The sequence below is a fragment of the Ptychodera flava genome (genome assembly GCF_041260155.1).
Source record: "Ptychodera flava strain L36383 chromosome 23 unlocalized genomic scaffold, AS_Pfla_20210202 Scaffold_23__1_contigs__length_28996876_pilon, whole genome shotgun sequence".
Classification (NCBI taxonomy): domain Eukaryota; kingdom Metazoa; phylum Hemichordata; class Enteropneusta; family Ptychoderidae; genus Ptychodera; species Ptychodera flava.
In genome coordinates, this window is record NW_027248277.1 from 9,114,488 (window position 1) to 9,258,666 (window position 144,179).

Here is a 144,179-nt window from a genome sequence, read left to right on the forward strand (position 1 = left end):
AATAGGTATGGTCCGTTATTTTAAAGTTGGAAGGATAACAATTTACCTACTTTAGGCGGAAACTATGTCGTGTCGCAGAGGTAAAACCTATCTCACATTTCCGACGCAGAATTAATTGCAGAAGACAGAACAATGGCGGAACACTTGAAAGATCGGCTTATTAAAAGGTTGCCCTTTGTGCAATGACACACAGAATGTCGCTAAAACTTTATTTTTCCCTCTTGACATAATTAAACAGCCTTTCGGACGAACAAACAGATAAGCTCAATGATTAATGCAATACATGTGTCTTGTTTTTGTGTTTCTACGTTGTTTATCTCACATAATTATATAATTCCACAACATTACACGTGGATGTTATTAATAAAATAAACAAACAAACAAAAGAACAAGAAAAATATTTTTCCGAACATGTGAGAAATATAAATGTACATTAGGGACTGGTCAGTTTCTTCGGCCTGGGGGGGGGTGGATTATTTTTTGCCGTCGTCAAAAAGTGGCTGACCCCCCCCATTCCAAATTTTGAAAACAGGTTGACCCCCTCCTATTCCAAATTTTGAAAACAGGGTGACCCCCCCCCCCCGGCGCGCGACATTGGTAAAACAAAAGGTGGACATAAATTTATTATAATTATATATATATATATATATATATATATATATATATATATATATATATATATATATATATATATATATATTATATATATATATATATATATATTATATTTTACATTTTACATATATTTATATTTTAAATAGTCATTCTATGTTTTAATGAAATTGTTGACATTTCAGTTGTAAGATAGGATTTCAAAGTGTCAATCTTAAAGTTTGAATACAGTATATTTTGAATGAGCTGTATTTTGAATGAGCTGTGAATGTATTTCACTTTCAGATGTCCTGAACTGTTGTACAGAAATGGATGTCAATCATTAATATCAAAGAGGAAAAAGCAGTGAATCAAAAACTTTGATAGGTGTGAAGGCTTGCCAACCATCCAATAAATCTCCTGAGGAGCCATAGAGAGCTTTTTTTGTGTGGGATTGTTTACGAAGCAGGATCTTTTGAGTTCAAGTGATGGAGACAGAGGCGTCGGCTGTATTTCTTCAAACTTTATTACTACAGCTACGATGAACTACTGCTACAATAACATAATGTATCAGTGGGTGGATAAGTGACGACCAGATCCAGTGGTGAGCGATGCGCTCTGAGTATACGCATACACATACACTATACTGTGCATAAACATATACTAAAGTAAAGTGGCTAATTCAGGCTGTGATATAGCCGATTTTGGCGGGAAAGTAAGAAGCGTCTGTGGCTTTGATTGGTTAGAGATGAGTCACACGTCAGAAAGAATTAAAACTATGTGTAAACACAGGATGTTGGAAGGAACTGAAGAGATTACAATCTGTCTTCATTGTCAAGGAATTAAGAAGTAGCTATCTTTGTATACGTTTCTCGACATTTTTAGCCAAATCTGATGTGTACAGTGTCTGAGAAGACCTTTTCTTGTAACATTGAAACCATAAAAGCACAGCTAATAATGACAAAAACTGCCTTTTTTTTAACTGTTATTTTGTTCATAAAAAGCATCTTTCTACAGAAAACCTGTGACACAAAGGAAAATAATTGCCTCAATGAGAAGGAAAGATATCTTGTCATTTTTCTATCTCTAAAATAAGTCACTGTATCAAATATATATTGTGAAATATTTGTGCATGTTGCTTTCTCATACTGAATTCTCATAGAGAGAACAGAAAAGTATCAGGAATTTGTCATCCTTTTCATATGAAATGCAGATTTCATAATGGTACACTTTCACTTAGCAAACATCAAGATATCTCTGATTTATTATAGCATGGCGCCCGAAGGGCGCGCCAAAAAGTATGAAACATCCTGATATCTCTGATATATATGCCTTATATATTAAAGTCATGCACCTGAAGGGCATGCTAAAAAATGTCCGATATATTAAAAAAAGTAATGAGCTTGAAGAGCACACTGAGAAATATTGAACATACAGATATCTCTGATGTAAGTATGCTTGATATGTTAAAGTTGGGCGTGCTGAAAAATATGACTGATTATTAAAGTTACGCGCCCGAAGGGCGCGCTGAAAAATACAACTGAATGATGAAATTTGTGGCTTACACTAGCATTTTAGGCAATAATGAGCCTGTGTCAAAATTCAAAAACACACTGACCCCCCCTATTGGGCATTTCAAAACATGGTGACCCCCCCCCCTATCACCAAAGTCAAAAACAGGGTGACCCCCCCCCATGAATCCACCGCCCCCCCGGGCTGAAGAAACTGACCAGTCCCTTATGTCATCCATAATGCGATTTTGTTATTTTGCCTACAGTGTAATAAGTTCACCACCACCACCACCACTATCATCGTCAGCAGCATCAATCTCCTCCTCTCCTCCTCCTCCTCCTCATCATCATCATCATCTTCAACAACTACAAAAACAAGCCTTACAGCTTGCAGTCGCTGTCATGGTCGGACGTCATCATACATCACATATGGTCGGAAGAACTCCATTTCCCAAATTCAATATCAGCTTCCGCTACACGCCTACCTACAGGCACTGTTCACAACCTTGATAGGGTATTACCAGACTTTGAGAATCGGGTCTTTGAAAGGGAATTGAGTCGTCGGAACTACGCTTGTGGGACTTTTTTGCTTACAAACATTGCATTTCGTGCATGCACCATATCTTGATGCGTCACGGTCAACATAGCTGCAACATTTAAATTTTACGAAGCACATTATGACAAACATGTATTAACTTTCATCAATCGCAAACGCACCGTGGACACAGTGATCACATTGGTTGTACACGTCCCATACGGCCTTTGAGCGCTGTTCCTGTTATTGAAGCAACTGTATTCGACCTTATGTACAATGTCATATTTGCTAACAGATGTTGAGTCGCGCGAGGCCCGTTGGGAGTCAGCTGTCCATTTACTGCAGATAATCAAAGAGGAAGTCAAAATGACAAAATTCGAACAATTTGCACATCATGAAAACTTAGAACACAGGGAACTGAGTAATCTTGTTGTTGTTGTTGTTGTTGTTGTTGTTGTTGTTGATGGTGATGATGATGATGATGATCACGATAATAAAAAATATTAAAAAGCAATGTGTCATTCCTTGCTGTTGTTTGTCGATGTTGTAGATAATTGTAAAAGAAAACTGTAATCGTGACAAAAAAAAACCCGACGTAGGTCGCCCAACGTCACTCCCGCCTTATTATGGTTGTATAATAGGACGGGAGTGAAGTTGGGCGACCTACGTCGTAACAACAACAACAACAACAACAACAACAACAACAACAACAACAACAAGATTACTCAGTTCCCTGTGCTTAGAACAAGACCGATACGCTTAGCATGATCAACTTTTTCGTATACTTTACGTATATTACGAGAGATAAACATGTCAAAGTCTGGAACTGAAACATTTCTTGTACACAGAGGCACCGTTCTTAGCTCGAGTGTGTTGGGTATAATATATATACATCTACTTCTCTACAAGTATCGCCGACAATAAAAAAACACAAAACGATGGTGTTTACAAATCTAGGTTGCAGACACAATATTAATCAGACACAATATCAGTAAAGACGTACATTAGGGAATCTTAAACGTACATTACTTTAAACGACGCCATTATAATTTTACACATGAATAATGCAGGTGTACGTGTGCAATGCCTTTGACATACACACATTTTGCGTACGTCACAGTTGTCAGAGTACATCGTCAAGTAAGAGTATGATAAGCCGTTCAGCTCACCTGTTCAAAAACTCGTCTCTCCATTTGGGCAGAAATTCCGTCCTTCAAAATAAACATGACCAGATTCTGGTCGTCAAAGATTTATTGACCAATGCAATTCCCCCTTTTAGTCCATCAAGTGATTTGAAAATGACGTGAAACACACAACTTTACTTTCCTTAACTGTTGAAATTTATGACGCGTGTCTTCCATATTGCTTGACAGGTGTGTATCGTGAAGACCTTAACGAGTGGAAGTCTACTACCATTCAAAAGTAAATCAATTTAAATTTGAGCAATTTAAACCAGACCTCAAATTTAAATCTGAGCAATATGAGAGCAATGTGAGAGGTTTATCAAATTAAGAAATAACATTTCAACTGATTGTGAAAGATATAGTATTAATTAATTTATAATTCAATCGGCAAATTTCAAAAGGTGGCATATGTGACCTTTTACACACCTAGATAAACGGAAAATAGCCATAACTGTCGATTGTACTATTTTTATTCTTCAACCTAAGGTGTTCTGAAATGGGAAGTATTTACTGACAATTATGATGCATTATGTAGAATATATGTAATGTTATCATCGACAAATGAATTCTTGTCTGGACTAAAATTCAATTGCCAAAAACAACAGTGAGCGTTTCATCCTGTGTTCTAGATGACTTTGTCAGCACGAGGTATTTCATCATGATAAGAGACTTTCTTTTTACACCCAGAAACATAAGAAAACCTCAAACGACACAAAAGGGTACAGATAATGGAGCTTATAGCAATCAAATGTCAGCTTACTGAGTGAAGGTCAATCGATAATTCGTATGTTATGGCAACAAGTCGATTACAACAGTTAAAACATCTGACAGCCTTTCCAAAGTGTGCTGCTTGTTTCAAGGGGAGAGGGGGGGGGGGGTATTTACCCCCAAACTGGGTACAGTCCTACCCAGGACAATTTCATTTAAACCAGTGGTCAAAAGTCTATATTTTGACCCAAACGCTGGTGACAAAACTACACAATAGAAAGGTCATAAGGCTAAGTTTCGTCAACATTTATTCAGTCAAAAGTCTACATAAGGCGATAAGTGGGGGTCAAAATCGTGGTACTTATGTGTATACACTTCCTACATGGCTGTGCCCCCAAGGGAGACAGGCCAGTCGAAGTGAAAAAGTTGCCGGCGAATGCATGGACTTACATAAAGACAAAATACAGATAATGATCTTGCCGTAGAGGGCGCGCCACAAAATTAGAATCAAAGATTTAAAATGGCGGCGGGAGGAGGAGAGGACTTGTCATTCCTCCCGTCGAGTTTGAGGAATCGTCTGATGCCGTTTCAACGCGAAGGGGTTAAATTTGCGATCAGGAAACAAGGAAGGTAAGGGATATTTCCAAACAGTCAAATTTAATTCTGAACAAAGTCTGACTGCTTCATTGTTTGCATCGGTAATCAGCTGCAGATCATAGCTAAGTTATGTATCAGCGTCAGTCAGTGTGTGTCTTCTCAGGCATCACACAGACGCGAGTACAGCAGAAGCTGCGACCCTTACGCCTCATTAAGTCTCTGAAATTGTGTAGTATTGAACTTGATGTCCCTCCATACACAAACAACACAACCAAAGTAGCGGCCAGGCTGTGGTTCGCAGCAAACGCAAGGGTATCAGTTAATTCCATTCTATGGGCAGCTCCTGATGAGAGACACATGCCTTATGTCGTGGCATGGAGGCGCTTGGCGCTCAGAATCATATACCTGTTGCACAGCATAGCAGGGCTGTATGTTATCGGCTACACCTCCCACCATACCATGCAGAGCTAATAAATACCTGTAGACAGATCTAGTGGTCTGTGTTACATATGTACTCAAAGATGGAAGGCAAAACATGAGTTGATACAAATCTGTGTGACTTTCAAAAACCACAAGCACATCATATCTGTATAATTATTATTATTATTATTATTATTTAATCTTTAATTCAGACATAAAAAACGTCCATATAAAAACATAAAAGAAAAAATGACAAGACAACAACAAAAAAACCACTTAATATAAAATATTAATCCAATGGGCTTGTAGTCCATAAAACCGCCTGTCACATGCAACAAGGCTGTTAATCAAAACATTAGTACTATTTTGCAAACGGACTCTAAAATTATGAGCAGCCCGTCTTCGTAAAACAGACAAGCAATTCATTGAATTATCAGCAAAAACTTTTGAGGCACTAGCGTATCTTGAAAAACCAAAAAGTCTCCGTAGAGCATTATTATGACAAACAGTAATACTTCGTATAACACCAACATTAAAATCGCACCACAGATGATTACCATAAATGTTATTACAGAATGCATTAAAAAGACGAGATTTCACCTCAACAGAGCAATGGTAAAATTTTCTAAGAATCATATTAGCTCTGCCACACAGTGCTCTACGTTGCCTTAAGATATCAGTGTCATCACGAAGGTCACGTGTGAAGACATGGCCCAATAAGTAAACCAAGAGACAAATTCAATTGAAACGTTACACAACTCAATTGATGGAATTACAGAAAGATTGTTTGACGATTTAAAATGAATACATTTTGATTTGCGAGAGTTATACCTCATATCATGGTCAGAAGCGTAATTTTCACAAATTTGAATAAGTCTACGAAGTCCTTTAACTGACGGGGCAGCAACACACATGTCATCAGCGTAAGAAAGATTATTCAGCATAACTCCTCCAACTTCGCAACCCACTCCAGCATTAGAAAGTTTTACATTTAAAGCATCAACATAACATTAAAAAGAAATGGTGAAAGTATTCCACCTTGGCGAACTCCATTACCTACATTAAACGATTGTGACAGTGAATTTGACCAACGAATACAAAATTTTTGACAAGAGAACCAATTTGTTAAAAGGCGGATGATATACGTGTGGATAGACCTGTCAATCAATTTCTTGAGAAGGGTCCAATGATTGACTCGATCGAACGCCTTTTCTGCATCGAGAAAGCAAACAAACACAGAGCTACCATTCTGTCTGTAATATCTGATAGTTTCTTTCAATAGAAAGATACACATGTCAGTTCCATGCGCCTTTTTAAATCCAAATTGATTGTCAGTTGTGTGTAACTTGGTTTCACACCTGTTAAGAAGAATGTACTCGAGTATCTTAGAAGACATACAAGTTAATGCTATAGGCGGTAATTGTTCTTATTTGAAAGATCGGCGGTCTTGTCTTTAATTACAGGAACAAGTATCACTTTCGCAAGATTAGCTGGAACATGGCCATGAACAAGTAAAGCAGAGAACATAGTGCAAGATGCACCTGTAATCTTTTACTGGCAAATTTGAAATGCTCGGCACTAAGGCCATCAGCACCTGGAGACTTCCCAACCGGAAGACGGGAGAAAATCTTTTCCATTTCATCTACATTTATGATTAACGAATCAGAGTAGGCCACCGACTTAATTGAATTCATAACATCACATTTGTGTTTGGTATTGTCAACTGAGTTCAAGAGTTGTTTGAAGTGGGTACCCCACATGTCAGCAATTTTCTGATCACCTGTCACATTGTTGACGTTTGTAGGTAGCGGCACTCTTTTGTTATTTAAATCAGCTACAGCAGCCCAGAATTGTCTGTTATCATTTTCAAGGAGAGAGCGAGCCATTCCATTGGCACGATTTCGTTCTTCTTCTTTCCGACATTGTCTAAGGGCATACTTAAATTTCGCACGACATTTACGCATATAATCAAAGACAGGTCCAAAGCGTGGCCTAGAGTTATTATTCCATGCAGCATAAGCTTGCCGAGCTTCAATGTGTGCCTCCTTGACTGAATCATTCCATCCGGGTACAGGATGACAACGAGTGTTTTTCTTACCTGTGAAAACATCACTGCTTGCTCTGCCTAGGGCGTCACAGATATTATCATAATAAGAATTAATTAAATGTTCATGATTTTCACTTTTACAGTCACAGTTTTTGCAATTAATAGCATCAATAGGCACTGTTAAGTTTAGTAAGTAAAACTCAGTACGATCTAAGTATTCGTTAATGCAGTCACCATTTACTGATGACCAGTTAATACCAGTCCAGGACTCCTTAGATCTGTCAATTGTATCATTGACGCTTGTGACTTTGAAAGAGCAATTAAAGGTCAAAGGCAGGTGATCTGAGGAAAAATAGTCATTGAGGATGGACATATTGTTAATTTTCTTGAAAGCTGCTTCAGTACAAACGCAGTGATCTAGCCAGGAGGTAGACCCGTGTACGTCACTGATATACGTAAAATTATGCAAATTTGCGCCAAGATGAATAAAATCTGCAATGACGTAATTATTCTGATTACAAAAAGCATCTAGTTCTTGTCCAAATCTACTAGGGTCTGCATTCAGATCCCCTGCGACAAGAACATACGGAGTATGTGCATCTAGGATGATGGAATCAATTTTACCCAGATATTCACAAAAATCTTCAAATGATCACTGCAGTCAGTAGGCAAATAAACACAGAGTATAAGACATGGTCCCACTTCAGTTGACAATTCCACACCAATAATCCTGGGATCCCCGTACGTTTTCACTGATACAAATTGAGAGTATGATTTACGCCACAATATCGCAGTTCCACCGTACGGTCTACCTGAAGTGATATCATTATTGCAGTCCATTGCTGACACCCCAAATGCGTGGAAATCGTTATGAATTGTAGAGAGTAATGTAAGATCATCATTATACAGCCAATGTTCCTGAAGTAAGCATATATCCACGTTTTCACACAATTTTCGCACTTCAGCAACAGAACTTTTAATCGAACGGCAATTAAAAGTAGCTATCCTCACCATAATTATTTTGGTTATGGCGATTTCGGAAGTATTTTCTTACCAGCACTCCACGAGGCCATTTTTCAGGACAAACAAGATCTTTGTATGAGGCCCCTCTGGCAGTTATATGGAAGGATGCGTAGGAGCTGTACTTGGTGTCGAGAGCTTTACATTCGACATCAATGTTAAGTGTCGATTTCACATATGCAGTGACTTGATCAGGAGTAGTATCAGGAGACAATCGACTGATAAAGATGTTGGTCTGATCTGAATGATCCACTCCTGAGAGAGAACAATTAGGCCTGACAGATGTTCCGATTACAGTTTTACGTGATGACTGTTTTTTCTTGGTTACTAGGGTAAACGAGTCGCTTTCCCCTGATGCACTTTGTGTTAGACACGTACTCTTCACAACATCTACGAATGATTTAGTTTCGGCAATCACGGAGGCTAGATGTCCCTTTTCTTTCTTTGTTCTCATTGGGGACAGGTTTTTTATTTTGTCTACTGGTTGGTAATTTTTCTGCCATGTTTGCATTCGTGGTTTTCTCATTCAAAGTGTTTACAGATGGTTTCTTCACAGGCGAGGTATGTGAAGAGCAGTCACCATATAATTTCATAACTTGAGTTTCATCTTCATCAACACGTGAAATACTAGTTTCATCCAGATTCTCACCTTGGCGTGTTAAAATGCCCGATGTAAATTTATCTTGTGCTTGACGGATGGAGCAAATTTCTGACTTTAGTTCTGCATGAAGATCGGTAGATAATTTGGTTGACTCTTTAAGAGAGGCTATATCTGATTTGACTGAAGACAGTTGTTGGATCATAACTGAAATGTCAACATGGTTTTGAGTCAATGGAGGCAGGTTTCCTAAGTTGTGTGCTGTAAACGTAGGTATCAAGCTGGGCTCAACTTCTTGCAGGAGAGTTAGCATGTCTTGAATATTGTTTGTCTTTTTATTCTGCCCTTGTCTTCGCTTGAATCGTGAAGTCGTTGTCGTAGCACACAAGTCAAAAAGTTCCTTTTTGGCATTTTCAATTTGGAGATCATCATAGAAGTCTGCACAGACTTTCAACAGGATATCATTCGGCATCACATCCATTTTATTCACCATGAAACACAAGACTTCGTTGATAATTACAGCTGGGTTAGCAGAAATTACAGTCACCTCTGGTGATGATGACGATGCACTGCAATTATCGTCCTCATAGCATGATGGTTTCTTTTCTCTGTCAGCATTCATATCATTAACTCCTGTTGAGTTGCCGAATCGTTTAGTTTTACATTTTTGGCACAATAATAACACCTTCAAACTTGTTTGTATGGTATAATAAATACCTCTTAATAATGATACATTATGATAATTGTGTTTTTTTCTTTTCTCCCATAGATGTCTCATTGGAGATGAGGTAATGTCAATGTTACATTTGTCTTTGAAATTCTCTGTTGGGGAAGACTGAAGGTTAGTGGACACATTTGAATAGCGCTGATCGCAAATGACGTCGCTGTTCTCTCTCATTAATATGCATAAATAAACATTTGTCCGCATTTTCCGCATAAACGACAAAAATAAAAGCTGCGAGTGTTAGAACGGCTATGTGGCGTCACACTTATTCGTATGAATTGATGACTGAGACTACAAGCTGCAACAACAGCCGCGCATACAACGACAAAATTTGTCCAAATTTCAGCATATTTGTCCGAAAGTCGCGCGCGTGCAGCTATATTTAGTAACAAACCCGAAATCGCGATCAACGCTATTGTTAGTAGCCTATAGGGTTAGAGGTATGGGTAATTTAGAGTCCCCTTAGATAAGCCATTTTAGTTCGCAACCATAGATGTGTCCACTAATCTTCAGTTGTCAAGATGATGTCATTTACATGTTTACAATGACAACAATATTACAATGACAATGATTTACATGTATTTGAAATTGTCTGTGAGAAAGCAAATGATTTCAAAATGGTCATTGAAATGAAAAAAACAACAAAATAAAACAGCAGTAGTTATCAGGTCCTCCTGCAAAACTTGAATGAAAAGCATTGTGGTCAATGAATTTCCATCCCATATTATTTACACTTCAGCCATCTTTGACTAAATTTTGCATGTGTCTGTCAAAATAGCTTGGTTAAAGAAAATACCTCTATCTAACAAGTATACTCAACTATCTGGTCTATCACATAGACACAGTGTGTTAACGTACAGCGTTCCTCAGGGACAGATATTCAGACTCTCAAACTTTTACAATACTGATTTGGTCTACCACTTGTGGAGGGTTAATTTTTAAGCTCATGAAGTACCAAACTCTTAACCATATGTCATTTTGTGAAAATCAAACATTTTATTTTTCTTCATAGAGTTGGCACCATGGATGGTGCCATTTTGAATTTCAAGTGTAGGGAATATTGGTTTCTGTAGTATCAAATTTTCCCTTTCAGAATCAAGAATAAAAGTCAGAGATTACTGTATAGAGTTTAGTATAAGAGAAAGAAATTGCAAAATATGCAGAAGTAATACAAAATTTGCAATTTTTACAAAAAAGTTAATGTGGGTGAAACTTAATTACTGCATAAGTTTCAAAACGAGCCCCCATAAATGGTAGGCCAAAAATGTATGGTGAAAATTTGAGTCTTAACCCTTTGAGCGCCAAAGTCAATTTTTTTGCCCTTATAAAATATACCTTGGTCAACTTTTGTGAGATTTTTGCCAAAATTTTGATAAAAAACTATGGCCAATGAAATGTTGTGCTCATTTGGTCCAAAATTATCGGAAAAATTACAGAAAAGTTCATATAAATTGGTCAAATGTTGCACTAAAATTTTGGTGGGAAAAAATTCAGCACTCAAAGGGTTAATATCTTCAAGTTCCCTGAGGCGCATTCTATCTAACATGTAATGTGATCCTTAAAGTCAGCACAAACAAATCACGTTATCTCAATGGATTGTTTTGGCAGATGGGTTTGGGTAAGACTATCCAAGCCATAGCTGTCACATATTACTACAAATCTGAATGGCCTGTACTCATCGTTGTACCATCGTCTCTCAAATATCCCTGGGTGGAGGAATTTGAGAAGTGGTTGCCAGAACTTCAGCCCAATGACATCAATATGATTATGTCAAGTACAGACACAAGGTAAGTCTGTCTTACACTGCTTATTTTTAACCTGTTCACCCCTACTTCCATGTAAACAAGTCCCCACTCACCATTGATAACAATAGGTTTGGGCCATATCATGGTGGAGAAAGGGTTAAACAATAGTGTTAACTTTTGATGACTTTTTCACCGTTTTTGTTTTGAATGTCAATTTCAAGTTCTTGTTCTACTACACAATACTGCTTGTTCTACTACACAATACTGAAACACCTAGCTTGTCAACACAGTGTCTATGCGTGTAAAATACACTGTTAATGTTTACATTTGAATTCTAGTCGTGAACAGAATTCACTTGTCAACAATAACAATGCAGTTTACACATGTACAGGCTGAGTTGACAAGCTGAATACTGTATTTCTCAACATGCTTTGGCCAGTGGAACAAGAAACTGTAGTTGACATTAAAAATAAAAATCATGAAAAAAATCAAAAGTTAACAGCTACTGTCCCAATAAATTATATTCCAAGTAGTACCATAGTAGAAATTAATTCAGTGACATATCTTTGAGACAATTTTCATATCTCTGACTGAATTGTAGTTTGATTATTAATCATTGCGGGTAAAATGATTAATAACCAAACTCCAATACAGTCAGAGATATGAAAATTGTCTCAAAGATATGTCACTGAATTAATTTCTACTATGGTACAATTGACATCTACATAAGCCCTCATGCAGTGTTGGCTATACTTCTCTATACTTCTCGTTTTGCATGAAAGATTTCCAAATTCTTGATGATGACCTTGTATCAAATCTTGTTGTAGCAATGGTTTACACCAGATGTATTGGCTGTAAATATCTCAGCTATTTCCAAGCTTTCCTTTATGTATTTTTTGTACAAGACCAGGATTAGAAACAAACTGATTTTTCCCCCAACCGTATAATTCTCTGATACATTGTGAAATAAATGTGACGTCATAGGTCAAAAGGTTAACCTGATCACCCCAATGCCCTGTAAACAGGTCCACAATTATGGTACCAATGATGGGCCAAACAATTTTGGTTAAAGGGGTTCATGAATGTTCATCACATCAGACTCTCTGATTTATTTCAGTGGCATATCCACATCCAAAGTTTCCATCATGAGTTACGGGTTACTGAGAAATGAGTACCAGACACTGCTGCAGGCACTGACCGATCAAAACTTCCAGGTCATCGTGGTCGATGAATCTCATTACATCAAGAATATGAAGACAGCGCGGACAAAGCTACTTCTGCCATTAGTACAGAATTCAAAGAGAGCTATTCTGTTGACAGGGACGCCAGCATTGTCCAGGCCAGCTGAGGTGGGTCATGGCTGTGCAGTTTTCTCCCGTTGATCAAACTTAAAGACTGCTGCTAATTTGAATACAATTGGCTTATTGATAATTTCTACATATTTAGGGGTTGATAATTTGCATAGAGTTTGCATAATGATTTGCATAATTGTGTGCAAATATTAGCACATGTACAGAACACTCTCAAACCCTGCTTGTGTACTGCACAGTCTGATGAGGTTGTGAAAATTTATGCGGGTAAATTTCTGTCCCTGAGATGTATTTTACCTTACACTGACGTATGTACTGTACATATTTTCTTGGCAGCTGTTTCCCCAAGTTCAAGCTCTGAAAAACAAACTGCTTGGTAGTTGGACATCCTATGCAAAGAGGTACTGCAATGCACAGTGGAGACACTTTGGTAGACACAGAACATGGGATACAGGGTAGGCAGTGGTTTTAATCTGATTCGCATATTAACTTCTCTACCACCTGGCTATGGTATGTGCGGCACTATTGTTTCCAAGGCTGGTATTTTGTTTGAAAATGTAACCCTAGTCATTCCTGGTAGCTGGTTTTTTGTCTCAGAACACCAAATTTGAATCTCGAATATTTCCACCAATGCACTTGCTCTTCATCACAAGTGTATTGATTATTTGGAATAGGGTTGAACATGTTTATTTCAGAAAAGCTGAAAGTGTCCATTGACTGTTCACAACTGCATTGGCATTTATAGTGCAGCGCCCTCATGTGGTGGGATTGAGGAATTCTTAAGAGCCAAGAGCAGCATCTTGGTATTTATGATATCTTGTCATTCCATTCTCTTGCAGGGGTGCCAGTAATCTTCCGGAACTGCATTCAATGCTGAAACAGCATATCATGATAAGGAGAGAAAAGAAACAGGTACGACTACAGCTTGTGACTTGAAAGGTTTTACTAAATTTAACCCATTAACCAACATGGTTTGGCCCAAGCCCAGTGTTATCGTTGATGATTGTGGACCCATTTACAGGGTAATAGGGTTTACAGGTTAATGTTTGACATCTGACATAAGCTGCTTCTGCTGACAGAAATTCAGAGAAAGTATTTGGTTTTTTAGCTGCAACTTTTAATTACAGTATGTGATACACACATACTGATTTGATTTCCATAGTAACATTGATATTAGAAGAGCACCTTAACATTTGATGCTTTGTTTCGTGTAAAAGTGTTAAACAAATATTTATTTGTGTATATTACATACCCAGCAACTGCAACTTTTGACTGTTTTGTTCTCAGATTTGTTGTTGTATGTGTCAACAACAATTTCTTGGTCTTCTTCCCTCAGTGTGTTGAAATACCCAGTATTCAGCTTGTCAACATTGACTGTATATGTGTGTGTCCTGCATTGTTTAGTGTTGATATTCAAATTCAGGTCCGGACTTGTAAACAATAACAAATGCAATCGCATACTGATACTCCACATTGGAAAACCAAATACTGAGTATTTTAAATTACTGTCAGAAGTAGACCAAAAGACTGTAGCCGATACTCAGAACAAAAATACTGAAATAAATTGTCAAAAGTTACAGTTACTGTAGCTTTAACCCTTTTATTTTTTATTTTATTTATTTTTTTTTTATTTATAATATTCATCCACAGCGGACACGATACGTGTACCGACATAGGATAGGATGACTGAAACAGGTGCGAACCACCTATACAAAGCCAGTCACCCTAATGAAATGAAATATGTACAAATGAAAAAAGCAAACAACAATAACATACAGGAGATAAAAAATGAAGAAAGTCTAAAACAAATCAAATAAAATCTACATAGGTCTACACGCTGCTACACAGACAACGAGAAATCCACGTACAAGTGTTGTCTGGATCAAAACAGTTATAAAATTTATCCCAATACCATTTCGTCAATGTTACTCTAAATGTACAAAGTGAAGCAGTGGTTCTAATTGTCGCCGGTAAATTGTTCCAGAGAATGACAATTCTATTAAAGAGAAGGTGTTGGAAAGTGACAGTTTTACAATGGTTTCTATCCAGTGCATTTGTATCAGCACTAGAACGTGTATTAATTTTAGATGAGTGAGTTTTGACATACTTATGAACATTTAAAGAGTATTTCCCAGTAGTGCATTTATAAAAGCAAATCAGATCAAGAATCTCCCTGCGAAATGACAACGGTGAAAGGTTTACAGCAACTAATCTTTGTTTATAATCAATGTCAGTGGGATAATTAAGAATATACCTTGTTGCTGCTCTTTGGATTTTTTCAATTTTTACTAAGTTGCGCTTAGACTGGGCTGCCCAAACGACACTTCCGTACTCCAGATGACTACGCATTAGTGAACAGTAAAGAGCTTTAAGTGTTTTAGAGTCACATTTGTAGCCACAAGTGCGCTTGATCATGCCAAGCAATCTATGAGATTTCATGCAAATACGATCAATGTGAGTATTCCAATTCAAGTCGAAAGTGAGATCAACACCTAAATCACAGTATTTTTTAACTGATGCTAAGTCATTACCATTCATGATATAATCAAAATTCAGAAAATTTTTACATCGTGTAAAGTGGAGGACATTGCACTTTCCTGTATTAAAAGTCATACCCCATTTGACACTCCAGCTATAAAGAGAATGAATATCTCTCTGTAAAGCTTCACAATCTTGTGAATTTTTTATCACACGAAAACACTTGGAGTCATCAGCAAAGAGAGCTAAGGTAGTCTTAGGAGATACACAGACGGGCATATCATTGACATATAATAAAAATAAAAAAGGACCCAAAATGGATCCCTGGGGAACTCCTGAAGGAACAGGCAACCAATCTGAGCATTCACCTTCAACTACCGCTCTCTGTCTTCGATGTGACAAATAATTAGAGAACCAATTATGCAGCATACCATTAAAACCAAAAGAATGCAACTTATTTAATAATTTGTCATGAGGTACTTTGTCAAATGCCTTTGAGAAGTCCAGATAAAGCATATCCACCTGTCCTCCTTTATCTAAGACTTCTCCGATGTCATGAACAATTTGTACAAGTTGGGTACTACATGACTTCCCCTTGCAGAAACCATGTTGTAAACTATATATCTTTTCAGATAAGATTGGATAAACTCTATTGAATAAACACCTTTCCATCACTTTGCTGGCTGAGCTCAACAAAGAAACAGGTCTATAATTACAAACGTCTTCCCTCAGACCTTTCTTATACACAGGAATAACATTAGCATGTTTCCACTGTGATGGTAGCTTTCCCGCATTCAATGACATGTTAAAAAGGTCACACAGAGAAGGGGATAACTCCCTGGCACATTCCCGAAGAAGACGGGGAGATAACTTGTCATTGCCCACAGCCTTATTGGGATCTAAATTTTTAAGAACATTGTAAACAACTTCAACTGTAAAAACAATATCACCCAAGGCAGGATTTGAATGGGCATCGCTATTAAAATTAAATTCACTATCAGTACAAGTACTATCATGATTAAAAGTTGAATAAAAAAAAAAAAAAAAAATGACTGTGGTTTGTCCCGAACCCATTGTTATCAATAGTGATTGTGGTTCTCTTCACTGAAAATTGGGGTGAACAGGTTAAAATAAAAGTGTGATGTCATCGTGCATCATTCCAGTTTATTGAACTCAGCAGAATAAAATTTCAACATTTCAGTCTGCATACGTCATGAAAACAACACCTCTTTTTGCAAATTTTTACCGTGAAGACATGGTAAGATGTGTTTGTTTGTTTCTTTTTTTTCCCAGGTACTGACAGAATTGCCTCCAAAGAGAAGACAAAAGATTCCATTTGTTTTAAACGACACACCGCAAAAAAAGGTAAAGCATTGACCTCTATTAACCTTTTGAATGGTGTGATTTTTTCCTGCAAATATTTTAATGTAATATTTTACCAATTTTGTGATTTTTTCTGTAATTCTTCGATAATTTTGAGAAAAAAATTAAATTTTCAGCTTTCACTAAAATGCGTCAGTGGAAACTTTAATTACTCCCTGAACTTCAAAATGTGCTCCCACAAGTGGTAATCTAGTGTACTGTAAAAATTCAAGAGTCCAAATATTTGTCCTGAAGTGCATTCTAACTGAATTCATTGCATTTTAGGAAGTGGACAGACTTTTAGAGGAACTGTGGAAAGTCATGAAAGGAGAAGTTATCCTGGATGAAGGAATGAATCCCAAGATGGTGATTAACGGTCTCATCTCATCATTGTACATCAAAACTGCAGAGGCTAAGGTGAGAATGTTTGATAATAAGGCCAAAATTATAGTTTTGTTTCTCTTCCTTACAGGTTGTTTTTCATCCTTGTTCTGGTACAAAAATAAGGTGGAAATGCCGCTTTTTCATTTCTTTTTTTGTTGTTTTGAACTGACAAGATCCAACTATGTTATACACAATAGACTCCCTAAGTAGCTGTAAATAGTGACAATTGACCGATCAAATATAACCTTCCAAGCCAGCTACACATTTGAAGAAAATGTTAACTTGTATCTCAGACCCTGGCACAATATTCCCCCATTTTGCCCTCTTTGTATCATCACCACTTCCTGTCTCTTTTCCCAGGCCGGTGCAGTTAGGGAGTACATCAAGACACTGCTGGACAATGATGACCAGAAGTTCCTTGTCTTTGCACATCACCATTTCATGTTAGATGCCGTGACTCAGACGTTGCTGGACTACAACAAAGAACACCACACCAAGATCAAACACATCAGGATTGATGGAACTGTACCAGGAGCAGAGAGAGCAGTGAGTCTCTTGTTAAGTTCCTAATATTTGATAGCTTAAGTTGCCTTTACCCCCTAACCTACAAGGAAGACACTAGTTGTCCCACCACACCAAGATTAAACACATCAGGATTGATTGAACTGTAGAAGGAGCAGCGAGAGCAGTGAGTCTCTTGTTAAGTCCCTAATATCTTCTAGCTTAGGTGGCCTGTACCCCTAACCTACAAGTAAGACACTAGTTGTCCCACCACACCAAGATCAAACATATCGGGATTGATGAAACAGTACCAGGAGCAGTGAGATAGTGAACCGCTTGTTAAGTGCCCAATGCCTGCTAGCTTAGGTGGCTAGTGTCCCCTAACCTAAAACAATAATGTTCCACTACACCAAGATCAAACATATTGTGATTGATTGAACTGTACCATGATATCATTATTTTTCTTTAAAACTGAGGAAAATAAGAGAAATCTTTCCAGTGCCGTAAAAATTGAGTTTTTGTAGATGATAAAACTGTGCTGAAATCTTGCAGAAGATGAGACACTTCTCTCCTTGTTCATTTTCAGAGACTGGTAAAGTTATTCCAGACTGATGACAGTGTCAAGGTTGCAATACTCAGCATACTGGCTGCTGGCACAGTAAGTTTTCATGTCAATGCATATATGTCTGTCTGTATCTCTGCATGTGTTTGTATCTCTGTATCTGTCTTTGCCTGGGTATCTATGTGTGTCTTAGTATTTGAGGAGTGTTTAAACAACATATGTGATGACCTGTGGTCATGTAAAAGTGGTCAAGGGACTCTGTGTTTTATGTGTCTGTACATTGGTCTGCACATTATTAACCCTTTGAGTGCCAAAGTCAGCTTTTGTCACCTTCACAAAATATACCACAGTCAAATTTTTTCAGATTTTTTCCAAAATTTTGAAAAAAACTGTAGTTAATTAAATGTGATGTCCATTTGCTCCAAAATTATCAAAACAAATATAGAAAAATTCATAAAAATTGTAAAATGTTATACTAAAATTATGGTGGTAAAAATAAAAGCACTCAAAGGGGACAAATATTCGGACTCTCAAACTTTTTCAATTCTTTTCGATACCACTTGTGGGTGTTCATTTTAAAGCTCTTGGCGTAAGAAAACACTTTCACCAGCTTAGTTTTACAATCTTTTAAAATTTTATGATGGTGGCCATTTTGAATTTTAAATATTGGTAAATCTTGGGTTATTTTTTTCTCTAGTACCAAAATTTGTATTGGTGTATACAGTTTGTATGCAAACTATTTTATGTCTAAAGTGAAAATACTATGTTTCTATATGTCCCATCATTTCTTTGTCTGTCTTTGAATGGTGTCCTTGCTCAAGGAAGCTTGGGAACCAGATGATGTTTCATAGTACACATTTTGAACATTCGTCTTGACAGGGACTAACATTCACTGCAGCAACCCAGGTGGTGTTTGCAGAGCTTCACTGGACACCTGGTGTGATGGACCAATGTGAAGACAGAGCTCATCGTATTGGTCAGAAGAGCTCCATTCAGGTTCATTATCTGGTTGCCAGGGGAACCATTGATGACTTTATCTGGTCTGCCATAACAAGGAAAGTAAGTTAGCCAGAGAAGTTGTTTACAGTGAAAACCAGCTGAGAATGAATGATGAAATTGATCTAAATGATATGGCACTTGTGTAAAATTGCTTTGAGAACTTGTTCCTGAATTTGCCACAGTAGTGGCACTGATCAAAGAGAGTACTGTATGTATCTATTTATATATCATTGTCAGGTCGTACATATTTATGTCTACTGTATATGATATGATTCATATGTGTACACATGCACATGTATTAGTGTATCTATGAAGTTATATGAGAAGCGTATCGACAATGTATTTATATGGTTCTATTGTTATAAAAAAACTGTATCTTAAGCTGCGCTCCATTGTATAGTAGACCTGAAGTACTGTTGTATTTATAATTGCTTGTCTGAGGGTACCCGGTACTTTCTGTGATGTGCCCTGTGCATACAAAGGCACCCCCTAGGACGGTGTTTCATTGTATGGTACACAATGCAGCTTAGACTAACCCCTGTTTCTCAATCTTGCCCATGCTATACTGCTTCATCAACTTTCAACAGAAATGAAAATTCAGGGTAATTTACAAAACTGTAATTCATTGACAGGTCAGTGTTGTCAGTCACGCACTCAGTGGTCAACTCAAACATCTCAATGTTGGAGAATGTAACAAAGAGGATGTAGAGTTCCTGTCTCATGCTGCTGCCTGGTTGCCAAGCAACCAAGATGATGATGATGATGATGAAGAGTACTATTTTAATAGTCAGGTAAGAGATGGAGCTTTTAGCAGAATTTATTTAAAATAAAATACATTGTCAAATTTTTATTTGTTAGCAGTTTTTGTTTGGTTGATAAATGAAAATGACGTTATCCCGCATTGCAAAAGTTTTCTTGCAACAGATTGTGAAGAATTCTTATCTTGGTCTGCAGATTCACAGTTAGCCATTTATATCAGCTTTGGTTTTCGCTAACAGGGTTTGACTCAAAGCCATTGTTATAAATGGTTATTGTGGACCTGTTTACTGCACATTGAGGGTGAACAGGTCAAACCACGCTGTATTCCTTTGTATGTTAAGTTGTAGAATGGTGTAAGTCACAAAGTCACAGCCTAAGAGTTGTACGATTGTCACTGTTAAGGGAAAACAGGGTTCTGAAAAAATGATAGGGTACAATTTACATTTCTGCATTGAATACTCCTTCAGTAGTATGTCTTATGTTTGCATATGGATAGCTGTATCTATTAGCAGAACAGCATCTTACTGAATTTGATATTGGTTTATTTGACAAGTTTTCTTATTTAACTTTTAATATCTTGCTGTGGACTTCATTTCAGGGTGTACGTAAACAGCCAAGTATTCTCACCTTCTTTACACCGAGGAACAAATCAAGTCCAAAGAAGAGAAAAAAGACAAAAAGTCCGCTTGAATTCAGTCAACCTGTCAAAAATACTGCAGCTATAATAACCATTGATAGTGATGATGATGATTTTCAAAATCAGCCAATCAGGAAGAAGTCAAGGACTGATGGTAGTGAGTCTCAGCCAATCGGAAAATCTCCTGGAAGTCACGTGACCCAAAATAGCCAATCAGATGGAGGCACCAGAATTGATTTGAGCAGTGTAAGTGGTAGTGATTCTGACCTGCCTGAGGTGTTCAGTACTCCAGCTCAAGATGCCAGAGGAAAACGTGGAAGAAAGACGGCGAAAACAGAGGTCATGGAGGAAGCTGTCAGTGATAGAAGTTGGAGTTGCTCCGCGTGCACTTTTGAAAATCACGATGAACTGCCATTCTGTGAAATCTGTGACACACCGAGAAAACTTCAAGTGAAAAGAAAAACCAGAAGTGCGAAACAACATCCTGAGACATCATGGATCCATGGAGCAGAGGATATTGATGATGCCAACACAAAATCTGATGATGTCAGCACAAAAAATGATGATGTAAAGACAGGGACTTCCTATCGAAATAAAGGAGGTGGGGTTTTGGAAATTGGCAGATCTCCCAAGCAGACCAAAGAGAACAATTTTGATAGTTCTGTGGATAGTGATGACACCATCGTTGACTACTATAGTGGCAAAAGTGATGACATCACAGCAGATATTGACAATATCTCATCACAAAGTGACACAGAAAGTTATGACATCACCGCAGAATCTGATGATGCATCATTATCAAACACTGGTACACCGACTGTCAGGAGAAACAAACACAAACGATTAAATGTGCACAGGTCTGAAGCAATCTCAACATCAACACCACAAAGTGTGAAAGGGAAACTTAAGAATCTGACAGACTCTGGAAAGAAGACACATAATATTGAAGGAAGCAGTTCAAAGAATTACCAAGGAAGAAGTTCAGATGTGGACCAACCTGGCTGTTCAGACAAGATTTTTGACCCCAATGTCAAGGACATCCCAGTTTATGAGAGATTTCACTACTGTGCAAGTAGATACACTGATAGAATTTATCTTTATGATGAGGTAAGATTCACCAAACAATGTGAGTCGCACACCACTCTTTCCTATCCTCCCACCCTATGTTCCAGTGGATCGGTCCAACTGCTGGTACGTCCTTCAGTTGAATATGGTATTTCTGTAGTTTCAAGCTGTAACCTGTTCAGACAGTTGCCTGTAAGAAGATGTGCACTAGCCATTGATGATAGCTTAAAGGTAAAATGCGGCACCTTGGGGCAGATAGTCAGACTTTCAAATTTTACAATTCTTTTCTGATTTACCACTTTTTGAGGCTCATTTTAAGGCAATCTGTAACTTATACTGTATTTTATCCACTCACAAATGATATAGCAGTGCTACAATATGCCCCTAAACAAGTATAGAAAGTTAACACTATGAGCACCAGTCTTTATTTGTCCCCTTTATAAAATAAAATGCAGTCAATTTTTCACAGATTTTTGCCGAAATTTTGAGAAAAAACTCTAGCCAATGAAATGTGATTTCCATTTGGTCCAAAATTATAAAACAAATTACAGAAAAATTCACAAAATTGGTAAAATTTTGCACTAAAATTTTGGCAGGAACAAAATTACAGAGCTCAAAGGCTTAATTACTGATATAGCAGTGCTACAACAGGCCCCTAAACCTGTACAGAAGGTTAATCAATGAAGCAAAGGATGTTGGGATAGCAGGGAAACTTTGGGGTTCGAACAAATTAAATGATTAATATGCAGAGATTATTAAAACACATTCGAAAATGTATGCAGCTGTTTGTATAGAACTGCTTTGTTGTAGCATTTAACATCCACTTCAGCATGCAAGAGTTGTCTTAAAAGATATGCATGCGAGCCTCATATCTTCCTTGTTCACAATGCTGAGTCCCTGACCTAATTTTCTGTGTCAGTATACAGATGACCAGTCCAGCCATGCTCAAGAATGGTATTATACCGAAGTTAAGTGGTTGAAGGGAGGGAAGGAAGGTGGGGGAGGGTGCATCATCATGACAATATTTAGTTCTCAACTTTTTGTTTATTTTATTCCGCAGGGGAAAGAACCATTGGGTGTCTGTTTTGTTCCGATTGACGTCCTTCAGAACGACTTGGATAATCTACCAGAATTGCTGCATGAACCCAGGAACTTGAAGTTGGTGAAGAGATTTGTCAGAGAATGGAGCAGGTCAGATTTAGCATGTGGAAATACCCATGTGTTACGGTATTTCATTTGCTGTATGCAAATTAATCATGTGATATCTGTACACCAATCAGCAGCCTATAATCATTGCCCTCCCTCTTTTCATGTTGGTACAGCCAATCAAAAATCTAGACACAATAAGTTTAAATGCAGTTCAGTATTTTTGTCAGAGCTGTGAAAGGGTCATAACCTTTTATTCTTTTATTTTAGGAATACAACTGAATTTTATTGACATAATATTTACTTACTTGCATTGATCTTCAAATTTTCCACAACAAATTAGCATTTATTAACAGAACATTTACATTCATTGGTCTGCAGATTATTAACTAAACTGGGTATTAAAAAAAAGGTGGTTGGAAAGGCTAAGCGTCAGTTATAAATTTCAACAAAACTATTAAAATATAAAAGTAGTCAACATTCTCTGTGGAATAAAAAAAACTAGACATTTGGGCACAAAGGCATTGCAGAGTTATAGCCTGTTAAAACTTCTGAAAAACTGACCAAATAAGAAGAAGTTGGGGAGTCCTTAGTGTATTAACTATGGTAGAGGTCCCCTAGCTTTTAATAAAATGTTTGAAAAGGGAAAGTCATTATTTGCTGTTTTTCAGGAAAGTTTGACAAGGTGGTGCTGGCATTCAGAGTGAGTGACTGCTATTGTAAATGCATTTTTAGATTCTTTGAGTGTCAAAGAGGTGTCAAAAGTGAGATTAACCAAAAAAAACTGCTCTATGACTTCAAAAGAGGGGTGCAAATATGGCTTGTTTTCAACATTTTTGACAGAATAACAGTTTTCCTACATAATTGTATACCAATTTAATCCAACTTTGAAATGAGATAAGGACATGGAATTTTTACAGCCTATTAACAAGGTTACAGAAAAGATTTGTACGGCACAATTTTGCTGTATTTGAAGTACTTTTTGAAAAATCACATTTTGAAATTTGAAAGAATTTTTAATAATTTTTTGATATATAAACCCATGTAAAATCATAAAAACAAATTTTATTTACAAATCCTGCCGTACAAATCTTACAATAAATAGTGTCAACATATTTATAACTAATTTGGTAATATTAATACTATCCAATTATTATGAAATTCAAATATGTAAAAAAATATGAAAAATTAAATTTTAATATTTACTGGTGTCATATTTCAAAATCATGGCTGCAAATATACAATTTTTATATTCTTTGGAGATAATATTAACTAAGGGAGTTATCCTGAAAATTTGAACTGAATATCTTTATTCTAACACTTGAAACTTGACATTAACTCTGAGAAAAGAATTGTGCAAAAATAGCCTTTCCAACCACCTTAAATTTTCTCTTAATTTACATGACAAATCAGCATTTTTCATTATAATGAGTACCTCACATACATGATACAACCATTATGGACCGTACTTTTTGTAAAATTTGTTTAAATAACATTTAATTGCAGTTTACATGAGATGAAGAGAAGACAGGTACGAAAGAGTGGAGAGATATTTCACAGTGCTTTTGAAATCCTGCATGATCTTAGGACGAAGACACAATCTGAAAGTGTCAGTAAAAAGAGATACTTGACAAAGGTTTGTATGGAACATGCTCCGCTCATCTCTGCTCCTTGGAAACTTTTGACGTGATTACAGAGCACATACCAGATCAAGTTCCCATCTGTCGTGCCAGAATTCATGCAGTTGCTCTCTTTCCCCAGAAAATTTTTACAAAAGGTCGTCTTTGATATTTACTTCTTTTGGTCGAATTTTGCAGATTTTTTCATATACTGTAACTTAAAAATTTTTGTCACATAGCATTTTCACAAAATGGCTATAGAACCCAATAGAGGGCGCCATGAACTTTGAGTCCTGCATTTCAATTTGACAATTTTTCAGGTATTTTTGTTTTGCATATTGGGTACAGTTTCTGGATCTACTGCTTATCTGCATAGCATTGTAGAATACCTGGTATTTGGCCTGTGAAGGCAGACTGTATATATGGGATGTGCATTATGTGTAGTTATTGTCAGTAATAGTGATGATAGGTCCGAAAAATGGATTAGATGAAGAAATTGTGTTTGATATGTAGAACATAGTAGCTGAGAAAAATGCCAAAAAATTCCTGGTTTCGGTTATACATACAAAGTTTATTTTGACACTTTTTACCATGTTTCTGTTGTCACTGATGATAAAGAAGAATTTTATTTTTTCCGTATGCAAGTCTGTTCCTGACATGTGTATAGACACCAAAGTTCTGGCTTCCTAAGTCCTGCATTCATTGTATTTAAACTCATTTACCCCATTTCTATGTGAAGGGATGAGATTTTGCTAGAAAATAATAGTTTTTACCAAAATTTTGATAAAGATAGAATATCAGAGAGGCAGATATTTGGACTGTAGAATTTTTATAATTCGTTTCTCATCTACCACTTGTGGGGGCTAATTTTAGAGCTCTTGAAGTAAGAAAAATTTCCACGATCTCAGTTATTCGAAAAACGAAAATTTTATTTTTTCCCATAGAATTAACACAGGGATGGTGGCCACTTTAAATTTCAGTTAATATTAGGTAATTTGCTTCTCTTATTCCCTCAATTTGTTCTTGATTTGGTGAGAGTAGTTGGAAGTTTAATCGAGGAAAATTGAGCAAAATTTTAGGTATTTTATTTTCAAGGCGCATGCTACCTTAAGAGTCAACCGTCTGTTTTTTTCATTGCAGGCTGATTTGGCACAGACAGCTGTGGAGAAAGCATCAGCAATAGGTGGTTCCCTCCGGGTCATCACCAAACATGCTGCGACTCCAGCATCCAGGAAAGGGAGGAATCAAAGCAACCGGAAGACAAAAATCAAGACTGCAGGGAATGATCTAGATTCCAAGGAGATGGATGAGCTTTTGAAACTCGCTGAAATTGATGATGATTGGTCGGATGATGATGATGTCACAGTTAGCGGAAGTACATGTAACTCAGATGGGGCAGACAGGCTCAATCAGTCTCAGGGATTCCCATCGCAAAGCTCTGATGGAAAATCCAACAGACAATCATTATGGAATACAAAACGGCAAAGTGATATTGATAGCTCTGGATCAGAAAGTCCATCCGGATGTCCATTTGGATTGTCAAGTCAAACAGGGCAATCAAGAAAGCAGCCCACCACTGGGAAAAGACCGGAGTTGACTCCAAAGGGAACCAGCAAGTCTGCTGTAAAACAGAAAGACAAAACAGTGGATTCGGGTCTCAAAACGGATCTGAAGAACTCAAATCGCTCATCAGAACAACAGACTAGTGACAGAAAACATCTTGATATGCATAGGCCTTGGAGCACCCTTGATAGAACAAACAAAAGAGCAACACCATCTAGTCATAAATATCATGACCAACTCAGCAAAACTGGCAGAAAGAATCTAGCTCTGTGCAAATCTGAAAGTGAATCTGATTCGGGTGCTAGCCAAGCAGACAACATCCATGGCTACTTTATGAGTGCAAGTAGGGCACCCAGAAGTAACACCAACCGTGATAATATACATGTGGTTAAGACGGGTCGAAAATCACAGAACCGGCAAGAAGGCAATAGCGATGAATGCAGTTATGTACGTGTTTCCGTTGTTGATGATGAAGCATTCACAGATAGTGATAGTTTCATGGAAGAGTTTCACGATAAAGATGTCAGTTCGAGCACACTTCCAAAACTTAAAAGACCAAACAGGGTTCAGGTATGTAGAGAAGTTTAAACCTTTGACTACCTTACATGCTGCAGATTTTCTGTGTTGTAGTACATCACTATATACTAAAATTGAGAGCTGGAAAATTCTGGCAATGAACATCTCATATGGGTTCAAGGTGTGTTGGGTATATAGAATAACATGGACCTTGTCAACTTTGCTGCCACAGAAGTACCCAGCAGACTGTACCATTATTATCTAGGGGTGGCCCTGGCCAGGAATAAATATCAGTTTGGCACCTCTCTTCACGCATTCTATTATAGCAGCATCTTGTGAGTGGTTCAGCTTTGTCTCTGTAAAATATCGAGAATAAATATCAGGGGCTACTTTGCAAGTTTGGTAAATACTAGAGACAAAATGTTGAATTTACCGATATTTGAAATTTCAAATCGTAACTTGTCAGAGAAAATTTATTTTTTGGATTTTCTCTAAAACAAGATTGCAAGAGCTTTACTACTTCATGAGCTTCACAATAAGTCCACAAAAGCAGTAGACTAGAAAAGCATTGTGAAAAATTTAGTCTAAATATCTCTCCTAATGAGCATTCGACCTTAATTGAGAACAATAGTTATTAAAGCCCGTATAGTAGGTCAATCTTTTTAGTCCCCACGGACACCGTCCGGGGGGACTTATAGGTTTGGTCATGTCCGTGCGTGCGTGCGTCCGTGCGTGCGTGCGTGCGTGCGTCCGTCCGTCCGTTCACGCAGATATCTCAGACATGCCGTGGTCAATTTCTTTCAAACTTTGCACAAGGATAGTACACTACCCCATACAGATGCACGTCGATTTGTTTCACAATGCGATCAAATTTGGCCGTGTTAGAGGACTTTTTAGTTTTCACCTCCATAGACTCCCATGTATAAGGCAGTTAACCATAGCCTCCCATGTATGGTATAAGGCCAAGCAAAATAAAAATTTAGTTTCTCATCGTATTCATATTGCAAAAAGGATGCAGTGACAGTTTTTAGTCCCCACGGATGAAGTCCAGGGGGCTTATAGATTGGGTCATGTCCGTCCGTTCGTCCATCAGTTCACGCAGATATCGCAGATATTTGACAAAATGTCACGTGACTTCGGTGACCTTTGACCTCAAATATACATATTTGTCCATAACTCAGTAACCACAAGTGCTACACCCTTCATATATGGTATGATGGGACACCTTATGACTCCACATATTGTACCTCATTAATTATGTGCATATCTAATTTTGAGCGAGCCAATAGAGCTAGAGGTCTGATTTTCGGTATATAGGGATAACTTAGCAATACAATTTTTTTGACAAAATGTCACATGACCTCGGTGACCTTTGACCTCAAATATACATATTTGTCCATAACTCAGTAACCACAAGTGCTACACCCTTCATATATGGAATGATGGGACACCTTATGACGCCACATATTGTACCTCATTAATTATACGCATATCTAATTTTGAGCGAGCCAATAGAGCTAAAGGTCTGATTTTTGTTTTTTGGTATATAGGGATAACTTAGCAATACAATTTGTTTGACAAAATGTCATGTGACCTCAGTGACCTTTGACCTCAAATATACATATTTGTCCATAACTCAGTAACCACAAGTGCGACACCCTTCACATATGGAATGATGGAAGACCTTATGACACCACATACTGTACCTCATTAATTATGTGCATATCTAATTCTGAGCAAGCCAATAGAGCTGGATTTCTGATTTTTGGTATAGAAGGATAACTATAGGATAGAAATTTTTTAACCAAATGTGACCTCAATGACCTTTGACCTTGATTATACATATATATGCATAACTCAGTAACCACAAGTTCTATACCCTTCAATTTTGATAGGATATTAGACCTTAAGATGTCACATTTTGTACCTCATTTATTATGTGCATATGTATTTCTTGGCTGGCTAATACAGCTAGAGGTCTGATCTTTTTTCCCGATTTATAACCATAACTTAGACATGCCTCATGTGTTTCAAATTGGGAACAACGACATAGACCTATGTGCCCATAGATCTCAACATATACACTCCAGTGATACTTCTTAATGACCACATTTCCCTGCCCCATCAAGACTAATACTCCAATTACAAGTGGGGACTATGTCATTGTCAATCTTTTTGTTTAAATATCAGGCTATATCATAGCTAGTACTAAATTGCTTGATTTGAGCTCCCCTCTCCCATTCTGTTGGACAGGTCCACAATCATCATTGATAACAATGGGTTTGGACCAAACCATGGAGATGACAGGGCTTTACAGTAGCATGTTTTCTATCCCCATACAGGTGGTAGATTCTGAAGGCCGCCCTCTATGTCTGTACTGTGACCAGCCCTGTAAGGTTGACCAATCAAAGCCAAGCACATCCAATAAGAACACTGACTGGGATACCAGGTATTGCTCTGAGAAGTGTAAAGAAGATCACTACGTAAGTCTGATTCTCAAGAGTTCTCCTTTTCCAGACCCTTGTACCCCCTATTTCATGGGGATTGTAAAACCCTGCCATAGAAATCGGTCACATTTATTCACACGCTGGATAATTTGATATATTATCAGTAATAATCTGGGAGCATGATGCCAGATTACCCACTGGTATTGACAAAGTTGTAATATAATTAAGCAATAAAGCACACCCAGCGACGGTATACCACGAGATTTTGACCAGTTCACGACATATATGCATGAGCAATAGCGAGTGCATATATGAAGTGAACTGGTCAAAACCGAGTGGTATACCGTCGCTGGGTGTGAATTATTGCTATCATAACAGTATATTGAAATTCTAGTGTGGAACGTCAAAAATTGATTTTTCCTCAAGCTGAGAGCATGCAAGTATGCCAGCTGTAGTATATTGCCAATATACCATGGTTCTTTTCGCGCCTCGACCAATCAGATCACTGTATTTGCGCCATCAATATACTGGTATTAGATAATAACCATTATTAACTGTTTGGTGTACTTTGTTCTAGGTCCGAGCCAAGGGTGGCTATGTACGAGAACAGCTGTCGGAGATTGAACACGGCAAATGTCAGATCTGTGGTCTAGATGCCCATGACCTCTACCTTTCTGTCAAGTAAGAAAATTGTCTTGACAGGTCATGACATAATAGATTTCATGACCTTAGAAAAGAGGCCTAAGCTCCGAGGGGTGGTGACCTTAGATCTATGATCTATGAGGTCATGACTGCTTAATTAAGACCATAGATTGGAGAGGTCAACAGGTGTTATAAGTACTTAAATATGAAAGTATAAAATATCACGTGATGATTGTTTATTTTGTCACTTAAATGTTTATTTTGTGGCGTTTCTACGATGAGATCCATACAACGTCTAGCCTGTAAATTAAACATCAACCCAACATAGTGATATGCAGAGACTACGGACTTCATGTGATTTGAAGTCACTGTATGTCAAAATATAATGGTGATGTAAATATAATGGTGATGTAATTTTATCATCGAGACAACTATACAAATCCTTCAATCCAATAATATTTTGTGGAAAAAAACTCCATGTATTTTTGTTTTATTTCAGGAGTCGTCCGAAGAAAGAGAGGAAGGAATTCCTGTCTGGCACCAAATTTTCTAAACTTCCCACCAAGATATTGAACACTATTATTGATAAGCCATCTGAGGGAAAGGTAAGACATGTGGTGAATACTGCATATTTCAGTTTGATATTGTGAAAAAGTAAAATCCACATTATTATGAAAAAGACAATGAAGATAATGGGATTATCACATGCCTCGTATATCAAATGTCGCATGCTCCATACGATTCAATGGTAACTCGTTGATGATGTCACCGCATAGTCATTGACTGAACGTGAACTCGAACTATTTTCAACTTGACAACTTTTGGATTTAAACCGTCCACAAGAGAATGCACAGAGGCTCTGTGGATCAAATGCTTTGCTCTTAGGGTGCCTGGAAACAATCAATATTATGGGACATACGTTTGGTACAATTTTTTAGCAGATGCAAAATTCTATTGTTTTCGATGGTAGATGTGTAATAATATGTATGAAATCACACAAATTATGCACAGTACATTGAAAGTAAGATACAGCTGATTGGACTTTATTGATGATAATATTAAACACAGTGAAAGTAGCATACTTCAGCATACAGGGTTGTCCTCCGTTTAATATATTCAGACATTTTCTAGACTATCCACGTCATTTTCCAATTCTTTTCTGTGATAGTTTTGGCAGGCGGATCACATTGTGCCGGTGGCTGACGGAGGTGGTCTCTGCTCCCTGGAGAATTTCCGCACCTTGTGCACCGTGTGCCATCGCTCAATCACGGATGTGCAGGCTAAACAGAGAAACAAGGAAAAGAAAATCCAGGCGAGGAGAAGTGCCGGATTTGCTGATATTACCACATTCTTCAAGCCATCGTAGGATCTTCTGGTACGACTGGGAAAATGCCAGTACTAGTTTATAGCATAAGAACATTTGACTGTATGTAACGTCAACAAGAGTGACTCTAAGTGTTTTTACAGGAATGTATTTACACATTTCTCGCATGTCATTGACTTCTTCAAAAGTTTCTTTTTTAGCTCATATTTGGTTTTGTGTATAAATACCAAAAAGAGCTTATATGATGAGTCGGTGGCGTCTGTATGTCTGTATATTTGTGGGTATGTATGTGCGGATGTATGTCCGTCACACACAAAGGCTCCCATACTGCCAGAGCTACCATCTCAGTATTTGGTGTACAGGTAGATGCAGGGGTTGAGATGTGAATTTGTTCAAATGAACACATCAGTGTCAAAAATGTGCAAATGAGGTAAGAAAAAGGGAAATCCTGCAAATGTGCAGGAGTGATGGCATACCAGTAAGAAACAGGCAAACTCCACTGAACTTGAGTCATTTCCTGTCATTGTTTATGAACTGTTACATATTAACAGACCTGCTCAAACCATAGACAGTAGAGGGGGGGAAGACCGTCTATGGTCAAACTAAGAGGGGCTTGTTTCTGCTATGCATGTTGCTAAAGTTGACCTCCAGTACCTAAAGTTTCAGACCTTAATTACTTTTGTCATTCTTGTTTTTCTGGTTTAAGTATTTCTTGTTGTTTTTCTGGTTGTACTGTGCAGAAATCATTGTCATAACATCAACGTAGAATTTTCCTCCACTGAACAGATAGAAACAACATTTATTGTTGATCATTGGTAACCCATACTGGTATATACCAATTCTGATCAAATTTGAGCGACACCGTATAATTGCGGTATTTTTCACTTTTTACCCTTTCACTACCATGGTTTGACCCAAACCCATTGTTGTTAATGTTGATTGTGGACCTGTTTACTGGAATTACGGGTGAACAGGTTATTAAAAGCCACAGATTTTCTGTTGGAGGCATTTGCAGTCTCTGATGCACAATTTCTTCATCATTTACAAATAGTATATGTACGCAATCATGTACCCTCTCCCAGTCCATAATGGATGAAAGGAAATTTTACACAACATAATGTACGAGGTGAAGCCGAGTACATTGTAGAGTGCAAATTTGAGTTATGGTAATTTTCCCGGGGGAGACACTCCCAGAACACCATTTGCTAACTCAAGTCTCTCAAAGCTGCACATTGTGCAGTTACCCTCTGAATATTCACCAATAACCGTAATCTCTTCAATAATTTGACTACTCTAATAATTCAACCAGCCATTATCACTTGGAAATGTAATTTTCATCCAACTCCATTAATTTGTCTTTTGTGAAGCTTTTGTACTCTTTTTACCTCTACTGCGTACATGTTTTGATAAAACATTTCAACATCAAAAAGACTCCACAGGCTCTTCTTGGGTCATTCTATTATTCAACACAGGGTGGTCAGGGTCAGGGTGAGTGTCATAGGCGAGAGCAATAGGCATAAAACAAATGAGCATGTGATTTGTAAGATGTCTGATGTCCTGGAGTAACTGTCCAAGCATGAATTGTAAAGAAGCTCTATAGACTTCTCGGAGACAGACAGCCTCAAAACCAGTGATAATCAGTGCAATGATCGCAAATTTAAATTTTTGTCTCAATGTAAACAAGCACAACTTGATATTTACTTCCTCACGCTTATGAAAAGAGAGCATCTGTATTTTTTAACCTCCAGAATGCTTTTCATAAAGTTTATTTCACTTTGTATGATCTTCATTTAGTATTAAAATTTGCCTCATAAAATGTCCTGTTTTTGTATATTCAGTATTACCTTCTGTTCGACATTGTGTTGCGTGTGCTATGGTTGTTTGTAATTCAAAGAGAGCGTTTTTTGAGTCTTCAGCAAACATGAATGGTTGTAAAAAATCGATACAATTTGCAAATGAATTTTATGAAGTCAGCATCAGTGTGCTTATAGAATGTCCTTGCAAGGAAATTTGGTCCTGAAAAGTTCTTGTAAATTGACAAACAATCCATAATGTTCAAAAATTACAAGATGGGTAGTAATGATAATGAAAAATGATATGTAAAACGATAATTTCTGGAAAATGGTATTTTGGCCCTCAAAAGTCCTCGAAAATTGCTGAAAAAGTCCTTGATGGATCCTGTAAATGATAAAAGGAGACAAAATACTTTGCTACTACTCTTGTTTTCCCCACGTTCTTATTAGTGTGCATCTCTTTCAAAGATAATCCATTACCTCCCTTTTTATATGAGATACCTTAGGTAGATTGTGAGCCTGCAGCGCCTCTGCACTATTGAACATCTGCTGGCATAACTTTGATGAGCGCCCCCAACGTCAGGTTTATAGAGGTGTTTTTGTTTTCGTCACTGAGCGCCTCTACCCCTGTACATGTACATATCTATACTGAACTTCGAGAATTGATAATTAAATGATACACAAAAGCGATAATATGCGGTATGCGGTGGTCGTCACACCCCACGAGCGTACTGTGTACCCTCTAAAGACTCACCACTTTTATTTACACAATTCCCCCCTTACAACGCATTGTCTAAAGGCAACACTAACAGGATCTATAAAACTGCATTTACAAGATTTAGAGAATATACACATAAAAAATACTTGTGTGGACATCGTGGAGTTTCGACCGAGACTGAAGAAAAAAGACCTTTACACCAATATATACGCATTCAACACCTGGTGACACAAGCGTCAATCAAAGGAATTCTCTTATGTAACGAATAGATAGTAATTATATGCTAATCTTCGAAACGCATATAATTATTCATTCTTTCCACAAGGTGTATGCCAGTTAAGCATTTGAAGGCTAAATTTGTGAGTGTTTGCTTTTGCTGACAGTCTCACAGTTAAAAGGTTTGTAAGGGTCATTGAAACAAAGTTTTTTGTCATAATTTGAAATATTTGCACAACTTATTAAGGGGAAGAAAGACGAAGGCAGACATTTTAGAAACATTGAATAGTTCATGGTTATACATAAACCATCCTGTCATGTACAACAACATGTGCATGTTTAGACCTTATGGCATTTAGATTCTCTTTCTGACAGATATCTGTCTTAGTGTTAGACTGGCCCCAGTCACTTGGCGTTTTCTCAGCAATGGTTACTGTCTTCACGTTCACCCCATGATCTACACAAAAGCCTGCCGAAAATATGACATTCTTCTGAAGTTTAGTCCTTCAATTTACTCTGTTTTGATATCTGTATGCCCGCAGATTTTGAGCAAGTTTATCTTAAGGTTTAAAAAGGCACTAATAAGTATGTAGGATTCCTCGAAGACTTCAATGTCAAGTGTGATCTGTACCCATATGATGATTTTTCAAGTATTAGAGCAGAAAGGGACCTCAACCCTGATGAAATTCCAAAACAATGTTATTGATAATTCTAATATTTCATATTTTATAATAATGATATTAAAATAACATATGTCTGAGACAATTGTTCCCTCCGACTTATTTCTTTGGTCATAGGAGGTTATAAAAACTTCCAGGTGGGGGGAGGGGGCACTGGTATAGTAAGGATTCATAGAAGTGATCTAGTTTTGGCCCCCTTCCGCCTTCTATCCTGTAGACGTTTGGTAAATGATATGTTTATGAAATTTAGACTTTTGAATCCTGTGTTTAACTGTACAACACTTTTTTATTGACCTATGACTTTGCGGAAAATAAAAAATATGACATCATTTTGCCAAAAATGAAGAATTTTGACCCGTCAACTGCCCATTTCACGGAAAATTGTAATGTTTATATGTTTTAGCTGGTACACCTGTACACAATTCAGGGGCGATAATCGCAACCCCCACTCCCACCCTCTACCTCGTATTGGCACAAGCAGTACATTTTCATGTGTGGAGAAAAGTAGTGCAGTTTCTTTTTTAGAAGAAAAAAGTGAAATTTTTCGTAAGCAGGTATCAAAATGTAATGTCTCCCGCCAACCATTATTTTGGATAGCGAAGATGATGTTAATCTGTCAAGTATGGATGGTTCATTTGAACACGTGTGACTACACAAATCATACCACATACATATACCGAAACCTTCAGGAAAATCAAACGTTGGTGGCGCTCTGCCATCGACTCGTTGACGCATGGCACTGGGTCTTCTGCCAGGTTTTCCATAATACACATGGCCAGCCATGCGTTGACTCAGTGAAATTTGCTGTTACAAAATGAGTTATCACTTTTCTCTATCATAACAAGAGATGTCTTAGTCCTTAATTAGATCGCTTCGTAGTTTATTTAGGCATTTGTTCATTGTTAGGTTTAACATATATATTTTTTTGTTCTGTTATCAACTGTACGGTAGCCGCTTTTCTGCATATCCACGTAAATGAATAAAGGAATTGAAAAAAATATGGCCTTATAAAAATTAATTAAATTTTTCAAAACAGTGCTCTCTGCACAAAAATAAGCTTTTTTCATGACAACACAATAAGGGTCGAAGTCCAATCCGTCGCGGAAACTCAGCAATTCTACGGCAGATGCATTTTCTCCGCGTACGTGACCGACCTGAAAGTAAGCCTACCCTCGGCCTCATTGTCAGTGAGACTCCCGAACAAAGCAAAATTGTAACGTTCGAATGACTGAATGAACACTAAAAAGTTAACGACAGCCATATATAACATACCAGACTTTGGCCGTCTTTTGGATCACAGATCTTCAGTTACTTTTGTCTACTTTCATTTTATGGTCGTTACTGGAAATGGGTGCAGCGACTCAAAGTTTGCTGATGAACGAGCTGTCACCTAGTACCTGAACATGTTACTAGTTGTATGGAAGACACCAATTTGCGGCTCTTAAAATTGAACTTGAAACGTTGAAGCTTGGCATAAAGTTTTATTTCATATTTAATGACACCTAATTAGCTGTACGTCGGGAGAGAACAATGCTGGTATTAGAGAAATCGCCTCTTACAGTCTGAGGAACATCATGGGGAATATATACGACAAAAATTAGGTCCGGTTAACTGTGAACAGTAATATGTGGGAATACCGCTATCACTTTTGGGGCAGAAAAATACAATTTTCCGGTTGGCAACGGCGAATTCTGACATCTGTTTTCTTAACATCTCACACAGCTGCTGTTTCTGAAAAGACAATTTACACACCAGCCGATGCAACATAGAAAAACAGAGTTTGTTTGCAGCCGGCTTTTGTGGAAAGCCCACCAACCTCATTCAGCTGGCGTGAAGCTTGTATTATTTATTCTCTGTTGCATCGCAACAAGCGGCGACGCCAATTTGCATTACAATGGATGTCGTCACGTCACCTGCATGCCTAATTAATTAATCGATTCGGGGCCTCCATTGAAGTTTTACGTCCGTCGCAAAAAGTTCACCGAATTAAAACGATGTCTGCGGTATTATACTGAACTCTATTGGAAATTTATGGACGTTGTAGCGACGATCTGAAGGTAAGGATTATCGGTAAAGAACATAGGCTCGGTAATACGAGAGTTAATACTTTAATACGGGGTGTAGAGTTCTGACCGCTGTGGGCAAAATGGCCAACATTGCAACAGAACTTGTATACACTGTGGTGTATGGTTCCACTGCAGTGTGCGCAGCGGAACAATTTTTGACACTCGTTTCCGGGCTGATTTCTAGTAAACTAGCGCATAAATGTCATTTTTGCCTGTTTTAATGAGAACTCCGGGACATACCGATACGTCCAACAAGTGCACAAACGACGGACAGTCGTTTTAATATGACGAGAGCCGTGGAAAGCTGGCATGGTGAAGGTTGTCGAAATGTGTGTAGTTCACGGTGTTTTGGCAGAGTGATGTATCACAGTTGTGGCTTGACTGATTCTACACCCAACATATGGGCACTTACCAGAGCAGTGAGTCCGTTTAGTATTTACAAAATACTGGAATATATAAGTTATACTTCGCATATGTGGAATTTGAACGAGCACGCATGTGTATAATAGACACAAGTGCACACAATCTGAGTAAGTTAATATTCCCTCGTATACCAGCGTTACGTCGATAGCGCGGAACGCTTTGGTGGTTTTGTATAGTTTGTGTACCTTGTACAGTCGTCTACGTGTTCAAATCTGAACAATCGAATTATCTCGTTTTTCACGCTGTCTGGGTGTAATTTGACAGTGGAGACGCTTATGAGCGAGCAACGACTCGTGTTGGGAAACCCGAGAGGACCTGTGTTTGCAAATATAGGGCGGGGAATATCCATGGCTTCCTTAATCTTTATAGTGTGTACCAAGCTCCATGGTCTGGAGAGAGCACATACACTGTTTTGGTAAATGGGAGGGAACGATGAACAACCTTTTTACAATCAGACAGCTACAGTTCGGTTGATTTATTTTTGTAAGTAAGTAATGATTTCAAAGGATTTGGAGGAAGGCAGAGAGGTCAAGTTCGCATATCTGTCTGTTTGTTAGGTCTGTCTTTCTACCCCTCTCCAATCCCTCAATTCTCCTCCGAAAAGGTACTTTAGAATTGATTGAGTGACCAAGTCCATGCATGATTCTATTACGCAGACTAGAATTCGTGTCAATGCGACTACTGCACAAGTAATGTTACAGGGATAGAAAATTTTGCCTACAGGTTGCAAAAATAATAGTGTAGGCTGTAGTGTGTGAGCACACAGTAAGTTTTGGCAAAATATTCCGATTTTTATTCTAAACTAATAATTTTCAGTTCACAGTTTGCAAATTTTAGCTGACAACCAGTTGTTTTTGCTGGCTGCGGAGTATTTTTCTATATCCCTGATGCTAGCCCAGGGACATGATGCCATCTGCTTGTTGTATGAAAGGCAAGTGAAGATGAGACAGAAAATATTGCATCCTTTCCAGACAGTAAAGTGTGCAAAGCTATTACTTTTGTTAAAATTTAGCCTACAAAAAGAACAAAAATACTTTTTGCAATTAAAAATTACATATGGAGATTCAAGGTCATATGCGCAAGTCATGTTTCAAACTATAACATTTGTTTTTATATTGCTATTCAATTTTGCTCACACAAGTAAAATAATAATGTTAATCATAGTAATAACGTGTATGGGATACAACACGTTTTGTGAGTGATACTTTTTTCAAAGGCTGTATCTGGATTTCTCCTGATTGGATATTTTTCATTTTCGATAAAACAGGTGTCTTGAATCTTGCAAATCACCAGATGTATATTACAGTCCTATGGCCCATGGAAGCATGGAAATGAAAATGCGATAAAAGATAAGGTATGTTGAGTTAAGTTTGAAGGACAAACACACTACAACTCATTCCTGAAGGCCTGGAAGTTCTTCCGTGTCCTTTTCCATACATCTCATCATTCAAGGAATCTACTGTGAAACGGTCCCTGTTTGGCACCCATGGCGACTATGGCTTCGTGGAATACGCGACAATACAACGTGAATGCGGCGGTCTCCCAGCAGCATGCCGATATCACAGAAGACCAATTCCTCGAACTGCGACGACCCCGCAAAATCACATTTTATCGAAATGGGGATCGCTACTATCCAGGGAAGAAGATACGAATCACACCGCATCGCTATCTGACTTTCAATGATTTGCTAGGCGATTTGACAAAATCAATCTCTCTTCCGTACGGTGTTCGACGAATTTACACGCCCACTACAGGTAGGACAATTACCGACGTGGAAGACCTACAGGATGGACAATCATACGTATGTGCCTCGTTTGAACGATTCCGAAAGATGAAATATGGAAGTCATCCAAAACCCAGCTGGAGACCAATTATCGGTGAGTAATATTCCATTTCATTTGTTTGTCAACAACAAAGTCTGGAAAAACATGGGTTGGATTCTCGGAAGGGGTCAAACTTACCTGTAGCATAAAGAAGATATACAAGTTATGTCATATAAGCAGTGAGATTTATAGGACAATGTACGTGATGTATATTGTATTGATGTAACATCCAGTGAGACAGCAATATAAAGAAAAAAAATAAATTGTGCTGTTCGGATAACATGGTTTTCAAAAAATAGGGTAGGTAGGTCGACAGGGATATTTTTTTCCAAAATATTTTTATTTTTAAGTATGCATTTTTCAGGAGTTCAGGGCAATCAAACATTAGCCACAACATTTCCAGAAAAAGGTATCATACATATAAAAGAAATAAAAACATAAAAGACATCCTCGTTGAAGCAAAATCAAATGCCAGGTAATGAACGCGTGATTATATGGGTTTTTTACTGCTATGTTACATAGCTCTAAAAAGTTTAGGGTTGGTAGGTAAAAACTAGGGTAGGTCAGGTTATCGGAACAGCACATTTTTTTTTCTCGGCCTTATGATAGACAGTCATGTGAGATGTCTGAAGACAGCCCCCAAAAACCTTGAAGCATATCTTATCTAAGCATGTACTCCTTCAAGTCTGATTTCTATCAGATACACATTTTACATAACAATGGAAAGTTGTGTAGGCTTTTTGATATGAAAATAGTCTTCCATGTTTGTCTATCAGCATGATAACAGTGTGACTGCGTCATTATTATAACCAGGATTTTCTTGGTTCCATTTGCACTGATTTGTAAATCCCTGAGTATAGATGTTATTTTTGTTCCAGAAAAGTCTGGTTCCTTCTTCTCCCCAAAAGTATTGTAAAACACGTTGAATAAGGTGCATGCTCTTTATAGCGTGTTCCTGTATTCATTTCAATCAGCAGGTTTTTAAGTTAGCTGAAGAGACATCCAAGCAAAGTAAATATTGAGGAAAACTTTGAATTAGGGGCAAAATTAGCAAATCGACAGACTTGGCTAAAATGTAAAATGCTACCAGGTTTGAGAAAATTTTGCAAATACATTGTTCTGTGTACAGTATGCAGTGGTGTTGTCTGACAAATCACTTTTGATTTGAACTAAAATCCAGTTCACGATAATTACATCCAACGTGCACATACAGACTGTATTGATAAGCTGAATTCACCTGGTATTTCAGCGTGATTTTTGCGTCAACAAAAAATGGAAACGACATCAGAAATTAAACTACCGGTAATTGAGCTTTCATAGCCATCTTATGTGTGCAAGCTGTGCAAGTTGATAAAATCAAAATAATTCTGTGTCACCATCGACATTGTGATAATCAAGTCAGGATACGGTGTTCTGCTTGACAAAATTCATTATCTCGCTTTTGATTTTTCTTTTTCGAATTTAGTCAGTCTTGTCCTTTATGGCTAATTCTTAAATAATCTTAATGCAAATATGCAATTCTTGACATTATGCAAGGTGAATTACAACAAGACAGACGTCTTTATGAGGCTGCAACAGGCATCTAGAAATGGCAATATTGCGTTTCAAATTGTAATCCAATTACAGAAAAAAATGGATACTTGGTAATTCTATGTATAGCCTTTCCGTTAATGATAAAATAAACACTATTTTTTAGCAATCCTAAGTTAAGTTTGAAATCATTGAAAAAATTGATGATTCTGAAGCAAACAGAGAAATCACAGAATGACAAAAATTGAAAAGACATCCAGCTCTTGACATGACCTTTGATCCATTGATACAGCGTTAAATTTCACCCTGTGAGGATAGGATCAGCGATGTAGCCATGTTACAGTGGAACTCAATTATAGCTGCCATTTGTGCATGACGGCCAATAACCCAAAAGAGAATGAATTTTATTTTGTCAACTTGACTGTATCAATTTATTCTTGTAGCTCAAGAAATAACACTGACTCGGCAGTTCTACTTGAGATTTTATGAAAATTGTTGCAGCATTGAATATTCCCAATTTCAAGTTGATATTTTTTCAGTCAGCAGAAAGATAACATTTGTAAAAAACACCATGAATACAGTGTTATCTTTTGTCATGACAGTGTGAAGCTTTCCAAAATGTTTTGCCCTCAGCATTGGGCGCATAAAGTTATGAATTAAAAAGCCACGATAAGTTCATTATAATCATAATTTGTGTCGTTCAGTGTCTTGATTTTATTCAGCTGTTTACTTGTTTGGAATGTTCATGTATGCCAGTGCTGTACGGACGGTCTCAAGGTAGTATACACCTAAAACTTTTAACCACCATGGTTTGTCCCAAAATCCATTGTTTTCTATGGTAAAGTTGGACCTGTATACAGGGAACTGGGGGTGAAAGGGTTAAACTTTTAACCTAAGCTTGCCTCAAAGAAAGTTTCAACCCTTCTTTTTGGATATCAAAAATAACAATTTAGGGGGTCAGCATTCAAATTTTATTACTAGAGATACAAATTACCTACGAATTACCAAGATTTGAAATACAAAATGTTTGTCTGGGAAAATAATAAATTTTTGATTGTCAGAAAAATCTTTGACAAAGTTTTTTTATTCTTGTGTCAGAAAGAGTTCAAAATGACCGTCAGCAAACTCGAAGCCATTGTCTTTGAGAGATGTGTCTGTACGTCACTTTACAGGTAACAGTTATCACTGACGTCAAACTTGAGAACAATGTTATCAGACTGTTCCTGCATACTTATATGATGTAAACTTGTCTCAGCGTCAGAAAATAGCCAAGGAATGTCTTTTCTGTGGACAGCCAACCATTGTCTTGATTTACGCTCTCATATTGTTGTTGCTTAATCGGGGAATATTGATTCTTTTTCATGGCTGTGACACTTTATTTGATCTGTATGGGAGCTTATTGATTGGAGTCGCGCCGTTGCTCAGAATAGCCGTTCAGACTTGTGTGCCTATCAAAGTGTCATTCATAATTGCTGGGATGGGACTGTTGCGAAAATATTCATTTTTCACTCTTTTCAACTTGAACTTGTGTTCCCGTGATTTGTTTTCAGTCTAGTAGGGTACATTTTATGACTGCTTCGCTTGTGCTTTAGGTCGGGTACAGGTAGGCAGGGTGGACTACGTCATGGCAACAGCATTTGTTTTATCAGTGAGTTGCCTAGCAACAATCACTGTAGTACATTGAAACCAGTGTGTACTGGAGTGGATCTGTATATTGCATTCATCTGATAGTGTTCCAGTTTCATCAATTTCACTGTCCTCTTAAGTGAAAAACAGAATTTTGTTGTCGTCTGCAGTGGGATATGTTGTACGTACACAGGGTGCTGTTTGTTGGTAGGTTTATAGAAAGACGGTAGAAAAAGCTTTACATGAAACTGCTGCAGTCATTTCACATCTTGCTACATAGAGACATGTTATTTATCGTGCTGAAACATCGATCTACAAAATATAATTAAAAACCTTATTCAAATCTATTTGTAAGGTACCAACTCCTTAAAAAGATGATGTTAAAAGTTACTGAATTGCCCAGAAATTGTTAGGTTTAGTGCAACTGTATTTTGCAAATTTTTGGGAAAAAGTGATAGAAATCATGATACCATCGACTTTAAAATTAGGCAATGTGAAATCTAGTTTAACCCTATGTGTGCCGTAATGTTTTTAGTCAAAATTTTAGTGCAACATTTTACCGATATTTATGAATTTTCCTGTCATTTTTTTGATAATTTTGGACCAACGGGATGTCATATTTCTCTGGCTACAGTGTTTTATCAAATTTTGGCAAAAATCTGAAAAAAACTGACTGTGGTGTATTTTATAGAGGCAACAAAAATTGACTTTTGCCAGGTGCTCAAGGGGTAAAGCCATGATAGCGAAGTGGTGGTTTCAATATTTGTGTGTTGAAGTATAGTGGAGACCTATTTTCACCAAAACTTCAAAAGCAACCTCCGATGCTATCGGTACAGACTGTCCTTTGAGTCTATAAGCGTCCCCTAATCTCCACAAAATGTCAGGGGTTTGTTGGAACAATCCCAAACTCATAATAAACAAATGAACTACCAGTATCAGATTTTTTGGATATCTGTCGGTTTCTAAGTAAGGAAACATTTCCAAACCCGTGCCCCCTCTTATCAAATTCACACCCCTGTCAGAGAACAATTGCATTTCAAAGCGGATATCTGGGTTTCTCCGGACATAGTCCACTTCTACTGTTGAAAGCAATCGGATCAATAAACCAGGATCAGGTACGTTGAGTACCTGATAAAAGTTTTTACGAAATCTAATAGTCAATATGAGGAGATCTTTCACAGAGAGCCGATCAGAGCGACCAATGTGTGCACACATTGTCTAGTTCAGATTCTCAACAACTTTGGGACAGGTAGCCATAACTTTTGACAAATTTTTCAACATGAGCAGATTTTATTTTAGGTACACCTTGGTCAGTCTTCCTCCTAGTATTAATCAGTGCTTGTCCTAGGGTGCCTTTCTCGGTGAATGGATACAAAGATACCCTATATGACTGCTATTGAGCAAAGTCAAAAGCTCAAAATGGTACAGGCAGCCGCCGACAGGCCATTCCATTGCTGTACTGGAAGCAGTAGTTAAAATGGGCCTTGTTTCATGCCAATATGAATTATCTGACAAAGAAAACTGCCAAGGGACAGAGAAATTGACCTTCCATATCCCATTAACCCAAAAGTCTACATTTACTTAAAAGCATGTTGTACTTGAAGCTGAATATAAGCCTCAAGCAAATTGTATTTACCAAATTAAACACTTCTACCCCCATTTCAATGCTTTATTGTAATCCTCTTGGTATTAATGTATTTTAGTACATAGGACCAGTTTGTGAGAAGGTTGAATGTGATCAAGGAATTTGGAGAGTTTTATTATGATGGCAGGAAAGCGTAGTTTTAAATTCAAACAAAGCTTCAAAACAAATTACCTTTAAGAGTACAGCTGACCTTTTGGAAGGTTTTAAAAATATTTTCGAAGTGGTTGCCATAGCGAATGTACATCCTGGATTTAAAAGTCAATGTTTGTTGGTCTACAGAAAGGTCATTGACCTTAACATCCATAGTCTGACCTTGGAGTTTAATTAATAGCGGTTATGTATAATCTGGCAAATTGATTTTGTAGCCTTCAAAGGAAATACTTTTCAAGTATGAAAATCCTCCAATATTGATACCATTTAGTTCTCAGACAATACTTGGGGAGGGGGGGTTGAGGCTCGGTGGATGGGGTGGGGGTAGGGGGTGAGTGAGTGGGTACTTTGTGAGGGTGGTGGGTACATGCATGGTCCTATTTATCTTTCACCTTTTAAAAAGTACAAGATTATTTTATGTGACTAGATTTTGATAAATTTCTCTGAGAGACAAAGTGTACACCTGTCACATTATACAGCATAATTGTAAGTTTAAAAATAGTAATTTGGGACATAAGGCTTTCAAAACTCACTGCAAACTAAAGTTTAAAAACTTGCTTCAGGTGTTAAGTACAGTATGTTTGTTTTGTGTATTTTCACTACAAATAAAACTTGATGATATTTTGTGTGCATGGATTAGACCCAGTGATAGATCATAGCTTGTGATCAGTCTATTGTCAGAAATGTTTTGTTAAATTTTTTCACAATTTCATCAAAATTCTTAATAATGAAAGAACAAATTGTAGTAACAGATCATACCATAAGTAAGCCATTTGGAAAAGTTATTTCTTTCAAAATTGTGTCATTGTTATTGATAAAAAAATTATCTTTATAATTCTTTTACTAATAGCCAACTCAAAATTAAAGTTAATATTATGAAATATGTTTCTAAATATGCTTAGAATGTGTTTGAAATATTTTGTCTTCAAAATAATTGATGTTCAAATGTTGGTATAGAACAGCGCTATGAGGACCTGTAGCTGATTAAAATGTCACCATCTTTTTCAGGATGGTTAGTCTGAAATTGGAAACAGTTTATTGTGTAATCATGAACCGTTGTCTACATGAAAGGTGTTACAAAAGGTACACTTTCCTTGACAACCAAATTTGTCCATGTGCCCATGCACTCTTAACCCAGCCTGTTCACCCCTAAATCCCTGTAAACAGGTCCACAACCACCATGGATGACTATAGGTTTGGGCCAAACCATTGTGGTTACAGGGTTAAAATAACTTAAGCTTCCATCCTTTTAACTTTTCTTTACAGTCACTTCTATTCTATGGCTGCCTTTTAAAGCGGATTACCAAGTAACAAATTTCTCAGGCTTCTTGTTAATCCGCATTCCATTTCTTACAAGGCATGTAGCATGCAGAGACGGTAAAAGCCATGAAATTTGGCTGTACAAAAATATTTGCTTCTGGCTGCTAAATGACTTTGGTTTGAATTGCATGCTGGCAGTGACTGAGGCGGGACATGAATTCACGGAATAGTTTGTTAGAGAAGTTCAAATACTGGAGAGGTCAGTAGATCTTGTGTGAGTCAGTGCTTTGTGTGCAGATCACCTCTTGCAATTCAGTGCCAGATCGTCTGTGTGTGGGCACATTTGCCAGAGTCGAATCCTGATTTCTCATTGCGTACTATTACAGTAGGTCAAACCATACCACAAGAACAGTAGTGCTGTTTATGGTTGTACCAGTATGTTTTAACACTAACTATTGCTGCACACATGCGACATTGCCTACTGCCATTCGATACAGAAATTCAGACAAATTTTTCACTGTGGCAAGCGTGGTTGTTGTTTCAACTTGCAGTCTGAGCTGTTGATAATGCCGGTCTTTCTAGCATTCATCAGACATTAGCCGTCACCCATGATATAAAATGTTTGGCATTTGTGTACCTGTAATTTCAAGAAATATGTTCTAAACCCTTCACTGATGTGGACGGATCTGAACATTAAGAATCTGGTGATCTCACTGACAGAGAAAGGAGAAAGGTAGTGTCATACATTAGACCAAATAATTAACTGCTGTGTTTTAGAGGTGATAAACCCCCTACCCCACCCCCATGCCCCATTTGCCATCGCTGTACATAGGTCCAGCCACTCTTTTCAAAAGAATTGGCGCACAGTCCATGTAGCCGACAATGAGATGCAAATGATATGCGGTTAAGGTCTCCTCGACTAACTTTCAGCTGGTTGCTCACTTTCTACTATTTTTTATAGTATTTTATACAAAGGCACAGACTTATTCTACCTTCAACTTAAAACTGATAGTGATTTTGTAGCTCATTCTTTACTATTTTTCATAGTTTTTGGTACCCGCTAACAGACACTTCGTGTTCGTGTCGCTACATAGACGATCTGCCAAAGAATTGAAAAACCATTTCCTGCTGGTGAAAGGATCATGTAAGGTAGTATACGCCTCGGAAGTGAAAGATTTAACTTTTGCTCAAAATTTCCATAGGGAATTGTTCAAGCATTCTCTCTCAAAATCAAGAATAAAAACCAGGGGTCACTGTGCAAATTTTGGTACTATAGAGAAACAAATAACCAAAGATTTACCGATATTTACAATTCAAAATGGCCGCCATCCCTGTGTTAACTCTATGGAGAAAAATAAAATTTTAAAATTTTGAAAAACTAAGCCAGTGAGAAGTTTTCTTACACCAAGAGCTTTAATTACAATGACCCCCCACAAGTGGTATATCTGAAAAGAATTGTAAAAGTTTTTAGGGTCTGACTATCTGTTCTAGAGGCGCATTCTACCTTAATTGCACTTTATTCTCAGCAACGTTAACCTGTTGAATTCCCTCGCGATATTGATAACTGTTATATTTGGCCAAAGCATGGTGGTGATGAGGTTAAATTCAATGAAATAAAAACCAGGAACTACATGTACAGTACATGTAAACACATTATTGTGTATAATCAAATGTAGACAAATAATTTCATTAAAGTTGAACAAGGAACAGAAAAAACATTTACTGCTTTACTGCATCAGCGAATTCAGTGAATTGTTCAAAATGTCAAAATATGAATTCATTATTAACTGTTTGAGAGCTGTATTTTTTCCCACCAAAATTTTAGTGCAACATTTTACCAATTTTTATGAACTTTTCTGTAATTTTTCTGATAATTTTGGACCAAATGAACACAACTTTTCATTTGCCACAGTTTTTAATCAAAATTTTGGCAAAAATTGACTTTGGCGCTCAAAGGGTTAAAGGCATTTTAAATTTTAATATGATGACATAAAATTTATGTCATGTGTCATTTAGATCTACTGTCAATTTATTCATGGCAAATTGTCATCTGTCATCAATATAATCAGGGTGCCCTGTCAATGCATTTCAATCAGAATTTTCAACAATTTTAAAAACACAAAAGGACTTCTTGCTTGAAATAAAAAACAACAGATTAAAAAGATTTGTTCCATTTTCAAGTAAAGTCTGCTTCACATCTTGCATGGTGTGGTCAACTTCCACAATATTTCACAAGGTAAGAAAACCTCCGAAATGGGATTTTGCAATGTAATCTAAAATAGGATTATTGCAAATTTTAATGAGTGACTGCTGTCAGTTCAGTAGTTGGCAGATTAGTAAAGGATGAAAGATTTAATTGTGAAGGCTTTGTACTGAAACAGTGGAAGGGTCATATTCTTAAGACATATTTCATGAAATGCTCAGCTGGCGATGAAAATAATTATCTGCTCTGTATTCTCAGTAAAATGCATTTTCCATTAATTTGTGTCACCATGGCAACAAGATGTCTGCAGATTTGATATAATGGTCTCATTATTGTGGTGAGTTTGTGTATCAAAGTGAAACTTCAGTTTCAAAGAAAATTTTTCCATAATTTTTACCAGGTACTAGTGGAAATAATGAAAGCTGCATACTGAATGTTGCTACACACTGTCACTGATCGAAAAAGGATAGACAGATATATGATTCCTCTCAATCATTAGAAATTTTTTTTAGGAGCACATCTATGAAAAGGTGACATCTGTAGATGGAGAGCTTTTCCATATCATCATTTCAGTACAAATTTTTAGGGATGGAATGTCAACCTTGTTCGGGGGTCACTCTGAACAAATTTCGACATGATTTGCCAGTAATATTGCTCCATCTATAACCTGAAATAAAATACAGAGTACTTGTGTGTCTCAAAAACTGCATAAAAATAAAATAAAATTCCAAAAGAAATGCTGCAAGAAAATGGAAAAAAAATTAATCTAATAGCATTGCACTCAACAATCAATATCCCCATCTTGATATCAAATTTACTCAAAGCAATGTACAGTTTCTGTAATATTGATGGTTTTATGTCAATATTTGTCCAGGCTGTTACTCAGTAATGTATATAACATGTTGCATATCGGAATGCTTTGATCCATGTTCCTGGCATCCAGCCAAAAATATAATTCAGGGAAAAATTTATATAATTAGAGTGTTCTGCGTTTAATTGATACATTTTTTGCAAAACTTAAAGAAAATAATGTAATATTTCATTAGGTAATTCAGGAACAAAATAATAACTATTTCTACAACTTCTACTACTACTACCTTAGATTGTGGTGTTTTGAAATTTGTTTTAAAAATGTGATTCAATCAAGGGATCCCAACAACAGGGCAAATATTATAGTACAGTATACATATATACAAAGAGTATATGTGCTGTTTGCAGGTGACGTCATTGTTCTCTCATTAATATGCAAAAATAAATATTTGTCCACATTTTTTATATGACACTTTTGAAAATTATGCACGCAAGAATGACAAAAATACATCTTAGTAGGCGACTGTTAGTGTAACAATGAATACTAAAATACATATTCATGACTCAGAGTACAGGCTGCCAAAAACAGCCAAATGCTGTAACACTGACAAAATTTGTCCACATATCAATCAGCAATGTCCGATATTGCACATGTGTAGCTATATTTAGTAACAAACCTGTAACCATGTACAGCACTATTGAGTGTACTGTTTCATCTCAACTTAATAAATATGTTGAGTTGAGTAAAAAAAACTACCTGTAATGAGTTGATATTGTGAACATAGAAAGATTACATTTGTTCTGAATTTTGATTTTTTTCCCCTTAAACTATGACACGTAGTGCAAATTACCAAGGAATGAAATCAGTGTTCAAACACTCAAGAAAGTAAACTTCTCCATCTTCAGTTCTTCAGTTTGACTACGATGAGAACAACCATCTCTCAACTGGGTTTAGCCAAATGATTACCTGCTGAAAAATGTCATTTAGTCACAGAGTAAACATTTACCCCTTTTGTTAGCATGGTTTAATCTAATCTTATCGTCTTCTATGACAATATTGGACCACCACACTTTGAAAGAGGGGTGATAGGATTACCCATCCATTTCTATTTGGCAGATGAGTTCCAATGTGTCACAGTGAATCACAGGATTGGACCAAAACCTGTGTGAACAGCTTGTACAGTTTTAACCCATTCACCCCAATGGTTTAGTCCACACCCATTGTTATCAATGGTGATTTTGGACCTGTTCACAGTGAATTAGGGGTGAACAGGTTACATTTACTCTTAATCATCAAACTAAAACCCCAGAATCCAATAAATCATGCTCAAGAATTCAACACTTTTACAGCAATTAAATGGCAAACACAATTGCTCCATAGAAATCGGGTTTTCAGGGCCTTCCATTCATAGACAAAGAAAACGCTCCGTTAGAAAACAGGGAACAGCAAACACGGAACACGAAGGACAACACATTATATTTGCCTGTTTGCATATCGGGATGTATTTGTTCTGAATATCTTTTGTTCCATCGACAGAAAGACCTCAGGGTGCATACTTTGTTAGGCACACTCGTTGGTGTAATATTTGCCCTAAACGTATTTTTGCCGCTTTTCATCAAAAGTACATTGATCAAAAGCCTTGAATGTAAGTGAACTTATAGCTCCATTGTCACCGGATTTTGCTCAATGGCTGTCAGTTCATAGCGGCTATGAGAAATGCCATCACCTCGATGTAGTAATTGACCCAACAAAGTCAGCACAATTGAATCAACAATTGACGTACCCCTCCTCAAAAAATATTGTGAATTCAATGGTTGACGTTCTCGCCTTGGGCCATGGTAATTAACACAGAACTATGTCTCAACTATTTCATCGTTTTGTCATAGCAACCAAAACCATAGCAACAACCTCAAAACAGAGATGTCCTTGACTTTCACCCACGACAAAGTTCCAAACAATTGTTTCCAAGGGAAAGATGAATTTACAAAAGTACAATTCAATCTGTAATGGGCCGGCACACCTTTCGACGTATGAAGTGAAAGAAAATATCTCACATACTTCATGCCACAACATCAGCAATTATTCTTTTAGCTCTACTTGGATCATCATTTAAGGTACTGTAAACATGGGCCTTGAAACTTGAATGATGAGTTCAGGACTCCAGAACAGTGTAGTGCCCTTGAGCAAGGCACTTTGCTCCTCATTGCTCCATTGGGTATTGGGTTATGGGTACCTCATCATGTAATTGGGTTTCCTGGTGGATTGTTAAATATGGAAAAAAAATAACAGTTTGAAACAGAAAACAGATTAATTGAAATTCACTGATTTTCGCAATCTGCTATATCACAAATCGAGTCAGTTTTGACAAATTAAGAAATCATTTTCATAAAAACAAGATGATAAAAAATACATTTACTCAACATGGTTAAACAAGTGAGTCCATGCATCATGCATATAAGAATCGCACTGTAAAAATAAGAGTGTCTTGAAAAAACAGTCTGTGAGGCATACATGTAATTCTATCTGAGCTTCCGAATTTTCAAAAATGTGCTCTTGCAAAAAAGATCAAATTTTAATAATGTTTTGATGGATAGGAATAGCAAATTACATGTATTCAAAGAATAATTCTACTTAAGGTAGATCGTACCTCGGGGACAGACATACGGACTCTCAAACTTTTACAGTTCTGTTCTGATATACCACATGTGGGGGTTCATTTTAAAGCTCTTGGTGAAAGAAAACTTTTCTGTGGCTTAGTTTTTTGAAATTCGAAAATTTTTATTTTTCGCCATAGAGTTAACACAGGGATGGCGGCCATTTTGAATTTCTAATATCGGTAAATCTTGGGTAATTTGTTTCTCTAGTACCAAAATTTGCACGGTGACCCCCTATTTTTATTCTTGATTGTGAAAGAGAATGATTGAAAGATTCCTTGAGGAAAGTTAGAGCAAAAGTTTAAGTCTTTCACTTTCGAGGTGCATACTACCTTAACAGCAAAAACAAAAATACTGCGGTAATATTACTCGCTGGCTGTAAATCCACAGAGAATGGAAGCTCCTGCTGCTGGAGCTTCTACTGGCTGTAATCTAACTTCAACACAAGTGTGAAAGAACAAATAGCCAGTAAATGGACAAATACTTCAGTGTATGCTCAATTACATAATTATTGATGACAAGCAAAAGCAAGCTGTTCGTGACAGTCAGTTTGTATATGTACATGATCACCCCTCTCCCCAATTGTTGTCTTGGTAAAAGGTGGACCAGTACACATGGAATTAGAGGTAAAAGGTTTAACTGATGGGTAGTGAGAAACAGGAAAAGCGGACAATTTCACTAAAATTTACAATCAGCTGTTTAATTAACGCATTCTTCCAGTTTACACTGAGTGTTACCGGGCAACCTGCAAACTTTGACCTACTTTCGGCAAGAGGTCAAGTGTCAAGATAAATTGATTGGATCAGAGTTGAGTACAAAAAGAGGAAAACAAACCCTTGTAAGAATTGAATTACAGTTAAAAGTTTAATCCCATCAACTACTGTACACCTCCTGTAGGAAGGTCAAAGGTCACTATATAGGGTCTATGGACAGGTAACAGAAATTGATGGAAAAAGTCATCGTTGATGACACAGTCCCCACTTGTTAATGGGTATTTGATTACAGGTCCTCAGAGAGGATAGAGTCCTCTTCATTAGGTCTGTGATAAAATACTTTTGAATAAATTTGCTTGATACATGTCTGAGCTGTAGTTCAGGACATGAAAGAAACGTAATAAAATGGCCACATGGCGGCCTTATTGGATCGTATCACAGAACAAATCTATGTGCATATGTATGACAGACATCCAGCTCTATGGGTTTGCTCAGATTAGATATATGCATAATTAATGAGGTACAGTATGAAGCATCATAAGGTCTCCCATCATACCATATATGAAGGGTGTACCACTTGTGGTTCCTGAGTTATGGACAAATATGTATATTTAAGGTCAAAGGTCATCGACGTCATGTGACATTTTGTCAAAAAAATTGTAGTGCTAAGTTATCCCTATATACCAAAAATCAGACCTCTAGCTCTATTTGCTTGCTCAAAATTAGATATGCACATAACTAATGAGGTACAATATGTGGCGTCATAAGGTGTCCCGTCATACCATATATGAAGGGTGTAGCACTTGTGGTTACTGAGTTATGGACAAATATGTATATTTGAGGTCAAAGGTCACCAAGGTCACATGACATTTTGTCAAAAAATTGTATTGCTAAGTTATCCCTATATACCAAAATCAGACCTCTAGCTCTATTGGCTCGCTCAAAATTAGACATGCGCATAATTGATGAGGTACAATATGTGGCGTCATAAGGTGTCCCGTCATACCATATATGAAGGGTGTACCACTTGTGGTTCCTGAGTTATGGACAAATATGTATATTTGAGGTCAAAGGTCACCGAGGTCACGTGACATTTTGTCAAAAAATTGTAGTGCTAAGTTATCCCTATATACCAAAAATCAGACCTCTAGCTCTATTTGCTTGCTCAAAATTAGATATGCACATAATTAATGAGGTACAATATGTGGCGTCATAAGGTGTCCCATCATACCAAATATGAAGGGTGTAGCACTTGTGGTTACTGAGTTATGCACAAATATGTATATTTGAGGTCAAAGGTCACCGAGGTCACGTGACATTTTGTCAAAAAAATTTTATTGCTAAGTTATCCATATATACAAAAAATCAGACCTCTAGCTCTATTGGCTCACTCAAAATTAGATATGCACATAATTAATGAGGTACAATATGTGGTGTCATAGGGTGTCCCATCATACCATATATGAAAGGTTTAGGACTTGTGGTTACTGAGTTATGGACAAATATGTATATTCGAGGTCAAAGGTCACCAAGGTCACGTGACATTTTGTCAAAGTGTCTGAGATATCTGCGTGAACGGATGGACTCATGGACGGACATGACCCAATCTAAAAGCCCCCTTGACTTTATCTTTGGGGACTAAAAAACTGTGTAACTGCATCCTTTTTGCAATATGAATACGATGAGAAACTAAATTTTTATTTTTCTTGGCCTTATACATGGGAGTCTATGGACTGCCTTATACATGGGAGTCTATGGACTGCCTTATACATGGGAGTCTATGGACTTCCTTATACATGGGAGTCTATGGACTGCCTTATACATGGGAGTCTATGGACTGCCTTATACATGGGAGTCTATGGACTGCCTTATACATGGGAGTCTATGGAGGTGAAAACTAAAAAGTCCTCTAACACGGCCAAATTTGATCGAATTGTGAAACAAATCGACGTGCATCTGTATGAGGTAGGGTACTATCCTTGTACCAAGTTTGAACGAAATCGCTCCAGGCGTCTCTGAGATATCTGCGTGAACGGACGGACGCACGGACGCACACACGCACGCACGGACGCACGCACGGACATGACCAAACCTATAAGTCCCCCCGGACGGTGTCCGTGGGGACTAAAAATCGCTTACAGGGTACAGTTGTTATTTTGATAATATTGTCAGCATTTTTGTTCTTTGAAACAGATTGATGTTCATCCTCTCCCTGAGTGTGTTGAAATATGATGAAAGCTCAGCATGACACAACTTTTACAGCAACAAATTAATCCTAGTCTTTAAGTCACAACTTTCTCCACTGAACACATACTGAATATGTTGACATCTGAAAGTAGGTATTTGTAAATAATTTTGGAAGTACAACAAGAAAGTGAATTGTACAAACCGAAAAACTGTGGAAAATTCATCAGTTTTTGAAGAATTTTTTGCCTTCCTAAAGTTGCATCCAAGAATCCAAAGTAAATCTAAATAGAAGTGCAGGGCTCTTTCCTTTTAAGGCACAATATGCCTTTGGGACAGATATTCAGACTCAATTTTCTACCATTCTTTTCTGATCTATGGCTTGTAGGCACTCATTTTAAAGTTCATGGAGTAAGAAACATTTTTGCAATCTTTGTTTTTTCGAAAATTGAAAATTTTATTTTTTCCCCATACAATTACAGTAACATTGGGATGCCAGCCATTTTGAGTTTCAAATATCGGGAAATCTTGGATAATTTGTTTCTCTTGTTCCAAAATTTGTTCTCTGGTAACCCCTTTTTTGTTCTGGATTTGGAAAGAAAATGGTTGAAAGTTTGCTCAAGGAAAGTTTGAGCAAAAGTTTAAGTCTTTCACTTTTGAGGCGCATATTGAATACATCCACAATGTAGATTGTTCACTTTCTTACTCGACTCCTCTGCTTCTTAGCAAAGCTATGTGATTCCTAAAAAATGCCTGGAGCAGTGGATTTTGCAGAAAGTATTCTAAGTAAGTGGAGTTGGATGTAATTATTACAATTGTGAATGAAGTGAGCAATGAAGGATTAAACACTGTACTGAACACTGCACTGTATGTATGTCTTCTGAGAAGTTCTTAATCTGCAGGGGTAATTGTTTGTTGAAAAGATCGACAAGTGTGACCAAAATAGAAACGATCATTCCTGGGAGAAGAAGTGGCATCCTTTTAGAATGAACACTTTCATCCCTGTTTTAATGTATTAGAGTCCAAGATTGCTATGTGAGATGCAGAGTTTGTACCAAACTTTTGTTGTGGAAAGGGAGTTACAAAAGGTTACAACTCTTGATTTCTCTATAAATTGTACACATGCATGGAGATTTAAACTTGCATGTTCATTAGATTGTTCTGATCGTGGCTACATGTATGGCTAGCAAATGTTGCCCCATATTAACAGGGTTAGAATCAAAATAATTTTAAAAAAGTTATCTGCGCTACAGCTACATTGTAGTGTTTCTTTCACCACTATTTCCCAGTGTATTAGTCTTGTTTTACAATTCACATCAGTGCAGTTGAACCAAGTTGGGGTCATAGAAAGAGGCATGCGTACCAGTGATTCTAAGGACTTTCTCGTCCCTATTTTCAGTGCTTTTAATTTCCTTTCAATTGATTATAATGGGGTGAAACCAAATTGTCTATTTATGGGAGGGGGATTAATATTAAGTGAGTCAGCATGTAATTCTTGCTTCATGCATGGCATATTACTCTCATTTGCTTCAAGGGAAAGTTGGGTCGTCTTGTAAGAAAATGTGACTGGATGATGAATGTACCTCTATTGTGCTCATAACTGGCACCGTAGTCACATGATCAATCACGGAAGATATGATCATGAGTACTGACACGTAGTGTTGAAGTGGTGCAGCAATTCACACTGAAATCTTCCGTGATTGGTCATGTGACTAAGGTGCCAGTTATGAGCACACTAGAGGTAAATTCATCATCCAATCCCATTTTCTTACAAGAAGACCCAACTTTCCCTTGAAGCAAATGAGAGTAATATGCCGTGCATGAAGCAAGAGTTACATGATTGACATGTCACCATGGAAACGTGACACGTAAAAATGAAAAATGCTAACCAGATCTACTGTACAAACTTACAAAAAATAAAAAAAGAGAAAATATGGCAGCTAACAATGTCTATCAGAAGTGTGTGTGTGTGCCCTCTCTTGACTAATTTGCTGCACCACTTCAACACTACGTGTCAGTACTCATGATCATAACAATAGACAGTAGTCATCGCCTGTGGACAGTTTTATACCAAACTCACAAATTACACCCAGTGGGTACTTTTTTTGTCCTGGTTGCCAAGTAAACTTGAAAAGCTGTGAAGAGATTTTCAGCTAATCTCTTCACACAGCAAAGACACATTATAGAATCACAGAACAGTCTTTGATTGTCCTTCCGAGATCTGATGTAACCTTCTATTTGATCACATAAGCCCCATCTCATTAAAATCTAGTGCTGAATAAGTACCACTAAAAACATTCCACTCAGATTTGTGGTAAGCTGGTTGTTTATGTGTATTTTGAACTCGGTGGCCCAATTCCAGTAATTTTCTGGTTGCTATGGTCTTGCTGCGTGCCTGGTAAAACTTTTTGAGGCCGAGTCGTTTTTGATCAGTTCACAGCTTGATCAAACTATCATTGTTTTTCCACATTTATGTCAGCGCCATTTTCTCATGTCTAGGATCACCCATGTCAGATAAAATCATAGTTTGTACCAAATTCTTGGAATGAAATGGTTCATAGACCAGATCAGCTTTGAAAAACAAATAAAATCCTTCATTTAAGGCAGTATGCACCTTGAAATTGAAAAACTTCCACTTTTGCTCAAACTTTCCTGAATAAAACTTTCAACTATTCTCTTTCAAAATCAAGAATATAACTCAGGGGTCACCGTGCAAAGTTGGGTACGGTTGAAACAATTTCTTTAAATTTACTGATATTTGAATTCAAGACGTCCATATGTTAACTCTGTGGAGGAAAATTAAATTTTCAATTTCACAAAAATACACCTGCGAAAAACTACATTTACACAATGAGCTTCAAAATGAGCCCCAAAAAGTGGTATACAAAAAAGTTTTGTAAAATTTCATTCTGAATATCTGCCTCTTAGATGCATTTTATCGTAGACCCTCTGTTTTAAGGTTTGTGATTTTACCTTAACCCTTGGCGCCAAAGTCATTTTTTGTCACCTTTATAAAATATATTCCCGTCAATTTTTTTTCAGATTTTTGCCAAAACTTTCCCTAAGAACTGTAGCTAATGAAATGTGATGTCCATTTGATCATCCAAAATTATGCACAAATTACAGAAAAATTCATAAAAATTGGTAAGATGTTGCACATAAATTTTGGTGTGAAAAATTACAGCACTCAAAGGGTGAAGACCTTAACATGGAAGCTCTTTCCATTTACCGTGGATTATAAATCTACTTTACCTCAACCTGCAAAAATGCACCATTCTCAAAACACAATAAGGTCATACCAAAATTTGACAATGAGAGGGTGTCTAGTCATTCCTTTGAGCTGGATTTGCCATCATTGCCCTCCCACTGTCTCTAATATACTCGTAATTTCAATTTTGCCATATGGCACCTCCTCCACCTTCCCACTCTCCACAGTTGAACAGTGCATTCCATACAATGGTCTGTTTACTTGATGATGGGACTATACAGTAAATACTGGTGTAGCAACTGTCAGTGTGTAGATACAGTGCTTTGAAATGTTCCAACTGTGCCACCTGTTGCACAGAAATGGAGAATGCTGTAAATATTTCATGTTCTGGTTTTACCCCTAATGTTATCAGATCTTGGTTTAACCCCCACTGTATTAAATATTGTGGTTGGACCATATAACTGTGAAATGAGGTGGATTTTGGTTTGGTTGAAGATGTGTGTTCGACAGATGTCTGATATATTAGTACAGTGTTTTGTCACTGCAAATACCGACAGGCACAGTACATGTAAGTTGCATGGCTGTGTTCAACAATATTAAGTCAACCATTATCCAGTAGCTTTCAGGATGTTTATGGTCTGTGATTGAATAGTGTAAATTAATAAGAAATTATCCATGTTGAAGGCAAAGGCAAAAAAGGTGTACAGAAAGCCAAGTGAATGGGGAGAGAGAGAGAGAGAGAGAGAGAGAGAGAGAGAGAGAGAGAGAGAGAGAGAGAGAGAGAGAGAGAGAGAGAGAGCTGACGGTGTTTGACTATAAAATACAACTTTGCAGTAAACACTCCACTGAGACTGTAATTTGATAAGTGGAATGACCAAATCCACTCAACTCACTTCTTCTGTTACGCCGCCATGACCGATAGTTATAACCCGTTGTAAATGACGCTGGCATTCATGTCATCGTAGCGTGACTCTCAGCCTGTCATCTCACAATTACCGGTGAAGTCACACGTAAGTGCTATTGTGCAACGCACTGCAGCCGTAACAACTGGGGACAGACGTGAGCCAGAAAAACATTCCGTGGGCCAACAAAACGACCGGCAAGTCAACCACGGTGATGATGTACAGGTGTGGAAAAAATGTCATGTTATCCGAGTCCATGGAACGGTGGCTATTTGCTGGAATCAATAAATGGCCTTGGTGTTTGTGTGTGTTTGTGTATATTGAATGTGTTCCAAGATTTGCCGGGATGAAATCCGGCTTGTCTGGTGTCAGTGCGAAATGGGATTAGGAGAGGTGACGACAGGTTGAAAATGAAGCAAAATTAAGTTGAATTCATTTGTTTGCAAATGACGTCAGTATTCTCGTGTTAATACGCAAAAGTAAACATTTGTCTGCAGTGCAAATTTAAATAACATCTTCAGAAATTACTCATGCAAGAACGACAAAAATACAACTAAATAGGTGACTGCTAATGTTACAATGAAAACCGAATGATAACAGCTCAGACTACAAGCTGCAACAGCAGCCACACATGCAACACTGACGGAATTTGTCCACATTTTGAGCACTGTCCGATGTTGCACATATACGGTAGTAACAAACCTGTAACCACAAACAGCGTTATAATATGTAGGTTGTTGGGATAGGCAGGAATTGGATAAGAAAGCAAATGATAGCATTTTGTAGAATAATGGTGGTCCTCTGTTTGTCAGAGCTTAATAGGGCATATTTGAGGTGTGGACAGTTTAGTAAGTTTTGTGGTAAATTTTATAAATAAATTTTGGGAAATAATTGACTGACTACTCCATAGTACTTGAACCATATTTCTCTGATTTTCACAAAGAAGCAGCAGACAGTGTTTCTAAAACAAAAAAAAAATTCATGTCAGGATTGCTGTCAAAATCCTGCTTTCTCTCTGTTTTGTGGTTTTCACAAATTTCAGCGCCATCTTTATAGGAAGAAATACAAGCAAATAATCTAAACTTGGTACCTGTAAGTGCAGAACTCTCAACAAGTGTTTGCCATCTTTTGTCAGTGCCATGCACCAAAATGGCTGCCAATCATTCATTTTTTCAAAAGATTTTTACGTCAAATTATTTTTACATCAGAGCATTTTAAAAATTCATACAGATAAGTTGATATGTTCCAAGCTTCTTCAGGTCTCAAAAATATGCTGAAGTTCACTTACTATTAAATTTTTTTTTTTGAGAAAAGAAATTTAGTTTTAATATTGTCCTGAAAGAAAGTTCTCCTTCATGTAACCAACAGAGGATATTGTCAGCTGTCAAAACAACTATTGAAGAAATGACTCCAAAATTTGAAAAATATAAATTTCAAAGCTGCCAGGAAAAAAATCAACCTTTACTGGTGTGCAGCAATCAGGCATATTAATCCCTGTCAATCAGAGCAAATAGATCCATGTATTTCATTTCCCAGTTTCCATGGCAATGACCTTTGACCTCTGGAGTAAACAACAATCTCATTTGTTGAGTAAATGTCAAGAACACCATACCGAACTTTATTGGTATTCATTTTCTATTCTGTGAATTTTTTTAATGATAACTGAGTTCTGAGTTGTGATGCCTTCAGCTTTTGGGTTTTTTTGTGTTTTTATGCTGTACTTTTTACAAGTTACAAGAGGTTTTACAATTTACAGTTTAATTTTTCAAAATCCTGTATTTGTCGATGAAATAATAAACTGAATAATTTTGTTATTTTTATAGGAAGTTTCATCAGCTGTTAATAGCATGAAAACAACGAAATTAATCATTTTCGAGTTAATTTGATGACTAATCAATGATTAATGATCACAATAATTGTAATTAAAACTACATCAGTACAGAACTAGCATGGTACAACACTCATAAATGCTATAATTCCACGGACAAAACCATCACGCCTAGGGCAATGTTTATGAGCTGTCAGGGATATGGAAACATATTAATCCCATCTGGTTGAATACTGAGGAGGTACAATAAAACGCCTCATTTATTAATCCCAATTAAGGTCATCTATTTCTGGCCTGCATGTCAATATTGATAAACAGTGACCATATTTTTTTTCGTTAAGTGTGTATTGATTTTCACATTGTTTTTGCCCCATGGAAAAAGGTCTAGGTACTCTAGTTTTTAGGTATCTCTTGGCAATTTATGATTTAACCGGCTAATTGCAGTAGTCAAATATTTGACAGGTAAATATACACAGTCTTTCTAACTGTGGATGGCAGGGGTAGTGTTAGGGTGTTGAAGGGATGGTGGAGAGAGGTTTGCAGAATTTTCAATCTTGCAAAATATGAAATGAAGTTTTATCTTCAGGTCGCATTTCTTAACAGTTGAAATATTGATAGATATAACTGAAAGTTGTCTGAAAATTCTTCATAAACTTTGTTTTCAGCTTTATTTATTACTTACACGTATGTATGTATGCATGCATGCATGCATGCATGTATGTATGTATGTATGTATGTATGTATGTATGTATGTATGTATGTATGTATGTATGTATGTATGTATGTATGCATGTACATGTATGTATGTATGTATGTATGTATGTATGTATGTATGTATGTATGTATGTATGTATGTGTGTGTGTATGTATGTATGTATGTATGTATGTATGTATGTATGTATGTATGTATGTATGTATGTATGTATGTATGTATGTATGTAAGTGTGTGTGTATGTATGTATGTATGTATGTATGTATGTATGTATGTATGTATGTATGTATGTATGTATGTATGTATGTATGTATGTATGTATGTATGTATGTATGTATGTATGTATGTATGTATGTATGTATGTATGTATGTATGTATGTAAGTGTGTATGTATGCGTGTATGTACATGTAGCTGTGAACAAAGTATGGATGTATGAATTGATGGATGAATGTATGACAGGGTATGTACCGGTATACACATGTACACATGTACCGGTGCATATGTTAGAATGCACATGTGTTATGTGTGAATAGATGAATTTTTTCATGATGAACTCAATATCACCAGGTACATTAAATTACCATTTTGCTGTTTCAAGTCCTCAAGAAGCATAAAAACGTAAGCATTTTTGTGTAGATTTTGGGATCTCAGAAAAAAGTGATATCGTACCTTTACAGTCATGAACTTTCCCTTTGTCTTTAGAGAACCATTGTTTTATACTCCCTTTAAATTAGAATGGTTTAGCCCTATCTCATCGTAGAGTTGTTGCTAGGCATTTCAATTACATTCTTGACTCTAATCGTTGCCAAGGAATAACCTTCATTGAATTGTAGATTGATTTCATCGCTGTCTTCTGCCTGTAAATTTTCCGTCCTGTCAATAGTCAGTACGTGAGTGTCACAGTGGCCTCTTTCTGTGCAGTTAAAATTGTCTTCCTGTCCGATATGCGATGGAACCGTAATTCTAGAGGATTATGGGAAAATTATTGTGAATGATACGCTTTATCGCTGATTGAATATTACTGCATGCAGTTTAGCATTGTGTGATGCTGCGGTTGGATCAGTTGGTTTAGTGAGAAAGGAATGAAAATTTGATGTTATTGAGGAAGTTATACGCTGAGATGATGGTGACGTTGGCAATACTGTGGCGTCTTTGACGTGCTCTCTAGATCTGTAGCATATCAGAATACATCTGTGCATCTGAGATGAAATCCAAGCACCCAAAAGACGATGATGAAAATCAAGGTATTTTGTATCAAACAAGTCTTATGGCTTTTTTTACATATACAATGTTCTTCACAGCATAAAGTATCATTTCTGTTGTTTATTTGAGTCTGTATTATAACTCGTATGTTGAGTGATTTTTACGGGATTAAGCTTATGTTTCAATGTTGGAAATTTCTTTTACGACTGGGAGCCTTGTATTGTGTGGTTACATCACTTGTTTGATGGCTGTACTTACAGCTGTACTGTGTTCCATCTTTTGGTCAGCAAAAGCTGAAAATTTTCTTTCTTGACATTTCATAATTGTTCAAATTTGAATTGTCCCTTTTCGTCTTCTCTCTCTGTGATTCCTCTCTTTCAGCTTGTCTTTGTCTCTTTCTCTCACTGGATTTTTCTCTGTGTTTCTGTCTTTGTTTCTCCCCGCTCTGTCTGTCCCAATGTGGATGTTGGTCTATCTCTGTCTTGATCTTCCTACATTGTGTTCTCTATCTCTCTGTATACATTGTGCACGGGGACTATATGTAAGTAGCTCTGTTCACCTCTCTCGGTATTTCTGAGTCTTTCTCCTTCTTTCCCTCTGTCTGTCTGTCTGCCTGTCTGTCTGTCTGTCTGTCTGTCTGTCTATTTGTCTCTGTCTCTCAAATATGTACACAAACAATAACAAAACTGTCTTACACTCTTCTCAGACCGATTCTTTCCTCTCACAGTGTCCTTCACTAAAATATCATTCATCCTGTATATGTCAAGAGCTCTTTCATCTGCACATGATTATCTATGCTTTGATTGCTGGATGATTTTTTTCTCAGTGTCAAGTATAGAATACACAAAGCAATGTTCGTATGTGTAACACACTGTCTACCCCATACATGTATCTTCACCCTTTCACCCCCACTTTGCTCTTTAGAGATCCAGCTTTACCATAGAAAACAATGGGATCGGGTCAAACCATGCGGTTGTGAAAGGGTATAAAATGCAGAGAATCAATTGAATCAACAGGTGGTTTGTATCGTGTTTGTGTATACCCATGGAGTGGGTTGGCTCCAGTCTTACCCTTTTGTAAATTATACTTGATACATTTCTGTTGTTGACTGTGACAAAGTTGGACCTCTGTACTAGAAGTGGGGATGAAAAGGTGAATTGTATCTCACTTTCAAACCTCTTTCTCAATGTACAAATGTACATGTACAGTACTGTATAAAAATTTAACCATGTAGTTGAAACATCAGGAAAAGCACTCATTTGTGTGATTGAGAAAGTGTTGAATTTATGTATATGATCTGGTATTGTAATGGGAGTTATTGTTCTGTGCATTTTTTGGCAAAAGGGAAACCATTCAAAAGATAAATGAAAAAGGGGCATGATCCTGTAGGCATAATATACTGTGTCTGTGTGACTACCGGTACATGTTCCAGATTCATAGTGGGTGTTTTATGTCTGATAAAAAGAAGATCTGTGGTGGCACCCCTTTTCTATGCCTTGTGTGGTACCAACCCTATACTTTCTAGTGGATATGTTGGACCTGCACATTAGGAAACAGGGGTGGGTGGATCGAAGTGTCACAGGACATGCAATTCCACCATTTGACTGACTAGATTTATTTTGTCTCAACTTTTATCTGTTTATAAGCCGACATGTATTTCTGGCCAAGATTAATCTGATAATAATCCCAGTTTAATCCAGGGCACTGATCACACACATGGCAGCTGAGAACTCAGTGTCTACATTCCTATTAAACATGGTACAGGAAAAATCCACATTACAGGGTGCAACACTCCATTTCGAACCCTGGGGCTTTTTGTTGCTGCGGATTAATTATCTGTCGTTTTATGAACAACAATGCAGAAATTAGAATAGCTTTGACCCTTTCATCACTATGGTTTGGTCCAAATCCATTGCTATCAATGATGATTTTGGACCTGCTTACATGAAATTAGGGGTGGAAAGGTTTTAAGTGAATTTGCCATCATGTTACATCAGAAGCTATTTATAAAACACCGGCTCTGTTGAAAGTCGCATTCCTGTTGAACATAGTACAAGAAAAATCGGCGTCTATCGGTGTTGTTTCTTTGAGTCTAATGTTTTCATCTGTGCTTCGCGGGAGCCTAAATCTGTTGATTTACGAACGACAATGCCGGAATTGAAAACACCTTTAAAAGTAAATTTACTGCAATAAATTTTCCACTCAAGAGCGATTTGAGAAAATACTCTTTATCAAACCAACAATTGAACCCAGACAATAGTAGATACAGTGTTTACACACATCTTGCCGCAAAAAAATTTTGGTCCTGATGTTAAAGGGGTTTCTTTATCACCATTATTAATGAAGGGATTTTGCACAGCATATGTGCAAATATCATTTTTGTTCTTCAAGGAGGGGCTGTTGACATGGGTAGAATTCCCCATGGTTCTGTAATTCTAGAGTACATAAAGTTAGGGTCTACATTCTGAGAAGCAATTGACACTGTGGATTAAAAAGTCCATGGGCTAAATGGCCACTTGAAATTTACAGCAAACAGAATGTCTAATGCGTGTAGATTCAAGAGTTGGAACATGATATGAAACATCTGTTTGGCTTTGATATTGCCAAGATGGGAACAGATGTCTGTTTTTAGCCACAGAGAACGCCTGTGATGATTATTGTGTATGTGTGTGTGTGTGAGAGAGAGAGAGTGTGTGTGTGCATGTGTGTGAGAGAACAGACAGACAGACAGAATGACAGACAGACAGACAGAAATTAAGTTGTTTCTTGTCTCCAATATCACGTCCACCTTGTCAATGCAGGATATACTCAGTATGTTTTTAATATGTCCTTGTTATCGCTGTGACTGAATTTTAGTCCAGACTTGAATTCATTTGTCAACGATAACAAATGATAATATAATTCTTGCAAACTGTGTACTCAATGCATTGAAAAGGAGAAGAAGATAAACTTGTTTTCTGAAATGAAATTGAAAGTATTTTGAAAAGTTGCAGCTTCATTTACGTCCCTAGTTTGTGCCAGAGATTCTATCTAGGTCAGGGTTGGAGTGTGAGAGCTATTAGGCTCTGTCAGAAACTATCATCATATCTTTCATTTGGTGTCTGTGGGTAAACATAAACATTTAGAATTGAGGTAAATTTACTGAGGGGGAGAAACAAATAAAGAAATAGAAAGATAACTCGTTATTATTCTCCCTGCCCTTTAATATCGTGTACATGTAGCTTTCCTTGTAGTTTTAAAAATATATGTTTGTTTCAAGGTTATGGTATGTCCTTGAGGTAGGCAACTTGGCATTGACCTCAAACTGGAAATTGCTTGTTTTAATCATGCCAAGTAAATTTGCAAACACTGTTGTTTGAATAAGGCTGCTGGCATTTGGACAAGGAAGTGCAACTCTCAGAAAATGTTTTTGATAACCTGGAGAACTAGCAATGCAATCATGTGATCAAACAATAAAACAGGCATCCATTGTCTCAACAACATAATGAATGCATCTTGGATACAGATTTTGAAGAAATTTAATTGGTTCAAATTTGATGCTGAGTCACATAATATAGACAGGGCTAGACAGGGTCTGTTCACTTCTTGGAAGTCCTGGAATTTTAAAGCATCCAGGAAAGTCATGGAATAATATTAGAAAATGAAATTGAGACTTGAACGTCCGGCAAAATTGATTATTCATCCACAATTCACAGAAACTAAGAAATTATCATTCAATTTAAATCTGATGTGAACTGGTTGATAAAAATGATACACTGTAAAAATAATATCTTAAAAATGGTATTTTGGAACACAAAATATCCTTGGAAATTGCTGAAAAATCCCTTGAAAAGTCTGTGACTTTGAGTGTATGGACCCTGGTATTATCTTTATAGTTGATGGCAGAACTCACCCATCCATTCACTCTGTTGGTTTCATCCACTAACCTTGACTTGGTAAAGTTGGACTATTCCACTGTGGTGTAGGGGTGAAATATTTACTGGGCAAGGGCTGCTGTATTTTGATAGCTATCTTGTTAAATGTACATATTTTTTTTGGAATTCTCAAAAGGCATGTCTTGATGAAATGTCATGTCAGTCCAAGCAATATCAGCAATTTAGGAACCCAAGGATTGAGCACATTTCTGTTCACGCAAAAATTTCCTGGATAATGTTGATAGATGATGACTGGTCTACCAGTCTATAAAATTATGTATGACAGCACATGTGTGATAAGGAGGAAGACTGAATAATGCAAAGTCATGCCAATTGAAAATGATGTATCAAATTTGTCTACACTGATAAGCTCAGTTGAAAATGCCTGTACGCAGTCAGACAGAAACTTCTTATACATGAAATTTCCAGCTCTGTCTGTATGAGTTTTGTACTCACCAATCTAGCTGTTTGTGTTTGGAGAAAATTGTCTTGCTTTCATCATTTCTTATTTTTAAAACTGATAAAAAGAATTCTGTCAAAGCTTCACATGAAAATATCACCCTACATTCAGTTCTTCAAAAACTTTTCCTGCACACTCACTGTACAGTGCTGTACCATTTCCACACAGGTTCTTAAATGACAGCCTAGCAGCATCAGATTTAAAGCTATGAAGGGTGTTTTCCTTCAATTGCAGTATTCCAATGTTGTCAGTGTTAAAAGATTTTCCGCTGCCGTGTACAACAAAAAGTTCTATTTATAGCGGTCTGTCAGCCGGTTTCTTTTTCAATTTTCCGCCGTGAAACTTTTCAGAGTTATTGAAGCAGTTGAGTTTAGGGTGAAATAAGGACACCGCTAGTCTCTTTTCATTTCAAAATAATTGGGACACTATCGCTATGGCAAACGCTGTTGTGATTTTTGAATTGACAAAAGAGGTGAGGTCGTAGGTTTATTTGCATCACAATAGTTCATGCTGTATTGTGATTTGCATATAATTTGCGTATGAAAGTAGCCGGCCAAACTTTTATAACTGTGGTGATTAAGTCCCACAAGCAAACAGTACAGTAGCCTGGTTCTTATGTTAAGTTTGCCGTCTGGACATAACTGTTTTCCCTCAACAAGCAGCAAGGGATAAGATTAGACAAATGACTTTTCTGCTTGGACCGCAACGATCAAGATGAGGAATTCCGTGTGGGTGAGGAACTTTGTCTGAAATCCAGACAAGGTTGTTGAAATGACAAAATGTCTCAGGCTGGCTCTGACCGGAGACGACAGAAATCGGCCTCCACTCCTGAGGGACGCTTTCTGCCGCACATCACCAGGGTGCGCTACACTGTCCCCTACCGCAAATACACATGGGGAAGAAAAAGTAAGTTTAAAAAATATTCCAACTCAAGTAGAACATACTTCTGAGTTTTGAACTTTACTTATTTTTCCCGGAGAATCAACAATTATGGATCAGAAAACTGTAGACTCGGAATTATGACTTTCTCTATTGAACTTGTGACCTTGGAATTGGCTTTTAACTGTGATGTCATTGTATTTTCTTCGACGTGGATCTTATGTGGAACACTGCCAAGCTGACAAGAATGCTTGTGTTGTTCCACCAGGGGTTCAGTGAGATTGTCAAAGGTTGTCAGATGAAAGAATTTCTGGTTCTGACGTGTTTCTTTCGCTGTTCGTCTTGACAAAAATCATTTCTTTATAGATTCGTAAGAAGGCCTAAACTTTATTAACATTGCAATGGCCATTCTGCAAACTAGATTCAGACAAATACATGAACTTTATTCATCAGGAAATACCAAAGTTTTAAGATTGTCAATATGAGCAATCATGATAATGTAGGGTTTATCCAGCAAAAGTTAAGAACCTTTAACTTTTAATGTACTTCCAAATATACAACTTTACTTAAGCAGTACCATAATTAATGGAAAATACACCATTTTCCAATGTCTGAATGACAACGGTGTAATGGCTTATTGGCATACCTGTAGTGTTATTATTCTGTGTTTTTGTTATGTAATTAAGGTAAAATTTTGCAGCTACTGAGAGTAAATATTTTGAGCTACTAGCTTCTAATTCAAATTGATTCAATGCCATTTTAGATACACTTTCCCACAAACACTATTTGAGAAACTCACTTTCCCCACTAACACATTTAAAACTTTACCTGATGTTTCACACATCAGTGGTATTGCATTTTAGTGAGAAAGTGAACTGAATATACTGAGCCCATAATGGAAAACAGAAATGCTTCAATTATAGAACAACACCATGTGAATCCTCTAGTCGTTCTGAGGGACCTCTACAGTTAAATTAAGCATACAGAAAAAAGATAGTAGTACTTCATGGATTTGAGGTGACTTAAAATGTTTTGTGTATTTCCAGACTGTTTCTGTTTGTTTAGCTTGGGATAAATAGCCTATTCCATCCCTGTGCTGTGTTGTAGCATCTCTTCTGCTGGTGATAACAAGTTTTGGCTTATTTCAGCATTATGGAGAAGGTGTGGTTGGGTTGTATAGGTAATTTTATCAGCTAATAGCTAATTGCTTGGTGTGATGTCGACTTTGTCATTGGTGTTGTAATTATGCATCAAGGTTGAAGAATTGAAATCTTTTGCGGTGTTTCATCAGATTTTTAGTGACTATTGAAATCATTTGGATGCTCGTTTAACTCTGTGGAGTGATGGATTGTTGACACAAGGTAATGGATTGATGGATGGTTGATATGAATGAGTGGGTGGAGGTGTGGATTGAAGAATGTCATGTATGGAAGGGTACGTGATGTGACTGCTTGCAGAGTGACAGGTGTAGTATGTACCTGTAGTCGTGTATGTGTTGAAATGAGAGGGAGAGAGACAGAGAGAGAGAGAGAGAGAGAGAGAGAGAGAGAGAGAGGGAGAGAGGGGGGGAGGGAGAGAGAGGGGGAGGGAGGGAGTTAATGTGTGTGTGTCAGTCAGACATGATAGTCAGACATGTACATGTAGATACATGTACCTGTACGGTACTTTTCAGAGACACCGAAACAGATAGATATGCACTTCATATTATTTTTCCACTTGAAATTGCAATGTCTCCGATTTACACTTTTCTCGATAAAAAATAGTTGCCCTGCCATAATGAATTTCCAAAAATTGATATTATTGATAATTTTCACGTTAATGTGTATATACCTTCAGGAAAGAGAAACAAAGCTAAAAAAACTACAAATTTACCCTGACATCAGTGAAATTTTGGTACAGCTATATCACTCTCAGTCTTTGCAACGTCAAGTTTGATTCTACTTTGTGAAATGGGGTGACTTAACCTGTGCACCCCTAATCTCATGTACTTAGGTCCACATTCACCATTGATAACAAAAGGTTTGGGCCAAACCATTTGATGAATGGGTTAACAATACAGAAATAAACACCCAAGTATCTTAAAAGAAAGTTCAGATCTCTGTATTTCAATTTCGGTCCAAACAGATCCCTCAAATGCAGCACAAGAACTTATCTCTTTATCTTTCAAAGGAGTGCTTGACGCAAAGTGCTGTTTTCTTGTTATTGTGAACCACTCCTTGACTTCAGCCCTCCAAAGTTGATGTCTTGCTGTGTGGATAAAATGCATGTTTACATCATTGACTTATCGTGCTGTACAAAAACCCAGTGGAAGTCAATTGTATTGGGGGCTGCTGAATTTCAGAGTATGTGAAACAAAAATGTTAAAATGTTTACCCTGACTCGGTGAATGCAACAGGTGATCTGAGTGTCTCACAATTGGTATGCCTGAGTAGAGAGATCTTCTGGCTAGCAAAATGCTTACAAAACAAACAAGTGAACGTGATATTTCAGTTTGGCAGTGTTTTGTGTAAGACTATAAACTTTGGTGAATTTTTTCTCCAATGTTGATTGACCTAGAGAACCTCGGCAGTCTATCAATCCAGAACATAATCAACCCTACGGTAGAGTGTACACGTCATCCTCGATGAATTGAAGAAGTTGACCAGGTGTTTTTTAACCTGTTCTCCCCCTATTCATGTAAACAGGTCAACTCTGACCATTAATAACATTAGGTTTGGACCAAACCATTGTGGTTAAAGGGTTAGGCTGTTTGAGATTAGTAGGGGAACAAATTTACAAAATTAAGGACAACCATAGTCATGTCAGGATAGAACAGTGCTGTATTCAAATTCGTATAATTTTCAGGCATAGCAGAAAAAGCTATACATGTATTGTAATACAAAACAATATAAATACAAAACCCATGAAGTAATAAAATATTCAATAATGTGTCGTGCCCCAAAATTTTTCTCTGTTTGAATTTCATCCTTTAAAGCAAGCCATATGTCATTTTCAAAAGAAGAGAAATTTCACAAAATTTCACGTATGACCTTTGTGCTATGACACAAGATATTTCTCACCATAGCCGACACTTATCATCAAGTGTCATAAATTTACTGTATGTTTGAAAGAGAGATATTGCTGATGAGTTTGCAAAGAGAATTACTCCAAATTATTTTGAATTTTATCAAAAACACATACTCAACCCTTTTGCCACAGTGGTTTGACCAAATCCCATTGTTTTCTGTAGTAAAGTTGGACCTCTAGAGTGGGGAATGGGGTTGACAGGGTTCAGACAAGTGAAAGACAATTTTAACAACTGAACTTTTAAATCCTGGCACTCATGATAAACACCTTCCTATCTTGTCATTCTCATAAAATTTCCTTTTGCCAGACCTTTTCATTGGTTGTGGCCATGTTATCCAACCTGAGAAGGTGCAATTTGTTCTGATAAAAAGGGGGTCCATTTCTTGCCAAGAAAGTGAATAGCAAGGGATGATTTATAGAAGTGTAGCAAGGAACGTCATCCATTGATATCGAAAGAGACCTTTCCAGTCCAACGATTTTACGAGAGCAGAGTCTAACCAGCTTTGTTATTTCATAGCAACAATTATTAAACATTTTTACACTTGTTGCAGAAGAAAACTGTGAGATTTTTGTTGTCAACGCAATGCTGCTGATTTGTGGTCAAGATAATAACATAAATACAGTTTATTGATGCCCTCTGGAAAGCAAAAAAAAACACACCAATAAATTATCATGCTTGATTCAGCATATGTCAGTTTGATTTAGAAGAGATCTGGTCTGTAGAATCTAAAGGAATACACAGAAGACACTGTCAGGACAGTGTGACCTGACAATTTCTCCATGGTTACTGTGTTCCCCCAAGGGAGTATTTCTGAATTTGCAAATATGTGGAATTTGTCAAATACACCGTGTATGGCAGTGCAAGCACACTGGCTTCCAATATACACAGTGTGTTGACAGACCGTAGGGGTTCATATGTACCGTATCTAGTCATTGCCTACGGGCAGCCATATCCAAGTCAGAAGTATGCCCCATTTAAGGAGGGTCATTGTAGTTGTAACCATGGCAACTTTGCCAGGCCATTGTGTGTATAATTAGATCTGTTAGGGTTGCTCTAACCATCCAAATATTTCGATGAAAGTTTGTTTTGTTTCCTTCCCTTTTAGGAAGGCCTTGCGACAACATGAACAAAGTGTTTAATTGAATTAGGCGGTTTTCCTCACGTTCAGTGAAAAAAAAATTGTCAGTAGTGCCCAAGGGCTGTCTCACCCAACATTGTCTTTTTTATGACTGGTCGTCACGGCGAGGTTTGCCTCCCCTGTGTGATGTATGGTTGCCAAGCATACAGTAAACTCCCACCTTAAAATGAACCAGGAATAAATGTTCCGTTTACACATTGCTAGATCATTTACTTTTCAGACTGTATCTCATGGATGTGGTGATAGAATGATTCAATTTGTAATTTATTTATTTGGAATATATTGATTAATTACAGCTTTTACCACCTGCAAACGTTATCGACATTGTGATGGTGTGCCGTAGCAACTGAATTAGTTGATAGAAACCCGGTCACCAAAAGGTTGTGCTCCCCTCGATTGTTTACATGGTTGGTTGGTTCTATATACAAGGAGGGGTGAATGTATCAAGTCTTTGAGGGACACTATCAAAGTTTTTAACCCTTTGAGTGCCGTAATTTTTCCCACCAAAATTATAGTGACACATTTTACCAATTTTTATGAATTTTGGACCAGGTGGACAGTTCTTATTGTAAACTTCAGTTTTTGGTCAAAATTTTTTGAAAAATCAGAACAAAATTTTTGGACATGAAGAAAATTGTTTGGGTTATATTTTGTACAGGCAACAAAAAATTGACTTTTTGCTCAAAGGGTTAATAAGAACATGATGGTTCAATGTTATGTGGGTAAATTTTAGTGAATATCTTGGATACACTCGTAATGTCTTGAAACATTGCAAAATACACTAAGTTTCAAACCAACTGGTAATGTAGTAAAATTTTATTATTTCAAAACTAAACTTCCATGCACATACTGTTGATGGCCATGTATGGCCTATTAAATTAAATGAAACTTGTAGTAGAAAGATTGATTTGTAAATTCAGTGCGAATTTATTAGGATTTCATCTAAATTAAGTTTTCAAATGTCAACCCTGGCCCTTCCCAGACATACCCAGATATCATTCTCAAAGAGAAATTCAAAGTGAAAATGAATCCATTTACAGTGGTCTTGGCTTATTCCCAATGGAAAATGGAGTCATCTGTGTCAAAATACCAGTACATGTTGATTAAATCATAGAGTACGTTGATTAGTGATTTATCAGTCCCATGCACACATGTGGTGACCTTCGAAAACATCAATATAAATTCTTGTTTTTTGCCAACATAACAATTGGAAGAATGCAGAGAATGGTAGAAAGAAAACAGTTCTGTATTTAAAGAAATTTGTACAGGAGAGAAACACTCATTGCGTAGTTCAAAAGATGTCCAATTTAAGTTTAAATTATTGGAACTGTGTTGACCTTTCTTATAGCAAAGTTTGAACTCAAATACTTTGAATCGTATATGATCAAGCTCATTTGAAGTTTATTTTTGAAGAAATATATCATCTGGTGCAAAGTATTCACACTTTACAAGATTTGTCTTCAGTCAACAGAAAAATAAATAACAACAAGATTTAATCATATTGGCACCATACCTGCACTTTCATGGAAAGGTTCATATGTACTTTTGTGTGAAAAAGGTCTGATTATGACAGAAAAGATGTTCTGGCGGTGAACAGAGTATAAATGTGTGTTTTGTTCAATAATACCTGTAGCACATACGTGGTACTGTGAAGTCCTGTGTCTTACATGTATGCAGGTTTGTACTCATTTGGTTAAGTCAGGGCATTTTACGTGGACCTGTGACAAAGTCATCATTTATGAAGTTTTCATGGGTGTGGTATCCTAAAGATAGAAAGATGAACCATTCATCTGACTTGACTGAATGACATACCCATGTATAAGTCCCATTTACTTGTCCAACTTTTACAGTCAACATTTATAAGATGACCCTATTTAACACGCTTTCAGTGCTTTCTTCCATGGTACGTGGCTTTATCAGTGGACATCCCTGGATATTTTTAAAAAAGAGAGTAAGTCTCTGTACAACAGTGTCAATGGATTACCATAGTATGATGCCTTCAGTGATTAATACAAATTTTTTCTTCAATTGATGTTTTTTTTTGCTGCATCTTATGGTCAGATGCACTGACATGCGATTCTTGCATTTCAACATAACATTGGCAGGAATCAAAAAAACATTTCCGAGTGCTTTTGTATATAACTTGCTGCAATCATGTAAAACACATAGCTAGAAATTTATGCAATTTTGTGTAAACCAGACGAATAGCCTGACATTTTTTTAATGATGATTAATTGCAAAATAATATCAAATTTTTACGAATCTTTAAAGATCTACTACTATTACAAGTTCATTTTAAAGCTCTTTGAGTAAAAAAGTTGTCCACTGTCTTATTTTTTTGAAAATCGAAAATTTATATTTTCCCCATAGAGTCAACACAGTAATGATGATGGTCATTTTGAATTTCAAATATTGGTAAATGTTAGATAAGTTAGCACAGTGACCCATGACTTTTTTTCCTGATTTTCAAAGAGAATGGTTGAAATTGTCATTGATAAAAGATTGAGGAAAAGTTTATGTCTTTCACTTTCGAGGCACACGGTACTCATGTTGGTTATTTTGTCTCACAGCTGCAAGAACTGTAGCATCTGATACTGTATTTTCATTAATGGTTATCATTAATTGATTTTTCTGTGCATACAAACTCAGTGTTGAAAGAGTAAACCATTGAAAATATATGTACATGTTAAATATGCCATTGCCACGAAATATGCATATACCGCAACTTGTCCACATTAATGTTTTGTGATGTTTTATTTATTGCAGGCAAAAAGCATACCTATGATAGCTATCTCTATGGTGGATATACAGCATTCGGTCCAAAATATCGTGCCCCTCTCAGCTACTCATACCCGCTGACAGGAAGGTTTGCAGCAGCCTACGGACAAAACCGTCCAGTGCCTAGTACATTTGGTATTGGACATGGAGGACCGGGTTCATACGGGCTCACGGGCGGAAGGCCTGGCATTGGAGGAATTGACACGAGACCAACAGCTAATACTCATTCTGATACGAGTCCGGTCAAACCTCGTATCGTCAGGGTGGTTAAAGGTGACGATTCGCGACCGCGGAAAGTTGTTTCATTGTTGATGAACAAACGCAGCGTGCAGAGTTTTGAACAGTTGGTGTCTGACATCTCAGAGGCGCTGGGCTGTTCCAAAGTACAAAAATTCAAGAATGCGAAAACTATTTACGTTAAAGGGTAGGGAATTACAGGGCGTCGCAGACTTCTTTCGTGATGATGACATTTTCGTTGCACTTCCCAACAAACGCCAAATCACTGACGAAGATTTACAAGACATTATCGAGGAGTTGTTCCCCGAGAATCCATACGCTAAGAAACTACGCAAAAAGAAAAAGGAAAAGGACGAAAAAGATAAGCACGATAGTGGATTTGGTGACGATGAAGAGAAAACAAAGAAGCCAAAGAGAAAGAATGCTGATGAGGATCGTAAGAAAAAGGATGAGGACGATCGAAAGAAGCGGGAGGAAGAAGAGAGGAAGCAGCGGGAAGCGGAACTCGCGAAAAAAGAAGCAGAGTTGAAGAGGAAAGAGGACGAATTAAAGAGGAGGGAGGCGGAGGAGAAAAAGCGACGAGAGAGGGCCAAACAGGATGAAATCGCAAGACGCGAAGAAGAACAACGAAAGAAAGATGAGGAGATGAGAAAACAGGAGGAAGAGGAGCGAAGGAAGCGGGAAAAGAAACCGTTACCTCCTCCACCGAAGAAAAGCGATAAAAAAGACGGTCGAAATAAATATGCCGCGGAACCGAGGCAGAGAGTTGACCCTGGGGATATCATGAAACGCTACGAAATCGGGAAAACGATTGGTGACGGAAACTTTGCTGTGGTCAAGGAAGCGAGATTAGTGAACACAGACGAAGAGTTTGCGATGAAAATTATCGACAAAAGTAAACTGAGAGGGAAAGAACAAATGCTCGAAAATGAAATCGGAATTATGAAAGCTGTCAATCATCCAAACATTGTACGACTCTTTGAGGAATACGAAACGGATGAAAACATTTACCTCGTTATGGAGTACGTCAAAGGTGGCGACTTATTTGACGCCATCACAGAGAGCGTTAAATTTACAGAACACGATGCGGCAGGGATGGTGCACGATCTTGCGACAGCACTAGGATATCTGCACAACTTAAACATCGTACATCGTGATATCAAACCGGAAAATTTACTGGTAAGCAAACCATGTTACACACATTTTCATTGGCTTAGAGCAAGGATTAGCATAGAATGTCACACCTTTTTTCAATGGCTCAATCCAGCGATGAGAATACCCAGGGGTATTTTGTAGTTCCAAGCAAGGGCACCTAAGAGCCAATCAGAATCTGTGATACTGATATCCATCAAAGGAAAGCCATTTTGGTTTATTCCAGTAATTATCTTACACAATCCTTGATTGTAATACTTCAGTATTCCATATCAGCATGTCATCAATAAACCAGTACATCAGTGAAAGGAATTCAAATGTCAAATATGTGCCTATCACTGTTTTCCACCAGGGAGGGGAGCGCAGGCATAACAAGGGCATTTGACATTGGTTTTCCTATCCATGTCAAAGTCACCCACACAGACTGCAAAAATATGTCGAAAACCAAAGGGTGGGTGAAAATAGAGGCTACATGGAGAAAATTTAGGGCTTGATGTCAGTCAAAATTTTAGACATGGAGTGCATTGTGGCGATCAAATTCCACTGTTCCTTACACAATTTGCAATCAATATCCCATATTGCTCTATACTCCCCCTTGGCAGTAAACACCAGTAAGTGCATTATTTCTCTGTGAAGTAACATCACAGTTCATTGGTTGATAAATCTACTCTGGCATGAAAAAATGCAAAATAACCCAATCAACAGCAGTGTTGTTGCATATCATTGCTTTGTTACTTCCATTCACATGTACATTTTCATGTGTACTCCGTTGCTGTCAGAATTATCAGCATTGTAGAACTTGCCTCTTGGTGGCGCTCCACACTTCCCTTCTTTTATCAACCATGTACTTGAGCAAAACCTTATCCTCCCATGCTCATGCTCATATTTCACCCTGAGGTCAAGTTGGTTAAAACTCATGAAGCACAATATGTCTCATATGGGGCATTTAACAAGTTAACATGGCATTAGTATACTCAATGAAATTATAGATTTACTTTTTTTGTTTTTTTCACCTGTGTATATGTATATTTGTCAGAACATGAAAAAGAGATATGAATGACTTTAATAGAGCAGAAAAACACTAGAAAAAAGTAAAAATACTATTGATCTGCTTGTTTTTCTTTATTTTACATGATGTTAATATTAATATGCATGTTTTATGTTTGCTATGCTCATACATGTAATTACAGTTGACGGTAAGTTCAAAGGTCAAAATGAAGTTACCAAGATTGATGTGTCTTCAAATTCTTTGATTTGTTCATCTTTTACTTACTTAAACTACTCACAAACTTTCAACTAACTTGCTTGAACCTTGCACATAACTTTTGTTTGACATTGTTTGACAAATGTTTTGTATATCCAGTGTAGTTTCACGGTCCACTCATTAAAATCACTCCATTCAGTCTGCATACGTATGTTTGACAGTACCTGCACTGTATGCAGTTGAAAATTGAACATCTTGCACTACACTGTTTGTCTGTCAACTTTGTAGTTTGGAGTTTTATTTCTCAGTTGAATTTCAACTTACTTGTGAAGACTTGTGAAGTTATGATACATACATGTATGTACATACATGTATGTACATAGAACACAGTTTGTGAAAAAAAAATAGGAAAGTTTCGATCACTGGGACTTTTTACTGTTGTTTGTGAATTATACTCTATGGTAATTCTTGCTGAGTTATTTTACAATTTACTGGCAGATGTAACATGTGATTGACAAAATGGTGTGAATGCTCTGAAATCAACATTTTGAAAGTTATACATTTGCATGCACCTTCACCAGTGTTGAGATCAAGTCACAAACAGTGAATCGGTAATATCACAGATGGATGACCAGCATGATAATAGAGAAACAATATGATACTGATAGACAGAATACATGCTTGTGTATAGACTACATTGTATAGAACACTGATAGATAGACAGACATGCTTATGCATGGATCATAGAATACAGATAGACATACATGTAAATACTTACAGGGGTATGTATAGACCATACAAGAACAGTAAGAGTAACTCTGTTATCCCGTCTTCCAACCAATTGATCCAAGGGTAGCAACATCAAACAAGAATTGTGCCAATATTTGACAGTAAACAGGTTTATGACTCAATGTATATTGATCCAACCCACTGACAACTTAGATCACAGATTTTGTAAATAGCATATTTGTCATCAGACTATTTACGAAGAAATGTGTCTATTTCTTTTTTGGTTGTTCACATAACCTGAAAATATATTGTTCATCCCTCGTTATTTTCAGGTCCAAAGAGATGACCATGGAAAGGTGACATTGAAGTTGGCTGACTTTGGCCTGGCTATGGAGGTCACTGAACCCATTTACACAGTCTGTGGTACACCCACCTATGTAGCACCAGAAATACTGGCAGAAACAGGTAAAGAATTCAGATTGTCGTCTCTGTTCGTATTTCACTACAGTAACTGTACCATACGCCTTTTCCCCCTATGTTATTCCTTTGATGGTCCGTATTTGCCATAGAAAACATCAGGACTGCAGAAAATGTGATGTTGAAAAGGGTGAGCTGTTTCACCCCCTCGAAAAACATCATGTCAGACTATGCTTCTATTCAAAGCATAGAGTTTCTGAATTCGTCTCGTTACCAAGTCATACCACTGTACCATATTCCAGTCACCCCAATACTACTCCTTGGATGTTACATATCTGCCATAGAGGGCGTGCATCAGGGCTGCTGCAAATTTTATGTAGAAAGAGTACTAGTATCAAGCTATTGCACCCTTAAAGGATAGACAGCAGATCAAAATTCTTGTTAGACTACTAGTATCTCTCTTCTCAAACTGAGAGTTTCAGAAATGGTTCTCTGATTCTGTCCCAGACATGAGAAACTGGCAATTTTTACCACTTTTATGTCCAGAAAAGCAGTCAGCGTAGAATGGTCCTCTCATTTGTACAGTAACACTGTATTCTGATCTTCTGTTAGTTTTAACTTGTTTGGTTGTGGCGCAAATTAAGCATTCCCCATACTTTTTTTTGTGAAAATTCAAAATATAATTTTTCCAATTGAGAAAACACACAGTGTACTGTCCATTCTGAATGTCAAATATTGGTATAAATTTAGCTCATTTGTTTCTATTATTCACACATGGTGCAAGATGACTGTGCAGGCCTTTGTTCATGATAAAAACGACCAGTTTAACCCTTTGAACCCAACTTGGAATAAAATACCCGAATGATGTCATAGGTCACCCGGAGGTCAGGGTGCAAATAATAATAATAATAAAAATAGTTCTTATCAGCGCATTATACATAAAGTCTCTATGCGCTTTACAAAACCAGGTAAAAGACACGTACATAAAACTTTAACAAAACAGTTCATTATAAATAAATTTAAAAACAAAAAAAAAAAAAACCGTTAAGAATCGGTAAAAAGAAAAGTTTTAAGCTGAGATTTAAAAGATCCAATCCATACAGCGGATCTGATTTTAAAAGGAATAGAATTCCATAATTTTGGACCTGCCACAGAGAAAGCCCGTTCACCGTAAGTAGAGGTTGCAAAACGTGGAACAGTCAATGTAGCATTGTGGTTGGATCGCAAAATTCATGACACCTTTTTCAAAGACAGGATTTCAGTGATATACGATGAACATGAATTGTTTAAAGCCTTGTAGACAGTAAGTACAATTTTATAGTCAATGCGCTTCTTCACAGGCAACCAGTGGAGGCGAAGGGTTAAAGTTTCTATAAGGAAAGGTTTAGCAAAAGTTTAAAACTTACTGCATCAACGCAGGTATCACCAAACATGATTTGCATACAGAGCTGAGATAACAACTTATTACTTGGATATAACCAGAAATAAGACAAAACTGTAAGAACAACAGTAATTTTTGTTTAATTTGACTTGAATAAAACTGATTCTTTGCAATACTTGAATTTCAGGATATGGTTTAGAAGTTGACATGTGGGCGACTGGAGTGATTACATACATTCTGTTGTGTGGATTCCCACCATTCCGTAGTCTGGACAGAGACCAGGAAGAACTCTTTGAGATGATCCAGAAGGGAGAATTTGAATATCTGTCTCCGTATTGGGATAATATTTCCGAATGTAAGTAGCTAGCTCTCGGATGAAATCGATAATCAGTTAGTCAACCAGTGATCACTTTTTGAATGAGAACAAATATGAAAACGAAGGTGTTCACCACTGTGCTGTGGTTTAACCCCATTGTTTTCAATGGTGAGGTTGGACCTATGTACAGGGAAATGAAGGTGTTCACCACTGTGCTGTGGTTTAACACCATTGTTTTCAATGGTGAGGTTGGACCTATGTACAGGGAAATGAAGGTGTTTCACCACTGTGCTGTGGTTTAACCCCAATGTTTTCAATGGTGAAGTTGGACCTATGTACAGGGAAATGAAGGTGTTCACCACTGTGCTGTGTTTAACCCCATTGTTTTCAATGGTGAGGTTGGACCTATGTACAGGGAAATGAAGGTGTTCACCACTGTGCTGTGGTTTAACACCATTGTTTTCAATGGTGAGGTTGGACCTATGTACAGGGAAATGAAGGTGTTCACCACTGTGCTGTGGTTTAACACCATTGTTTTCAATGGTGAGGTTGGACCTATGTACAGGGAAATGAAGGTGTTCACCACTGTGCTGTGATTTAACACCATTGTTTTCAATGGTGAGGTTGGACCTATGTACAGGGAAATGAAGGTGTTCACCACTGTGCTGTGATTTAACACCATTGTTTTCAGTGGTGAGGTTGGACCTATGTACAGGGAAATGAAGGTGTTCACCACTGTGCTGTGATTTAACACCATTGTTTTCAATGGTGAGGTTGGACCTATGTACAGGGAAATGAAGGTGTAATTCACCACTGTGCTGTGATTTAACACCATTGTTTTCAATGGTGAGGTTGGACCTATGTACAGGGAAATGAAGGTGTTCACCACTGTGCTGTGGTTTAACACCATTGTTTTCAATGGTGAGGTTGGACCTATGTACAGGGAAACAAGGTGCAGTTCACCAATTGTAGCATATTAGTTTGTATCAATGGTTAGTTCGCAGGATCTTTGCAAAGAGAAATTAGGTTGGACCTGCATGCTTGTGTAAGAAAATTAAGATATTTCACCACTTTGCTGTAATTTTGAAATTTATTCCATCCCACAAAGGGAAGGATGACAATATGGCACTCACCTTTTTTCACCCATTCTCTTAACAGCGGCACGAGATCTCATCAACCATCTTCTTGTCGTAAACCGACACAAGCGCTGGAGATCGGACCAAATCCTGGAACACCCCTGGATCCAGAATAAAGGTCATTCTGGAGACGCGCCAAATCTCCAGCGTGAGATCACCATGAACCTGGAAAAGAACTTCTCAAACCGGAAGAGTGGCAGAAGGCAAGCCGCTGAGGTCAAAGGTTAAACCTAGGAGTACTACTGAATAGAAACAGAAACTTTCACGGGAACTCTTTCACTTTTAATTAAGATATTTTACATTTTTATTATGTTCATATTTTGCAAAAGCAATTTTCTTTTGTCCGTGATTAATGAAAATACCCTCTGCTGTCATAAGTAAACAAATTACCATAAGTAAACAAATTACCATAAGCTACAAATTACCATAAGTAAACAAATTACCATAGGTAAACAAATTACCATAAGATTCCCACACAAAGCTGCATATGAAATAGAGGCTGGAGTTTGTAACTTTGTATCAGATGATATCAAGTTCCCATTTTGACAAAGGCATATGTATATTGGAACTCATAGAATGATGTGAACAGTGGTGTTCTTGTTCAGCGCCTTAGAACATTACCTCGTAATGGATTTTGGCGTTATACATAAATGCTTTTGATTGATTGATTGATTGATTGAAATAAAAAGTTCACAAAGTATCACATGCTGAAGTTATCTCTCTTACAAGCATTACACAAAATGACAGGTTTAGTCAATTTTTGGATAACTTTTGACTGCACCATGACAGCAGCTACATTCTGCCGTCAGTGAAACAATAATCTCAAAAATTTGCCTAGTGAAGCAATTCACTCAAAAATTTTCCCTATTCATTGACTGTCATGCAGATACACTTCTCTGAGAGGAGTCTGGGAAAAAATTCTACAAATAAGCCGTGACTTCTGTGAGGAATTTTATGGTGATCTGTTTATCCTCAAAAACTACTGAGTTGTGATGTAATATGCATTATCACATTCCTTTACACATAAAGTGAAATTATTTTGCAAGTTTTGTCAGCAGATTTTACAATTTTCGTAAAGTATAGAAAATACTTAAATCTGAACCTTTGAAATCATGATTTTTTTTAAATATCTGAATTACAATCAGCAAATTTTAAAATTTTTTCACCAGATAATCATGTGCAGACAATGTCATTCTTTGGACACACATTATGAGTACTCTTAAATTTGAAGTTTTAATCTGTAAAATCATGAACTGAAAGAGACAAAGTCTGTGTTTCTGCAAGATCATACAATACCTTATTATCAAATTGAGTTATGAACAACATTGTTCACATGTGACACGCCAAGTTTCTGTCTGATAAAGGTAAATTTCTTAACAATATCAACAAAATTTTAACAGAAGACAGTGACTTTGTCCCTTTCAGTGGAATGATGGAGAGTCAATCAAGAATTATTTAGCAGTATGACAACCGAAACATTTTAACCTGACTGAAAACCTAGTCTTCCTGAAAATCAACTCTGAGTCAAATTATACAAACAATCAAGTCAACTTAAATATTTGTTTGACAATGAAATGTATTTATGGAACATTTAAAGCTAGCTCAGGGATGGTTTGATTGTGCTCTGGGTCCACTTTCCCTTCCGGAAACAATTTGTTTCTCAAGATGGCCTGATATAGAAGTTAAAATATGACCCTCCAGTATTGTGTTGGTTTCTAAAGTTGCCAATTGTGGACCCAACTTTCTTCAGTTGTGTCAGTTTGTCTCCATGTCTAAATGTGTTTTGTGCTGGCCCCATCATGTAGAATGTGATTCATCTCTGTTATATATAATAAAATGGTCCAGTCACCTGACCTGTTCAGTTACTCATGAATTGGTCAATTGATATAATGGCAATTTAAGTATATTATAAGTATGTTACTTCTTGTAGTACTTTCTACAATGGTCCTACGCACTAATTTGCACCAATTTCCCATTTTGTGCCTCAGAAAAAGTCGTATCTGCTGTACCCTTACAAAGTTAAAAACATTACTGCAGAAAGACATTATTTTCATCCTCACACATGTTGATTTAATCTAGCTGTGCCCGTGAAACTTTTTGGGGAAGGATGTTTCAGAAAATTACACTGCAGAAAAATATTAAGCACTTTACAGTTTTGAACAGTGAACTTGCGGCTGTCACTATCCTATGACATTGCATGTTGTAGACAGTCTTGTTGTTATCTGGTTAATAATCTGATTTTGCAATCATGCCAAAGTCAAATAAAAACTTGTGTTGCTTGCATCCTTTTTGCAAGAGACCTTGGATGAGAAACAAACCTATGAATTGCTTTTTTGATCCTGCAAAGATTTGCCAACTTACTCTTATTAAAACAAACTTTTCATGTTCAAATTTTACCCCTCCTGTAGCGATACATCATTTTACTTTACTTCAACCAGTACATGGTACGCATTGTTAGTTCATATACAAACTACAATGTATTATTTTGAAGCCGTACACCTAGGACTTTGAACTTTACATTTTTGAAGTACATGTAATGTAAGCTTTATACTCTTGAAAAAGAAAGTATCATTTGATACCCAACTAGAGGAGATTGATAGAGCAAAGTATATCATAGCTTCCCTATACTGTGATTTGTTAGTTGATTGAATATACTCATTCCTGGCACAATGGATGTAATAATAATAGAAAGATAAATTTTTCCTCCTGTCTAAAATCATTGATATAACTTTTTATGCAAATGTTCTTTGTATATAATTGTAAATTTCCTTTTAATGTCTTTTGTAAATCTTCAGATGTACTGATAGTTTTATTGTGTAGTATTTCATTTATCGGTGATATTTTAAAGTGTAAATATGCAAATGTGCAAGACATGAAGACAAGTGCAAATATAGACAAATTTGCCAGTAACAGTAATTGATATGAAGTAATCATGCAATCATAAATGTAGCAATAAAGAAGACAGTAAATAAAATAATGTAAAAGAATATGCAAACAGAAAAATTAGTTTTTGAATAATTTGTAGTTCCTGGCAATGTACCGTATTTTCTACAGAAAACCAACGTAGTAGTATGATAATGACCTTCAATGTTTTGTACACTGTCAAACATTACCCAAAGTATAATAAAATATCCTGATTTCTCAAAGAATTTTTACATTTTCTGCGGAAAGTTGGTTTCCACTGATTTTGGGTCAGTATATATATGAAACAAGCAATTTTGATATATTCAAGGTATCCCATGATAGGCAACAGTTGTAGCCATAGTGACTAGGACAAAATTACCCAGAATTCACCGTACTTTGAAATCAATTGTATTCGATATCCTCATTTTTGTAACAGATGTAAAAAAGTCTGAAATCATGAAAACCTTGGCAAGAATCAGATTTTGCAGTAACATCCGTTCATTATCATTTTGTTTTAGTTATTTTCACTGTTTCATCATGAAATTCAATGTTTGTTTGACTACCATTCCAATTCAGCCTGTCAATCATCATAGACACATCTATGTATTGGGTAAATTAATTCAGATGCCTATTCATGAGCATAAAGTGTTCTCTTCTTAACCTGTTCACCCCCAATTGCCTGTAAACAGGTCCACACTCACTATTGATAACAATGGGTTTGGGCTAAACCATGCTGGTGAAAGGGTTTAAGGACAGTGTGCTGCTGAACATAATTTGAAGTCATTTTTCTCATAAAAAAGGACAGAGAGGAAATTCAACAGTGTTTAACAGATTTAGAATAGGTCTCATCAGACTAACAACATTGGAATGAAATTTATATTTAGTTACTGCAAAACATACTTAATATGCAGGACCTGATAATCATCTTTTGATAAATCATCAACACCTTGATTTGTCAATGTAATATTTTTATGGAAATTTGAAAAATTACACTTTGCATTCCAATGAATCGGTCAGAAATTAACCATTGGGGTCAGAGTTCATAGGTCATATGCTCATATGCCAATCATGGATGTATTTGTCAATGTACATGAAAAACAAATCATTTTGAAGTTTTTTGAACCATATTAAATATCTGTATTTTTTACTTTTAATGAAATCTTAGGGGAAAATTTACATTGTATAGCTGTCAGAGATGGAGATGTATTGAATAAATATGGACACAGTTACAAAGTATCTAAATATCTATGTGTGTATTGGTGTGACAGCTCCTGATGCAATATGGACACAGTTACAAAGTATCTAAATATCTGTGTGTGTGTTGGTGTGACAGCTCCTGATGCAATATGTTTTTAGACTACACACACACACACACAAACACGCACAAACAAACAACAAACAAACACATATATTGAGTCACAATGATTTACATTCTGTACATTATACTTTTGATTTTGCTCAGACCTTTTGTCTCTTCAGGTTAGGGCACTTTATTTTTGTGAAAGTTATCTAAAATTCCTAAAAACTGATATGAGAGAACTTTAATGACTTAATCTTTAGAAAGATTGTAGTCATGTTTGTAATCTAAATTTTGGTGTCCTACCGTAATGGGAAACAGTATACAGGTATTTAGTGAGCTCAGTACTGCCATTTAATCATACCATTCTCAATAGTAATGCAATTTTCTCTCCAAACCATAAAACAGCAAAATAATGACATAACACTGTGATTTCCCGATTACAATACTTTATTTATACCTTCACATAACCCACAAAAACACACAGTTAAAGATCCATTAGCTGCAACTTTGGTCATTTTTAAAATTTTGTTTGTTCTGTGTATCATCTGCAGTTTCTTGTTTGAATCCTGAACCATGGGTAATTCCTAATATTTAGCTCATAAATATACCCTATATGAGTATAATCTGCATTGTTATTGTTTAAATTTTGTATTCAGGTCCGGACTAGAATACATTTATCAACAATAACAATGGTCATTTCACATATACAGGCTGTGTTGGCAAGCAGGACACCGGGCATTGGTCATGATGATCGGATTACAGTAAAATTCTGTAGTTGATACATTGAAACAGAGTAGTGAAAAATTAGTCAAAAGTTACAGCTAATGTCCCTTTAAATAAATTTAACATACACCCACATTGTCTCTGCTGAATATTATTCTGTTGAATTAGAAAGCAATCACCATGAATTATGTGTTTCACTCTGATAATTTGGTCATCTTGAAAAATCAAGCTAGAATTACTAGGTGTAAACACATGCATCTGTCGTAAATTAAAGAATCAAATATATGATCGAACCTGCCATGTACACCAAAAATGTACTGTACAGTGAATTTGATACCAGAGTAGCTGGGTTATAAAAAATCAAAACATGCATTTTCACCATGTTATTTGCCATAAACTCTTGATGGCTGTGTCAAGTTGTAAAGGTTACGCACAAATGAAAATTAACTGTATTGTTATTGAGAAAGCATATAATGCATACCTATGACTATACAATGCAATTTTCATGTCCTAGTTGTTCAATTAAGTGTCCAAAACAGATGTAAGAGAGTTATATTATATATTATTGCCTGAATACACGGGTTCAGGTGCCCGAGAGCAGGTGACAATTTGCCCGACGCCAGGAGGGCAAATTGTCACCTGCTGCGAGGGCACGATAAACCCATGTATTCAGACAATAATATTTTTATTACATTCCTCTTCACAGTTATGCTATATGACATTTAGTTACATGCAGGGCATTTTCAAATGATTTTGCCACTATCGACCAGCATAAGACAGATTTTAACGACAGTCAAAATAGCAGTGCCTGCATGGATTATAGCGTTGAGCATCAGTTACTTTGACTCGAAAACATCGAAAGGCTTCACTGGCCCGGATAACCATGGAAACCGGTTAGAACATCGTTCACGGCCCACTAACATCCTGGATGTTCCTATTCAAATCGATGTACTGATTTGCAGTCACCTCGAGGCATGTAATAAATGGTTTGGGGAAACCGTTTATGAAATGTGTAAAAAGTTTGTTGTTGCAATGGGTTAGATGTTAGTACTCGGGACATAATAAATGCAATTACCATAATGAGGAAGACTCTGGCAAACACAGACCAATACATTAATTAATGTCATTCCAACAGAGACTTTGTGAACTAAGCTACAGAATAAATAGAATATACATATATGAAAAACATTGCATATATGAACTGTACTTACGATGACGGATGTGCCTATGGTAAATTTGAAACTATTTCTATCATGTATATGACTTACATGTTTTTGCCACAGTTAGTTAAAATATCAATGATATGGCAACCCAAGTACCATATTGTTTTTCAATATGGCAGGCGTGTTTTGTATGAAGGGTAAATCTAGGTTCAAGTTGTGAAAAAATGAAATCCTAGTATTCATATATCAATTGGCCAACACTCGGGGTAAAAACGTGTTTGCTTCCTAAAAGGCCTTAGAGTCACCACAAAATAGTCTTGTTTCATGAATTCATTTGGCAAAGGGAAACATTAAACAACTCCAACTGGCAACTCCAAGGCATGGGGAAACTAATGTATGCCATTACCATAATATGGCCATGTATATGTGCTTTATGAGACATGTAACGGTGGGTAGAGATGCACAGAGACAAGGGAGCTTGAGTAATTGATACCAGGTTCTTTTATTTCCAGTTCCACATTCATTCAAGGCAAAGAAGTAGTTCATTCCTGCCATTGCATTCAGTACAGAATAGTTACTCTTATGCCAAAGTAAGGGATGGTCAGTTTCTTTGGCTGGGGGTTGGGGTTGGGGGGTTGGTTGGCAGTGGATTATTTATTTTTTGCTGACGTCAAAAGTGGCTGACACCCCCCCACCCTTATTTCAACTTTTGAAAACAGGGTGACCCCCTGCATACGACAAAGGTTTAAACAAAAGGTGGAATATAAATTGAAAAATTGAATAATTCAATGTGTGTGCATATATATATATATATATATATATATATATATATATATATATATATATATATATATATATATAATAATATATATATATAATATATATATATATATATATATATATATGTAATTTTTGGGATATATTTTAAACATTCAGTCATTCAGTGTTTTAATGAAATTGTTGTCATGTCAGTTGTAAGATAGGAACTTAACAGTGTCAATTGTAAAGTTTGAATACAGTATTTTGAATGAGCTGTGAATGTACGCCATTCTTTTTATGCACAACCACATGTCCAGAACTATTGTAAGAAAAATGTGATTGTGAAATATTAGTGCATGTTGCTTTCTAATACTGAATTCTCATAGACAAAACAGAAAAGTATGCTTTTCATATGAACTGCAGATTTCATAATGATTAGTACACTTTGCAAAAACAGACTTTCAATTAACAGACAAAACATGCAACTGAATGATGAAATTTGTGGCTGGCACAATGCATTTTTCGCAAATATATGCCATGTCGAAATGAGAAAACACACTGGCCCCCCTATTGGGCATTTCAAAAACATGGTGACCCCCTCTATCACCAAAGTCAAAAACAGAGTGAACCCCTATGAATCCACCGGTCCCCCTTCCCTACAAAAATATCCTATACCAGTCCTATAGGGTAGAGGCATGTAGGGTCTTATAGGACATCAGGCAGTATTAGTCTTACAGGATTTTGGAACGCAGTCTTACAGGGAACCCTATAGGGAGCCCTATAGGGGCGGGTCTTATAGGGAACCCTATAGGGGGTCTTATAGGGGCCCTATAGGGGGTCTTATAGGGAACCCTATAGTGGTCTTACAGGGAGCCCTATAGGGGGTCTTTGTAGGCAGCCCTATAGGGGGTCTTATAGGGAACCCTATAGGGACTCTTGTAGGGAGCCCTATAGGGTACAGAATATGCTCTACATATTGTTATCATACTTTCTAAGAGATTGAACTCGCACAAGGCAAACAAACTTCTGTAAAAGAGTGCAGAAATTTTGTTAAGTAAGGAATAACTCCTTCTGATTTTGCTATTGGTACCAATGCAATGAATAACTGCAAAACTCACAAAAAGTCAGTCAACTTACAAAACAAGTAATTATAAACATGTAGTTTATTTCTAAAGGAATAAAGATTAACAATCAATCAAAACAGAAATCAATGCAACATACAGGGACTACAAAATATAAAGCAACCTATACATATGAATGCAAGGCCTACCTTTGACTTGTCACCTCAGCCAAGTGCATTATTAACTGAATAGATGTGTATCTTAACTCACGTAATTAAGAGGTCAGTTCAGCTGATGCTGCAATGTCGATTCTTACAGTTGTGACATATTAGTGAGCTCCCTTCTCCATAACACTGTTAGAATCTTGGTAATGGACCTTGGATCCTAATGTTCCATGCAATTTGGAAATGAACTTATTATAAGTACTTTTCATAAGAGCCATGTGCACTGTGGACTGCTTCAAGTTCAAATGAATAATGCGTGATGTACTATTATGTAATCAGCCCATTGTAAATGCAGGAAACTATTTACATAACAAAGCAAAGGCACAGGTCAGCTCACTTGACCTTGGATCTAACAAAGAGAGTCTTTGTCTGTGTACAGCCATGACATGTACAAACGGCAAAAGGAATAAGTATGTTCCTGGCATGTGTGTGTAAATAGAAATAGCTTTTGAGAAAGGGTATATGAGAATGTGTGAAATTCTACAGACTATTTTCGTAAGGGAATAATTATACATTACTCAAACATTACTTGTTCAGTTTTACAGTCCTAAAAGTCAGGCAGAATCATCTTGTAGGGTGTCCTATAGGGCACAAATATGAGCCTATAGGACTAGTATGAACCCATAAGACATGACACATAAATCCTACAGCACAGGCGTTGTCCTATAGGACGAGTGCTATAGGATGAGGTAGCCCTATAGGACTCCTGCAGGGATCCTTGGGTCCTACAGGGATCCTGTAGGACTTTTTTGTAAGGGTTAGGCTAAAGAAACTGACCAGTCCCCAAAAGGAAGACAAAAAAAGAAGACTTGTGTACAAGAAGTACAGAGAATACCCATGTAATTACACTACTGTTTAAAGTTTCAACTGAGAAATCAAATTAACATATATATATACCTCTACATGCAGTACATATATACCGGTATCCAATATATTGTTGCATCAGAGAGATTACATGCTGAGCAATGGATAGACTGGGTGGCTATTTCATCCCAGCATTACAATGATAAAGACTTGTTGATTACAGTACTACAATTTGGACTGCATATGAATAATACACAAACTCACCCTGACAGGATTCAACCTGTGTCTGTAGCTTCATACAACCTCTGCAGTTATCACACTAAAAGACCTGTTTAAGAACCGGTAATAGGACAGTGGTGCTTAAGTCTTGCAAATTGTAGAAAACATTCAATAGGTGTATGCTACATGTAAAATGTAAAATACTACATTACAATGTGGCCGCTCAAAAAGTCTAGACAAAAATCTACAAAAATGTCCTGTTTTTCGGAAAGGCTATGACTAGGAATCACTTCATAAAAAGTACTGGACTCTGTTTTGTGTCAACAATAACATGAAATATCAAAGCAGAAAAATTACTGGTGGCCATGAACAGTAAACACTGGCCAGGAAACACTGGTCTGTGTGCCTGCATACACGATGTGTATGTACGTTAATTTGCATCTAACCAGGTACAAACTAAAAAGGCTATAAAATGGAATGAAAGTATTCTGAAAGACTAAATACAACACAATGACGCTTTCCAAGAAGGGATTCACGCTAGTTCTACATAAGATGTACGCACTCAAATTGTGATAAACTGACTGCCAAATACTTTCAATGTGCGCCCCAGAATCACTGCAGTGTCCAATCTTTTTGTGATCTACGCATGCGCCAGACAAAGTGTGCCCTCAAACACTTAAGTGAGCAAATTGCAGCCACAGACACACCGGTACTATCCAATTTTCTTGCAAAAAAAATCTAGAACTTCCTCTGCTAATCCTCTCTGTCACACACATAAGCAACGTGTTCTTTCAGACTTTTCAGAATGTGCATATATACATCTGTGGTGCTTTATGAAATGCACCCAGGTAACTGTTGACTGGTATCTTGACATCACAGTTTAGCCCTTTGCATACATAAGTGCCAAAATAAGAAATACAATATAAGACTTAGCATAAATTGATGATGGCTGAGAATTTTGATGAGATGTGAAAATACAATAGAAAGTGGCTTTTTGATCTTAAAAAAATTGCATGCTAAAACTATTTCCAAAGTTCTGTTACAAATACTTTGAAATACTTGAACGATTGCCATCATACGGTATTTCAAATGAAGTAACATCTATTGACTTTGGTATATTTAATCTAGAATGTTATAAGTAGTTTCTTTAATCACAGCTTCGAAAGTACACAAATGTAAGGCTCCAAATAATCATGGAATACAAATTAAGGCCATCGTCAGTAGATGCTACTTGCAGACTACACCCATTCAACACGTTTGACTCTAGCTCTACGTATGAGGTTGTTTGTTCCCAGAGTTGTATGGCCATGCAATGTCAAAAACACAGCATCATTTGCTGGGCCTGGTCGACCCATGAGTGCACCTGAGATGACCTGCAATGCATGAGAATGTAGGACAATGGGTCAAATTCCCTTTTGGGGACATTGTCGCAGGACGCACCCTGGCTGCAACACTGAATACTTCTAAAATACATTCATTTTTTACACATCTCAAAACATTATCAGAAAATTCACTGAAAGTGTGACCAAAATGGGCTGACAACAATGCAAAAATATTCTCTGTTCAGTGCTGATTTAAGATGTCATTTTGCACCACCTTGCAGATCACAATTTGCCATGTGCCTTCGCCCCGACGAAATATCAACTGTGGTGTACCATGGTCAACAAACTGTGGTGTACCATGGTCAACAAGGTATTTGATGGTTTTTGATGTTTGACCATGAACTACCATGGTTGGCCATGATATGAGACCACAGTAGGCATTCCAATACTATGGTCTACCACAGTTAACCACGGTCTATCATGGCTGACCTGTTTATGGATATCAGCTACCATGGTTGACCATGGTATTTGATGACTGATTGTATTTATGACCATGGTTATCGATGGTCAACTATGGTTGACCATGATATTTGATGACTCATGGTAGTTTAATTTTGATGCCCAATTTTCTTGATGATCATATCGATAATAGGCTGTATGTAAATACACTCCTATATATTTACATAGTTGAGTCTCTTGACATTATTCACAGTTGTTAGAGAGAATAAATGTCGTTGCCCGGGAAGCTTAGACCAATTTGCTGTATTCTTGTTCATGTCAGAAGACTGTGGACAAATATTGAGCTGAATTTCTTGGAATTATTGACATGGAGGGCATGAAAGCACTGCTGCAATGGCAGGAAGTTAAGACTATCTCAGTCTCACTCAATGTTTGCCTCGAAACATGATATCAACATAGGCAAGGTCATAGGTCCATTGTCATTGGACCTTTGACCCTTTACCATGATGTCACATGTCATAAAGCAATGCATTTGATTGGCTCATTTGAAGCAGCCATCTTAAAAATTCACTTCAAACGGATTGTCTGTTCAGTGAACAACTGGAAAAGTAGCTGTGTTTTTAACATCAATTTTGGGAGAAATTTTGGATTTTTTGCTCATCGAACATTCAGGGAAACACTCAGAAGATGTTGGAGGATGATCTTTGATAAAATCTGAAGGGCCTGGCTGCTATTGCAGTGGACACTATAATGGAGGCTAAGTTTGCTGATCCTTAAGCGAGTCTGTCAAGTTATAATGACACCAGTCAGGGATCACTGGTGTTTTGCAGAGTTTTGGTGAGGTTTACACCAAGATTTTTTCCATTCTGACAATTTTCACCCAAGGTTTTGTTTCAAAAACCATTAAATACCATTGTCGGTGATCATGGTTGACCAAGGTTAATAACATGGTCAACCATGTTTGATGCCCATGGTCAACCATGGTTAACTACCTTGGTTTACCGTGGTTGACCATGGTTGGTGACCATGGACAACCATGGTAATTTGTGCCATTTAACAACATGGTCGACCATGAACTACCAAGGTTGACCATGGCCATATGACCATGAACTAACATCGTAGTCCATGTTAGACCACCGACACTTTCGCCGGGCGCCTTCCTGTTTCCTGTGATGGGCCAGCACCCTGATCAGGATCTGTTGAATAAAATTGTTCATAAAGGTTAAAACTTTTCAGTAAGTTTATTCAATGGTACTACATATGATTGGCAGAAAAACACGTACAGCTGAACTAAGATAAGAATTAACCAAAGTTCATTTGGAATCATTGCCATGACGACTTGAATAAGAATTATATTCTGTTGCATTAAAAACACTAAATGCTGTACAGAGGTGGGCTAAATCAGCCAGAATGTTGGTAAACTTGTATGTTTGTGTCTTCATCACAGAGTTTATGTGGTAATCTTTACACTTATTGGATGTCCAGTAAATGAACTAAAAAGGTTCAGTATTTTCACAACTGTTACAGATCAACTTGCTTTGTCATTGACCTCCATATGATTGAATGAATGGATATGGATGGATGAGTGACTGGATATGTGCAAATGATATTGACTTGTCTTACTGATATGTTAGTTTTTGACCGAACTAAAAACTAAAAAATCAAGGACTGAAAATGACCACTGACATCTCAACAGTTCAGATATTTACTGGACATGTAAAATAAGATTGTAACTCGAATCATTGAATATTCTTTGACTTTTATGAAGTTGTGTGAAAAAACTGAAGTTTCACAAGACTCAATTTGGGGGGCAATGTAATACAATGTTTGCATATTTAAGGGGAGCTACACCCAACACAGCGTATTTTGCTCAAAAATCACTTTTTGCAAATATTCGTTCAAATAAAATAAATTTGTTAACCCAAAATTAAAATATTCATTGTCAAGCAGTCATAAGTGATGTGATAAAGAGGTGTCAATTTATGCAAATGTATGCAAATCACCCAATTTCCTGGCTTCTTTCTTCTCCAAATTTCAAGATTTCCAAAGAATTTAACTCCACTAATGCTGGGTCAAATTTTATGATATTTTCACATTATGTTGCTATATAAAAAGCAACTATTTTGTCCTGCAATAAAGTTAAATTTTGTATAAGAGGCATTTTAATTTTGCCAATCAAGATTTCAATAATTTTTTTTGAGTGTCAGAGTTTTAACCCATGCCATTTTAAAATGAGGACAGATAATGCAAAATAAAATAATGGATTTTTTCCGCATATGCTCTTCTTTCAAGTGAAGTATTACATTCAGAAATAGTGTCAAGTTTTTTATTTAGATTAATTTTTATCATTAATACCAAAATTGAGGTTTTTGACCCAAAACATACATCCACTTCATTTTTCGAGTAAACTTTAGCTACCATACTAAACTTCAGAGTCTCTACGTTTTGAAAATATACAGTATGAGGGGGTTTCCTTGTCATCTTTGATGAGAAATATTCTTTTGAAAAAAAAACTGTGTTAGCAACGTGCAGCTCCACCTTAAAAGATATTCAATGCAAAAATTAGACATCTAATAATGTTTCGCCCTGTCGACTTTTCACGAAGGAATTTTGATGAACTGCACATTTTTACCCGTGTTTTACTTTAGATGAGCTTTGACCCATCATCTGGTCAAAATGTAGATTTTTCACATATGAAAGAATAATAACAGCTGTGCAGCTGCAGTTTGTATGGACGTTTTTGATATTGGAGTTTGCTATAGGGCTGGACGTAGTAGGTCAATGCATAGAGGTAAATTGAGAACCATTTGATGGGGAGGCTGGGGGATTTTTGAAAAAATATCGGCAGGTGAAGAAGAAGGCGAAGAAAAATATTTGATCCAGTAATGTCTCGAGAAAAAAATTGATCTAGTAGATAAAAGAAAAAAGTCACAAAATTGGGAAGCCTAACTCTCTCCTTCTCTGGAGCTGCACTGCCTTTAACAGTGCTAACATTTTCAAACTACGTGAGAAAGCCCCATATCTTTTTGCAAGTATTTGTGAAATAAACACACAACAAAAGTAACTGGTCAAAACTCGTTCTACAAAGTATTTTGTTCTTTGCTATGACTTGGCAAACATATTTCATGGTTTATGGTACAATAAACATTGTAACAAAACTTAAACAGAGATGTTTTCAATAGACTTTGTCAGAATAGTGAAAAATTAAAACACATGACAAAATCCATTACAATACTTTTTCACAAGATGCTCTGTTATTTTTTTCCAGTTTTTTTTAACTTATTAATATCAATTAAGAATTATTAAAGACAATCCTTTGTTTTACCAAATCTATATATCCTCTAATTTATGTCATATGTCATTTGCTCACATAAAATTAATACTCATTATTTTTTAGATGTGCAGTTGTATTAAAAAGCTGGTAATTGCAGAAAAAATTTTGCATTGCTGCCACATGGGGGAAAAAATGATGTAGGACAACAAACAATAAAATATAATTTCTGCCACAGTGACTGAAAAAAAATTGCTGCCATTCCCCCCTCCCCCTCACTGAATGAATTATGTTTCTCCCTTTAACATGGGATTTGCCTCCATGGTTTGGTTTGTGTCCAAAATGTATGGTATATACTGTCTCCATGCAAATAGCATTGCTGTTCAAGCCCTATTTGTTGGTGCAGATGCATTAAGAATGTAAATAAAGTGAAAATGCATCTGTTTCTAGCTTGAACTGCAGACAACATGAATCCTCAATCGCCGCACTTGGCATGCGGCCTGTGGTGCTTGAATCGGGATTATATATAACCCACATTTGCTCGCAAATTTTGACTTGTACATCAAAGAGGTCAAGGCCGTACAGCTCTTTTACACAACTTCATAAAGGTTCTCAATTATTCAATAATTCCAGCTATACAACTTTGTTAGAGATCAGACAATATTATCCGTTGCTTACCAGTGGTAGTCCTTTTCTGTCTTTTGGCCATTCCTCCTGGCCCTTCATCTGTTGTATTAAAAGAACAAAATCACAATTTAGGTGTTATGGTAATGGTGATATGAGACACCGATTCGTTCTTTTTAGCCAAATTCAATGGTCTTATAACTTACTGCTGGAAACCATTCTAGGTAATATCAAACTTTTCTAATCAATGACCGTGTATGTCTCAAATGTTCCGTTCTAATGAAGTGTCAAATAAATCTGCTGCAATATATCTGAATAATTGGTCTGAAAACTCTTACTTCAGAGGGCAAGAACGTAGGATCATATCGCAATTAAGGTGCATCTACAAATACATTGTGTATTATCCTTTGACACTTCTGATTTAACTTCTCGGACACATCCCTCTTGAAAACTCTAAAACAGTGTCAGCATTGTTTGAGATCAGGTATATCACATATTGCTTACCAGTGGTAATAATGCGTCTTTTCTGTCTTTTGGACATTGTTTCTAGACCTTTGTATGCTGTAATGAAAGGGCATCAAGATTTCAAAAGTTTTCATATAGATATCATATTTTGCTTGTGTTAACTTAGGATGTAAATCATAGAAGCAATATATGATCATATAGCAAAACAACTTTATGCAATTATATTTATCGTATCATTTTCGTCTTGTTCAAACTATAATTGAAATTTATGGACACATAGTCTCAAAAATATTGGTAGTGATCAGATATAATAGACATTGCTTACCACTGCGTCTCTCCTTGAATTCTATTACTTTTTTCATTAAATCCAATCTCCCAATTTTTTTAAACAGGCTTTCAAGCAGCTTTAAATCATTGAATGTAATAAAACCTTGATGAATTAAGTTTTCGAATATATCCAATGGCGTGGTACACTCTTGTAGTTCCTGGCAAGGCACTATGTTGCCAAGAAGTAATTTAATCCACATTACGCGGTCAGAATCCAATTGATCACATAGCACTATCCAGAAGATTCTCAACTGCATACTGGCTGTTACTTCTTGATCTTGATCTTTGAATAGAAAGGACAAAATGACAATCTCAAGAACATGCTGGAAGATTTGGACACTGAAATTTGCCCAAATTAAAGTAATCATTTAGTTTGCATATTGAAGTATACTGGAAATATCAAAAAACATTGACGTGAATATCATGGGGTTCTGTCCATCTTCAAAGACAATTCATAGATAAACATATAAGTTATTTATTTGTAAATGAAAATATTATGACCGTATAATAAGGCTGCCTTGTAGCAATTTTGATCATTTTACCGCCACAATGTACCGGTATGGCACACTTCCTTTTGTACAAGTTTGAAACAAGTGACCTAGCACCCAGTTTAATAGTGCTCAACTGTGAAGAAATGTTTGTGTAAAATGTATGTACTAAATATCATTGTTTCAGCAGTTGACCGAACTTTTAGAGCTCATGCTTTGTAATAAAAGATGACAAAATATTCTGAGAAGATAATATTTGAAGGCTTTTTACCAACAAATTGCCAAAAATGCAAGAAATACAATAATGCAAATTTCCCCACAATTTGAACAAAAATGTGACCAGAACCACCCTGAGGTTCTGCATATCAAATTTCAAATCACAACGGGTGGATTCTCAAAAGAATTTTTTTTTATAATGTGAGCATGTAGTAAAACAAGTTGATGAAATTATATTTCTCGTATTTTTTTTGGCGTTGTTCCAACTATGATTGAAATTAATGGAAACATAAGTCTCAAAAAATATTGGTAGTGATCAGATAAATAGACATTGCTTACCAGTGCGCTCCCCTGGAATTCCATCACTTTTTTCATTAAATCATATCTCCCAATTTCTCTAAACAGTCTTACAAGCAGCTTTAAATCATTGAATGTAATATCACCATGATGCATTAAGTAACTAAATATCTCCAATGGCCTAGTTTGCTCTTGTAGTTCCTGCCAAGGCACTTTGTCTTCAAGAAGGAATTTAATACGCCGTACTTCGTCTGAACTCAAAACATCACTTAGCTCTATTAAGAAGATTCTGAACAGCATACTGGCTGTTTCTTCTTGATCTTTATTAGTGGAATTGAAAAGACAAATTGACAATCGTAAGAACATGCTGGTAGTTTTGGACACTGGAATTTTTGCAAAAACGTAAAGTCATTATTTAGTTTGCATATTGAAGTATACTGGAAATATCAAAAAACATTGACGTGAATATCATGGGGTTCTGTCCATCTTCAAAGACAATTCATAGATAAACATATAAGTTATTTATTTGTAAATGAAAATATTATGACCGTATAATAAGGCTGCCTTGTAGCAATTTTGATCATTTTACCGCCACAATGTACCGGTATGTCACGTACACTTCATTTTTGTATAAGTTTGAAACAAGTGTCCTAGTGGCCAGTTAGTGCTCCTATAAATGTTTGTGTAATTTGTGCAATAAATATCATTGTCTCAGCCATTGACAAAACTTTTAAAGCTGATCTTTAGCTATAAGAACAAGACAAAATATTCCAAATATTCTAAGAAGAAATGCATTTACAACCTTGGGGGTTTTTTAATTAATGCTATGAGTGCTATCTCTTTGAGATAATTTTTGACCAACAAGTCATCGTTGATGACACAGTCCCCACTTGTTAATGGGTACTTTGATTACAGGTCCTCAGAGAGGATAGAGTCCTCTTCATTAGGTCTGTGATAAAAATACTTTTGAATAAATTCGCTTGATACATGTCTGAGCTGTAGTTCAGGACATGAAAAAATCGTAATAAAATGGCCACATGGCGGCCTTATTGGATCGTATCACAGAACAAATCTATGTGCATATGTATGACAGACATTCAGCTCTATGGGTTTGCTCAGAATTAGATATACGCATAATTAATGAGGTACAGTATGAAGCATCATAAGGTCTCCCATCATACCATACCGTATATGAAGGGTGTAGCACTTGTGGTACTGAGTTATGGACAAATATGTATATTTGAGGTCAAAGGTCATCGAGGTCATGTGACATTTTGTCAAAATAATCGTAGTGCTAAGTTATCCCTATATACCAAAAATCAGACCTCTAGCTCTATTGACTCGCTCAAAATTAGATATGCACATAATTAATGAGGTACAATATGTGGCGTCATAAGATGTCCCATCATACCATATATGAAGGGTGTAGCACTTGTGGTTACTGAGTTATGGACAAATATGTATATTTGAGGTCAAAGGTCACCGAGGTCACATGACATTTTGAAAAAAAAATTGTATTGCTAGATTATCCCTATATACCAAAAATCAGACCTCTAGCTCTATTGGCTCGCTCAAAATTAGATATGCGCATAATTGATGAGGTAAAATATGTGGCGTCATAAGCTGTCCCATCATACCATATATGAAGGGTGTAGCACTTGTGGTTACTGAGTTATAGACAAATATGTATATTTGAGGTCAAAGGTCACCAAGGTCACATGACATTTTGTCAAAAAAATTGTATTGCTAAGTTATCGCTATATACCAAAAATTAGACCTCTAGCTCTACTGGCTTGCTCAAAATTAGATATGTGCATAATTAATGAGGTACAATATGTGGCTTCATAAGCTGTCCCATCATACCATATATGAAGGGTGTAGCACTTGTGGTTACCGAGTTATGGACATATATATATATTTGAGGTCAAAGGTCACCAAGGTCACGTGACATTTTGTCAAAATATCTGAGATATCTGCGTGAACGGATGGACTCACGGACGGACATGACCCAATCTATAAGCCCCCTGGACTTCATCCGTGGGGACTAAAAACTCTGTCACTGCATCCTTTTTGCAATATGAATACGATGAGAAACTAAATTTTTATTTTTCTTGGCCTTATACATGGGAGTCTATGGACTGCCTTATACATGGGAGTCTATGGAGACTGCCTTATACATGGGAGTCTATGGAGGTGAAAACTAAAAAGTCCTCTAACACGGCCAAATTTGATCGCATTGTGAAACAAATCGGCGTGCATCTGTATGGGGTAGGGTACTATCCTTGTGCAAAGTTTGAAAGAAATTGACCTGGGCATGTCTGAGATATCTGCGTGAACGGACGGACGGACGCACGCACGCACACACGCACGCACGCACGGACGCACGCACGGACATGACCAAACCTATAAGTCCCCCCGGACGGTGTCCGTGGGGACTAAAAATGATGAAATATTTGCAAAAATTGCAGATATCTTCATAAAATTGCCACTCCCCTTGGCAGCACCTGAACAGCAAATATTAAGATGGTAGGTGCTGAGATTTTAGAGTTTGTAATGTGGATGGACACACATATTATGCTTATATACATACGTATTATATGCATACACATACATACACACACACACATAAAAAATGTCTGTCATCTGTATCTTTGCATCTCGATACTAAAGCAGAGCATTATAAATAATAACACAAACTTACTTCAAGTACAAAGTTTTAATGATTCTTGTTACTAAGTTTAATGCATTCTGCAATCACCAGACAGATGTTTGCAGGATGCATGAAACTTAAGAAACACATATCATTACATTGTACTTGAAGTAATTTTGTGTTTATATATATATGTTTTTAGAACTATCAGTCCAACTACAGTGCTTTCCACCAGGTGCAATGAAACTCCTGGTCTTGAGAATAAGTACTGAGTGGATGAAAACGCAAGACTCTATTCCAAAACAGAATTTATTTCTAAAACTTCGATGTTTCGATTCCACACAGGGAATCTCATCAGGAAACGAAGAGAATTAAGACAAGTGATATTACTCAAGGTAAATATAGTGATGTTGACCAGCTGGATCATATTAATCTGCGATGTTGATCGGCCATTGTGCAAAGCCAATTGGCTTCATGATCCGACCGGTTGTTATATACCACTTTGAACGGTATTAATGTTGGTCACTCTTACTCATAAATTAGAGGAAACTAAAGTGAGAAACTTGGATCTTAGAACAAAAGAAGTAGAAGAAATCATATTCGTCTATACTAAAATTTCCTCGAGAGAACTTTGATTTTAATTTGTCAACACATGGGCGCAAAAGTTCACAAACAAATTAATAGATATTTGGTATTACTCGGTACATAAACCACTATACAGAGATGGCTATATAGAGAGGAAGAATGTTGGATTATAATTATTAAAAGTGACAAAAACATTTATATTGTGTTTTCTTCTTTTGCCAACTCTGATTGATATTGATGAATGCAGCCTTTCTCAATGATTCAAAATACAATGTTGTTGGGGATCAGGTATAACAAATATTGCTGACTGTTGGTGGCAGACATTTTTCCTACCCCATTGGCCATTCATTGTAGATAGTTATATTAATTCTATTGAAAGTCTGAATCATAATCTTGAGAAGATATTGTTACAGTAATGTTACAGAAACCTTTTATTTTATGACCCAAATTTGAGTGATCATATGATTTTCTGCCCATAGGTCATAATGCATGATAAAAAACGTATTTATAACTCATCTGTCTCGTACGACAGTTTTCAGATAGGTGTTGAATTACAAATGTATTGGCTGAAGCAAATCTCAATAATGAATTACCGTTAAAACTCTATCCCAGCTAGAGTAATAATTTTGATAAATATTAGACCAAAACAAGCTTACAAAATCATGTCAATAATACTGCAATTTCCTTGAGACAATATAAGACACTCAAAAGTTCACAAACAATACTAAGGTATATTTGGTACAACAAAATGTGCTTACCAGTGAATGGGAAATTTTCAACCACTTGTTTGCCAATTTTTGTAAATAGGACTTTAAGCAGTTGTAAATTATTGCAGCCAATCAAACCATGGTCTAATAATGTGGAGAAAAAATCCAGTGCACTTGTTGGCTGACACAGTGCTCGACTCTCTGAGTCATCAAGTCTCCTGAAGACCTTCCGGTTATATTTTAGATGGTATACCATCGCCTTTAGATCGTGTGGGGCCAAATCTCTACTTCGTTTATAAAGGAAGACCATCAGTGTCATCATGGGTATTTGTTCTACACCACTGGATCCTGTGTTAAAGGTAAAGAAAGAGATCTTGCGAATATGTCATGGTAATGTTAGGAGACATGAATAGCGTGCATTCTTTTTACCAAAATTTAAGTGATACTGTGTATATGATGTTGCCTGGCAGCCATAATTGATAGTTTGAACAATTTAATAACAAACATATCAAACTTCAGTGTTCTCACAATTCTAGAGATTTCCCATAATTCATCATGATTTGTACCATCATAGATTCCTCCATGAAGTGTCTCCTATGAGCAGACAAATTCCTGGACTAGAAGTAAAAATTCTGCAAACGTATTATTAAGGACACCTAATCTTCTCAATTCCCATTTAAAATGATTGAGAAAGCATGCTTGCAGAGGAGATCACATTTTTGCAATATTTTCAACTGATTGTGTCCCCAGAATAAAGTGATGGAAAAGTAGGGAGACTAGTTGCACCTGATTTATGAAACAAAAGGACATTGAGTTTTTTCGAAATACTATGAGAAAAGACAAAAGGATTTTACATGCTGACTTTTTCAGAGAATGACTCCTTCAGATTATCATAATTTGCTAGTCAAAAGTATGGCAAATCTTAATAATGAAAAATGCTATCCCAGCTCTAGTAGAGTGAAGAATGTTGGATCAATGTTAGACCAAAACAAGATTACGAAATCAATATCTATAATACTGCAATTTCCTTGAGACAACTCTTAATTTGTGTACAATATAAGACACTTAAAAGTTCACAAACAATATTAAACTTTTGAGTGCCAAAGTCAATTTTTTTCACCTTTGAAAAATAAAAAGAATATAATGCAGACAATTTTTCAGATCCAGCTGATTTTCCCAAAAGTTTGATAAAAAACTGCAGGAAAAGAAAAGTTTGTCCTTTTGGTCCAAAATTATTGAAACAATTACAGTAAAATTTATTAAAAATTGTAAAATGTTGCAGCACTAAAATTTAGGTGGGAAAAATTACAGCACTCAGAAGGTTAACAGATATTTGGTACAATAAAATGTGCTTACTAGTGAATGGGATAGAATCATGGCATTTTCTAAAGTCTTCGACCATTCCTTTTAAATCTTCACTGCCAATTGTAGCAAACAGGAAATCGAGTAGGTGTACATTACCAAAGCCAATCCATGCTCTATCTAATAGGGTGCGAAATACATCCATTGCATTTTTCAGTTGATGCAGCTCTTCACAGGAGATGAGGGCCTTCAAAAGGAATTTCATCGACTGCAGAACTTTTGCAGTCATAAGTTCCTCAAGATCTTTAAGCAAGCTCATCAAATCCTTCTTGTATGTGATTTGTAGACCTTTCAAAAAAAAAGAAGATATGCTAATTATGTTAATGTTTGGGAACTTTAATATACAAGAAATTAACAGTGCTATTTTCAGGGTGGTGGGCTGGGGAAATTTCACTGGGTTTGACCATCAAATATACCTCTATCTAAGAATGTGACCTCATATCTCCTTTTCAAACTTGCAAATGAGAGAATAATTATATTAAATTGTTTCACAATCCTGCGTACATTTCACAGAGTTATTCATTATTTGCTGATTCGTTGCCCATATGCATGGAAATTGCGGATGATCATGATCACAATACAGAGCAATTTTTGTTTAAGCTGTGAATTAATTTCTGGAATGTTTGCTGTTATAAGCACTATGAGCTGTCCCACTCTGACTAGCGAATGGAATTTCTGTAGTTGCAGGTTAATGCAGCAGCTCTCGTGGCTTAGCACCTACATGTATATTTGTACACTTTTGTGTCTTCATTGAGATTGCATGGGCAAAGTTTAAATGGTTGTGTCCATTTTGGGACAGCTGTGTGTATGACATTTAAGACAGCAATTAATTAACAAATAGTGTCATTATGTTGGCTATATATGTGTCCATGCCCTTTGAGGACTCTATAGTGTTTCATGTGGGTGACAGGCAAATTCAATTCTCCAGGCTGACTGTTGTATCCTTGCATGCTTGTCCCTAAATTTTGGGTAAGCCTAATTCAAGCACCATGTGCCACAATTCACGATTCACATGCCACGATTCACATTCTGCATGCAGTTAAGCTAGAAACAAATGCGATATATTTCACTCAAATTTCTTTTATCGAATCATGTTCACGCATAAATCACTGTAGCGCCTCCGATGCTGAAGATTATTTCTACCACAAATTTGCAGCAATAACATGAGTTCGCTGCAAGTTTTCAGTGTGACATTAAAATTAATTTGCCAAAACTTTGCTGCAAGGAGTCAGTGCTGCAAATACAGTGCAGCAAGGAGTTTGCTGCAAGATTGTGGCAAGTTCACAAGAATTTACCTAATTTGCATCTGAAAAATGAACCATCGGCATATTTGCAGCAAAAGTTTGCTTAATTTTGCATGTCAGGCTCATCCTCATCAGTTAACTGTATTTGGTTTGTTTATATTGCACGTTTTATGAATTAGGTTTGTCTGTGTATTACGTAACTGTGATTAAATTGCCCCAAAATTTCAAGTTCAAGTTGGACCACTTATGTTGATCACCAAAATTTACATTGGTTGTTAACATGGACCACTAGCTGCCTGAAAATTGAATGTTCAAACTTGTCTTTACAAACACTTGGGCCACTTGTTGAAACATATCTATTTCTACGGGTTTTTGCTGTGCCAGGTAATATTGTAGATTTTTTGTGTCCAATTTAATCCCCATAAAAAATAATGCATCCAGTAAGACTGCGCAAATATTGTACACTTTTCATGTTATGCATATAGAGAAATATTGACACAGAAAGGCATTCAGCAGTATCATATCATTGCTATATTTTACATATTCAATGAATCATCACAGTAATGCTTGTCGAATAGGTCTTTAATGTTCAAAATTTTTATCCAACTACCTGTATGCCACCTTTGTGTGAGAGACGGATGGCAAAAACACTATAGGCATACTGGTAGTTGGCAGTTTACTATCCTCAGCTATTGGATGAGTGTCTGTATATACTAACTTAAGGTGAAGTACTACGAATTACGTCAAAATTAAGTTGTGGTGTCATTTTCTTGAAACTTTGCACAAATATTTTGGAAGTTGTGAAAGTGCAAAAATAAAATTAAAAATGGGGGTCACCCGCGCTCGTTTCATGGAAATGGACGTTAAAATGGCGTCGTTAGAAATAAATAAAAATGATATAATTCACTTAAACTACAGAAAGCAAAATAAAAAGCTTAGCAAATGAGTTAATTTTAATAAATACCAATACTTAAGATCCATATCTATCGAATGTAGAGTTTTCATGATGTTTGTAAAGAAATTTTTACATAAGTATCGATTACAAAATGACGATATCGAAATTATATCACTACATAATTTCGAACTTTCTTCCTGTCGCTTTGAATGGTGTCATTCTGACCAAACTTGGCGAAAAAAAATCCTGACATAATACCATTTAGTTTACACTTTTAATAAAAGGGTGTCACCACGCTACTTTTTACAATATCTCCAGGTGAATGGGTAATATGCGCCATGTAAATGGGAGAGAAATGTTAATTTTTCGCTCATATTGAATAAAAACCAGCTTCCTAGGGGGTCAAAATATGACAAGGTTATAGGTCACATGTATTTCTAAGAGACTGGGTCAAAAAATTTGGTAAAAGTGCAATTTCACAATGACAGGTGATGTTAAATACATGCTCTACAAAGTACCCATTTGCGACAGGCTGGAGTTAAATCTGCGCAGAAACGTTCTAAAGTGTGTGCGCGTCCGAATTCGTCGCCCTTTACCTTAAGGTGGTTTGTAAGTATGAGCCAATACCAAAACTATTCTTCTGCCATAAGATTTTTCAAAGGACATTCTCTTCACTCATTATCTGGCATTATACATACTTTGATTGAAGAATATTATTGCATCCATTCAACCTGCTGTTTCAATGAGCAGAGACTTTTGATATTCAATTCACTGCAAAACAGAAATTACCGGTAAGTAGACAATTTATGATGCTACTTGATAGCCAGAAATAATGATAACAACAGATGCATCGATTTCATCTTTTTTTTGTAGCAGACACTGATATCAAATTCACTTCTCTATTAATTACCACAATGATATTTACCTTTCCATGTAAACTGCAAAACAATAATGGCTACTGAGGATCTTGGGTTGTTTTGCATTTCTTCTTTTTAAAAGCATTTGTGCAGACCTAATCTGTGCAGACCTTCTCAAGAAATCTATGCAGAAGTACTAGTGCTGAATTCTTTAAAAGGCAAGCTAGGATATATAATTATAACCCTAAATTTCTTCAAAACACAGTATCTTGCATTATTTAGAGCGAATATTTTCTGAGTTGAGTATTATCGTCCATTTACTTGGCTGTTTTTAACTAATAATAATGTGCTGGCTTAAACAAACTTGCATCTATAAATGTAGGTCTGGACTAGTTTTGCAAATATTTTTATGGCCCGAGTTGACAGTTTTCTCATAGCTCATTTGAACTTTTGTGGTGCCATATATGTGACAAAGCTTTCAACCTTAGAAAGGGTGGACCTCACCTTTTTAGTAAAAAACTGTATGCTTATAAAGTTTTGGCATAGTCATAAATCTTTGAGTTCTATCCTTGACCCAAAAGACCTGTACAAACCAAATTTCAAGCCGGTATGTGCCAACGTTACTGAGGAAACTCCAGGATGGACATACATGTGTACATACAGGTACATACATACAGACATGAAGTATACATACATATACATAATACATACAATATCATACACTATGGAAAGCCGTTGGGGACCCCTCGGCGAAAACTCTTTCCCCATCCCTTACGGAAAATTGAGATCTACATCTAGTCCACATTAGATCTACAGTAGACTTTATTTTAATTGGGCAGTAGATGAACTGCTTCATCTACTTTTGTGCATACTAATGAGGTCATAGTTCAGAGAGTAGATGAAATGTAGACAAAATGTGGATGAAAAATTAGATGAAATGTAGATCTCAGGTAGATGACATGTAGACAAGATGTAGATCTATTGCTTTGTCTACTTTTGTGCATATTAATCATCAGGTCATAGTTAAGCGAGTAGATAAAATGTAGATGAAAGGCAGACAAGATGTAGATGGAATAAATTACTTATAAGATGTAGCTAAGACAAAGAACAAGAAATTAGTGAGGCAAGGAGATATTGCAAAAGTGTTGAAAATGAAAATGTAAGTATGTTAAAATGTCAATCAATTTTAGACTTTAAAAATTGACGATGGCCATGGTGTAGCACAGGCTAGGGCTGCAGTTCATGATGAGTATCACAATATTGCATATCACAACAACATCCGTTGATGTAATTTGGTGGACACTTCACTGAGCACCATGGTATCGATGGACCTTTGCATAAGATATCTCATGCTGGAAAAATCAATCATTCAATGACCGATCATGAGTGGTATTCAGGTCTAAATAGAGAGTAGAACATTGTGCATGCTTAGGCCTACTCAAATTTTTCAAAATCTTTCTCAACTGTACATACATCATTACATGATTAACAGAATAAACTGCATACAAAGCATTTCAGTACATTCAACGACGCTTTATTAAAAATTTAGAACTGAAATATTCTACATGTTACACAATCAAAATTCATATGGTCGTGGTATTAAAACAGGCGATCAACAAACCTTGCCTACCTCAAGCTCACGGGCCTACTTATAGTCCGTGGGCTAGAGGGGGTCTACGTGCACCCCCCCCCCCACAGGATAACAAACCTGTATTTTTCAGAACCCTTGGGATCCCTAGAATACGAAATGGAATTTTAACAGGAAAAATATAGGGACGCAATAGCTGTTATGGTCATGTTTTGAAGGGTACCGCAAAATCACGATTTTCCAAGCCAAATGCATTTTCGTCAAATCTGTCTTCTTGTAAGTCATGTGCTGAGCTCATTTTTTAACATAACCTCACTTGTTTGGAATCATTAAAAAGAAATTTATTCCTCTTTAAGATGACATATTGCACTATGCAATATCTTCTACAGTTTTTGTCAAATATAACCAAAACTTACCCCTTACCCCAAATTTAACATTGCAAATTACAGTAAAACTCAAATTCTACCAATTTTTTAGCTGGGAATAATAAAAACATGCATGCTTTGTCTGAAATCTGTTTTATTTGATACAGGGACATGTCAGAAATATGAAATAGACTTTTAACAGAAAAAATATTGGGAATCTACAGCTGTAACAGTCATATTTTGAAGGGTAAAGCAAAATAACAGTGTTGCAGATTTGCATGCATTTTTGTTAAAACTGTCTTTTATAAGTTATCTGCTGAGCTTGTTTTTGGATATAACCTGGCTTGTTAGGTATCATTAGAAAGATAATTTACTAATCTTTGAAATGACATATTGTAACATGCAATATCTTGTGTAGTTTTCATGATATGTAACCAAAACTTACCCCATACCCCAAAGTTTACATTGAAAATTTCAGTCATAGCTAAAACCAAATTCTACCATTTTTTTAGCTTGACATAAAAAATCTGGCCGTTTTTTGCTATGAAATCTATTTTATTTGGTACATGGACATGTCAGAAATATGAAATAGACTTTTAACAGAAAAATATTGGGAATCTACAGCTGTAACAGTCATATTTTGAAGGGTACCGCAAAGTAACAGTGTTGCAGATTTGCATGCATTTTTGTTTAATTTGTCTTCTTATAAGTTATCTGCTGAGCTTGTTTTTGAATATAACCTGGCTTGTTAGGTATCATTAGAAAGATAATTTACTAATCTTTGAAATGACATATTGTAACATGCAATATCTTGTGTAGTTTTCATGATATATAACCAAAACGTACCCCATACCCCAAAGTTTACATTGAAAATTTCAGTCATAGCTAAAACCAAATTCTACCATTTTTTTAGCTTGACACAAAAAATCTGGCCGTTTTTGCTATTAAATCTATTTTATTTGGTACATGGACATGTCAGAAATATGAAATAGACTTTTAACAGAAAAAATATTGGGAATCTACAGCTGTAACAGTCATATTTTGAGGGGTACCGCAAAATAACAGTGTTGCAGATTTGCATGCATTTTTGTTTAATTTGTCTTCCTATAAGTTATCTGCTGAGCTTGTTTTTGGATATAACCTGGCTTGTTAGGTATCATTAGAAAGATAATTTACTAATCTTTAGAATGACATATTGTAACATGCAATATCTTGTGTAGTTTTCATGATATATAACCAAACGTACCCCATACCCCAAGTTTACATTGAAAATTTCAGTCATAGCTAAAACCAAATTCTACCATTTTTTTAGCTTGACACAAACAATCTGGCCGTTTTTGCTATAAATCTGTTTATTTGGTACAGGGATATATCAGAAATATGAAATAGACTTTTAACAGAAAAATATTGGAATCTACAGCTGTAACAGTCATATTTTGAAGGGTACCGCAAAATCATAGTGTAGCAGATTTGCATGCATTTTTGTTAAATTTGTCTTCTTATAAGTTATCTGCTGAGCTTGTTTTTGGATATAACCTGGCTTGTTAGGTATCATTAGAAAGATAATTTACTAATCTTTGAAATGACATATTGTAACATGCAATATCTTGTGTAGTTTTCATGATATATAACCAAAACGTACCCCATACCCCAAAGTTTACATTGAAAATTTCAGTCATAGCTAAAACCAAATTCTACCATTTTTTTAGCTTGACACAAACAATCTGGCCGTTTTTGCTATTAAATCTGTTTTATTTGGTACAGGGATATATCAGAAACATGAAATAGACTTTTAACAGAAAACATATTGGGAATCTACAGCTGTAACAGTCATATTTTGAAGGGTACCGCAAAATCATAGTGTAGCAGATTTGCATGCATTTTTGTTAAATTTGTCTTCTTATAAGTTATCTGCTGAGCTTGTTTTTGAATATAACCTGGCTTGTTAGGTATCATTAGAAAGATTATTTACCTATCTTTAGAATGACATATTGTAACATGCAATATCGTGTGTAGTTTCATGATATATAACCAAAACTTACCCCATACCCCAAAGTTTACATTGAAAATTTCAGTCATAGCTAAAACCAAATTCTACCATTTTTTTACCTAGACATATAACATCTGGCCGTTTTTGCTATTGAATCTATTTTATTTGGTACAGAAACATGTCAGAAATATGAAATAGACTTTTAACAGAAAGAATATTGTATTCTATGGCTGTAACAGGCATATTCTGTGGAGTACTGCAAAATCACAGCAGTGCAGACTCATATGTGTTTTTGTTAACTTTGTCCCATTGTAGGTCATCTGCTGCGCTTATTTTATTACATAACCATGTTTATTTGGTATCATTAAAAAGCTAATTACTACTGCTCTAAATGACATATTGTTATATGCCATATCTGATATAGTTTTCACGGAATATGACGAAAACTTACCCCATACCACAAAGTTTATATCGAAAATTACTTTCGTAGCTATCGTCAAATTCTACCAATTTTCTAGCTAGACATAACAAATAAGGCAATGCTTTATATGAAATCTTTTTATTGGTACTGAGGAATGTCAGAAATATGAAATAGACTTTTAACAGAAAATATATTGGGACTCTACAGCTGTAACAGTCATATTTTGAAGGGTCTCGCAAAATCACAGTATTGCCAACTCGCTTGCTTTTTTGTTAAATCTGTCTTCTTATAAGTCATCTGCTGAGCTTGATTTTTGACATAACCTGACTTGTTAGGTATCAATAGAAAGGTAATTTACTAGTCTTTACCAGATATGAACTGAATTGCCTCGCGTGCACATTGTGTAAAGTACTTCTTGGGGTATTGGCTTTTATGACATTACATTGTTTTTATTCCCGAAATTAATCCAATCTATCTAAATTTGACATTATCCCACTGTATTACGCAATGAAAAAAAAGAAAAGAAACCATTTGAAAAATTATGATCCAACAATATCTGTCGATGCAAGTGCAAATGGCTGAGCAGGCTCTTAACTGGCAGAGGTCGCGTTTGCGTATAAATTCTGCATATTTCACATATAATTGCCATGTAGAACGAGTTGACCTACTTCACAGTATCTCAATGCGCCCAAAAACGATACAATCATCTGTGCCGCGCCGTGTAGCAGCAAAATGAGTTCGTGACCTTTGAAGTACGCGTTTCAAAAAATAAATACCCATGGGAACCTGCTCACCACGCCACGCAACTCATGTACAGCTGACTATGGTGCACTTGTCAGGCGATGGTCGATGATTCTGGTTATTGCCTATATTGTCAAGTTCAATGCCTAATTTACGGAAACACGAACTCTGTCTAGTGTATTCGAAGCTCTGCGTACAGGTTGTGCACACGGCCTCTACCACGTGCTGTCCTGTGGACAGTGTGGTACAAGCCGTCGGCCTACCACCGTACCGCCGGGAAACGCAGACCTATTGTACGCAGGAGCATGGCAGGAGCTAGCCTACTGCTCCTGATTTAACATCAATGCCAACATGGAAATCTCATGAAAAATTTGTCATTGTTGGTTCTGTAGCTAATACAATCTTGAAAAGCAACTTAAAAGACACAGACTGTCAATACGTCGCCATAATATTATGCTGATCTCAGCGGAACCATGCCAGAATATAAATTCGCTGACACACACACAAGATTGAAAAGTGTCACTCTACATCTCATTCTCAGAGAAAAATGCATTGATCAAATATTATGACGCTAACCTTCGATAATCTCGCCATACTCGTACGGCTAGCTACATGCACTGCCGCGATGCCGATCGTATGCATTCCAAGGCCTATCCCGGAATTTGTTTCACAAACAACCTCAAAGGAGAGCAAACATACTTCTATGGACAATGACGAATACGTTTCTTGGCGAAGCAAAATCAAAACAGTGCAGCAGTACATGAAGTAGGTCATGGCCTTGGACTCTGTGCACGAACCTGATTGGACACTTCAATACCTTTGACCCAAAGTTATTATTCATCAGCACTTCCATGCCATGAGGCTAGGTAGAGAACGTATTACGTACGCAGTGTACGCTGTGTGTTAGGAACGCACACAGGGAATGCACAGCGTACACTGCGTACGTACGCAGGGCTAGCGAGAGAGTTGCCGACATCGACGGTTATTTACGAAAAAAAGATAAAAGACTGGCATTTTTGGAAGCGATCGAGTAGCTGCGGTAGGCAGGGATACGACTTGGGCCCAAGAACGCTGAATTTCGGCAGTAATTTGGCTTTTTACGTCAAGTCCAAAAATGGATTTGAAGTCACCAACTCTACGTACGGGTCTTTGCAGGGCTGTGGTGAGCGGGGCTATTAATAGCTGTAGCGGAACACACAGCATCGTACGCAGGGCTAAGAACGTATGTACTCATTTCTGGCGATCGAGCAGCGAGGGAAACAATCAATTACCAAGGATGAAGCTAATTTGCTAAACGATATTTTATCTTGAATAGTGAGTTGAATGAGTAATAAAATATCATATTTTTAATGTTCAATACGAGGTTGAAACACGGAGGGACCGTGGTTGAAACCAGAGCTATGGACAAGCACATTTCACAGCGCCCTCAAACAGTCGATTGTTTTCACTTGTCATACGCGGCGTAACAGAAAATTAAAACTTTCATAACGTCATTAATATCCAAGCCACGCCCACCAAAACCTTTTCAGTTCTAGCCATTTGAATTCTGAAGATGTCTACCAAATTTGACTGAAATACGTTCAGCCGTTTTTGAGAAAATGGACCAAACAGACAGACAGACAGACAGACAGACAGACAGACATCGCTGCGACATAACCTCGGTGCGCGCATGCGCACGCGAGGTAAAAATGACATATCGTAATATGCAATGTCTTGTTTAGGTTTCATGAAATAGGACCAAAACTTACCCCATACCCCAAGGTTTACACAGCAAATTACTGCAAATCTGAAACTCTACCTTTTTTACAATTTATTAACTTTATATACCAAAGGCAATGCTTGTATGCAATCTATGAAATCTGTTTTTGTTAAAAAAGTATGTCACAAATATGAAACTAACTTTTAACAGGAACATAATATGATTTTGTAGCCTTTTGGATCATATTTGGAAGGGTACCCAGGTATCAGGGCAAATTTGCCGAAACACATACATTTGCAATATATGGGTTCCCCCTCCAAAAATGATCCAAATGACTACTAAATTGTATCATCTTCCGTTATAAGTTAATTTTATACTTGTGACATACTTTTGTAACAAATAAATCAGATTTTAAACAAGAATTGCCTTTTGTGTTATGTGCAGCAAAAATGGTAGAATTTGAGATAAGCCGTAATTTGCGATTAGAACCTTTTGGGTATGGGGTAAAGTTTGACCATATTCCAGGAAAACTATGAATGACATTGTATATGACAATATGTCATCTTAAAGAAAAATAAATTGCCCTACTAATGATACCTCACAAGCCAGGTTGTGTCACAAAAAGTTCAGCAGATGACTTACAAGAAGAAGAATTTAACAAAAAAGGTGCCAGTTTGCGGTACTGCGATTTTGCATTTCCCTTCAAAATATGGCTGTTACAACCAGACAGTCCAAATATTTTTTCTGTTAAAGTCTATTTAACATTTCTGACATGACCCAGTACCATATACAACAGATTTAATACCGAAACAGAGCTATTTTATCATGTCTAGCTAAAAATTCACGGAATTTGATCACGTTATCTATGACAGTACTTTCAATATAAACCTTGGGGTATGGGGTACGTTTTGGTCATATTCCATGAAAAATATACAAGATATTGCCTGTTACAATATGTCATTGTAAAAAATATTTAATTACCTTTTCAATGATACTAAACAAACCCAGTTATGATCAATAACAAGCTTAGTAGACGACTTATAAGATGACAGATTTAACAAAAACGCATGCGAATCAGGAATACTGAGATTTTGCTGTACCCTTAAAATACAGCTGTTACAGCTACAGAATCCCAATATTTTTTCTGTTAAAAGTTCATTTCATATTTCTGATATGGCCAAATACAAAATAAAACAGATTTCATACAAAAAATTGTCTAATTTTTTATGTCTGCGTAAAAAATTGCTTGAATTTGACAGTAGCTATGACAGTAGTTTTCGATGTAATTTTGGGGTATGGGGTAAGTTTTGGTCATATTTCATAAAAATCTATACAAGATATTGCATGTTACAATATGTCATTTTAAAGACTAGTAAATAATCTTACTAATGATACCTAACAACTTACATTATATTCTATAAGAAGCTCAGCAGATGACTTAAAAGACGATAGATTCAACAAAAATGCACACAAGTCAGGAATACTGAGATTTTCCTGTACCCTTCAAAATCTGACTGTTACAGCTGTAGATTCCCAATATTTTTTCTGTTAAAAGTCTATTTCATATTTCTGACATGTCCCTGTACCAAATAAAATAGATTTCATAGCAAAAACGGCCAGATTTTTTGTGTCAAGCTAAAAAAATGGTAGAATTTGGTTTTAGCTATGACTGAAATTTTCAATGTAAACTTTGGGGTATGGGGTAAGTTTGGGTTACATATCATGGAAACTACACACGATATTGCATGTTACAATATGTCATTTCAAAGATTAGTAAATTATCTTCTAATGATACCTAACAAGCCAGGTTATATCCAAAAACAAGCTCAGCAGATAACTTATAAGAAGACAGTTTTAACAAAAATGCATGCAAATCTGCAACACTGTTATTTTGCGGTACCCTTCAAAATATGACTGTTACAGCTGTAGATTCCCAATATTTTTCTGTTGAAAGTTCTATTTCATATTTCTGACATGTCCCTGTATCAAATAAAACAGATTTCAGACAAAGCAATGCATATTTTATTATGCCCAGCTAAAAAATTGGTAGAATTTGAGTTTTACTGTAATTTACAATGTTAAATTTTGGGGTAAGGGGTAAGTTTTGGTTATATTTGACAAAAAACTGTAGAAGATATTGCATAGTGCAATATGTCATCTTAAAGAAGAATAAATTTCCTTTCTAATGATTTCAAACAAGTGAGGTTATGTTAAAAAATGAGCTCAGGACATGACTTACAAGAAGACAGATTTGACGAAAATGCATTTGGCTTGGAAAATCGTGATTTTGCGGTACCCGTCAAAACATGACCATAACAGCTATTGCGTCCCTATATTTTTCCTGTTAAAATTCCATTTCGTATTCTAGGGATCCCAAGGGTTCTGAAAAATACAGGTTTGTTATCCTGTGGGGGGGGGGGTGCACGTAGACCCCCTCTAGCCCACGGACTATACAAGTTGCATTACAATTACCGCAGTACCAGTACTGTACAGCTGTATACTTGCAGTGTAGAGGCACTGCCATCGTCAAGTTATCGATGCCAACCTATGTCTCAACCCGATGTAATTCTCGATCGGAACACTTTCTATGCATATCAGAATTGATGTCACATGTTTCCAAGGTGTACAGATGACGAAAATGTGCTTGAAAAATAAGATTTGTTGAAGTACGAATGGTGAGCAGGCTGGCTTCTCTCCCCGATATGCATTGATATGATGAACCGTTGAAAACATGGCGCCTTCTTATTGCGCATGCGCATAAGGTCAACTCTCACAGTTGACCCGGAAATCGAAGCCAGTTACAAGGTCATTTGCTCTGAAAGAGCAAGAGGTGGAGGCTGAAAGGTGGTGGGGAGATCAGTCCATGCGCGAACTCTCCATGAAAATGCAAGAAAATACGTCGCTCAGGTGAAGAAATTACTTAAGGTAGAACGCACCTCGGGGACAGACATTCAGACTCTCAAACTTTTACAGTTCTCTTCTGATATACCACATGTGGGGGTTCATTTTAAAGCTCTTGGTGAAAGAAAACTTTTCACCGGCTTAGTTTTTTGAAATTCGAAAATTTTTATTTTTCGCCATAGAGTTAACACAGGGATGGCGGCCATTTTGAATTTCTAATATCGGTAAATCTTGGGTTTTTTGTTTCTCTAGTACCAAATTTGCACGGTGACCCCCTATTTTTATTCTTGATTTTGAAAGAGAATAATTGAAAGATTCCTTGAGGAAAGTTAGAGCAAAAGTTTAAGTCTTTCACTTTCGAGGTGCATATTACCTTAAAGCAGTACTGGTAATTTTAAAGCTGACTCGTGTTATGCATGTGTACTGAAATGCCATTGCCAAAATAACACTGTAACGTAGTCTTATCTGTTACGTGGCAATGATAACAATGATAATACAATTATTTGTAAGTTGACCGAGAGATAGGGCCGTGGCTGCTGATTTTCACACGATTCAGAAGTGACTTAATGATACTCAGAAAGTTTTATACGAGGATAGTTTTGATTTTATTTTTTACAATTAAAAGCAGCTGGGATATCAAACAGGTTCGTTTGATTGTTTGTTGGATATGAAGCCGAGGAAATAAAGTTGCAGTTAACAAATAGCTCACTTGCATATTTATGAAGTTTTGTAATAGTCACATAACTAAAAAAAACAACTTATGAATTAGATCAGGGTCCGGCCCGTGGTTAGATGCTACTGTATTGACCAATCTGAAGAAAGTATCAATGAAAACATTGATTTTTTTTATTCTTTTTATTGTGATTCACTTTAAAGTCACTTTTCAAAAATTAATTACTGGATAATCTTTACATTTTTAACTTTACCACAAAATTGTAGTTTGATCCCTGTGATATTTTGCATTTGTGTTTCTCGAGTTAAACAGGAGTGCCTTAGGATGAAATGAAAATTAATTCACTAATTTCTTCTCTCTATTGTTGTACAGTATATATTCAAATGTAAGGTAAAATGTCTTGTCTTTTACTCATGCCTTCTCGCATGGAGCCTGCAGTTTGCCAATCATAGAATTTGAAGAGATTGGATTGTTGGACATAGTATACAGCAAGAAACAGTACATTAGATTAAATGTAGACAAGATGGTGATTTTAGAATTAGAAGTAGATGAGTCTTTGTTTGTCTAAGTGAATTTTGTAGATGAAACTCCCTTAGATTGGATGGTAGATCAGTGTAGATCAAGCGTAGACGAAGTTAGTGCGAAATGTAGACATAGTCATGTCTGGTTGGACAATATCTGTAGACAAAGCTTCATGTAGACAAACTGCTGTGGCTGTTCATCTACAAAACCCTGATGTAGATCTACATAAAGTCTACTGCAGACGGTCCGTAGATCTACTCTCATCTACTGTGGACATAGGTTTTCCGTAAGGGATTGAAAATGCATAGGTAGAAAACAAAAAGGTTTTCCGTCGAAATATACGAAAAAATACCTCCCGGCTACAACATAACTTTTAGCGGCGCCGTCAACTTAAAATGCGACAACAACAACTCAAACCACATTATGTTGCGACCACAAAATATCAGTCACCGTCAATATTGCTAACACTATGCAATTTGACCTTGGATGTGAAAACTGGCTGCAGCGGTAACAATCTATGAGGCACTTAGTGAGATGTCGAATGATAACGTTGGCGGCGAATGCCTAACTGTGAGTGCGGAAAAAACAAAAGCTCGCGCGGACGCGAAATCTCTTGCTGCTTATAATCAACATACGGCCGCAGAAACTCAATGATAAACGATTCCGCACTGAACTGCCATCCCGAAATCTTATCATCTTTTGCGGCCGCAAAATCTCTACTAGCTCATTATCAAAACGTGGACGCTTATAATATGAAACCGGTGCGGAAACTTCATATATTCTTGTTGGGGTGCGACAAAACTTACAACGTACAGACGTTGCGTTAAGGGACCGTTCAGTTTTTACGGCCCGGGGGGGGGGGGGGGGGCAAAATCCAGGGGGGGGGGGTCATTGTAATTTTGGAATCCGCAAAGGGGGGGTCATCGCTTTTTCACTGGTAGGAAAGGGGGGGTCACCACATTTTCAAAAACATAATACCAACAATAAAGTTCACTTTATGCCATGGCCATGATCGACCCTCTTTACCGGCGGCCCACTACAATAAATATACATTATGTATTACCCATGACCCTCTTAATGGGCAGACGCCTTTGGCGGCCCATTCCAATTAGGTTCACTTTATGCCATGGCCATGATTGACCTCTTTCCGGCGGGCCGCCTGCGGCGGCCCACTACAATAAATTGATAATGTAATGTAATACCCCACGGCAATCTTACCGTAAAAATTCCCAATTGAAGCCGCGGCTTGTATTAGAAACATTTTTGAGGGACCCCTGGGATCACGCACTGAATAATGGTAATGGCCGCGCGCCTTCAGCGGCCCTGTCCAGTAAAGTCTACTTTATGCAATAGCATGATCGACCCTCTTTACCGGCGTGCCACCTTTGATGGCCCACTAGAATAAGTTGACTTTACGTAATGGCCCATGACCCTCTTAACCGGAGGGCTGCCTTTGGCGAACCACTCCAATAAAGTTTACTTTATACAATGTCCATGGACATGAGTTGTCTATGGAAATGAAGTTAAAAATTGCCTTACAGTCGTCCTAATTAACAGACGTTTCAATGGATGAGTGGCTGAGAAGTTTGTGCACTGGCATCTCTGCTACACGAATAAAGTGCGCCGCATACCGGAGTTCAAATCCAAACCATGCGGGTAAATTGACATATGGGTTTTGGTTATTTTTCAGGGGGGGGGGGGGGGTGTCATCAATTTTTTTCGTCTGACAAAGGGGGGGGGTCATCTTTTTTTCACAAAAAATGCAGGGGGGGGTCTATATTTTTTGAACACCGGCGACAAGATTTTGCCGGCCCGCCCCCCCCCCCCCCCCCCCCCCCCCCCCACCCCCCCCCCCCCCCCCCCCCCCCCGCCCCCCCCCCCCCCCCCGGCCTAAAAACTGAACGCTCCTGAAAAACTACAACTTGAAGCTGAGACAAACTCTACTCTGGTTGCACACAGTATGTTGCAAAAACGAAGAATGCGGAAAAATACCAAATGCAATGAGAATGTTTGGTGATGAAAGGCGATATGCAATTACGGAGTACCTGCGGTGCGACAAACTAGTTCGTTCTGGTTCGACAAAACAGTAAGCTTGCCAGCGATCATGTGCGGAAAAAAAGTAATATGCAAATGAGGAGTCAGTCCTGGTGCGGAAAAAAACGATATGCAAATGAGGAGTATGTGCAGTGCGGAAAAAAACTAGTTCGTTCTGGTGCGACAAAATAGTATGCTGATCAGGACCTTGTGCGGAAAAAAAACTAAGATGCAAATAGAGGAGTATGTTCTGGTGCAGAAAAAAAGAATATGCAAATGAGGAGTACTTTCGGTGCGACGACAAACTAAGTTAGTACGTTCTTCTTTTATAAATAGTAGTGTAGGACCGAACCGGGCCTTTTCTATGTCACAGCAAAGACCCTCTTTTTAGGGTCTATGGTCCCAGTTGCTTGGAGCTTGGAGTCTCACTATTAAGTAATATAAGGATCACTCGAACGCATGTACACTATTAATACAAATATGTATGTGAAAAAAAATCACCGATTCTTAGTGATTAAATGAATGGTTTTGGGTTATATGAAATTTTAGATACTGTGAACGATAATCAAGGTATAAAAATTTTCAGAGCACGGCCCAAATTTGAAGAAAAGCCCGAATTCAATCATTTGGACTATTCTCAGTGGTTAGTTGACCCCGTAAACTAGTGTGCGTCACGCGAATTGGAGAAGGGACTTTAATACCATAATCGCACTTGCTGTTCAAAGGTCAACTTTAGAGATGGAAATTAGATGTCTTCGCAAAATTAATATAATTCCACGGAATTATGAAACTGTCATCTTACTTATTCCATAGCAGTTATTAACGAGAGGTAAATTACATGTTAAAGATAGTTTTATAGACAGTGAGTTAAGTTCAATGTGGATGAACCAAGCAATTTCAAATTTTTTCGAAAATCGAAAATATTTTTTACTCCATAGAGTTAACACAGGGATGGCGGCCATTTTGAATTTAGAATATCGGTAAATTTGGGTAATTTGTTTCTCTGCTACCAAAATTAGCACGGGATTCTGAACCCCGATTACAATTCTTGATTTTGAAAGAGTATGGTTGAAAGATTCATTGAGGGAGTTTGAGCGAAAGTTTCAGTCTATCACTTTCGAAGTGCATACTACCTTAAGATCAATATATTGCGTAATCCATTCAGAAAGGTTGCGCCTCCATAGTTTGACCTTTGAACAGGTTGCGATATCATGGTCCCTTCTCTAATTCGCATGACACATACTCAAAGTTCACGGAGTCAACTTTAAATCACTGAGAATAGCCCAAATAATTGAATTGGGGTTTTCTTCAAATGTATGCCGTGCTCTGGAAATTGTTTTAACTTGGGTATCATTCACAAAATCTTAAGTTTCATATGAACCCAAAACAGTTCGTGTAATCACTCAGTAATAATCCGTGTTTTTCACACATATATTTGTAATAGTGGATATGCGTTCAAGTGATCCCTATATTACATAATTGTGAGACAGTGTTTACAGATTCTAATCATCCACAAATGTCAGTGGGCGTCGATGTGCTGCTGAAAAATATCTGTCATGTCACCCTGCCCTGGCTGTTTGATGATTATAAACTGCAGAGGCTTCATAAAATTAATTCGGTTTGACAACTGACCACATACATCAAATAGGGACTCTCCTCGGTCACACTTAGCATAGCATACACCTAACGGGACACAAGCGCGAGGAGAACGTGTTCAGTGTAAAGTAAGATAGATACCCTTTTTACTGGGCTTGCTCCAAATCTCTGGTCATGTAAATATCAAAAACAATAGTAAATTGAAGGGGAAAAGGTAAGTGCTGCCTAGAAAAGCCCAGCGACGGGGGCAGTCATCTTCTCCTACACAAACTCTACAGCAACTCATACTTCCAAGCGACTGAGACCATAGACCCTAAAAAGAGGGTCTACGCTGCCAGTGACATAGGATAGGCCCGGTTTGGTCCTACACACTATTTATAAAAGGAGAACGTACTAACTTAATTTGTCGTCGCACCGAACGTACTCTCCATTTGCATATTCTTTTTTTTCCGCACCAGAAAATACACCTCATTTGCATCTTAGTTTTTTCCGCACAAAGACTGGTTTTGTGCGCCAGAACGAACTAGTTTTTTCCGCACTGCACATACTCCTCATTTGCATATCGTTTTTTTTCCGCACCAGAACTGACTCCTCATTTGCATATAGTTTTTTTTCCGCACCAGAACTGACTCCTCATTTGCATACTACTTTTTTTCCGCACAACGATGGCTGGCAAGCTTACTGTTTTGTCGCACCAGAACGAACTAGTTTGTCGCACCGCAGGTACTCCGTAATTGCATATCGCCTTTCATCACCAAACATGCTCATTGCATATGGTATTTTTCCGCATTCTCCGTTTTTGCAACAGACTGTGTGCAACCAGAGTAGAGTTTGTCGTAGCTTCAACTTGTAGTTTTTTTCCGCGACGTTGTACGTTGTAAGTTTTGTTGAACCGCAACATGAGTATATGAAGTTTCCACACCGGTTTCATATTACAAATTAAATTATTATATTGTAACAGCGTCCACGTTTGGATAATGACGAGTAGAGATTTTGCGGCCGCAAAAGACAATAAGATTTCGGAATGGCTGTTCAGTGCGGAATCGTTATGATAGAGTTTCTGTGTCCGTATGTGATTATGAGCAGCAAGAGATTTCGCGTCCGCATGAGCTTTGTTTTTTCCGCACTCACAGTTAGGCATTCGCCGCCAACGTTATCAACATTCGACATGTGCCTCATAGATATGTTACCGCTGCAGCAAGTTTTCATCCAAGGTCCAAGTTACATAGTGTTAGCAATGTTGTCGCTGACTGATATTTTGTGGTCGCAACATAATGTGGTTTGAGTTGTTGTTGTCGCATTTGAAGTTGACGGCGCTGCTAAAAGTTATGTTGTAGCCGGGTGGTATTTTTTTGTATATTTCGACGGAAAACTTTTTTGTTTTCTACCTATGCATTTTCAATGGGGAAAGAGTGTTTTGCCGAGGGGTCCCCAACGGCTTTCCATAATACACACATACAGACAGTCACACATTAATGGACAGACAGCAGCAACTACCCCATCTTGAATTCTTGTACCTATTGCAGCTATGTCATCGAAACTCCTTCAAAAGACTAATCATTAATGTCAAGAAAAGACGCACACACCTGGCAGGCAAGGAAACTTAGAAAGTGTTTCCTTTGGGATGCCTGGGATTCTGAAGTAATTATTTGATTTCACGATGTCAAACATGCAACTCGTACTTATGATTATACTTTGTAGAGCACACTAATTTTGTATGTAAAATATTTTTCAATGCAGCAAGTATACAGCATATTTCCAAATTAACATATATATTAAATTATACAATGTATATATGTATAACTAAAACAATGTTTTCATCAGATGAACTGGCATGTATTTTGATAAAAGCATGAGTTGAACGATTGAAAACAATGACATGTAGCGAGGAATATTAGACTTTCTTAGGGGATTACCGCTTAAATTAATTTCATGGAATTTAAGAAGTAAAATATTGGAAGCAAATTTTCCACACTGCTGGCACCACTTAGGCCTTAATTGCAACATAATTGACTTACCATTTATGTTCAATTGCTTTGATTGTTCCAATTTTTCCGGTAAACACCTATTTTATGTGCCATAATGCTGAGCTCTACTGCAGTTTGCAAGTCCATGTTTGCGACTTTAAAGGTGTCAATGTCTTTTTATTGCCGCCAAGTGTGACCATAGCTTTTGTCAATCTACCCCACCATGAATTAAACTGATCTTCAGAAATGTCTGTACTTGGAACATGGTAAATTCGTTCCTGCAGCTCTTAATTTCTCTTAATGCATTAGCTACATGTACCGGTATGTTGGTTGGTTGAATATTCTCAACAAGCAGCAAATCGATGAGTAGCACTGTATCAAGCGTTGATGACTGTACATCTGCATGAGTGTTTGGGTCCACTTGTCTCCATTCGTATGATTTTAACTTGTAAAATCCCTTCTGTTTCTGTTTTTTTGCTAGTTTTTTCAGGAATTGCATAACTCCATCTTTGAGATGGTGGGAATCAAACAAAGCCTGAACGAGCTTTCCACATCCATCATGGACCAGTCTCAAAAGCCTTGCAGAGTTTATCTTGCCTTCCGTTGTTTCTAATGGTCCTGATAGAGAAATATTTCCAGGCAAAGCTTTTTGGATAGCCTCCGACTCAGTTGTATTGTCTGACATATTGCACCGCCCTACTTAATCAACACAAAGTTCTTATACCGGTATGTTAAGGCAGGTGTGGATTACTCCACCAGTTGCTGAGATACTAGAATCTGTCACTTGAGTCGCAGGGAATCGGCAAAACCAAGGTTATTATTGAAAAGACACTGAATAAAATGTAATCTAACTGCCATATCCAATATGTCTGCAAACGTAATGTAAACGATTGCATGGTGACGTCACTTCATCTCAGCCTCTTTCGACGTATAATCTCAGAGCGCACTTGTTCAGTAAATGATTTGCTCAAGTATCAGTCACAGTTGTTTATACTTTTCACATCCCCAGAAAAGTAACACTCATCATCAACCATGGCACTCGATCGCCACCCTGATTTTGATACAGCCTAAATGTGTTTTGTAAGAGTTCAAACTCCAAAGCACAGTTAAACCCTATAGATTTTCCTGGTCAATTAATGTCAAAAGTCACTTTTTATTCAAAGTACGTATGCAAAATACGTAGATCTAACCCAACACTACATTCCTACAAAGTAGCACTTCAAATGTGCTAATTTGGGTCAAAAGTAGTGGAAGAATAAAAAACAGGGTCAAAATTTATACATTTAGCGCTGGCATTCACTAATGGGGGTGGGGGCTAGGGGGTCATCAATCACAATTGAAATCTCACTTTTTCCGGATCCCCCTCAATAACCTTAAAAAAATTTCAATTTCCCTTTAGATATGGTAAAAATTGTTCAAGTCACCCTCTAATGTATTGCTAAATATTTACTAGGGATGTTTATGCAGAAAAAATAAACATGTATCATTAATTTCGCTGTACTGCGATATGCCGATATTTGACATTACCATATCCTTTTGATACATGCATAATATTCTGTACATCACAGGTTATAGAAATGTCAGCAGTTTGTTTAAAATGTACCGGTATCTTAGTATCTTGGTTTCTCTCCATGGACATGAATGTACCGGTACTCTTTGCAAAAAATAACAAAAACATGTAGCCATATAGGCACTCATGGAAGTAATGAAATGTTGCACTTTTATGGAACCATACCGGCAACCCTGTGTTGTGAACATTGACACCCCTATAGTTTCCCTTTTGGCCATTGTTTATTGATAACTCTCAAGTCTCCTGGTCTTCCCATGTGTAATTGCTTTCTGGCATTATATATATATATATATATATATATATATATATATATATATATATATATATATATATATATATATATATATATATATATATATATATAATATATATATATTGTTTCATTTTCATGAGCGTCTTATGACCCTGACAAATGAGAATTCTTATTACCGTATATCAGAGTAAGAGCTGTGTGTCACTCACTACCACCCTGAATTCTTCCACCTTTCCTTCTCCAGCAGTGTTTGCAAATGCAGCCTCATCAGCGTTTTTGTCAAAAGTTTATAGGAGGTGAGACAACGGGTGAACCAGTGGAATACATAATACATATGCATACACCTTTGCTCTGGTAGTGCCCCTCCCCCTATATCCAGTATTTACTGGAGACAAATATGTTTGATTATTTATAATGTAAACTATACAATGAGAATGTACACAACTAAAGGTTTCCATGTGTATCAAGATTTTACCGTGCCCAACATTATATTATTCCTTCTCCGTCAAAAATTGTGTAATCCCTTATACAGGAAAGGCTATTGATTGAAAAAAAATTACATGTAACCTACTTCAAAAGTGAATGGGTGAATTCTCCCTTTCAATTTTAAAGTTACATGTAACCTTGGGTTTAAATAAACTCCTAGGTTTTTGCATTTAGAGACAGAACAACTCTAACAGTAAATTTCGAAAAGGATCAAACTCGGATCACATGTAGGCCTTCTACACAGTACACGGTCAATGTTAATTTGTACAATGAATATTTTGTGTGTGTGTGTGTTGTTTTTTACTGAATTAGACTTACAGAAACAATCTAGCCAAGTATTCACTTAGAAAAAAAACCCAATAAAGTTACAACAGTGCTGACAAATCACAGTGCCTGCTTCAATGTGACGAAAATATTGCTTGAACGAGGACAGCCTAGATGCCACAAAGAATAGTGGGAATGTATCCTCATCATACAACCACTAGTTTAATGATTATATTTCACACAGGTACTGTTTGCATTGCAATGGATGCACAGCAATTGCTATAAGACCGTCTGAAGGAACAGGTAATGAAACAATTCTGTCAGTTTCTTCCAGTTTTGAAAAATCACACAGAAATGCATGAGAAACAAATGACCAATATTTTGTCTATGATATTAAATGAAATCTTTCCTTGGGAAGACTATAAATATAGAGGACGCAGGTCTTATATATGCACACACTTTATTAGTGATATACAGGAAGTAAACTTTAAATTTATTTGCAAAAGTATTTGTGTGTCTCTATAACGTTTCCGGATCTCCATTTTGTATCTTGTTTTGGCGCAAGGAAAGAAAGGGGTGCAGTGTCATAGGAAATGTATAAACATACATTTTGCATATATGTGAAATTAGGTCAGTACTCAGTCATGTCTGAGTTTCTGAGTATATGGTTTGAAATTTACAAACACAATGTACTCTTACCGTGTGTTTATATGCAAAACATTGTAAATATCAATGAATAAACACAAAAGCTGTGATGTAAATTGTCTTTATGCAGCCTATTGTGGAAAAATTAATGGATGAAAATCAAAATTCTTATAAGAAATAACACATTTCCAAGTAACACTCCATCTTGCATTTTAGAGAAAGACTTTTTTATGGAAGTGACTTTATGCAATGATTTGATGAAATTATGACATATAAACGGGTCCAATAATCATTTCCATTCAAGGTAATATATTACCAGGTCCATGGGACAATTGTGATTTACAAATTTAAGTAGGACCATCCTGAACCACTGATAATTAGTGGTGGTACCAGGTGTCCGGAATGGGTAAGCGTACCCTGCTAGCATGCTACACCCGTCAGGATTCATGGTCCCAAAATTGTCTAAATATTGTATGAAATGATACATTATATGAATCACTGTAATAAGTCAAAGCCAAGAATGCTGTCGTTAATCATTTGAGTGACCGAGGTGTCATTTTGGCCACAATGTCGTCATATCGACAGTGGAACTTTTTAAAAGTCCTAACGAGTCCTTTTGTTGTGTATCCTTGTCTCAGTAATTTGATGCCAATGACCTGTGTCTCAGTTGAAAGGATAAGAGTTTGAATAATTGTATGTTTATTATATCTGATGTTTCATTTCATGCAATTATATCTAAAGACACTGAACTACACAACTATATGATCACAATTTTTGTGAGGTTTAAGTTATTACAATTGGAAACTAATCAAAACAATAACTTCTGTGGCATATTGGACAAACATAAAGTATCATGAATGTCACTCACAAAAATGGTAAATCGCCAAGATAATGATTGTGGAAATTAAACCAACATTGGTAAAGTGTATGTCCCTCAATGTGAAGTATCAGATGAAATTTAATTCAGTGTTTTTTAAATGTCAGCAATGAAGCTATTAAAATTAAGTATACAATGGTAAATCTGAAATATTACAGAATACAAGCTTGATTGGCCTTGGGGGTTCTCAGTCCAATCAAACTTATTTTGTGCTGGAGGAGACATGAGAATATTATTTGCCTCATTGAACTAGCTATGGATCACGCGAGAGAGCTAGTCTAAAATTGTGGCAGACTGCAGTCTTTTGACTAATAAATAGAATCTGTATGTCTACTGTGCATTAATTTGAGTAACAGTAAGACTATAAAATTCAGCCAAGTTTTGGCTATATTCAAGCTTACCAGTGGCATATATATATTAGCTTACACAAAATATGTCCCCGAAAAAGAACTTGCAGTTGTGAAACATGCTGAAAAAGAAATCCTTAAAAGTACAAAATTTTTAATAGTCTTGTCATAGTGTATCATTCTAGATGCCTACAACCAAATTGTAATGCGTATTAGATTTCACCTGAACAAGTTTAGGCATGGATTCAGGATATTGTCGGAGCATTGCTGAAGTAATGCGTAAATATCATGTTAGGTGGTAACAGTATTTGTATACATAGATCAAAACAGAATAAATGGAAGGATTAAACTTCAGCACACTGTCACAATAGGTAGTTATACTTGAGTGGCGGAAAGTCAGGTGAATGACTTGGCCTGGCCAGCCACTATGTCTCGAAAAGCCAGGTGACGTCGACATGCAGTCAAACCTGTAATATTGGTTATCCTTACAGAGGGGTTATCTTTTCATAGTGGTCAACTTGTGTTAGTCCAGTGTCATATAATATCGTATATGTTACTTGGCCTTCTACTGAACAGCCACCTCTCTTATGTGGTCAGTGGTCACACATTATTGCTCCACTTTGGTACAAAACCTGTGTATAATGGCAGTATATTTGACTCTGAATGACGCCTCTGTCTTTAAATTGTTAGACTGAAAGTAAGAAATTACACTGAGTCTCCTTTTTGACCAATTTTATTTATCACAATTCTTTCAGAAATTAAAGGCAAGTTCTTATGATTTTCAGAGATTTTATGACAAATAATTGCTGATGGCATCAGTGACATTGGTCCTTATAGTTGGTGACACGTTAACTTAGAGATTGATATATTGCGGGTGCCACCTAGGGCAGCATGCACTTTTTGAAACACCTGACATCACAGGTCTTTCTTTCACTATTTTGACTTTGTTGTGTGTACTGGTACGTTTGCTGTCTGTTCTATGCTGTTTTGTGTCTATGTTATAACAATTGACTATGTCTTACAAATTTTGACCTAGTATTACTGGATTATGAATGAGTAGTGATCATTAAATGTTATTATTACTGTGATATTTTTTAAAGTCACTTCTTGCAACACTATCTACACTTAAAGTACCAGTAATACAACTGCGACCCCCGTCTACAGAAAGGCCACCTCCACATAGTGATGTCTTTTTCTTGGTCCCTTGACGGACCACTGTACGGCACATACCACCCATAAATTTATTGTACTTACTATTAGAAGAACCTTCAGGCAGGCAATTATTTATATTATCAGTATAAGAAGTAATGTTGTACACTAAAAATATGGATGGAAATGGACAACCACTTGTTTGATAAACTCAGTATCATTGTCCACAGGGTTCAAAAGAATAATCCTCTTTTGTCTTTTTGGGATACCTACACTATTGACTCAACTCAAACCACAACTAACTCAGGTTAAAGATGTCCATAGAAAGATGACTGTCAGTCTAGAGGTGTCATTACTCTTAATCTTTATTTCTTAAAAATCATCACATTAAAATAATCTCAACGTGCTGCGAGGAACAGAAGAATGAAAAAACAATATTAAAAGTTATGGTAAAAAGGAAATAAACAATAAAGAATATAGCAACAATTTAAATACCAACAAGAAGACATAAAAAGAGAGTATGAATTTGCTTTTAAAAAACACCAAATTTTTGAACCGCTCGAATATGTAATGCAGAGAGATTCCTGGGACCAATTACTTTGTACTTGAATTTGTTTATATATATTAATATATATACATATAAGTTAACAAATTCAAGTACAATTATATGATTTAATAATTGTTTTATCACATATTTTGAAGTAATTCCAGTTTTTTTTTAACTTAAAACAAAATAAAATTGAATATCCAACATTGGTGGCGCTCTTCACAAAAATCACAAAAATCTTTACACAATCATTCACCCCAACATATTACTATGATTATCTGCTTTGTAATTTTGTTCATTTGCTCCTGACATTCACAGTTATGTAGTGTACAATTTATTTTATTTGCCATTTTGTTGGAATAAATTTATCTGTAAAAAATCATTCACCAAACATTTTGTTATTTTGCATTTAACACATTGAGAAATGAGGTCAGACTAGACCATCTGTTTACTTGCTTCCATGGTTTCTGAAGATAATTTTTTTAAATTTACAGTAATAATTGTACACTCAGGAAAGATGCACCTTATCAATGCTGACAAATTTACGCTGTAAAACAAACAGTCTGATTTGGTTTCAAAATGTAGCCACCAATATATCAGTGTTGCAGCCAGTACGCATCCCCAAAATGGAACCTGTTAATTATGCCCCGTTGCTGCACACTGCGAGTCAACCTCGGGTGTACTCATGAGTTGACCGAGTTTAATGGTTGTGTAGTCTGCAAGTATATCTGTTACTGACGATGACCTCTGTTTTGCATGAATTTACGTACCTTAGAAGCTGGTCTTAAAAGTAACATAAACGCTGTACTTGGTTGTAGTCCGACTCTCTCACCTTTACCATAAATATGACATTTCCCATCACTTCAATTAAATATTTAGGCCATGCTTCCTGTGACTTACTAAGGCCTCTATGGAATTTTTGTCTTCAAATCATTCACTGACTTGCTCGCAACTCTTGTTGAATTAACACAAGTCATAAGAGAAGCTTCTTAGATGTCAATTATAGTAAGAATTTCTAAGCCTATTTTTGGCCACTTTGACCTTTGACATTACCGCCGTTTCATATTAACCAATTTCAAATAAAGTAATTTGGTTTTGAGATCACACTTTGTCAGACAATAGTTCTCTAAGTATACTAATATAATAGCTTTCTTCATTTTTGGTGTTTGAACTGATTATTTGTTTCTCTGGAATTGAATGCAGGAGTGTTTCATACTATGTCTTAATTTTCTCTTGCTCATGCCTATTTGTAGGTCCTCTAATTTTTCCAATTATTTCCCATTGTTCAAGCCAGTTATTTCTTTGATTATTTTTCATAGAATAGGTCACTTCCTTTGTTCTTTATCTTATCATTGTACCACAGAACTTCACTAAAAAGTTGTGTTGTGGTGTTGGTAATCAATCTTGGGTGTCTACCGGTAGGTGCTTCCAGTCAAAAATCAATTTTCATCAAAGTATGTAGGTCCAACCCAACACTAAAATTCCTAAAATTTAGCACTTCAAAAGTGGTAATTTGGGGCCAAAATTTGTGTGTGAATCAAAAACACGGTCAAAATTATACATTTTAGGCTGCATGCACAAATACTGGTAGGGGGATCAATTACAATTGAAATTTCACTTTTTTCAGACCCCCCTTCAATACCATAAAGCAATTTTAATTTCCCTCTATAAATGTTAAAAATTGTTCAAGTCATCCTCTATTGTATTGCCAAATATTTACTAGGGATGTACGTGCAGGAAAAAATAAACATGTACATGTATCATTGATTTCGCTGAACTTCATGCAGATGTTTGATACTGCATTTTTCTTGATGCACACATAAATCTTCTGTAAGGGTTATACCGTATAAATGTTGTCAGCAGTTTGTAGAACCAGATTCCTAGGGCAAGTTCTTAAATTGATTCATTTTAAATGCATTGGTGGACTTTTCAGATTTATCAGTCTAAGTCGACTTGAGTTAATGGCAAATTTGGTAAAAACAATTACATTCTCACATTTTTCATTTAAATTAAGAGTCGTTACTGTACAAAGTTTTAATTTTGTGTATTGTATGAGAAGAATGTAAAAAAATTCATTCACTGCATGAACTTTGAATGAATGCATGGTTTTATATATTGATTTAAAATGATTTTCTTGAAACACTTTGACTTTTCAACATTGATTTGGAGAAAATCAAGCATGGGAACCCATCCTTTTCCTTTAATTTTTTATTATTCTGATAAACCAGAATTCAAAAATCCATAACTTAAAAGTGTGACTGTGGTTTCATTTTATTCTGATCATACATCCCTAAGCAATAAATATTTAAAAAATGAACTTTTGATACTTTTATCCAGCCCTCCATTGTTTGTGAATGCAACATTCAATGTTTTCGTTGAAGGTCTATAGGAGGTGAGAAAACGGAAGTACATATATATAAACCTTTCCTCCCCGGCTCTCATATATCAGGTATACACAGGAGACAAATTTACCATGTTTATTTATAGGAACACAGAAGTTTTCATATATGTGATCATCAAGATTGTACCCTGCCAAACAAGATCCTCCTTCATCAAAAATCTTGTGATGATAAACAGGTGGAATTATAGCACAGCGCTTGCTCACTGAGATCTTGACTATAGTCCAGTAAACTTTGGAAGAAGACTAAGCCATGCAACAGATGCAGAACAGCTATGCTACTGATTGAAAAAAATTATGTGTAGCTTTAAAGGTGAAAGGGGAGAAACTCCAAGGTTTTTGCATTTGGACACAGAATAACATTCAACTCCGCAAAGGATGTAGGCCTATTTCACGATCAATGTTGATTGGTACAATAAATTGTCTTTTTTGTGTCACTTTTTGTACTGTTAGACAGTCTGAAACAATCTAGCCAATTAAGTATGAAATAAAACAAAAAAAGCTAAAATAAATTCTGATGCCAGAGCTTCCCTTTTTTTTCTTCAGTCTTTGCTTCACGCTCGGGTGAAAAATGCTGCCAATTGAATGAGGTCAACCAATTTCCACTTCAATGTCCTGCAAAGAGTTGTGGGATTGTATCCCCACACGCAAGGTCATCTAGCTAAGGTCATCTCAGGTCAAACCTATTGTTAGTTAACATTACATTTTCACTCAGTACTGATGCATTGAATGCACAGCATGCAATGACAACAGCTATTCAAAGACCGTCTAAACCAGCAGGTAATGAAGTAATTCTGTTAGTTTCTTCCATTTTTGAAATAAATCACATTGAAATTATATGAAAAACAACCGGCTAATTTTATTTCGATGATATTTAATGAAAGCTTCCTATCGGTTGACAATATCCAAACAAGCATGTCACTTCGTCATTTCAGTAATATGCAGAAGGTAAACCTTAGATATGTACACTACCCCACTGTTCACTTGGTTAATTTCTCTATAGCTTTTCCAGGTCCCCCTTTTGTATCTTGTTCAGGTGTCAAGAAAGAAAAAGGACAGCACTGTCATAGAAAAGGCTAGCATACATCTCGCATTTATGTGAAAAGAGGTCAGGCCAATTAAGACATCTGTTAACTGGCTTCATGCATAGCTTATTTACAGACATAATGTACTCTTAACATGTATTCATACAAAATATTATCAATGAATAAGATACAAATATTAATGCTTATGAAACCATGGGAATAAACTAGATTTTAGAGTTATGATTTTGCGATTTAAATTGTCTTCCATGTTATTTTGGAAAAAATGAATAGATTAACATCAAAATTCTTATATCTCACAAGAAATAAAAAAAATGTAAAGTAATAATACTCAGCTTGTGTTTTAGATAGATATTTCTATGGATTCACAGAGTTTCGAAGGCAGGTTTTATGATAGGATAATATTTTGAATAAATGCATTTTCATCATATCTGATGGCAGGTTTCATGCAATACATGTACATCTAAACAAACTAACCTATATACAACTATATGGAAATGAGAAACAATTTGTTATCAGGGAATTAATAATAAATTTGAAACTAAGTCAACAAAATAACTTCTGTGGCATATTAAACAACCATTAGTATATCATCGATATCACTCACAAAAATGGTAAATGCCAAGATCCGATCGTAACTATAAAACATTATTGGTAGAGTGTTGTTCCTCAGTGTAAAGTGTCAGATGATCAGTGTGTTAGAATTTTTAAAGCCAGCAGTGCTCAGCAATAAAAATTAGGAATATGATTTGAGATATTACACAATACAAAATTGATTCTATCATTGTCAAAAAATCACTTGCCTTTGTTTAGGGGCTCTGTCCAAAGAAGGGTGGTCAGATCAAAAGCAAGCAATGATTTCTACTATATTGACATCAATGATGTAATACTAAAGAAAATTAACACGGATGATTATGGACAACCACTACTGGATCAATCGCTGATGTGGTGTTTTCAGATGAGATTCCTGCCTTTTACAGGCTGGTTTTGACTTTGTCTCAACATTTAAGAAGTTAATATGGTAGAATTAATATTTAGGCTTGTAGTGTCTCTGAATTGTTGATTTTAAAATTACAAGGTTGTCAGTTTTAATAAAAGGTATATTAAAGTAGTGACACTCTGTCATAGTGAATTTAAAAATGCTAACTTCAGGATTTTTGCCTGATGTTTATCCGATAGGCATAAAAATGAGTAAAATTTATTTTGTTTTTGAGTACCTTGACAATATGACTGTTGGATTTATTGACCATTAGCTATTTGCAAAATTTCATGGAAATAGCGATATGCAGTTAACGTGGGTTTTACAAAGCAGCATGGTCAAATGTGATAAGCATCGCAAGCAAACTTTGTTTCTCTTTGAGTATGCAAGCAGAAGAAAAACATTTTCTGTGTGGACAAATCATTTATAGCATGAGGTGGTTGTTGAAAAAAAATCTACACACACACACACACACACACACACACACACACACATATATATATATATATATATATATATATATTATAGTTTATATATATACACATAAAACACAAATCACTTCAAGTACAAAAAGCATCCTGCAATCTATTATAGATTCATGCTAATACCGGGTATATATATATATATATATATATATATATATATATATGAGACTATATATATATATATATATTTATGTAACCCAGGTAGCTAACTGTCAGTCAACTAAACCTGGACCCAAGTTCATATTATCCAATTAACAACAAGGGAAAGAATGATTATCGTACAATTTGAGTTGCAGTTTACGTTGAAGTTTATTTCACTACACACTAATGATGAAATAGTCTACAATGATTAGCCGGCAATACTGTTTAAACATACAGAAACTCTAGACACGCCCCTATCCGAGTTCGTATCAATTACAGTGTTCACTCAATAGACACTCTCCAGAATTGTTCAGGGTTCAGAGTCCACGTCGATCCTGTTGCTACGGTTACAAATTCCGGGTCGTAACCTCTTCCAGTTCGGGTGGGAAACTGATTCACACAAAACGTCCTCCAGACAGTTCTCCTTTGGGATTAACTCATTAGCAGTCCAAACGCTTCCGTCAATGGGTTGGTATGTCGGGAAACTAGAAGTTCATAAGCCATGCAAAAAGACCAACCACGTCGTCTTGGTTAGTGGCAAGAAGAACTAATTCCCTTAGACCGAGTCTCTACCCGCACAACCACACCACTCCACGCAGTAGCTGTCTGCTCGCAGTGCATTGTGGGAGATAACGGCAATCAAGGAATTCCATCTGATTACTTAACTGTCAGCAGTCCGGGTTATGTCCATATAGAGGATAGTAGGGAAGAGCCAATGGCGTACCGTATATGTAATGAAATTAAGCAAGAACCAATCACGTACTGTATATGTACAAGGGTCAAAGGTTACGTTGGTTCACTTCGTTCACAACGTGATATGACCTGACAGATCCACCGATCGAGTGAGACTATTGGCTACCCGGAAGTATCTTAGCTCCAGTCGATTGGCGACGTTCTACCGTGTTAAAAATTGTAAGATTTCTTCAGGAATAGTTTTCTGAGTTTCTTAACCGTTGACCATATTCGACAAGAGTTATTGGACGTTTTTCGTTCTCTTTTCCAGCTTTTGGTGAACTTCTCGGCAATTGATCCGGCGCGCGTTTTTCTGAGCGAAGGGTCAATCGTAACGGGCAACGCATGGTGATCGAAAAAATCGTGCTCCATCGTGCTCGATGACCGACTAAACAGTTGACCCATCTTTGCAAAGCTTGAAAAATTCTCCATACTGCAGATGGCAAAGTTAAATTGAAATTTGACCAAAATAGGCGATATTTGGCGACAAATAACTTACTGTAGATTTACAAGGGTCAAATGCTGATTTCTAGGAGCCGTACCCGGCCAGGAAATTCATCCAAATAAGTAATTTTCAATGTACTAACCACTTGTGTCGGTCACCATCTCGGCCGCACTGAATATTGTGCTTAACGTCTACATCTAAAAACTACCCAGTGCTAAAAATGAAGTGCGAAATCAAGCCGAAAAGTTCCAAACTCGTTGCAATGTACGAGCCAAGTCATGACGTTGGCGGCGGCAGGTTCGCTGATTGGTCAATCGTAATATCCTCTCTATTGACATAACCCGGACTGATCAGATGGGATGGAAGATCAATCATGTGACTTACTTCGTAACCGGGGTTACATTATATATATATATATATATATATATATATATATATATAAAACAAATTACTTCAAGTACACAGTATCCTGCAATCTATAGATTCATGCTAATATTATATAGGCTCAGCCCTTGGTGTCGCGCCAGGGGTTAAGATTGGCAATGTTATTTGTATTGATTCATGATAAACTGTAATTGTTACTTCATAAACGTTTATATGACAACTCTGCCCAGTTTCCCTCTGATGAAAGCAGTTCACGTACTTACACGACGTCAAACCCTGCAGCAGGGCAGGTATAGATTTTCTGTAGCGTGTAAAACTTATGGACAAAAATTGGCAATTTTGACAATGATAACAGCCTATGGCGTTAAACAAGGGACGTATTATGCAATAATTATCATTGCAATGGTAACCGCACTGCCCACCTTCCACTTGCAAGCTGAAAACTATAGCGTTCCGTCTAAAAACTTGCAATTTTTGAATCTAATTATTGACACAGGGGGCGCTCGTCTATAATTCAATCCCAGCATTCTTTGCGTATGCCCCGTTCATATGCACGACAGTTTTCTCCGTTTATCTATATCAACGATACTTTGTATCAGCGACAAGGTGTATAATAACATTTACGGCTAATAAAAGAGTATATTTTATAAAAGGCACGTATATCATTATACATAGTAATTTGTTTCGTATTTGTTTATTTACGAGTACTCAAAAAACAAAACATGGCGGCGCCAAAGAAAGAAGGGTACACTTCCGGTTACTCGCATAGTATATATGAATAAGCGCATGCGTAGTCAGTAAGCCGCTGGCGCGACTAATACCTGGTACAGAATGCTTTTCACTAGAATGTTATTGACATTTAAAAAATATTTTCATCGAGGGTATCAGTAACATGTACAAAACCCTTGTGTTTTTGTTCGTTATACAACCAGTTATCATTGTTAATTTCTGATCTTAACAAATCTCTTTTCTTTGTTTTACGGTACTTTCAGAATTCTAATCCATGTGATGTTTAAAGTTGATCTGTATGCCATATACCAAAGTACAGTTGATGTTACAGATTCATAGTATAAGAAGACTAGATATAGCCTAGACTCAATAGGCAACTAACAATTATTAAAGCCCCACTAGCTGTAACTCTTGAAATTTGTTGACCTCAAACTATCTTCCTATTCTTTTCTGGTTTTCTCTGAATTCTACGAAGGGATATGGGCTTTTACATTACATTTTGTCAGGTAAAAAGTAAAGGTTACATTATCATCTGTGTTCACTGCAGTTAATTTACATATCTATTTAAATAATCTCTGTGATGCAAATATTTCTGTTGTATCATTCATTACCCCCGACAGCCATATAAATAGCACTGCCGTTGCATTTTGTGCTAACACATGTATTTTGAGACTATGGTACGTGGACTGCTGTCAGATCACAAAGACTTGAATGATCACAGTGGTGGAAAATTACTTTATTTCAAAACTGTAAATTTTAAAAGTGAAAATTGGGAAAGGGGGAGGGGATAGTTTGGGTGATTGCCTGAAAATCTTTGAGCTTTGTAACCTGTACTGATGTTTGTTTGGCTTCAGCTTTGATTTGAAATATTTTTGCCAAGATCATGGTTTGCTAGTGTCCAAAAGCAGACTGTTGTGAAAGATGGATGTAGTATTATGCGACATTTGAACGATACGGGAATACAGACTCAAGTAATTAATTTCCCATACTAGCAATAAAGTAATAGCTTGATTTTTCATATTAACAAAGAACAAACTTTCAGGGAGTGAAGAGTTCTGTGATACTCTTACACGACAATCATCAGATCAGTCAGCTTGAGGATGTAATGTAAATGGAAAACAGTAAAATTGTGGTACAAATGCACAAATTGTGTGTATCCCTATGGAGGAGGGTCATGTGCACGTATTGAAGAATATGGAATACTGAAAAAAGAAAAAATACCTCCTGGCACTTTCATTTTCTGCCATTTCCATTTTCGGCCCGCCCTTTGGGTGCAATTTTAAGGGTATAATAAACAATGTATTGATGATCCTAGCAGCCACTTTGTCATGATTTCTACTTATCCAACTCCTCTATTGTGCATAACTGTCCCCTATTATGACTCTTTCAATAACAATTTGGGAGATCACTTATTTGATATCATTCTCCCATTGGCAATAACATTAGGTATAGGTCGGTGTCAAATGTTCATGTCGCCGTATGTACATTTTTTATTTTTTGAGGACATTGACAGAATACAAACTATTCAGAATAGTGCAAAATGTCATCAATAACAACTGGAAGCTTCAGGTCGAACAACTTTTGAATAACAATTTAGGATCACATAACCTATGAGTTATTTGTAGTGTCCTCATAGCCTACAATGTATAGTGAATCAACATTTCGATGAAATTCCAAAATCAAATTTCTTGCACAACCATGGACTTGAAACAACTCTAGTGTAATCATTAACATTAATACTAATAATTAAGTGTATATAAATGCACAGATTTACTTAGTTTTGTATTGGAAAAAAAATATTCATAGTTTTGTCATAGACTGCTATGCATAGTGAATCGACATTTCAGTGAAATTCCAAAATCAAATTTATTGCACAACCATAGACTTGAAACCACTCTGGTCTAATCATGAACATTAATACTAATAATTAGGTGTACATAAATGCACAGATTTACTTAGTTTTGTATTGGAAAAAAAATATTCATAGTTTTGTCATAGACTGCTATGCATAGTGAATCGACATTTCAGTGAAATTCCAAAATCATATTTATTGCACAACCATGGACTTGAAACCACTCTGGTCTAATCATTAACATTAATACTAATAATTAGTGTACATAAATGCACAGATTTACTTAGTTTTGTATTGGAAAAAAAATATTCATAGTTTTGTCATAGACTGCTATGCATTGTGAATCGACATTTCAGTGAAATTCCAAAATCAAATTTCCTGCATAACCATGGACTTGAAACCACTCTGGTCTAATCATTAACATTAATACTAATAATTAGGTGTACATAAATGCACAGATTTACTTAGTTTTGTATTGGAAAAAAAATATTCATAGTTTTGTCATAGACTGCTATGCATAGTGAATCGACATTTCAGTGAAATTCCAAAATCAAATTTATTGCACAACCATGGACTTGAAACCACCCTGGTCTAATCATGAACATTAATACTAATAATTAGGTGTACATAAATGCACAGATTTACTTAGTTTTGTATTGGAAAAAAAATATAATAGTTTTGTCATAGACTGCTATGCATAGTGAATCGACATTTCAGTGGAATTCCAAAATCAAATTTCTTGCACAACCATGGACTTGAAACCACCCTGGTCTAATCATGAACATTAATAATAATAATTAGGTGTACATAAATGCACAGATTTACTTAGTTTTGTATTGGAAAAAAAATTATTCATAGTTTTGTCATAGACTGCCATGTATAGTGAATCGACATTTCAGTGATATGCCAAAATCAAATTTCTTGCATAACCATGGACTTGAAACCACTCTACTCTAATCATGAACATTTATACCAATAATCGAGTGTACATAAATAGACAGATTTGCCAAGTTTTGTATTTTAAAACAATTATTCTTACTTTTGTCATTGACTACAATGTATGATGGATGAACTTTTTATGCGAAATGCCAAAAACAATGTTCTTGTACACAGATGTACGTGTTACCACCCTCTTATTAATTGTGAAAGAATTTTTTTTACAGTTTTGTCATAGACTCCCATGTATAGTGAATCAACATTATCGATGAAATCTAAAAATTACATTGTTTGTACACGCATGCACTTTTTACCTGCCACTTCAAGCAAAGTACGTTTACATGAATTATCACCACATATGATTTGAAATTTTTGGACAAAGCGTTATATCAGCAACATTTTGCCTTCCTTTTGGGAGGGGGATTTCAAAAGTATAGCAAGTCAGAAGGGGGGTCTTGAACACATTGCGGGTTTCTTGGAGGTTTTGAGTAACAGGGGAGGGTCATTTATTTTCATGCACGGATAAGGGGGAGGGTCACTAATTTTTGTGTATGAACTTTTGAAGGGTCACTATTTTTGACGCAGCGGTGTTTCAAAAAACCGCCCCCCCCTGTAATTTGTGTCCAGTCCCTAAGCTTCGTGTTGCTGACAGCGGAGCTAATAAAAGGATATTGCCTGTATAGTTAAACTTGTTATGAAACAGCCATAAATATATTACTTATATTACAATCTATTAACTTGATTTATATGTAACTTCTCTAGTTTTTATGGTCTTCTAGAACTGTGGCAAGTTTGGAACAGTTTCAGACTCTCCTATTATTTTTAAAACGGATGATTTATACTTCAATATTTTAACTCCTTAAATCAATAGCCAAAAACTTTGTTTCTCTACTGTCTTAATTAGTGACTAAATTTAACATATTCATAGATGAATCTGCACAGCTAAAAGTTCAACAAGCCAAAATAAACTGTTCAAATAAATTGAAAATTTACATAAAGTTGTTAAGCTGAGGTAATGTTACACCCCTAGTCACAATTTGGAATGATCCATTGGACGAGTGCCAGACATTGTCTTGCTGTGGTTAAATTTCATGATGTGAAACTTGTGGTATGCATATACAGATAAGCATTTTTATTTTCAGAACAGGACCATAAAGTACGCATCAGGAAGTAATTCATCGCTTCCCGTTTGGAGTGGAATGATATGATTGTGCTAACCTACCTAGTGTGAAATTTATCACTCCTCAGGACACTGTATATGAAGTATTCTGTATTTGATCAGTACATGTATCTACGTTAAAATAACTCTGTCACATAATTTATGACAAAGTGGCTGTGTTACTTTTTAGCAAGTAATGGGTCTAAACTTCAGCTTTGTCAACCTATCCGTGACATGGTGAATGTTCACAGTCACATCATCTTGTAAATCATTGCTGATAAAGACTTAATATACAGTGTCCTGAGGAGTGATAAATTTCACACTTGGTAGGTAAACACAATCATATCATTCCACTCCAAACGGGAAGCGATGAATTACTTCCTCATGCGTACTTTACGGTCCTGTTCTGAAAATAAAAATGCTTATCTGTGACTAGGGGTGTAACATTACCTCAGCTTAACAACTTTAAGTAAATTTTCAATATTGAACAGTTTATTTTGGCTTGTTGAACTTTTAGCTGTGCAGATTCATCTATGAATATGTTAAATTTAGTCACTAATTAAGACAGTAGAGAAACAAAGTTTTTGGCTATTGATTTAAGGAGTTAAAATATTGAAGTATAAATCATCCCTTTTAAAAATAATAGGAGAGTCTGAAACTGTTCCAAACTGACAACAGTTCTAGAAGACCATAAAAATTGGAGAAGTTACATATAAATCAACTTAATAGCCTGTAATATAAGTAATATATTTATGGCTGTTTCATAACAAGTTTAACTATACAGGCAATATCCTTTTATTAGCTCCGCTGTCAGCAACACGAATCTTATCAAATAGGCTGATTTTCCGTTGTCGTCCGTCAACAATTTTCTTCTTCTTTTTAACCACAAGTCCGATTGCTTTGAAATTCCATATGCAGTTCACTTACAGTGACCTCACCTACGTTTGTTGAAATTGTGGTGAAATTTGCATATTTGTATTTTGGGGGCAATTTTTACTGTTTTTGGTAAAAAATCTTATTCTCTGAAACTGCTTGTCCGATTGCTTTGATGTGCAGTTTATTTAGGGTGCCTTCAGTTGCATTTGTTCAAGTCGTGGTGAAATTTGTATTTTTAGGGCAACTTTTGTCGTTTTTGGTCACAGAATCTTTAATAATCTTCTTCTTCAAAACTACTGGTCAGATAACTTTGATATTTGGTACATGGGTCCCTAGGGATGATCTATTTCAGATTTCTTCAAATTGTGCAGAAATATATATGGAAATATGTCTTTTTAAGGCAAATTTTGTCATTTTTGGCAAAAAAAATTGTTTCATCAGAATCACTTGTCTGAAAGCTTTCATATTTGGTACACAGCTTTTTTGGGGATGAGTAAAATGTGATATATTCAAATTATGATGAAATCTACCATTTTGTATTTTGGGGGCAATTTTTGCCATTTCGGTCAAAAAATGTGTTTCTCAAAAGTACTGGTCTGATAGCTTTGAAATTTGGTGTACAGGTTTCTACAGAGGAACTAAACGATACATATTGAAATTATGATGAAATCTGCAATTTTGTATCTTTGGGGCAAATTTTGCCCCCTTTGGTAAAAAAATTGTTTTTCTAAAACTACTCATCTGATAGCTTTGAAATTTGGTTGGTATACAGGTTTCTGCAGAGAGACTAAATGATACATATTGAAATTATGGTGAAATCTGGAATTTTGTATCTTTGGGAAATATTTTGCCAACTTTGGTCAAAAAATGTGTTTCTCGAAAACTACTTGTATGAAAATTTGGATGTTGGTTCCTACAAATAAACTAAATTTGATATATTGAAATTATGATGAAATTTGCAATTTTGTATTTTTGGGCAATTTTTGCCATTTTTGTCATAAAATTTGTTTCTGGAAAAATGCACGTCTTATATCTTTGGTATTTGGTATACAGGTTCCAAGGAATTATTTTCATATGATCTATTGAAATTATGATGTAATCTGCAATTTTTATTTTTGGGGGCAATTTTTGCCACTTTTTGTCAGTAAATTTGATTTAAAAAAAAAAAAATACTCGTCAGATAGTTTTGGTTGACATGTTCTTAGGGATGATTCAATGTGATCTATTCAAATTATGATGAAATCTTCTATTGTGTACAGGTTTTTTTGCCACTTTATTGTGGCCACTGAAATAAGCTATGAAAGATTTCAACCTTCTTCATCAACACGTCTCAAAATTAGTTATTCTACACAGCGGAGCTATATCGGCCATTAGGTCGCTTGTTTATAATTCTTGAAGTATTGTAAATTAATATCATATCAAGATACAAAATTTAGAGGTTAATCCACAAAAATCTCCCCGGCCACTGTGCCTTCCAGAGTTTTAGTACAGGCATCACATTAAACAAAAAAAATTCAAGTTGAGTGGGAAATATATAGTTTTCATTAAGAGATTCTACCAGACCAAAAAAATAAAATTATAAAATGAATTCAAAAGCAACAATGTTACTTAGAAAACTTTTTCAGTGGTGACTGGAGCTGTGTTGGATTTGTCAGCTGGTCCTTAGCATTCTTTGAGGAATATGGCTTGTCATTTCCATTTTAAATACTGAGCTACAAAAACCTGGAGTATGTACCTGAAAGATTGATAGAAATATGAAAAGCCGTCAATTCATCGGGGTAGGCCTATGAACTTACATATACTTTAAAATGATATTTTCCCAGTTTTCTATAACAACGTACCTGGACCAATAAAGTCATGGTCATTTTTTTCCACCTGGGGATTTGGAGAGCAATGGATTATTTTTGGCGGACACCAAAACGTGGCTGATACCCCACCCCTTCCAAGCCAAAACGATGCATTTTATGGAATTATTGGCTGGTACCTCGCAATCAAAAGCATGCATACTGACTCTCATTGAGCATTTCTAAAACATGGTGGACCCCCATCACCAAATTGAAAACCTCTTTCTCTTCCCCCTCCTCCAGCTGAAGAAACCGGCCAGTCTGTATGTACGGGTATAATTCCCTCTAAGGTAAGTATGTAGTTTCTATTTTCCAAGGATGAAAGTAAAATATATTAAACTATGGAATTTTTGAAGTGAAGACGTGAAAATCCAAAGGCAACAAACAGCGTTGCTCTAGAGATTGCTATAACCTTGTGCCTGGTGCAATATTCATTTGCTTGTGTGGCATCAAAGATTATATGCCTCTTGAAGTCAACAACCAACAGTATGACACTCTTATGGCAATGACTTTAGCTCTTCAGTGTGTTGCTTTTGGCTGACATGTCTATAAATGCACCCAACTTTCTTACTTTATTACTTTCAAGGCTATGTTTCCTATATTTTTTGGTTTGAGTAGCTCTGTCCAACTTTATCAGTTTACCGAAGACAATTTGCCAGTCCAATTCATAAGAACCTATATGGTCAGCCCTGTCATATTTGAAATATGAGGAAAGCACTCGCACACACACACATGTTTTTCTGAGGATGCAGGATGTCAGCCTCAGTGCACTGTACTTTGTAGGTCATTCAGGGTCACACCCCTGTACAGGTAAACAGCTCCTACTGATTGCATGTACGTACCCAACAAAGTGCCAACTGTTTTGAGAAGGCCGGCAGCTTTTTAATGCAATTGTGTTTCTGGATTCATTTTGGTGATACAGCTTTAACCGGAGTTGGTCTCTTATTGTTTAAATTTTCAAATTAGAGGTACACCCCCCCATATTTGATTCGGAGGGGGTGCTGGAGGAAATGGGGCCAACAACATTTTTTTCTGGCCTCTAAAGTAGTAATTTTTTTCAAACCGTACTGTGAAGCACATTGTTTTATCTTGGCGAAGCTGAGCATCAGTGATGCTCAACAACCTCAACATTTGCAGAAAAAACACATGTCACTAAGTTCACTGTATGCATTTCTTATCCACAAGATCAAAGATTCTCTCTCCTTATGGGCTTTCAAAGTATACTGAGTCACAATAGTTTACATTCTGAACAGTATATTTTTGATTTTGCTCAGACCTTTCGTCACAAGATCAATCTCGTCAAGTCAGTCAACTTTATTTTTGTGAAAGCTATCTAAAATTCCTGAAAACTGATATCAGAGAACTTAATAACTTGATTTTGAGAAATATTATAGTCATTATTCTAAATTTCAGTGTCCTATATAGGAAACAGTATTCAGGTATTTAGTAAGCTCAGTACTGCCATTTAATCATGCCATTCTCAAAAGCAATTTTCTCATCAAACCATAAAGCACAGAACAATAATGACAAAATACTGATTTCCCAATTACAATACATTATTTATACCTTTACATAACCCACAAAAACACACAGTAAAAATTAGTCTAACATACACCGACATCGTCTCAGCTGAATATTAATATGTTGAATTAGAAAGCAATGACCATGAATTGTGTGTTTCACTCTGATAATTTGGTTGTCTTGAAAAATCAGGCTAGAATTTCTAGGTGCAAAAACCTCTGCCATCTTAAAGAAATCAAATGTCAAAATGTTCATTATCGAAGCTGCCATGTACAACAAAAATGTACTGTACAGTGAATTTGATACCAGAGTATAGCCTGAACTAAGCTTGGTTATAAAAAATCAAACATGCATTTTCACCAACTATTTGCCATATATAAGCTCCTGATGGCTGTGTCAAGTTGAAGTTTACATACAAATGAGAATTAACTGTATTGTTATTGAGAAAGCACAATGCATACCTATGATGCAGGACTATTAGGCCATGGGCTAAAGGGGGTCTACGTACACCCCCAGAAGCCTTGGGATCCCCAGAATACGAAATTGAATTCTAACAGAAAAAATATAGGGACGCAATAGCTGTTATGGTCATGTTTTGAAGGGTACCGCAAAATCACCATTTTCCAACCAAGGGGACTGGTCAGTTCTTCGGCACGGGGGGGGGGGGGGGCCGGTGGATTATTTTTTGCCGACGTCAAAAAGTGGCTGACCCCCCCTATTCCAAATTTTGAAAACAGGGTGACCCCCCCTATTCCAAATTTCGAAAACAGGGTGACCCCCCCCCCCGGGGCGCGACATAGGTAAAATAAAAGGTGGACATAACGTCATATATATATATATATATATATATATATATATATATATATATATATATATATATATATATATATGTATTATATTTTACATTTTACATACGGTATATTTATATTTTAAATAGTCATTC

The 144,179-nt window shown here is 36.6% G+C and overlaps 2 protein-coding genes and 2 long non-coding RNA genes across 4 annotated transcripts; 2 read left to right on the forward strand and 2 right to left on the reverse strand.

The window, feature by feature from the left end:
* The first annotated feature begins 5,038 nt into the window (after positions 1 to 5,038).
* On the forward strand, positions 5,039 to 32,810 carry LOC139124196 (DNA annealing helicase and endonuclease ZRANB3-like). Its single transcript, XM_070690337.1, has 20 exons — positions 5,039 to 5,159; positions 9,981 to 9,999; positions 11,544 to 11,722; positions 12,798 to 13,029; positions 13,327 to 13,445; positions 13,830 to 13,902; positions 16,762 to 16,833; positions 17,116 to 17,247; positions 17,575 to 17,760; positions 18,302 to 18,373; positions 19,157 to 19,336; positions 19,909 to 20,067; positions 20,634 to 21,779; positions 22,798 to 22,928; positions 24,390 to 24,519; positions 25,643 to 26,635; positions 28,924 to 29,064; positions 29,606 to 29,709; positions 30,170 to 30,275; positions 30,839 to 32,810. The coding sequence occupies exons 1-20, from the start codon at positions 5,050 to 5,052 to the stop codon at positions 31,034 to 31,036; spliced, it is 4,482 nt and encodes a 1,493-aa protein (XP_070546438.1). The 5' UTR covers positions 5,039 to 5,049; the 3' UTR covers positions 31,037 to 32,810.
* A 3,524-nt stretch (positions 32,811 to 36,334) lies between these two features.
* Positions 36,335 to 81,911, forward strand: LOC139124199 (serine/threonine-protein kinase DCLK1-like). The gene is given in 7 exon segments (XM_070690339.1): positions 36,335 to 36,458; positions 38,158 to 38,767; positions 73,568 to 73,956; positions 73,958 to 74,995; positions 77,234 to 77,366; positions 78,887 to 79,054; positions 80,174 to 81,911. Coding segments are annotated over 6 exon segments (2,325 nt in total). The 5' UTR covers positions 36,335 to 36,458; positions 38,158 to 38,376; the 3' UTR covers positions 80,380 to 81,911.
* Positions 81,912 to 92,250: 10,339 nt separating this feature from the next.
* Positions 92,251 to 95,526, reverse strand: LOC139123986 (uncharacterized). The gene is made up of 3 exons (XR_011549816.1): positions 95,489 to 95,526; positions 95,039 to 95,086; positions 92,251 to 92,285 (listed from the first exon to the last, which is right to left on the reverse strand). It is a non-coding gene; the product is annotated as an uncharacterized lncRNA (long non-coding RNA).
* A 395-nt stretch (positions 95,527 to 95,921) lies between these two features.
* Positions 95,922 to 111,174, reverse strand: LOC139123913 (uncharacterized). Its single transcript, XR_011549789.1, has 4 exons — positions 110,759 to 111,174; positions 102,076 to 102,369; positions 100,771 to 101,067; positions 95,922 to 96,053 (listed from the first exon to the last, which is right to left on the reverse strand). It is a non-coding gene; the product is annotated as an uncharacterized lncRNA (long non-coding RNA).
* Between the last annotated feature and the right edge of the window lie 33,005 nt (positions 111,175 to 144,179).

What these genes read in the sequence shown, in the direction of transcription:
- LOC139124196 (XM_070690337.1), top strand. Translation starts at nt 5,050, where the DNA reads ATGGCGGCGGGAGGAGGAGAGGACTTGTCATTCCTCCCGTCGAGTTTG. An exon ending in ACGACACACCGCAAAAAAAG is followed by an intron (nt 16,834 to 17,115) that starts GTAAAGCATTGA and finishes ATTGCATTTTAG; the next exon opens with GAAGTGGACAGACTTTTAGA. An exon ending in AGTACTATTTTAATAGTCAG is followed by an intron (nt 20,068 to 20,633) that starts GTAAGAGATGGA and finishes ACTTCATTTCAG; the next exon opens with GGTGTACGTAAACAGCCAAG.